The sequence below is a fragment of the Antechinus flavipes genome, chromosome 5 (genome assembly GCF_016432865.1).
Source record: "Antechinus flavipes isolate AdamAnt ecotype Samford, QLD, Australia chromosome 5, AdamAnt_v2, whole genome shotgun sequence".
Lineage (NCBI taxonomy): Eukaryota > Metazoa > Chordata > Mammalia > Dasyuromorphia > Dasyuridae > Antechinus > Antechinus flavipes.
Genome location: NC_067402.1, coordinates 217,407,240 through 217,528,300, shown reverse-complemented (window position 1 = coordinate 217,528,300; position 121,061 = coordinate 217,407,240). Strand labels below are relative to the sequence as shown.

Genomic DNA, 121,061 nt, shown 5'->3' with positions numbered 1-121,061 from the left:
ACTTTGTCCAGTGAGGTCCTGATGTCTTCCCGGAGCTGTGGATCGTTTACCTTCTCTGCCAACTTTCTGAGCAGGTTCAAGTGCCGCTTGGCAACCTCATGCCGTTTGACTTCTGCCTTTACTGCAGCTGCAGCCAACTGCCTCTGGGCATGCATCATGCCCAGGCCTGTCTGGCCAGGCTAGCAGCTCCTTCTGGCCCCCTGACCCATACCCACAACTACCAACCCAAGAAGGAGCCGTGCTCTTGGCTTCTACCCGCCCTTCCGTTTGTCTGTCAGTCTCACTTCCTGGCTGTCGTGCTTCAAACCCACAGCCTGAGATAGCACTAACTGCTGCACCTCCCTCACACCCCCTCTAGTGTTGTCATGTAGGCCACAAGCAGCCTGGTCAGGATTCCTCAGCCAGGTGAAGGGTGTTGCCTTAATGTGAAGGCCAATGCCTAGTGTTGATTATGAGAAAGCAGGGCAGGAATGATCACAGGTGTAGTTTGGAACAGTTAATATCTTCTACCATTAATAAGTCGCCTACATTGAATCTTCCACACTTATAACCTTGTATATCAGCTTACAACATTCAGTTTCATACAATGGACACATTCATTCAGAAACTCGCACACACACACACACACACACTCATAACTTCACACATAAGCAACCTTGGAAAAACTTAGTCTGTACACAACCTGGCCCTGTTCTTCCCACCCTGGCCAATGCTAATCTGTCCCTTTCTCTCTTCTTTCTCTCCTTTCCTTCTTCCCAGATGAAGTTTATTCAGGAAAGAGAACAAGAGGCTAAGAATAAAGCTTCTGTGGATCTAGAAAACTTTCAAGTTGATAACATAAATGATTTAAAACACAACAGAGCAGAGTTATTCCTAATAGACCATGATCCTAACAGGACCAAACCATTCTAATCATTTGCATGATTTTACATCTAACATGCACATTTTTCAAATCATTTAAACATTGACAGGATTTTTTTCCTATATCCTTTCCCAATTTGATCACCCTAGGGTCCCCCAAAATGCCCCCTCCCCCAAACATTTCTTTCATTCTGATTCTAAGTGTGAGAAGGAATTATACAGGAGAGGGTGTGGACTGGAAAAGGAATTGGAAGCATTTTCTAAAGTGGTCATTCTACTCAAAGAAATGAAGAGAGTAAAATGATCTTTTAAATCTGTTTCAACTTTAAAACTTATCATCCTAAGACCACCACCATTCCCCCAATTTCCATTCCTAATCAATTTCCCTTCACTTGCTTTTTTACTATTTTCAGAATTTAGAAAGGGAATATGGAAAAGGATGATTATCAATTTCACCCAAGCGAGTTGCCCAAGAGAAGTGGTATCTATTTTAGGGATTTCTCAAGGTGGGAGAGGGGGGAGTCTCATTTTCATTTCTTACACTTAGGCTGCCTATTCTTCTTGGGACTTGGGCCAGCATATGCCTACAGCTTTGGGATGACTTGCCTAAGTCTTAGCATCACAAATGAAAGAATTGTTGTACTCTGGGAAAGAATAGATTATTCTCTTATAATAGGACTTTACTTGGAGGCTTCCTTATTGTAACTTTATTTACCTGGGTGTGCATATGCACAGTGAAGCTAAAAATCAAATTGACGTATGATGTCTTGCACTCACATCCATGTGTGGTATGTGTGTTTGTGTTGTGGAACTGTTTTCATCTTGTTTTTTATTATGGTCCCAGTGGGGACTGAACTGAACTGATTCCCACAGTATTGTATGGTAATGAATGTGCAAGTTTGAATAGTACAAGATAAATTGACTACTCAAGATAAGGGGGAGGTGAGGAAAAGGGTGAATCTTGAGAAAGTAGGGAATATAGTTTAGTGGAAAGAAATCACTAAACTGAGAGTCTGATCTGGATTCAAATTTTGACTTTGCTATTTCTTGTGTGACTTTGGGCAAATTACTTCAGTCCCGAGGATGTCAGAAAATCCAAGAGATATATCTGTGTGCCAAGATCCCTTCCAGTTCTAACATTTTACAATGTTTTTTGTTCTCCAAGTCTCTTCCTTTTATTCCTTTAGTTCAACAAAATATTCAAGAACAATTTATTTAAAGAATTAATAGTGAGCTAGTCTTTACATCAACATCTCCAAATCCTTCTCTCTCCCAGAGAGCCATTGCTTATTAAAAATAATGAAAAGAAAGAAAAAATGGTTTCCAGCAAAACTAACATATTTTAAAAGTCTGACTTTTTTTGATGTGTTCATACTCATAACACCCATGTATGCAAAGAAACAGATATGTTTTCTTCTAGGTATCTGGGACCAGGTTTGAGTCACTATAGTTTTATAGCACACGTGTCTCCAGTGCTTCTAGTTTCACTTTTCATATCCTATCTTTTCCTGCTTCTCTGTTTTATCATATTCATCATTTCTTATAGTACAGTAACATTTCAGTACATTTATGTACCACATATTGTTTGGCCATTCCCTAATATATGGTCCTTCCCTTTATCTTTCAGATCTGTTAACTATTTGCTACCCAACACATTTTTGGCATGGTGCTAGGCCCTGAATATACAAAAATAAATAAGGATGCAGATCTATCATAGAGTTTATGATCCTGGTAGGGGGATAGGAAGGCATATATGTAAAACAACTAATACAAAGGAGAATAGTATAAGTCTTGGGGAGAGAAAAAAAATTGGAATTCAAAATCTTACAAAAATGAATGTTGAAAACTATTTTTACAGGTAATTGGAAAAATAAAATACTATTAAGTAAAAAAAAAAAAAAAGGAATGATATCAGTGAAAGGAAGAAGTCTAAGATATAAAGTGTTTAGAAAAATTTTATGATGCCGAGATCAATTTCCCCTAGGATTCAGGGATATTTTCTTGGAGAAGATGACACTATTATTAAAGATCTATAAAGCTTGGGAAGGAGAACTACATTCAAAATGTTTTTCTCCTCAAGCCCCCATAAGAAAGTTACATATTTCTATGTATGCAATTGGCCATGGAGGAACTCTATTAATATTATTGGTTTTTTTGCTTCTCTTCTTCTAGGTTATCCTTCATTTGTATATTTGTCTTCTCTATCTATTGTTCTCTTTTTTGTTTCTTTGGTGCAGCTTGCCACTGTAAATTCAAATTCTATTCTACTCATTATTTTTGCTGTGCAGGCAATGAATTCTGCTCTCATAATTCTCATTTCTTTTAAACCACTCAAGAACAATATATTGAGGTTCCATGTTTTCATATTTCTTAAGATCTTCAATCTCATGAAAAATTGGGATAATTTTCTTTCATTTTGTAGTATTTATTCAAAGTTGTCTGAATTAATTTCCTAGATCTGGTGGCCATAGTTCCTTCCACTGTTACTTTTTTTTTTCCTGTTGATTTATGTGTTTATTTCCAAGATCTTTGAGACCCCCCCCAATTCTTTGGTATCTTCAGTTTTTCTCTCCTCTCTCTCACTGTTCCCCCCTTATTTTTCTTACCATTCACTTTGACTGCCCACTACTGTGGTTTCCTTAGAAGCTAAATCTCAAAGCAAGTCAGCTTCTTCTCATATTGGATAACTCATTGTTCACAAGTCTAAGTCTCTACTCCAACCAACTTTTGGTGGTCAGGACTGGCCCCTGATGGATGCTGTGCTCTTTTCATCAGGCTTAGTGGAGGGCTATACAGCCCCCTGCATTTACAGCATCCTGTCTTGGGACCCATTCCCTCTGTTCTTAGGTTCTCTGGCACAGAACCAGCAGTTCAGAGTTTTACAATCCTGGTGCTTCTGGGCTGCAGCTCCTAGCAGGCTTTTGCTCCTGAAATATGTGGCCAAGTTAGCTGTTGAGGATCAAGCAAACTTCTGATGCCTGGAGCTGGGGTCTTCATAGCACTGAGGTTGTAGGGGTTTTGATGCAAGCCTATGGGGTTTTCTTGATCTGCTTGGTTCTGGTAATATGGGTGCTGAGTGAGCTCTGGGTTAATGAGTGTCAATTCTTGAGTTTGGAATTGTTCTAATCTTTTGGATTCTGAGTGTCCTAATCCCATGGAAACAGATGAAATTACTTTATCTTTGGTACGTAATTTCTGTTTTGGGGATGTTATGGAGGCTGAACAAAATGTTTTAGTCTGCCATCTTGTTATTCACATACCTGGAAGTTTTATTAATTTGGGTTGGGGAAAAGGGGAGAGCAGCTATCCCATTCCTTTTGAACTTTGTAAAAGGTATTAGGAGAAGCATCTCCTAATATAATAGATAGAGGGGTTGGCCTTGGAGTTAAGGAGAACTAGGTTCAATTCCTGCCTCTGACACATTACTATCATTATTAAAGTGCCTAATCTATGAATGTCCCAAGTAGTACTCTGTAATATATATGCAACAGCAGAGGGAGTTTAATACCAAGAATTCCAAACCACACTGATGAATCACAAGTCTGGACAAAAACAAAGGCTACTAACTTTCTATCATAGAAAAGAAAAGATCTGGATACAGCATGTTTTAATGGGAAGAATACTGAATTTGGAATCAGAATCATGGAATTTCAGAATTAAAAGAGTTATGAGTATCTAACTATTTCAACTCCTACATGAAAGGAATTCCCTACAAGAGCATATACGACAAATGTCAAGTATCTTCTTAAAGATCACCCAAGAGGTCCAGTTGTTAGCACCTGAGATCAGACTGTAATTAACCTCTTTGGAACTTCTACACAATGCTCTGTTTCCATGCCCTGCCAGGAACTTCACATTCCTCTTTGTCTTCTTTTCTTCATAATGAACATGTTTCTTAGTTCATTCAAAAGATTTTCTTATCATGGACTCAAGGTCCTTCACTAATCTGACCACCCTTCTCTGAATCCTCTCCAGCTTATCAAGATTCTGCTTAAATCATGACACCCCATGTGAATGCAAGAGTTTAGATGAGATCTGTCTGATGAGGGCAAAGCACAAGAAACTATCACTCTTCCTAAGAATTCTTGGAAGTTATAACCCTGTTAACGCAATGCAGATCACATTAGTTTTTATCTGTCCCAAGACACTGTTTACACATTAAGCTTGCAGTCCATTAAAATCCTCAGATCTTTTTCAGATCAGCTACTATTATGATCCAGCATGTTAGCTAAAATCTCCCAGCTTAGTGCCCTGTGTAAGTATGATCATGTCATCTAAACCTTTTTCCAAGTTATTGATAAAAAACAGCACTGGGTAGAGATGTCTTGAGGTATTTACTCTTGTGGAGTTCTTTTGTTATGGTGATATTAACCCATAACAGTTACTGCTTATCCATTTCATTCAGCCAGTTCTGAAGCCATCAGAATGTATTTATCTAGCCTATACCCATCTTCTCCGTAAGGATAAATGAGACACTTTTATCAGAAGCTTTATTAAAATTTAAGTAAGATATTTCCATAGCATTCTGCCCCATCTAATGGTTTAGCACTCCTGTCAAAAAAGGAAAAAAGCTAGTCTGGCATGACCTGGATCTTTGGAATCACTGCTTCTCTTCTCAGATATTCATCAATCATTTCTAGAATTTTCCCAGGAATCAAAGTCAAATTCATTGGCTTATCCTTTGTATACTTTGTTCTCTTCCCTTTTTTGAAATTTGCTCTTTTGATAACATCTGCCCTTTCTCAGTCCTATGGTGCTGCTTTTATTTATTACGATCTCTTAAATATAACTGACAGTGGTTCAACAGTCACATCTACCAGTTCTTTCAGGACCAGAGGATGTAGTTCATATGAGCTGTTATCAGAATTCTTCAAGGACAGCTAGGTCTTCTATTGCTATAATCGTCTATGTTTAGTATCACCAAGTAATACATTTTGTTGTCACTTATACAATGGTAAATACCACTCTTTTACAGAGGAAACACTAAATTAGAAGCTGAGGAACTCTGCTTAATTAAGACTTGTGTGGTTTTGACAAAAGCCACTTCAGCTTTCAGGGTCTCAGCTTCCTCATCTTCAAAATGAAGAGATTGGTCATTGGATGATCTCTAATATTCCTTTTAACTCAGGCTCTGCAGAGATTAGGCGAGAAAATGCCTAAGATGCCTTCCAGCACAACATGAGATCATAAAAATAATCTAGTGGTTTGGATAAGTTATCTTTTTTGATCCCCACAACAATTCTGTGGAGCGGAGATGCTATTATACCATTTTGCATATAAGGAAGCCGAGGCAGATATAAGTTAAGCGACTAGCTCAGGATCGAACAGCTTCGTTGTATCATCTGGAGCAAAATTTGAACGCAAGACTTTCTGTCTCTATTGAATGCACCACTTGAGGAGGCCATATTCTTTTATCCTGCCCTGAACCTGACTTTTCTCGTCCGTATAGTGGAGAAGCTAGGGAGGGTGACTGCCGAGACCTTTATCGACTCCCGCCTCAGGAGTCTACCTCTCAGTCCCTCCCGTCGGGGCTCCGCCTTCCCCGGGCCCGCCGCCCGATTTCGCAGGCCCTGGGCGGGGTCCAGTCACTGAGTGTGACGCCACAACAAAACAACCTCCCCATGAGGTCACTGCGGGACAAGCTGGGGGAGGGGCCTCGGGGGCGGTTCCTCCAGGGGTGGGGCCCTGCTGCCCCGCCCTTCTATCAGTTTAGTCCTCATCCCCTCCACCCCGCGCCTTTTCTACCTCAGCGCCCAGCTCTGCTCCAGTCCCCTACTCAGCTTTTTTCTCGCCGCCTCTGTCGCGGAGGTCCACAATCATCCGGGGTTTTGTAGCAGCATCAGTAGCGGCGGCAGCAGCCCCAGGCCCCTACGAGAATCACTGGAGGCCCCGCCCCCTTCTCATATCTCGCCCAATGATAACCGGGCCGGTGTAAGCGGGAGCCTTGGGCGGTGACTCCCGATTCGATTGATCGATAGGTGTACCAATCGAAGGGCGAAGTGAAACTTGAGTCTTACCAATCCGGAGGCAGAGGCGGGACGGTGCAGGCGCAGAGTGCGGGGCTTTGGTAGAAGATGATTTAAAGAGACAGAAGCCGCCGGGGCCTTAGCGGACGGTCCCCGAGACCTTTCGCACCTTTGAGTCATCGGGACCCCGGTCCCCATAGCCGGGAAGATGGTTTGTGGTGGTTTTGCCTGCTCCAAGAATGCTTTGTGTGCGCTCAACGTGGTCTATATGGTGAGGAGATGGGTCCTATGGGACTTCCGGTGGGGAGAGGGTCCGCGGGGGGTTTCCAAGATTCCTAGGGGAATTCCTGGGGGGAGCAATGTGAGGGGAGATCCCAGGATTTCTGTGGGAAGGGGGGAGAGTTTCCGGCCACGACGGGGGAGGGGACACACCTTAAGGCGGTGGGAAGGAGTGTGGGTGTGTGGGTCGGTTCTTCGTCCCCGGGGTCTTAGTCTCTCCCCGGGACAGGCAGGGGAAAGGAGCCCAAGGTTCCATTGCCTGGTTCCGCTGTCGTGATGATGCCGGGGGGTGGAAATGGTAGGCTGGTCGATCCAGAAGAGCCCGCAGACACGTCGGGGACCCTTCGCGGCTGACCCCAGCGGTCTGGAGCCGCTCCCGCGCCCTGCGCTTTAAGCTCCCTCCCTGCCCCCTTCCTTTTCGCAGCTGGTGGGGTTGCTGCTGATCGGTGTGGCGGCCTGGGGTAAGGGTCTGGGGTTGGTGTCCAGCATCCACATCATCGGGGGAGTCATCGCCGTGGGTGTCTTCCTCCTCCTCATTGCCGTGGTTGGTCTCATCGGTGCGGTCTATCACCACCAAGTCCTGCTTTTCTTTGTATCCTGATCTGCCCAGGATTCTAGGGGAAGAGGAAGAGGGCAGGGGTTGTGAGGGCCTGAGAGGTAGAAGGAAGAATGCCCGAGGGATTCAAGTTTGTCGGAGTCCTGCCTTACTTATGACAACTGTCTCTCCTAGTGTAGAGCAAATCGTTGGTTTTCTTTTCAAGTTTCTCACAACAGCATGAAACCAAAAGTAATGATAGATGTGTTTAAAGTGGGAATGTGTCTGATTACTTGTCCTTAACTTAGTCTCACTCTCAGTATATGATCATTCTTGGTTTGGTTTTTATCTTCCAATTTGGAATCTCTTGTTCCTGTCTGGCAATTAACAGAAACACACAGGTAAGGAGACATGTTCCTCTATCCTTCTCCCCCAGCAGCTTCCATCCCTCCTTTAAAGAATCCTCTTGGTTCTACCATTTCCAATTTCCTGATTCCAAACTAGATTTCTGGTCAGTTTGGGATTTGAATGATTGGAAAACTGTAATCTTCAGGGAAAAAAAGTGCTCATTGTACTTTGTAATGCCCCAAACTCTTAGTTTTGCTCCATGTTCCTCAGATGAATTGGGGAACAAAACTTATTTTGGCATGATGAAAATTTCTTCAGTTAGAGTTGGGATTGTTTTATTAGTACTCCATTTCTTTCTATCAGAAAGATGTCATCAGCACCTATTGGATGGTCATGACTAACAAGACCCGGAATGAACTAGAGACAAGTTTGGATTGCTGTGGCCTCTTCAACTCCACCACTTTATACTTCCAGGACTATGCTTTCTGCACTGCAGTGAGGAGGGGACTGGGGATAACAGTAGTGGACAAAATCTAGAGGGAAAGGGGATTGGCATTATGAGATTATGAAAGTTGAAGAATGAATGGCTGGGGGGAAAAAAGAGGACAAGGTAAGAGATGGTTTAAAGGTTGAATGATTATCAATGGATATTAATACTAGTTATCCATTTCTAGAGAAATATGACCACTTGGGATAGGGTAGGACATGTTTTTTATCTACCAAGAATCATAATTTTGAATCCTCTTATTTCTAGCACTGTAAGACCCATAGTCCAAAGTGCCAAGTTTGTGGAGACAAATTTCTTAAGCATTCAGATGAAGCACTGAAAATTCTGGGAGGTGTTGGACTCTTCTTCAGCTTTACAGAGGTGAGATATTTCTTCTCCCATTCCCAAATTATCCTCCACATTAGTCCTCTTAAGTGGGATTTATAAAATACTCATTGTGGGTTTGATTACCTTGTACACAGATGCTATTTCTCCACCACTTAATATTGTTTTCCGTCTAAAATGTTTCTTACCTCCCCCTCCCCCCCAGATCCTAGGTGTGTGGCTAGCAATGAGATTCCGGAATCAGAAGGACCCTCGTGCAAACCCCAGTGCCTTCCTATAAAGATCTGATGCTTCTGACCCTTCTTTTCCCCACTCAGTCATGGTGGGGACCTTGGGGCCTTTTCCATGTAAGGAAATAGGAAGAGGCTATTCTTTGCTGCAACCCCTAAGCCGATTGGACAGTTAGGCTCCTGTCCTTGAAATGACGTTTATGGGCTAGGCAGAGTTGGGAAGATTCTGAACACACCCCGATGCCCCCAGGAAGGGGGATGCTATTTATCAAGTGCATGTGATTGAATGGGGCAAGAACCTCCCTGCAAACTCCTGCCCTGCCAGTCTCCTAGACTGGCTTGATCTGTCTTACCCTGTCCAGTGTTTCTCATCTCCAAGGTTAATTACAGCCAAGACACAGCCAATCACCCAGAATGGAAACAATTTCCTTGGGGGTGGGATGGGTGGGTAAAAGGAGCCTCCAAAGGTTCCAACTTTCTGATGTTACTGAAAGCATAGGGCTTTGTATTTTTGAATAGTGTAGTGAATGTAAAAAATAAAATCTTTTTAATCCTGTATCTGCATAACCTTTTTTTTTTTTTTTAATGTCTTTCTCAAATGAAGATAGTGTTAACTCCTTGGACCCTACACAGAAGGCCCTGTTCAATGACTTTTAATTACTATATTGTCTATTTCCAATCCCCACTAAATTGCAGGTTCATAGTTAATCAGAGTCAGAAACATAAAAACCAGACCAGCTTCGTGTTTTGTTTTTTCCTGTATAAATCCCTCTTCTCCCTCCCCTAAAATCTAAGGGGTTAGGGTGGGGCAGAGGGATGACTCACAAAGGGTATTGGTGGTAAAGGAATATCATTAAGGCAGTAACAGATTCTGTGTAAAATGGTTAAGGATTTGGGAAGGGTATGTGTATGGAGGATCATGTTCTCCCTCCTGCCTTATGATGCTGTACATCATGGTGGCAATAGGAGTGATCCTAGTGTCCGTGGGTTGGGGGAATTATAGCTCTTCTTCCTTCTGTATTGATCCTGGATACAGTTCTTCCAGTGGTCATTCGGGGTTCCCTTCCCCAGCTGTCTGTAGGTAAGTGTGTTGCAGAGCTCGGAAAGCAGAGATCCGTTTGTGTGGGCTAAAGGTCAGCATTTCCTGAAAAAAAAGTTAGAATATCTTTAATAATAGCCAAGACATCTCTCACCATCCTTAGGATGGATTCCTTCCCTTCCCTTTCCTGATCTCATGAATTTTAAAACTATGCTGAGATTTATATAGTATTTGTACTTTACTCCTTTCTAAATTCCCTGAAAGAAGGGGGAGGGCTATCTCTCTACTCTCCCCATTGTGTCTTACCAGTAGCAGCTGTGCTCCAGGTCCCTCCAGCTCAGGCACAACAGACTGTAAAGGCTGGGGACTACAAGGAGTAAAGGCGCCCCGGGGCAGAGAAACATCAGGAGGCCAATCGTCTTCTGCTGGGAGCCCAATCAGACTGTAGGGAGAAGGAAGATCTGTGATTAAAAACCATCCTGATTTTCAGTATCTCTTCTCAAATCCATAACTGTCAAAAGCCTTCCAAAGAAGGATATGAGGTTCAGTTTTCTGTTCACTTACTCGAAGATTTTGCTTAACTGGTCAGCTTCAGAGTTTCCACAGAAGAGAGGCCTGAAGGCAGAAAAAGGATAAAAGAATAGTAATCAAGGTCTAAAGTGGTTAGGGTGAGGGGAGGGAGAATCACTGAGGTTTCAAGAATAGTAACTAAGGTCAGGGGTCATTACAGTACTTTCAAAGATGGAGAGCAAATTTGTGTTGGGAAGAATATAAGAGGAAAAAGAACTGAGGCTTTCTGGTGAATAAAGAAGGGGAGCTACTGAAATTTCATGAGCTCCTCACTTCCTACGGAACATCTCCGCGAAGATGCAGCCAACACTCCACATGTCCACAGGTGTTGCATATGCTGACTGCAGGAGAACCTCAGGGGCCCGGTACCAGAGAGTGACTACCTGAGAGAGACAGAAAAAGGAACCTCTAAGGGGAGCATTGGAAAGGCGTAGGGATGAAGCTTTGATTTACAGGAGGTTCCACAAAGTTCCTTTTCTCTTTTCTACTAAGCTGTCATTCTTTCCTCCAACCTTCACCATTCCCACCTCCATTCTGAATATACCACTCCTCCGTTCCCACTGACCACAGGTGTGAGTGCCATCTGGCAGCTGTAGATCCGAGCTAAGCCAAAGTCAGCCAGCTTGACTGTTCCACTACTGGTCACAAGTATGTTTTCCGGCTTCAAGTCACGGTGGACAATGCAGTTAGCATGAAGAAAGTCTAGGCCTCTTAAGAACTGTCTCATTAGATCCTGAAAGAATGTGATAAGATCGTTGTAAAGAAGTCTAGGGACTAAATATATTTCCCCTTTATTCATGCCCTTACCTCCCAACCCTATGCTCACACCTTGATGGTCTCCAAGGGCAGCCCTGGTGGAGGGGCTTTGTCCAGATACGTCCTCAAGTCTTGGTCCACGTGTTCAAATACCAGGGTCACCTTGGTCTCTCGGTCAGTTCGGGCAGTGGCACAGACGTCCATCAGCCTGATGGGAGCAGGTTACTCAGGAGGCTCTCCCCAGCCTCGGAGCTTCCACACTTCTCCGGACCAATTCCTACTAATTAGGCCCGCTAGTACAGCGTGCCCTCCCCCACGCTCCTCCCCCCACAGCCTTAACCCTCTCCTCTCCTCTCCTCTCACCGGACAACGTTGGGATGCTCAAATGCCTCCAGCCTCCTAAGGAGAGCCACCTCCCGGACCGTGCTGACAGGCAGGCCACCCCCACTTCCACCTCCTGTGGGCACTTTCACACTCTTGAGTGCCACGAAGTGGCCGCTGTGGGGGTCACGGGCTTTGTACACCGTCCCATAGGCACCAACACCAATTTCGGCCACTGGTTCATACCGAGGAATGTCCATCCTGGGCCTAGGAAGAGGAGGCTACAATTACACGCTAGCCCGACCGTCCAAGTTGCGGCTCTGTGCACTACAACTTCTACTGACCACTTCGAGAAAACGGGCTCCTCCCCACCGCCCCCTCTCCAGCTCCGGGGACGGCAAACTCCAAGCCACTGCTATGCCAAGGGAAAGCCCAATCCGTGCCCTTTCGCGCCCCCATCCCCCGGTTACACCACACAATCGGACCCCACGGATGTCTACTAGCTCCCGGGCCCCCTCCCCGCCCTTACACGCCCGGCGGCGGCCCCTCAGTCCGGCTCCGGTCGGCCTCCAGTCCAACACGCGGAGAGCGGAGGGAGGGCAGGGGGCGGGGACTCGGGCCATTCCGCGGCAAAATCCGCTCCCGGAGAAAGGCTCGGCCCCTAGCCGAGGCCGGGGCGGCCCGAGATGCGCTCACCTCCTCTGGCGCTGGGGGCCGCGCCGCGTAGGGCGGGGACGGACCGTTATCTAGGCACCGGAGCCGGCCCCGGCGGAGCCATGCAGGGTAACTCGGTCCCGAGGGGCCGGAGGCGGCAGGCCTCACCATAGACTCCCGGGGGCTAGAGTGGATCCCTCTCCCACACCCTCACCACGTGACCAGCCCTGCCAAGGCGGCGCGCGGAAACGGGGAGGAGGAGGGAGACGGGCGCAGGCGGGACGTGAAGGGAGCACGTGACCAGCCATTCATGCGCCTTAGGGCGGCTGGAGAGCTGGATGACGGGGGGGAGGGAAGCGGCCAGCCAGGAGAAGAGAATTTGACCACGTGAGCTGTTGCTATCACACGTGATCCATTGACATTGCAGAGGTGTGGTTATGATGAGGTCATGTGACCTGGCTTCCAAGGTCCCTATGGAGGTAGGAGGGGGTGGCCAGTGAGGGGGAGGAGCCTTAGGGTAGTGCCATGGCAACCGAGGCCACCCAGATCCCTCTTGTGGGCAGAAGGTTAGAAGAGAGATTGACTCTGTGTCTGGCTATCTCTCCTACATTTTCTTTCTCCTACGTTCTCATGACATTCTTCATCTTAGGAATCTGCTTTTCCTCCGCCTTCCCCACCTTCCATCTCTACCCCGACAAAAAAAATTATAGACAAGAAAAGCATTCAGTGCCTCTAGTGGAAGAGGGATTCGACTTATTCAACTTGGCCCCAGAGGGCAGAAGGAGCTGTAGATGGAAGTTACAGAGGGGCAGATCGAGAACTTTATTAACAGCTATATAACTTTGAGAACAGTTACCAGAAAAAGGAATCCTTTTCTTCAATGGAAGTTTTCAAACAGAGAATGATGACAGCTGTACAAAGGATGGGAAAGGAGGATGGAATATATTACTTCTAAGGTCCTTCCAAATCCTTCCAGATTCTATTTTTATTGTGAAAAAATATCCATAAGCATAGAAAATAACTTAAATATCTTAATATACCTTAAAAGTCATTTACTCCAATCCCTTCTTTTTTTTTTATTATAGCTTATTGACAAAACATATGCATGAGTAATTTTTCAACATTGACTCTTGCAAAAACTTCTGTTCTAACTTTCCCCCTCCTTCCCTCCAACCCTTCCCCTAGATGGCAGGTAATCCAATACATGTTAAATATGTTAAAGTATATGTTAAATACAATATTTGTATACATATTTATACAGTTGTCTTGCTATACAAGAAAAATTGCATTTAGAAAGAAAGTAAAAATAACCTGGGAAGAAAAACAAAAATGCAAGCAAACAATAACAGAAAAAGTGTAAATGCTATGTTGTGGTCCACACTCATTTTCCAGTGTTCTTTCACTGCAACCCCCTCATTTTACAAGTGAGAAACTCGAGAGATAGAATAGTTAAATGATATGCACAAACAAAGTCAAACAGAAAGGGACAGAAGGAAGATTTGAACCAAAGTCCTCTAAGTACAGAGCCAATGATTACCCCCCCACCCCACCATATTCTACCTTATTCTACAACAAAGTGCGCTTCAGACTTTATCCCTACCCCGAAAGTTCCTTGTCACAAGCCTCCTTTCATTCTAAAAGAAATGGGAGAAATTGGGAAAGATGCATCTCACAGATGCTTTTGCCAGCCAGTTTTTTTAATTAGCTCTAATTCCATTTTAGCGTTTCTTTTAGTGTGGCATGAGTAATAGTCATGTCTCAATTAGGGCCTTCAATGCCTCTCTTTCCCATCATTCCCTTAAGCATTTTGCAACAGTTTCAAAATTGAAAAAAGAGGGACTTAAGAATTAAAGAAGGTTGGGTTCAGGAGGAAAATAGGAGTGTGAACACTTCTTTTCCCTCTTTCCTCCAGAGCTACTTTCTGCTCCGGATTTCTATTAGAAGGTAAGGGGAGATACTAGTATGAGTACCTTTAGAATGGGAAATTCTGAGGGACAGAAGTGAAGAGAAGGGAACCTTTGCATATTATTCACCTTGCAACAATTAGTTGATGAGCCTTCTGAAAAATAAGATAAAGGGCTAGTGTTTTGTCTCAATTACATAGGTCCATTATTGTGAACTGGTTCACAATAAAAATAGAATCTGGAAGGATTTGGAAGGACCTTAATATTTCAATTTATTTCTCTTTGAGTCTGTTTCCATTCATTCTTTTAAAATACATTATTTGTCATTTTTTTTCTTCTCAATGAATGGAGGAAGGGAAATAATTTGGAACCGAAAATAAAATAAAGCTGAATTGAAAAAAAAAAACGAAGTATATTATTGAATTCAGTCTTTTCCCTTCCCCTCTATCGAAGAAACTCTGATTTTTGCTGTCTGCCCCTCCTTTAACTCTGTCTCCTCAGCCCTTCTGTTAATTATTCTTTTACTAATTACTTTTTTCCCAGTGTGTTTGACCGAAAGGACTCCCCAGACTCCCTTTTCCTACAGACTGGGAAAGGGAAGGGAAAGAGAAGGAATGGCAAATTTTTAAGAGAGGAACATGAGGTGGGGATGGTGGATACCTTGGGCTAGTGAGAGGGGAATTCACGGCCTTTGAAGGAGGACGGGAGCAGTAAACCAGGAAGTGTACGTGGGCATTGCTTAACCAGTACAGTTGCTGATTATATGAGATGAAAAAAAGGGCTGTCTGCTCGACCCCTCACTCCATCTCCCCAGGCCGCTTCACACACACACACACACAGACACACACACACACGCACACGCACACATTTTTGCACCCTGCCTCCGCGCACTCACTTCTCTCCCTGGGACCCTTTCATTCTTTGCACCTCCCGCCCTACCCGCAGCCTTGCACCCTCACGCTCCTCCACTCATTTCCCCAACTCACTCCCTGGGCCACTCCCCCGCCGGCCCCTTGGTCCACCGGGTCCGCTCGCCCCCGCCCCCGGGGCCACCTGCTCGCGCGGGGCGGGGCGGGGATGCGCAGCCGCGGCCCCCTCCCTCCCTTCCTCCCCTTCCCCGCCCCGCCCCTCCCTCTTTGCCTCGCCGGCTCCCGGGTTCTCTCCCCGCCCGCCGCCAGCCCGCCGCTCCGGGGGGTGGGGGTGGGGGGGGTCTTTGCTGCCGCCGCCGCCGCCGTCGCTGCCGGAAGGAGCCGCCATTTGCCACGGCCGAGCGGACGGGTCGAGCCGGAGCCGGAGTCGGAGCCGGAGCCCGAGCGGGGCCGGGGCCCGGCGCCCCGCGATGGGGGGCGGCCCCGCCGCAGGAGAACCCGGCCCCTTGACCCCGGGGACCCGGGCCGCTCCAGCCCCGGTCCCGCGGGGCGCCGCGCCCTAGAGGACCCGGGCCATGGCCCCCGGGCCGCCAGCCCCGGGGCAGGACAGAAGGCTGCTCTGAGCCGAGCTCGCAGGCCCCGACGCCCCCTCTTCGGCTTCGGCCCCTCCCCCGGCCAGACCCCCCGACGCCGCCCTCCCGGCGCTCCCCACTGAGCGGCGGTCCTCCTCCCCACCGCGGCTCCCGGCGCCCGGACGATGCTCAAGTCCCGGCTCCGCATGTTCCTGAACGAGCTGAAGCTGCTGGTGCTGACGGGCGGGGGGCGGCCCCGGCCCGAGCCTCAGCCCCGGGGGGGCGGGGGAGCCGGCTGCGGCTGGGGGCCCTTCGTCGGCTGTTCGGCCCGGGACAGCGACGGCGACGACGAGGAGTACTACGGGTCGGAACCGAGGGCCCGGGGCGTGGGGGACAAGGAAGCTCGGGCTGGACCCCCGCCACCGCCCCCTCCGCCTCCACCTCCTGCTTCTGGCGGCCTGGACTCCCTGTCTCTGAGCAGCAGCCTGGACAGCGGGCTCCGAACCCCCCAGTGCCGGATTTGCTTCCAGGGGCCGGAGCAGGTCAGGCCTGGGCCTGGGGAGGGGGGGGGGGGAGACTAGAAGCAGGGTACCAGAGAGATGAAAAGGGGAGGGGACAGGGAGCCCTGGATGGACCCTCCTGGAGAGTCCAAGGCAGATCGGGAGTAAGGGGGCTAGTATCCTCCTGGAAGATGTGAAGGGTTGGACAGAGACGGGAGACCCAGAAAGGGGGCCTGGGAGAATGGCTGAGACATGGCAGCACCAGAAACTGGCAGGGGGTCCCTAGGAAAAAGCCACACGGGGAGGGTACCTAGGGGTGGGTTGAAGTTAAGGGTTAGATAGCCCACAGGACTAGAGATTCCCATCCTGGGAAACTGTCTTGGAGGAGATAGATGTCAGGGAAAAGCAGCCGACTGTCCCTGTCCCCAGCTCCGCACACTTTACTATCTCTATAGGCTGTGGGAGGGGCCATCCTTCATGGAGGCAGAGGAAAGGGTTGGTCTTTGAAAAGCTAGCCTTGGTTGTAGGGGTTGGAGCTTTCTTATCTATGCTTTCTTTATTCCTCAGCATCTTTAACCTTTGGGGAGTTTTTCCTCAGCTTTAAATTCAGCAGTTTCCATTCTTCACACAAAGATTATTCTTTGTTTAAATTGTTCTGGAGGGAGCTCCCAATAGGGGGTGGGGAGGGGATTGGGGCTGGATTCTTATCCCTAAGTGCTCAGAGGGAATTTCCTTTCCTTGATTGAGGGCAGACCTAAGTCTTGTATGAAGGATTTCTTTTGGGATCCCATGGAGATAGAGTAATAGAATCCTCTGAATTACTGCAAGATCTGTAAAGTGTTTTAAGATTATTTTGGTAGGTAGAGAGGTGGTGATTGATGCTTACTTAATATTACTATAGCTCCCCTCTACCCCCAGACTCCGTTATCTCTTTATACAAACTGCATTCTCCAAAGTTCTGAGAAAAGAGATATTCTAAGTCCCTTTGCACCTCCTTTCTATCCCCTGGCGTCTCTGATCTTGGGAGAGTCTCTTTTTCAATCTAAGGACTTTCCTCACCACTCTGGTATATGCCCTTCATCCAGTCCTGGATGAATGGTTTCCACTGAGAGTATTGAATTTGGATCTCTGATATGAATCTCTAATGTTGACAGTTTCTCTAATATGGAGAGGCCAGGAAAAGGGGATCTCTTTATCCAGTTGAAGTGGTAATTGGATCCTGCCTCCTCTCCCTACCCTCAGGGGGAGCTTTTAAGCCCATGTCGGTGTGATGGTTCTGTTCGCTGTACCCACCAGCCTTGCCTCATCAGATGGATCAGTGAGCGGGGATCCTGGAGCTGTGAACTTTGCTACTTCAAGTACCAGGTCCTGGCAATAAGCACCAAGAACCCATTGCAGGTGAGAGGTACAAGGAGAAGGGCTCTAGGCTAATGTTTGAAGTAGAAGTTTTGAGATATCCCTCTCTCCCCAAAAAGCCAGTCCTAGCTACACTTTCCCCAGTATTCACTCCACAATAGATACTCAGTCACCCTGCTCTTATTTGGTCACTGAGGTCCTCCCTATCATGGTTGCCTCTTGTTATCATGACTGCTTCCTATAACCATCAAGACCTTATGTCCCCCAAGTATCCCTCTGAAAATACCTTCCTTTCCTAGTGGCAGGCCATCTCCTTGACAGTCATTGAGAAGGTCCAGATCGCAGCTATTGTCCTGGGCTCCCTTTTCCTTGTTGCCAGCATCTCCTGGCTCATCTGGTCTTCACTCAGTCCATCAGCCAAGTGGCAGCGACAAGACCTGCTCTTCCAGATATGCTATGGCATGTATGGCTTCATGGATGTTGTCTGCATTGGTGAGAGACCACTCAGTCCTATCTACCTAAAATCTTCAAGAGTTTCACACACAGGGATGGGGCGATTTTAGAAACTTTTATCTAAACTGTCTATCTTTTATGCCTAAACTATATATATAAACTATATATACTATATATATATATTTATATGCTTATATAGATCTTTAATACCTTGTGTGGTAGGTGCTTAATAATAATTGATATGGAATTAATTATCCCCTTCCTCCAATTTAAGGACAGTTTGAAAGAAAAATCATAGGCTGCTAGAGCTAGAGCTAGAAGAGACCTTATAAGTTATCTAATACAACCCTCTCATTTTACTGATGAGGAAATTCAGACTCAGAGACACTTAGACTTACCTACAGTCTAATCCTAACCTCTCCTGCCTCATCTGTAAAATAAGGACAATAATAGCACCTACCACCCAGAAGAGTATTATGAAAATATGTGCTTTGCAAATGTCAAAATGCTACATAATTATAATTATTGTTGTTGCTTATTGTTGTTACACTTAATAGTTGCAGAGTGAAAATTTGAACTGAGGTCATTTGATTTTAAATGTAACACTCCTTTAACTGGGCTATGATCAATTAGAGACCCCCTTGATGTCCCCAAGCCTGAATTTTTTGTTTATTCTAGTGCTTCTATTAATTCTTAATATTTCAGTCTGGAAAAAATCAGGTTTGGATTTCCCCTTGGCCCTGAGTTCAATGAAAATTGACCTAGCCTCTGATTCCCTTCCTAACCAGGTCTCATTGTCCATGAGGGCTCTTCTGTCTACCGAATCTTCAAACGGTGGCAGGCAGTGAACCAACAGTGGAAGGTTCTGAACTATGACAAGACCAAGGACTTAGGAGGGGATTCAGGAGGAGGAATGGCAGGGAAGCCAGGCCCCAGGACCTCACGGACAGGTTCCCCACCTGGAGCCACTGGCCGCCCTCCAGCTTCCCAGCGTGTCCGGACGCTCTTGCCCCAGCACTGTGGCTACACAATTCTGCACCTGCTTGGACAGCTCCGGCCACCAGATGCCCGTTCCAGCTCCAGATCTGGCCGAGAGGTTGTCATGAGGGTCACCACTGTCTGAGCTAAATTCTCAGGAAAGGAAGACCCTAAAGTCAGTATACTGGCTGGAGATGTGGTCCAGCTCCTGCTGAGCATCTTTCCTAAACAAGTGGAGATTCCACCTAGACAAGATGTTGCTCCCACACCTGACTGTCCTTATATATTAAGGGAATGCTGATATGACCACTGGAGATAATATCAGGCCCCCCACTGATCACTCATCTTTCCCTGGAGCAAAGATTCCATCTGGAAGAAATTTCGATATTCATTGATGGCCGCTTATCCTCCTGGAAAGTGGGGAGAACATCTTTTCCCCTGGAAAGAGTGGAAAGAATCATCTTTACCTCAGCTCACATGGCCTCTGGCCCCCTCAACTCCACAGGGATGATTTGGTGAAGGGGGCCCAGTGCCAGGAGGAAGGGGCTACCAACTCACCCACCCCTCCTACTCTATGGCCACAGGGCATCTGGCAATAAGACTAGTGTATATCCACCTCCTGCTCCCTGCATGAGGGCAGGTGGGTCTACCCCTGCCTTACCCCCTCTTGTTTGAGGGGAGGGCATAAAGAGTCATTTATATGCAAATGAAGGCTCATTTCTCTTCTGAGGATTGTGGGAAGATTTGAGGTTTGGGGGAGGTTTGTCTATACAGGTTGCAAGTCCCAAAGCACTTAGTAAGTTAACCTTTTTTCTACCTATCAACCCATAGTGGTTTATTCCAAGAAATTTAGCAAGCACTTGCTGGTGAATAATTCACTTTAATTGTATAGTTGGCAAGGCCCAGAATGGTCTGATGGGGAAAAAAAATCACACACTCAGAAGTTAGAAGACTTATGTTCTACTCTGTGCTTCAATTTCTCTATCCACGCCATAGGATTGATGTGAGGAACATGAGATATAGGTAAATTCCCATTGCAAAGAAAATTTCTCAGTGACTAAATGTTTTTCAAGCCTTTAGTGTTTATTTCTGGTTGCATACCAAATCACTGAACATTGAAATAATTTGGCATTTGGATGATACCTTGGAGTTTTCTGTAATGGGATATATAATAGACATGGAAATGCTTCAGAAAAATATGATATAAATGTGGGAAATTATTGTCATTTTCTAAGTGTGAGAACCCATAAGAATAAGGAGGAAATGAAGGTTGAGGATAAGTTTGATCAGGTATCTTTTCTTCTTTTGTTTGGGAGATAGGTGAAGGCAGGAATTATGCTGTAGAATTTTGGGTCAGAAGATTCCCTTTCAGAATGTTTTCAATGGCTGATGGTATAAAGTGGATTCTTATTTACTTAGACCAATACTGGTCAGTCTTCATGAATATAGCCTCTGGTCTTTCAGTTCCCTCTGATTTATGTTGCCTTTCCAATAATTATGTCTCAGTTCAGACCTGGGCTTACTCAGGCAGTTTATGTTAACTAGTAGGGTTAGGGTTTTAGCTCATTCTTTTCCTATAAATTTTATCAGATGTATCAAATTGTGCCTCTCCCTACTCAGAGGGATTTAGATATGAATTATTTACCATTTGTGAGAGGATGTTGCCTACATACAATGCTGAAGTAGTATCAAGTAGCTGCTATGGGCTGGTTTTGAATATGTATCAACACCAGACCTGGTCACTCCTTACAGGCCCTGGGACTGTGTGTCCTCTAGTCTGTGCTGACATGCTAAGTGAATTATTCATCAGCAATGAGAATATTCAGGTTACATAATGGACTCAGGAGTAGAGTTTAAAGGATTGAAATAATTCCTTTCCAATTATCATTAGTCTTTTAGAGAAGGTCTGAGCCTCCCTCAAGGGGTTGTTTTGGGGAAATGCTTCTGCATTGACTACCATGAAGAGTCATGGTAAGCTAAGTTCACAGCTTGAAATATCCTCTTTCCTTTTCCAGCTCCAACCTAGGTGCTGTCCATGGTGCTGTTCTATAGACTAGCTAGACAGTGGGCGTGGGATAGTGGTGTAGGGAGCTGAGTGGAAGGAAAATGTTTTCCTTTTATTCTAAGTCATCCAGAATACTGTCTTCCTGCCCATACTAATTTTCCCAGTCATTATCTCATTCTGTCCTCTCTTACCTCCTTTGTGCCATCTCTGATGTGAGGCCAAAGTAGGTAAGGGGCTAAGGAAGAGCTTTTCTAATGAGCACTTTTGCCTCCCTGGAGAGAGGGCATGTGTACTCCTCCCTCATTTGTTACCTTACCATCCACAAGGCAGCTGTTTTTCAAGAAAGTGACCACTAGCACATATACATTTGCTGACATGCTCAGACAAAGACATACAGGTTTGGGGATGTATTTGCCAAACTGTTTCCAACCTCAGGCCCTCTCCCAGTGAGTAATGGCTCCACATTGAGGCTCAAAATACAAGTACTTTCATACATTTTGCCCTTCAGGGCCTGAGTCTGGGCCAAGTGCGTCAGTACCTTTCCCCTTCCTCCTGTTTCTGAGAGAATGCCTCATAGAGCAGCTGAGGTGAGACTATGGCAGGGGGTGGGGGATTAAGGGCAGAACAGCTCCCTTTTCCAACTTAGGGGGCCTGTCTAGACTAGGGTATTTTAAAAATTATTGCTCCTCTAGGAAGGGTGTTATTTTGGGTAATCCTACAGTAGGCTGAAGGGTAGGCAGGTTAAAAATGTATACCCATCTCTTTGGATCTAGAGCTTGGGGACAAGAAACTGGTTAAGATTAACTTGAACTTGAAGGGTGGGGGGGAGGATAAACCCTGAAACTAGTGGCACAAGTGGTCTATGGTCTGATTAAGATCCTGACATTCACAGGCTTTTGAATCTAGAAATAGTAGTAATGGGGATGGAGGAGGAGAACAATAGTATTTAAATTACACGCATCTTTGTTCCTGTACAATGATACAGAAGCTTGCAAGTCCTGGATTTTTATAAATTTTGTATAATTGTTCTCAGAAAACCTGGGATAAGAAAAATCCCTCTATTTCCCGTTGAGCTATAGCTAGTGGACTGGGAAAAAACAAAGTATGAAACCGAAACTTGATCCACCATCTGATAATTGGGGTGGTAGTAAGACTTGCCCTGACTAGGTTGGATTCTGGGCTACTTGTGTGTGTGTGTGGGGGGGAGGGGGCAGGGTGGAATCAGGTAGATATTACTGACAGATTTATTGCAAAAGAATGAGTTAATCCATATTTAAATCACAAGAAGATTGTGCCCAGAATCTGAGGGGCTGGGGGCATGCTGAGTCAAAGAATTAGAGATTTCTTTGCCTAATCAGCCTTTATCCTTCCTGTATCAGTGCCTGAGGGTTTCTGCTTGGCCCCATACTCAGTATACATCATCTCTGTGCAAAAGTATGAATGTATTTGTCTTTTTTTCCCCTTGTTATTCTTTACATCATTCTCAGTTTCCATTTAAACTTTGATCTCTGTCAGTCCTGTGAAGGAAATTATCTCAAAATAATTTCAGGAAATTGGAGAGTTAGTTACTCTGTAAAGTCACTTTGACTTTGAGAGTCCTATTGCCAAAGGTCCCTCCCTTGGAAACCACCCAACACCCTCTGCTCATCTTTGTGATGCTCTGACACTTTTATTCAAACCTGCATGTCTATTCTTTTTTGATTTGTCTAACCCATTGATTAGAAGCTTGATTCTTCAGGCCCTCCTGCTTTTATTTTTTTGTAGGAAGCTAGGCTTGGCTGCTCCCCATAGCAGATAGCAACATGCCTGGGTCAGTGATGCAACAAACTCTTCCAGGTGCCCAGACCACCCAGTGTTCATCAGGTCACTTCCAGTGCCAGGGAAACCAATTCAGGTGGGAAGATCCAGAATTACCACCTGAAAAGTTGGAAGTGATGAGCAAGACAGAGAAATCCAGAATTGGTAGCAGGAGGATATTATTATTATTTTTTTAATTATAAAAGCATGAAGAATCATTAAAAAAAAAAAAGGTTATGGGAAGGAGTGTGGGCAGGATTTGGGTTGTTAGTGGTATAAAATAGAAATCTTGGTTTGGGAGTTGGTCTAAGGTTCTAGGCTTAATAGGAAAGAATAAGTACCTACATGACCAGGGCTCAGAGGGCTTCAGAGGATGAATGGAAAAAGATGGAATCAGACAGTTCCTCAGACCTTTGTTTTATGTGGCTTAAAGTCAAAATTAACCTTGTGGTCCACAATCTCACTGGTCTAGACCAAATGCATAGTATGTATTCAACAGATGAACTTTCTTGTCCTTTGTCCAGATCTATCTCAAGGCTTTTGATTTGGTCATTCTCCAGTTCAGCCCAAAAGGACCTTGTCCTCCCTATAGAGAAGAGGGAAGAAGTATTTTCCAGACACTGAGTACTTGTGTCTATTTATCCTTTTCTATCAAGGAATGGGAGAAAAGGAAAATAGATAAATCACATCTATCGGTTCACAAACTTCAGGTTGATGCTTCTCTCAGGTACCAGGACTGTCCTGGTCATTGGCTTGATGATCCCAGCATCTGGCTCTGGCCTGACTTCAAAGTGGATCAGGATCTGGAATGAGAAAGAAGAAAGCAGTCACTGTAGGTGGTGGTCTGTACTTGTGGGCATAGAGATTCTTAGCAGATATTAACATCAAAGGTGTCATGGGCATTGAGATGATATGTTCTGGGAACATTTAATATCAAAAAATAGATGACATTGAAGAAACTAACTTCTGGGGAATAGTCAGAATTGGACAGGAATGTTTTGTTAATAATGATGAAAATAGAGGAGTACTGAGGATCTTTCCAAGGATCATTTATGGAGTGATTTTCACATTCTGTGGAGTGGAGCCTAAAAGGATGAAGTAGGTTATCTGGTCTTCTGGATAATGTGGGAGGAAAGGGCATAAAAAGCTATTAGATTCAGTAAGGAGAGATCTTTCTCAAGAATACTCACTTGGGCCAGAGCCAGGTTTAGCTCAAGTTCTGCTAGGCGCTTTCCTATACAACTTCGTTTGCCAAAGCCAAAGGGGAGAGAGGCAAAAGCATGGGGAGCTGGCTGTCCCCCCAGCCATCTTTCTGGATGGAAGGCATTTGGTTCTGGGAACTGGTCAGGATCTCGAGATGTGGCATAGTGACACAATGTGACCAGGGTCTGGTGAAAAAAGATGATAAACCAATGGAGGGACTAGCTACCAGGGACAAAGGTAAGAGGATTGGGCCAGATGTGACAGTTATTGGGAATGACCTTCCAATCAATAAACAAATCAATGGAAGACTGTATCATTTTGGGGAGGACTCCATGGAGTTTAGAATGGGGAGCAGGGACCTGAATAATTAAAGCCCATCTACCAGAGATGGGCTCAGGCTAGAGCTGGTGGGATGAGAAATAGAGTCAAGAGAATCTCACTGGTCCTACTCACATTTTTTGGGATGATATAATCACCTACACAGATATCTCTGTCTGGGACACGAGAATTTCCAGGTACCACAGGGTATAGCCTCGAATGCATAAAGTTAAGAAGAGGAGAACAAAGTAAGATTGAAGGCTGGCAGTCTCTCTCTTAGCTTTCTTGCCCGATATGTGCTTGGAAAATACTTGCAAGCAAACTATCTCTGGTTATATTTCTTACCCACCTATTAATCTTCTACCACTCTGGTTATATTTCTCACTCACCTATCAGTCTTCTACCACTGTCACTTTTTTAAATAGAATGATTGACATCTTCCCTCTACACTTCCATTGACCCATTTTTTTTCTGGTGGATTCTCACTCAGCTCTACTGTCTCCTTAATCATCTCCCACTGTTGCATCAAAGTGTCTCTCCCGGGGCTTTATTCCCTCTCACCTCAGTACTTCCTTCACTACAGCTCTCAGAAGGGGCAGCTGGGCCAAAGTAGTAGCTGGTGGGTGGGTGGAAGACCCAGGGGCCATGGCACCTGTGATCTCAGCATGGAGTGCAGTCTGAACTTCTGGGTGATGTGCAAGTTCATATAGAACCCAGGAAAGTGTATTGGAGACCTGGAAGTAATATGAACAAGAGGGATTAGAGTCTAGAGACATTAGCTATCCAAGGTTAGGGTTTGCATCAGTAATTTGGGAGGTGTCAACCCTAAACTAGCAGCAGGATGTGGAGGTGGCCAGAATACAGTGACCAAAGCTGAACCATCTATAAGGGAGGGGAGGTTTGGGGATGTTCTTGCTTTGTAGAAGGTATAAAGGCTCAGAAATAAAACAATAACTGACGTGTAACAAGTTTAAAACTTAAAAGGTACTGTTACATAAATCATGAGTCTCCCCTAACTATAAGGTAGGTACTACAGGTATTCCTAACAGAAAGAAGACTAGATATGACGTCAAAGAATAAAGGCTACCACCTAGTGCTGCTACTTACTATGTCAATTGGGCAAATCAATTCTCTGGGCCTCCGTTTCCTTATCTGTAAAATGAAGAGTTTGGACTAGATGATCTATAAGGGCCCTTCTAGCTCTAACTTACAGATGAGAAAGCTGAGAAAAGCTGTGCCCTTGCAGCTAGTAGGTTTCAGAAAGTGCCAGAAGAGGGGCCTTACTGTGTCCACGCCGGCCAGAAGTAACTCAGTAATGTTTCCCAGGATAGAGGCATATGGTAGCTCTTTCTGGAACAGTAAGTGGGTCAAGTGAGGTCTAGAAACATTGACATTTTTAGGCTCCCCTATAGGCTTTGTGGCTGCCTCAGCCTCCCTCAGCTCCATGTGCTTCTGGGCTGGATAGAAAAGAAAGCAATGACCCTTAGAGCCTCTCTACAGCCCTTTCTTCAGTACCCACCACCCCAGTAGTGAATACCCTGCCCTGGCACCTCACCAAAAGCAAACATCTGGTCCCAGTCCCGACACAGGCGGTTCCAGGGTCCAGGCAGGAGCCGGTTCAGCCAGTTTGGCATCGCCATGGTCAGTAGTGTGGATACAAATACGGAGCTCACTGCGCGAATGAAGGTCTCCGTTTCTGGGGGCATTTCAGACTCTAGACAACCTAGCCGGGTGCCCAGGAGTACAGCCCCAATGCCTGAGGGAAGATGTTACAACTTAACGAGAATCTCCGGGAACCCTGGGAGACTCCACAAACTTTGCCCTCAACCAGACGCACCCCTGCAGCCCCCGCATCCTGGAGAGGGTGAGGGAATGTCTTGTCTGCCCAGAAGGTCGTTCCTCTTTTACTCCTCCCAAGGTCAATCACTAAACACAGGAGAAAACTTCGGATTCCCAAACCCCAGGCGCTACCTTCCAGGCCAAACTTGTAGAATTCTCCAGCTACATCTCGGACGAGGTCGGCTGATCCTCCTAGAAGGCTCTTCTTTCTCCGTAGCAAGCGCACCAGGTCGCAAACCACACCGTCCAGAGTCTCTGCGTAGTGAGCGGAGGCTCGGGGCCGGAGCAGAAGAGGGGCCAGGAGGCTCCGGATCCTTTGCCATTCGTCTCCTTCCCTAAGGAGGTTCCGAAAGGGTGGTGTAAAGAAAGGCTGGGAGGAAGTTTCCCATCAGCAGAATGTTGCATAGTCAGGTGGAGAGAAGTGAGGAAGGGGCTTGTCTTCACTCTTTTGGGCCTTCGGGGTACAGAGACGTTCTCTCCCTGACATTTATCCTCCCTCCTCGTTTAGTCCCTAGTTACTCATTTCCTGCCTCCAGGCGACCCTAGTTCCCGAGCGCCCTGAGTCAGAGCGTCTCTGGTCGGTCTCTCAAGCCCTTTAGGGCAGAACCAGCACCGGGAAAGGGCGCACCTCCACTTCCAGCCACTCAGACCAATGCACTGAAAGAACTGGGGGAAAAAAAAAAGGTCCAAGGAGAACTGAGGCAAGGGAATTAGAAGGTTAAGGAGTCAGGGGAGTTCCCGGAGGTCAGCTGGGTGGATGGGGAATTGGGGGTGGGAGGGAGAATAAAAAGGCAGAAATGTGCAAGTGGAATGGAGGACTGTAGAATTGGGGCACTTGGAAATCCTTTGTTAATAGGGAGATTTGAAGAGGGCTAGCCATGGGTGAAGCATATTGAGAGATGGAGGGCTCTGGATAGGGGTCCCCAGCGAGGGGGGAAGACTTACGCTGTGAGCAGCCCACAGGCCCGGTGGCAACGTCGCCTGTGTTCCACCCAAGGAGAGAAGCTGCAGCGCTCCGGGTAGGGACCCTCCTGTCGGAGCAGCTGCTCGATCAGTGCAGGAGCTGCCAAATATACGGTCCGCACCGGCCCGAAGCTGGCAAACCATATTGGACCGAAGCGAGCAGAATCTTGCATCTAGAGCGAGGTGAGAGAGAACCTTGAGGTTTCTCCCCCCATCCCACCCCCTGAAACCACGGTAAAGAGTTGAAGGACTCTATCATCCAAGACCCCTGCATTCCCTTCCCCAGCAACCACCGAACTTTATCTAGCTACAAACTTCTGTGCCCTTGGAAAGGGAAGAGAAAGGGGCGGGAGTGGAGGATCGGGCGTTAATTTTCCAAGCTAATTTTTTCCAATCAAAAACACTAGTTTGACTCTAGTTTTGTTAGTCCACTCGTGTGGCAGCTGGGACTGCCACAAGAATATTTACACTGCAGCTGGAGTCTAAACTTAGTGCAAGCCGTCCTTCTAAATGCAGTCCTCAATTCAGGTCTCCCACCTTTTAACAGACCAGGGAGCCTACATGCAGTTGTTGGCCAACTATGTTAGTATATGTGTATGTACACATACATACACATGCATACACACACACAAGTCCTAAAATTGGCTGCTACTTTTGGAAATCCAGTCACTACCTGGTTAATTTTGCTGCTTCAAACCTTTTAGATTTCCACCAGTCCTTCAGAGTTCTAAATCCATTTGTGCTGTTAATCGCAAAGAAATGTTTCCCCATTGACATGCCCCCTCAATAGAATTGCAAGTATCCTTTCTTTCAGCCACCCTGTACCCTGCTTGGGTGAGGATATGCCTACCTGTAGCTCATGTAGACGGGACAGCCCCCCTTTGCAGAAAAGTTCTGTTAGGAAGCTGAGAGTAGAAGGACCGGGAAGGTCCGTCAAACCAGAGGAGGTTCTCTCCTTGCCCTTCAAGCCCAGCTTTACACCTAGTTCTGGAATCAATCTGGTAAACTGTGACATCTTTGTCGCCAGCTTCAGGGTCTGTGACATGGTGAGGTGCAGCAAATAGCAAGTATTCACTTCGTCAGAGCATCTTCTCCAACCTCTCTGGCCCCTACTTAAATCTATGGAGGAAAAGAAGCCACCCCCTCCAGTACATCCCAGCCAATCCCTTCTCTCCTTAGCTGTCTGAATTCCTCGATTTGCTTAAACAGGCAGAGAACTCAACTGAAAACCTCCTACTCACTTCTGGGTGGCCCTCCCCTCTTCCTCAGTTTCTTCTCTAGGTCTCCAAACTACTTCCATCCCTACAACTAAAAATAAATCACTCTAAGGGAGACAATACATCTAAGCCAGTTTCTGGCATTCTCACCCTTCTCCCTCCCTAAGGAATTCCCCCTTTTCTAACTCATTCATGAAATAGCCTCTGCTCCCATTTTCTCTAGTCCTAGACTGTATATTCTCCCCAAGGAGGTATTGTCTTCCAGGGCAACAGTGAGGAAAGAGTGGCTCAGTGTGTTCTGAAAGGAAGGAGAGAAGTGAGAGGGGGGAGGGAGGGGGCAGTTCAGGCAACATCCTAACAGACAGGGGATTAGGCTGGCAGGGTTTGAAGGGATGGTGGTCAATCTCAACAAGTTCAGCACAGCCCAGGTGATTTGGGGTTACTCAGTCTGGGATCACCATTTGGTCAGGTGCCCCACAGGGTCTTTACATAACAGAATCCGACTACTTACTGACTATCCCTAGAAGATACAGGAACATGGCAAGTTCTTTTGCTCATCAACCAACAATCTCAACAGTTGTGGTTACTACATAATCAGAAGTCAACAGAGAGGGGCCAATCATCTTTGTTTCAAATTATCTTCCCCTTATCCTTTCCAAAAGTGGTCACTGAGATAGCCTTAGACCACTGAATAGCCAGAAGCCAACAGATGGTGAGAGGTGGGTTGGAGAAAAACCTGGTGCTTGCCTTCTACATGGACAGCAGCACTGGCAAGTTTAAACACACAGACACATACAATCTTTAGCACAGCAAAATAAACAAAAAGTACAATCATCTGACCCAGCCAGAAGTTTGGCTGCCAGTGTAAAATGTTTTCTTATTCCAGCTATACAGAGCATATCCTGACTGAAAGAGCTTCTAAACAATCAGTCCCTTTTAATTCAGGAACATTTTTTATCATGTCTTAGGCTTGAAATGTGCATTTTCCTTCTGCTTCTTGGTGGAAATCAGCCTGAAGAAGAATCAAAGACTCGAGGAAGCTTCTCAGAACATCCAGGTCCTTTCCCTTCCCACGGAAGCTTTCAGGCCTGGAGCAGAAATAGGGCAGCACAGAGATGCCCACAGCCACGCAGAAGATAGAGAGGTCTGTGTCACTGCTTTCAGACACAGGGTTAACAGAGTTAGATAGGGCAGGCCCAGAACACAATGTCCAGCCAGAGTGAAGCCAGGGGCTAGCACTTAGGCCCCAGAGTCTTGAATTCTCCGGAAGACAGCTGGAAAGTTCTGCCCCCCATTTCGAAGAACTTTCTTTCCTTCTTCAGTTGAAGTGCCAAGTCGTCCTACAATAGGGTCATCAGCCTAGGGGAATGAAAATTCTAGGTGACTCTTCCCTACAGGAAGATTTCTGCCTTCCCACAAACTTCCACCCATCTTCCCAGTATTGTACTGGGCTCACAAGATCTTTTCTCCTTTGTTTTGCCTAGCATCATTTGCCTCCCAACTCACCAATTCCTCCAGTGGCACTCGCTCAAACAAGGGATGCTCTTCAAAGTGGGTGCAGATCCAGTTGTGCAGTTCCATCACATCAGTGATGGTATATACCAGCCCCTGCAGAGACCCCATCCCACTGGTCAGTGACTGGATAAAATTGGGTCTTTACCTCATAAATAGCTGGTAGGAAGCATAAATAAGGTAAGGTAATGATAAGACTGTGGGAGGAAATCCCACCCTTCCACCCCAATCTCTAACTCAAATACAGATAAACTTAAAGTGAGGTCCCCAACACAATCTCTCATCCTTTCCTCTCACCCCACACTGACCCCAATTCTCAGGACGTAAGCATATTCCGCCAGCAGCGTAGGGCTGATGATTCGCCACTTGTGTTTGGTCCGTTTGAAGTGTGGGTCAGGAAAGAGGAAGAACATCTTTGTCAACTGTGAGGAAGACAGGCTAGTGTGATATCAGCCTCCACCACCAGGCTGGGAAAACTCAGTGTCTCCAGTGCCCCATCTCACCTGCCCTTTGTGGAAAAAGTTGGGTAGGTGCTTCATGGCATTGCTACGAAGACAGGCGATGTTCTGGAAGCCACCCCCAGAAGTAGATCGAAGGGCTCGGATCCTATCCTGAACATAATCTGAGACCTTTACCCGGATCTCTAAGCCAAGGATCAGCGTGTTTGGGAACATCGGGGATAGTTCCACTGGTTGAAAATGAAAGGTGCAAAATCATTGCATACTGGAGCTAATTGGGAAGAAAAGCCCCAATCCAAGGGGGAGATTGTTACCCACAGTAGGAACAGAAAATGGGCCCAAGGGAAATGTTCTGAATGAATGAGGATTGTCACCAGAGCCCCAGTGGGAATGAAAAGCTAGAAAGAAAGAGCTGGATGCTGCTGCAAGCAAATGAGGGAAAATGATCAGAGATCAGGAATAGTGCAGGTGGTTACTATGTGTAATATCAATACTGGGACAAAATAAAGAAGAGAGAATAGGACAATACTACTGATGGTGGGGCAAGAAAAGTCTTGAAAGAAAGGGAAAATTCTTGGGAGGCCTGAGAGAGATGGTTAAGGATCACTGGACACAGCGGCTGATCTCTGACGTTCATGTTGACCGATTCACTGATCCGATACTTGGCAGGTAAGACGCCTCACAGAGGGACTGTGGTAAGGGGGAGGGGCCAGACAGGTCATCCCTCATTTAGAGAGGCATCTGAGGCAGCATCTTTCCTGTACCTGGCCAAAGGCCATGGGCTCTGAGTGGGGGGTAGACGTTGATGTCATAGAATCAACATTTGGGTCCGAAGGGGAAAGGCCAGAACTGTAGTCCCCACCAAAGTTGCTGCACAGGCAGAAGTGCCTGGGCCCTTTTAGTCTCACCTCCCTTTTCCCCCTGCCCAAGGAGACAGGGCCACTTCGAATCGTTACCTAACAAACCACCATAGCCACAGCCTATGTCTGCAAATTCCACTTGGGCCTGAGCTCCCTCTTCTTTCTCATCCTTTGGGTCATCATGGTTCTGGTTGTGAGTCAGTGGGGCAAAGAACTTGGGGTAGAGCTCAGACCAGTCCATCTCCTCTGGCTTCACAGGGCTGTGGAGGGAGGGTGGTGTGAGTAGGGGAGTAAAAAATTGCAGAAATGGTACTGTGGGTGGGGAGAAAGGAAGGTTTCCCACAAACAGTGGGCCCTCTGGTCTCAAGGAGATTCAATGGAAAACACCCTTAACCCCAGTGTGAATCACAGGCTCATTTTGAGGAAATGTACCACCCCCATTATGGTGACCTGCTGACCCAGCCATCCTAACGTCTAGCACTTGGGGTGATCACTGGTTAGTCTGGTTTCCTTTTTGTAGCAAAAAGCAGAAATCCTTTTTTTCTTTCTGTTGTTGCTTTGTGTGTGAGAGAAAGAAAGAGATTGAGGGAAGGAGGGAGGGAGGGAGAGAGAGATTCAGGGAGGGATGTGACAGTGAACTGGAGTCTTAATCTGGTTGTATTATAAAACTGTATACATAAAATTGTTCTTATGAAGTTTATCAGGTGAGGATAAAAGAAAAAAGTTCACTCTAACCTTCCAAGTTTTCCTGCCTCTATCTCCTTACTCAAATTTCTCTCAGTGACAACCTTTTTTTTCCCTCTCAAGGCTACAAATCTTCTAGAACCTGTTTAATAAACCAGCCCTCCAGAAGCTCATTCACTTACCTCTGCCAATTTATTATTTCCACTCTCTCCTCATCAGACTCTCCCTATCCCCATAACAGTCCTCCTCTACCTTATTCCTAGACCCTACATGTTGAATCCTCTTCTATTTCCTCTTAACTGAATTTGAACTCTTCCAATCTGGTATCTGTCTTTAAGCTATCCTTCCTTCTCTTAAACCGAACCATAAAGTACAACACAAATAATAGCACATTAAAAAAAATTATTGGCCTTAATTTACAAAGCACTTTTCAACCCACCGAGGTAGGAGGCAAAAATATATTACCCTTTTGGACAAAATAAGGGACACATTCTACTACTCTGTGTGTGTGTGTAGGGGGGGAAGGTGATCCAACATTCTTGAAAATGGAGGATACACATTAAGCTGACTTAACTAGGCTGAAAAGGCTTTGAACTGGGGTCACTGCCAGGCTGTGTTTGCTGGCAGAGGGCCAGTTTAGTTAAGTAAGAAAAGATCTATTATCAGAAAGGTAATAAATACCACTAGGTAATGAATTTTATTGACCACAGCAATCTAGGAAATGGAGGAATTAAGAGGTAGCTTAAATTGTTCTAAGAGAAAACTGACTTGTGGCTCTTTAGGATCACACTCGTGGAACCCAGGGTTACTGAGTCTCATACCCCATGACGGGAGAAGGGGAGGTGCAGACTCAGCCCCTCAGCTTTAAAGGGCAAGTTCACAGCGATCCAGACCAAGCCCCTCCCTAGTAGCTGAGGTCACGTACGCTGCATCCCTCCGTTGCTATGGGAGAAGGGGAAGTCCAGTCCCGGCTCCCCAGTGCCAAGTGCACTGCAGCCCGTTATTGCTATGGGGAAAAGGAAGGTCCAGCCCCGGCCCCGCAATGTTGAGGAAAGTTCACTGTACTTCGCTATCGCTATGGGGGAAGGGTAGGTCCAACCGGCCTCCTGATTCTGCCTAAGTCCACTCTCCTGCCACCCCAGTGGCAGCGGGGCCTCAAGAGCTCCGTGATCGACCACTCCCCGCCTTCCTATCAGTCTGTCTGAACCCCTAAGTGTCTCGAGACCTCCCGGTTCGGGGATCGGGCCCGAATCTGGAAGAGGTTTCTCCAGCACGAGGGAGCCATTTCCCAGGGAGGGCCTAACTCACTAGCGTAGCGTGTGGTCGGCCATGGGATTAGAGTGAGCTCGTTGTCGATAGTAGCGCTTCTGGGGCGCTGGGGCCGGGGATCCCTCGCCGAGCTCAGCATCCTCCATGGCTACCGGGTCCCAGGGCTTCCGCGACTCTCACGTGTAGACGCCCGCTTGCCGGCCCAGGGCGCGCGACGATGACACAAGCATACGTCAGGGAGACGGGACGCCAGACCACGCCTCTTAAAGGGACAGGGACTAAAACGCCTTCAGCGTTTGGCTTTTCGAGTAAGGGAGGATGCCAAGATTTAAGCAAAAGCAACTGTTTTGGAACTTTAAAATCATCTGGACTGGTGCGAGAAGGGAACTAGAACTAAGATTTTTCACATAACTCACTCATTTTGGAGTTTTATTTTATAAGATTTTTTTTTTCTAAGCAAAAGTGTATTTTCATTCTCTCTCACTTCTCTCCCCCCATGGAAAAGGGAGAGAAAAAGAAAACCCTTGAAACAAATAAAAGAAATTTCCGCATCCACCAAAATAATGTTTTGTTTTGTTTTTTTCATTGTGCAGTTATGTAAGTTCCAAGGAGAGCAAGTCCCTTATTCAAGAACTCACTGATGAAGATTTGAACTCAGATCCTCGGACTCAAGAGTATACTACCAAGGCTCTTTCTCCCTTTGTCTTACCAACTTTTTAATACAAGTTTGCTACAGCAAAACATAGAATTTGGGTTTGTTTGTTTTTTTAACAGCAAGAAATTACTTTAGTACTCTTCTGGCCAGGGTTCTTAAAATATTTCTAATAATTTTTTTTAATAATTGTTTCCTTTTAATCTTATGCATTTTGTGCAATTAAAAACATGATTCTGAGAAGGAAAGGCTTCTGCATAGGCTTCACCAGACTGCCAAAGGGGTCCAGGGCACCCCCCAAAATTGAGAATCCTTGCGGCTAGTCCAATTCTCCCATTATACAGTTGGGAAAACTGAGATTCGTAAAGGTCGCGGAATGACCAAAATGTCGGAGACAATATCGTGCCGAGGTCTGGGCCTCTGAATGTTCTTGCTACTGTCACAACCCCTAGGAGGAGTTCCCTCTACTGCTTGGGAAAGACCAGAACACGTCCCCAGCCCTGCCACGTAGTAGAGCATTAATCATTCCAGGGTCTCAGGTATCTGGGCCAGTCCGCGGGCAGATGGTGGTTTAGAGTTTGGGGAAGTAGGGTAGGAGGAGCTTGGGCTGGAGGCCAGGTCTCTTCCACTTGTTCCGCCTCCCGAGAGTGCGGGAACCTCGTAGGTTGGGGATGCCGGGGCTCTGACCTCCCCTTCCTCCTAGTTGGAGGCAGCAGGGTCTCTGTCCCGCCCGGCCACGTGGAAGCCACCCCATTCCTCTTGAGCTCGGCCGCCTCCCAGAGGAGTCTCTCTGGAGGCTGGTGCTCGGCTCCCCGAGATATTCTCTCCGGGATGTCGGAGTCGGACTCCGATCCAGAGTGGGAGTCGGAGTCTGTGTTCCCTCTGGAGGACGGGCTCTTTGCTGATTCTTACACAGAAGAGACTCAGTTTCACTTCTGCGGTCATGTGCTGAGCATCAAACAGAGCTTCGGGGCTCGGCTCGGGGTGGCTGCGCCAGTGTGGGATGCGGTGAGCGCTCCCGGGGCGTACTGGGGGGTCAGCAGAGGGACAGACGCGCAGGGGCGGGGGGGGAGCGAGGGGGCTGCAGGGTTTTCCTTTCTCCCTTCACTCTTGCTCTTCTAGGTCGGACAGAGGAAACCAAACGAAGTGAATTTCCTTTAATTAGGCAACGACCTGCATTCTTTTCCCAAAAATCTCTCCTCTCTCTCCTCCCTCTCTTCCCCCTCCCCCCTCCGCTCCCCCTAGGCGCTGAGTCTATGCAGTTACTTCGAGAGGAAAAACCTCGACTTCCGAGGCAAGAAAGTGATTGAACTGGGCGCTGGGACTGGCATCGTGGGCATTCTGGCAGCTCTGCAAGGTAGGTGAGCTGCTATCATAGATCTCGTCATTTGAAAGGATCTGAGTTAATGTAGTCCAGCTCTGTATTGTGAGACAGTCTATACTGTCTTTTGGGGTTAGGAGAGAGGGATTCCAATCCGTGATTCCATCAATTTAAGCACCTCCTATTGTGGGAGGTCCCTTCACTAATACTGGTTGTCAGCTGAGCATTAATTTATAGTTTTAGAGAGCCATCTGAAACCCCGAGAGGTTAAGTGATTCATCCTTGGCTGTTTGAGTAAGAGGCCAGTCTCCCATCCAATATTAGTCTTTTCAATCAATAAGTATTTGTTAGGTGGCTACTATGTGTCAAGCTCTAGGGATACAAAGAAAGGAGGGGGGAGGGGAACTTTTCTGCTTTCTTTAAAATGTTATATAATATGACACATCTTCCTGGGGACTTCTTCATGGTTCACAATGTCAAAAGCTTCTGAAAGAGGCTAAGTAGGATGTGGACCGAAAAAAAAGGTAAATGAATTTAGAATATAAGTGATCTCTTGTAATCTTTGAGAGAGAAGTTTAAATTGAGTAGCAGAGTGGGACGTCTCATTACTGAGAACTGAAAAATAAGTGGGAGGTGAAGAAATGGAATCCCATGATGTATTAGAGTTTGGCTGAAGAAGGGAGAAAAAAGAGAATAAAGGTTATTAGTTTGAGGGACTGGCAGGCTCAAATGAAGATTTGTTATTGTTTTAAAATAAGAGACTTAGCTGGGTAGGTGTCAGTTGATAAAGGGATTTTGAAGATGAGAAAGAAGGAAGGAGGAAGCAGGGAAGCACTTAGGGGATACAGGAAGGAATAGGGTCAAAGATGTTAAGTAGAAGGGCTGTCCTGGCTATAAGGGTCTCTTCTTCATTAGAAACTGGTGCAAAGGAACAATAGATGGGAGATGATGAATGGTTTTTATAATATACAGACTATTTTTTTCTTCTTTGCTTTATCCAGGTTTAGAAAAAAGACTTAGCAAGTCTTTAGTTATTACCAATTTCATTTGTGAATTCCCTTCAGCCTGCTCTTCAACTTGTCCTCATTTTTAATTTTTTCATTGTGAGCTCTAAATTAATCCAGAAGTATGTTTCTCTCCCTCTCCCTCCCTTCTCCACTTCTCCCTTCCCACTCAACATAGAAGACTACTTTGTAAATTATCCAAGTACAAAAGTCTCAAACTCTCTGTTTTCTATTCACTTTTTTACTTTTTCCACTTTTTTTTTGCCAATTTTTTTCTTTTTTTCAAGGGCTTAACCTTTTTCTAGCAAATGTATTTTCAGAATGGTGTTCTCAACGGTGTTTTTAGGAGAAAAACTAAATTTGTGCTTAAATTTGGTGGAATTCACCGTTGCCTAGAGCATCAGTATTCTCTCTCTCTCTCTCTTTTTTTTTTTTTTCAGGTTCATCTCTATTTTTTCTTTTTCCTTTTTAATATAAGATGAACTTTATTTAAATTGATAGAGAACATAACACATTTACACCTAACCCTCATTACTTAAATAGCAAACACTAATGGCATGCCATCTTTCTGAGGACCTACATACTACTTTAAACTTCATACTCTCTGATAGCTGTCCCCATCCTAAGGGTTTTGAAAATACTTATTGCAAATGTTTGGAGAATCAAGCAACCTTTACTGAGGGACAGTTGATATGAAAGGTGGGCATGGCTATGAGTCTGCTCACAGATGATTATAGAAGAGCATCAGTATTCTCAAAGAGCATTTAGCCTTGGCCAACACCAGTAACTTTATTTTTCACAATTTTTGCTGCTAAAATGCTTCCACAGTCAGAGAACTGCTCTTGAACAGCAGCTTCTTAATTTTGCAGGGGAAGTTCCCCACAAATACTGATCTCTTGCCCCTCAAAAGTGTTAGATATAAATTCAACCCTAATGGGAAATCCCTCTGCAATCTAGTACCATTTCTTTTTTGTGCCTTTTCAGCAGCACTCTTCCTTAAAAACAAAATAACCATTCATAGTCATCTGTTCAAGGTGAACTTCATGTTTTATTGCAGCAATCTTTTTGAATAAAGTACACTTTTCTGGAACCAAAGAACAGAATTGTATATATTTTATTTGTTCGCATTCTTAAAAAAAAAATGACTTTTTTTTTTTTAAACAGATGACAGGTAAATTTTCCACAAACACAGTTGTTTTATTTTTTATTCTTTCCTCTACTTCATTGACATGAATTGTCTTTTACTTTCCTCAAACGAATAATTTAAATTATCAAGTATTTTACCATCTGCTGTTTTGCCATTATTACTGGCTTGAGAAAATTTCCTTTTCTTCATTTGTTTAGCTTGCATTTTTTTTTCCTTTTCTTCAAGATTAGCAGATACAAAAGCACTTTCTATTTTTTGCTAAGCTTTCATCTCCATCAGAGAGCTCCTTCTTCATTATAATTGTTCAACAGCAGCACTAGTTTGTGACTCTGGAAAGCAATCTTATCTTTATTATGTTTTCTCTTCTTATAGTTAGCCTGTAAAAGAAACTAGTTCTCTGGCATCATATAGACTAAGGTGTTACACCTGAAAAGCTGAAAAGCTGAAGAGTGATTCCATGTGGCTCATGGCACTCTTGAAGGGCTTGTTTTGAAACAAGTAGTTATACTTGTCCAACCTGATACTTTGCAGATGAGGAGCTGCTCACTCTATCTTCCATTGCTTTGCTGTTACTGACCTGTTTCTTTCCATTTAATCTTCCCTTCAACCATTATCTTGGTTGTCAGCCTGTATCTCCCAGTATGTTTTCTCTTTAATAAAATTTCAACATATTTCTCATAATATCAAGTAACTTCAGAGCCCCTATCTGTTCATCAAATATTATTTAATATACTGGAAAAATATCATTTCATAGTAGGTATTCATATCTCTTTAAATTTAATCCTTTAATTTCCTAGGCTTACATAAATTTTGAAATTACTGAATATCAAATTTATTTAAAATGAAATAATAAAACTAATGTAATCATTTATAGCATTTTAGCTGTGAGAATGATCATAATCAAAATTCCTTCTAAACATCACTATAATTACAAATTACTTCTTACTTCTGAAAACATAGTTCCACCATTCAGTTTACAATCTTTGCTTTTGTATTTCCATTCTTATTACTTAGCACAGTATTTGGCACATCCTAAGATTTTAAAATTTTTTTCATTTAATGGTGTATATATTTTCCAATTATAAGTAAAGATGGGTTTCAACTTCATTTCCCCCCCAATTGATGGGCATTCACTCAATTTCCAATTTCTTGTCACCATAAAAACAACTGCTGCAAACTATTTTTGTATAAGTGGGTTTTGCCTCTTTTATGATCTCTTTCAGCTATAGACCTAATAGTGACACTGATGAATCAAAGGGTGTACACAGTTTTATAGCCCTTTGGGCATAGTTCCAAATTGCTCTCCAAATTAGTTCACAGTTTCACCAACTATGCATTAGTGTCCCAGATTTCCCACATCTCCTCCAACATTTATCATTATCTTTTCCTGTAATCTTATTGAATCTAAAAGATGTGAAATAGTACCTCAGAGTGGTTTTAATTTGCATTTCCTTAATCAATAGTGATAGAGTATTTTTTCATATGATTATAGATGATTTCAATTTATTCATCTGAAAACTACCTATATCCTTTGACCGTTTCTCAATTGGGGAATGATTTATATTCTTATAAATTTGACTCAGTTTTCTGCATATTTTAGAAATGAGGTCTTTATCTGAAACACTGGCTATAAAAATTGTTTCTTAGATTTCTGCTTTCCTTCTAACCTTGGCTGCATTGATTTTGTTTGTGCAAACACTTTTAATTTAATGTAATCAAAATAATCCATTTTGTATTTCATATTGTTCTCCAAAGTCCTGACAGTTAAACTATTCCTTGCTCTCCTAATTTGCTTATAATATCATTCTTTATGTCTAAATCATGAACCCATTTTGATCTTATCTTGGTATAGGATGTGAGATGCTGGTCTATGCCTAGTTTCTGCCATACTATTTTCCAATTTTCCCAGCAGTTTTTGTCGAATAGTGGGTTTTTATCCCAGAAGCTGGATTCTTTGGGTTATTAAACACTAGATTACTATAGTCATTGTCTATTGTGTCTTGCTTATCTAACCAATTCCACTGATCCACCATTTTACATTCTTAGTACCAGATAGTTTTGATGACTATGTTTTCAATCTGATACAGGCAAACCACTGTCCTTTGCACTTTTTTCATTATTTCCCTTGATATTCTTGATCTTTTCATACAAAGTTTAGCATCAGAGAAGAGAGGGGAACATATACAAGGGATGAAGAAGGAAAAGGACTTGGTAACTAATTGGATATGGGAGAGAGAGTTAGGATTTGAGGATGACACTTGAATTGGGGAAGATAGGAAGAGGGGAAGATTGGAGGAAGATAATGAATTCAGTTTTGGACATATTAAATTGAAAGTCTCTATGAGATATCCAGTTTGAAATAATAGGCAATTTAAGATTTGAGATTAGAGGACAGAAGAGAAATTAGGGCTAAAATATCTCAGAATCATTTGTGTAGAGATGAAAATTGAATTCAGGGAAGCTGATGAGATTGTTAAATAAAAAAGTATAGAGGGATAAGAAAAAAGGACTTAGGATAGAGCCTTAGTGGACATCCAAAGTTAGAGAGACTGTAAAGTTTAGATGAACATTTAGCAAAGGACAGGAGAAATCAGACAGATAGGAGAACCAGGATAAAGTGGGATAGTCAAATACTTAAAAGAAAGACGAGACAATGTCAAAAGCTGCAGAGAAATCATAAAGGATGAGGATTGAGAAAAGGCTATTGGACTTGGTGATTTAAAAAGTTATTAACTTTGGAGAGAACAATTTCAATTGAACAGTTATAGGAAGCTAGAATGTTGAGAATTAAAAGAGTTTGAAACATGTGCAAAATTTTTTAGCAATTCTTTTTGTGGCAGCAAGGAATTGGAAATTGAGTGGATGCCCATAAATTGGAGTGTGACTGAATAAGTTATAGTATGTGAATGTAATAGAATATTATTGTTCTATAAGAAATGATGAGTAGGCTGATTTCTGAAAAGCCTAGAAAGACTTTTGTGAACTGATGCTGAGTAGTAAGCAGAACCACTAGAACATTGTACATAGTTAACAGCAAGATTGTGTGATGATTAACTATGACAGACTTGGTTGACTCTTCTCGGGAATACATTGATCCAAGACAATTCCAATAGACTTTAGACGGAAAATTATCATCTGTATCTAGAGAGAGAGCTATGAACACTGAATGTCTATTGAAGCATACTATGATCACCTTTTTTTGGTTTGCTTTTTCTTTCTCATGGTTTTCCCTTTTGTTCTGATTTTTTTTCACAAAATGATTAATATGGATATATGTTTAAAATGATTGTACATGTATGACCTGTATCAGATGGCTTGCTGTCTTGGGGAAGGGGAGATAAGGAGGAAAGGAGAAAAAAATTGGAACTCAAAATTTTACAAAAATTAATGTTGAGAACTATCTTTACATGTAACTGGAAAAATAAAATACTACTGAATATTTTTTAAAGAAGAGAGAGAGAGAGAAAATGGAGTCATTGATTGTAGGTGGCTTTCTTAAGAAGTTTACCCTGAAAACACAGATGATTTTTTTGAGGATGGGGATATCTCCACAACATCCCTTGAATATGTCCTGTTTTCTCTTTTGATGTGGACACTACTCTAGTTCAAGCTTTTGTTCCTTTTTATCCAGATTCTTACAATAACTTTATAACTGGTGTCTTTGCTTCAAGTCTCTCCCATCTTCAATCCAGCCTCCACAAAACTTGTCATAGTTATTTTCTTAAAGCACAGATCTGATTTTCTCCTTCCCCTACTTAATAAATTAGAGTGAGTCCTCCCTATTTCTTCCAAGATCAAATATTGTTTTGTTTCTCATTCAAAGCCTTCACAATCTCCCATTCCTAAAATCCATTCCCTTCTCTGCTTCTTAGCATATGTATTCAAAATTCTGCTCAATATCCACCTAAATGAAGTCCTTCCTGATTTCTCCAGCTATTCGTGCTCCTCTTCCATTACCTTATATTTCTTTTGCAAACATTTTATTTTATGCTTATAAAAAGGAATGGCTCTTGAAAATTCATTTCTTAATCACAGAGGAAAGGCCAGAAATGAGATTGTGTTCCTTTTATGAAATTTGAGTTATCATTCAATCAAGTTGAATAAGATGAAGAATGATAGACTAAATCTCAAGATGATTTTTAAAAGTTAGGAACTAAACTTCTGACTGGAAGTTCAAAAAAATCCTGAAGCTAAAGAAATAGAAGAAACTGTAAAATTCCAAGTGAAAGGAAAAAGTGAAAAAGTATTGATATATAGGGCCTGATATGTTCCAGTTTCTGTGTTAAGCCCTTTGCAGAAGCAATTAACACAAAGAAAAGCATCAAGGATCTTTGAATGAGGCTTCTTGGCTTGATCAGGCATGAGGTACCTCAGCATAATGATAAAGTCTAGATTTAGGGAACCAAAATGAGATTAGGGTTTCTGGTGGTCAGGAAGTTAAATGATAAGGTCTAGTGGCAGGTTTGGGGTTCAGGGAACCAAATGGAGAGGTTTGGCTCCCCTGAACCCCCTTGGGATTCAGCACAAGAGTAGGGAGTTTTGGGGAGCTCCCTTCTGGTGGTGCAGAAGTTCTCTGTAAAATAATTTATAGACCCGAAAACTTAGATTGATAAAAGAGGTTTATTATAGGGATTGGGAAGTAAGGTTAGAAATCCTGTCTGGTTAGGGAAATAGGTGAGGGTAAAGAGAGGGTGGCACTGGAAAAGAATATTCCATGGGCAGAGGCCCTTGGCATAGCAAACATGACATAGCTGGTATGTTTAGAACCTCTGCAAAGAGAGAATTTTAGATTGGCTCTTTTATAATAGGAGCTTTGGCTACCAGCTGAAGGGAGCTCATGGGTGGAATTCTACAAGCTGGGTTTCAGCTTGAGCTGAATTTGAATAGAATTCAATGAGTTTCAGGACTGAACTGACTCCACTTAGGTAACAGAATGAAACTGTCTTGTTTCCCTTGGGTGGGTTCCCTCAAGTCAGAGTTGAAGGAGATTTTTCTCTTTCAAGGATTTTAGAGTTTTGGGGTCCCTTCTTCAATGGAGTTTAGAAACTGTGTTTTGCAAAATAATTCCCCTGTACCTCAACATAACCCAAAGCAAGTAATTTTGTAACTTCTTCCCTTCCTTTGTGCTCTTTCATGAAGTTTGGAGTTTTTTCCTTTGGGCATGTACAGAATTTTGTTTTTCTGTTTTAAATGTTTACTTTTGTCTATAAATGGTGGTAATCACTGGCATTTGCTTTTGCAGTTTGTTGATTTGGAACACATTTGGGTAGGAACATAGCCAACTAAGAGATAGAGATCTAACACTGAAGTGTTTTCCCAGAAAGAATATCTCTGAGTTTTAGCCAGGGGCTCAGGGCTAACAAAAAGATAAGTAGGCTTGTTCTACTTCCCGACATGGAAACTGAACATATATAACTGGAAATCTGACTAGGCAGTAGTTCCATAGAAAAATGAGAAATAAACAGCCAAGTCATCTCTTAAACAATACTATTGTTGTCTTCCCTGATATGTTGTAAATTCCCTGAAATCAGGGAGTTTCATTTTTGTCTTTGTAAATGTAAAAATGTCTCATCTGTAAAATGATAATAATATCTACTTTACAGAGCTGTTTCAGGGATCAAAAATGATATGTGAAATGCCTTTGCAATCTTTAAAATGTTTTATCAGTGTTACCGTCTGCCATATGCACATTGAATTTTGAGAGGCAATGTGGAGCCACTTTTCTGAAGGTGTTAAGAACTGAGATTTTCCTAGACATTTCTGAATAATAATCCATCAGCTAGATCTTAGACCTCACTTCTGTTTTGTCTCTTTCAGGGGGAGATGTCACCATCACTGACCTACCTCTGGCTCTGGAGCAGATTCAGGGAAATGTTCAAGCTAACGTGCCAGTTGGTGGCCGGGCACAGGTCCGACCTTTGGCCTGGGGGCTAGACCAAGGTGTGTTTCCTGAAGACTATGACTTGGTGTTAGGGGCTGATATAGTGTATCTGGAGCAGACATTTCCACTGCTCCTGGGAACCCTTAGACATCTCTGTGGACCAAATGGCACTATCTATCTGGCTTCCAAGATGAGAGAAGAGCACAGGACAGGGAGTTTCTTTCACGATATGTTACCACAGCATTTTCAGCTGGAGCTGGCACAGCGGGATGAAGAGGAGAACATTAATATATATAGGGCTACACACAGGGGAGGCTGAGAGACTCCTCTGGACCTCCATAACTGGTTCTTCCTTCCTTCTGGTCATATACACATTCCTCTGATTAGTCCTCTTCCTCTTTGTATTGGGAAGAAGTGAAGAATATTAACAAATGGAGAAACCTGAATAATGACCAAACGTGACAAAGCATGATTCCTAGATCTTGGGCGAGGTGTTCTATGCTTTCATTTCCATGCTTTCTTTGATTTTGTTCTCCCCATCCTACTAATTTTTCTATTTTTTTAAAGATTAATACTGAGTATCATCTTGATGAGGTTAATGGCAGTGCAAAGAGTTGAGGTGTGGGAATCCCCTTTTGGTTGGTGCAGATCCTTCATGAATATGAACCCGAAATATTGAATGGCAAAAGGGAAATTTATTATTTCACTAAGAGGCTCCTTATATCTTAGCAAGCAGATTTCTTCATGAAGAAATCTTGCAAAGAGTGGGTGGGAAAAACCTATTTTATGAGTAAATCTTAGGGAGGTTTGAACCTCCCAATTGAATGAAATTATTTTGAAGGCTTTTGCAGCCTGAATTTGAATGGGGATCCTGCTATCAATGGGGGGAGGGTGTGATTTACCTTAAAATGGTCTCCCCCTGGGAAATATTTTCTTTCCTAGACTCTATGGAGCCCAGGGCCACCAGGAATCTCCCTTCTTTTACAGATCAAAAGGGGACATCATTTTAGAGTGATTATTTTACAGATTAAAGGGAACACAGTTTCACACCCCAGTCAATCTTTTTGGAAATCAGCCCTAATGGGACAGCAATAAGAAGGCTCTCAATTCCTATTCTTGGAGGTGGAGGCTGAGTGGGGAAAAGCTTTTACCTGAAGCTTTTTGAAGGGGAAAGTGAAGGAATTTTTATGGACTATTGTGGGTGGTCAGCAGAGTAATTCCCTTTGACTCTATTTCTTCCAGAATAAGTAGGGGCTTTCTTCTTTTTATATTTGGATCCTCAGCACATAGAACAGTGCTTTGCACATAATAACCAATTAATAAATACTCATTCATTCTTGTTCTCAATTCTGTTTTGTTTTGTCTTTTTATTATTGTTTTGTTTTTTTCTTGCTTTTTCTTTCTTTTTTTTTTAAATAGATAATATAAAAAAAAGTTTATGTTTTTAGACTTTAGAAAAAAGGATTTCAGACTCTGTTTTATACTTTATACTTATAACACGGGGGAGTGGAGTACCTAAGCAGATTAAGCTTCCCTTTTTTTTGGGGGGGGGGTGGGATTCTTCCTGAAAGAGGTTGAGTAGTTTAGTGGAAAGTGGTACTTAGAAAGCATTTTTTTAAAGTACCTACTATGTGCCAGCTACTGTGTTAAGTACTAGGGATACACAAAGGCTCTTAAGGAGCTCAGTGTCTGGATCTGTCCTGGAAAAAGGTAACTTTCTAAATCTGGTTTACTCACCTATAAAACTGGGATGGCTATTTGTTCCACCTAACTCTTTGCGGGGCATTGGAAGCAAGTGTGATATAAAAGTGAATTATTATCCCCGCCCCCAGCATTCCCCATTTTTCATTGGAGGGAGCCTTCTAATTCCCTTGCAGTTAGCCATTGCTGAGGAGTCACCTCGATGACATGACCCATGCCCTTTGCAGCAATCCTTGCTCGATTTCCTTTCCCCTTGAATGCCCAACGAGCCGGAGATCTTCTGGCCCACAGGTGGCGCTGCCCTCAGCTATCGCTAGTTTAAGGCAGGTTCTGTGGGTTTGTCCCAGCCGCCGCACCGTAGGTTCCTCGTCTTCCTCCGCCCCACTTTCCCACGGGCTTTCTACGGGCGCATGCGCTCTGGGATAGTCGAGTGCTGCCAGGGCGGAGAAAATCATGTCCTTCTTTCGGTCCCTGCGCCTTTTTCAGCACCTGGGGTCCCGGAGCAGGCCGGTAAGAGGGAGTGGTGGCGGAGCTCGGGTCCTTCCTGGATCCCGGGCCGCTGCAGCTCTCCTCACATCCCTCCTTCCGCCCCAGACTGACGTCCTCCAGCCTCCTCTCCCCCCCATTCCACGAGCTGTCCCCCTCCGTTTCCTATCTTTCCTCGCCCTCCCATCCCCCCCTCCGCCTCATCTCCCCTCTGTCCCCTTCTTGCTCACCTTATGCCTGTCGTGCTCCGTCCTCCGCAGGTGCCCCTGGGGTCCCGTCCCCTCCACGCGGGAGTCATGGGGTCCGAGGCCGGGTCCAGCAAGGAGCTGCTGAAGAAGCTGAGGCGGAGGACCGGCTATTCCTTCACTAATTGCAAGAAGGCGCTGGAGACTTGCGGGGGCGATCTGGCCCAGGTGAGGGAGGCTTGGGGCCGCCCCTCCTCGGACCGGGAGGGAGACGGAAGCCTATCTAATGGAGTTTAAACAGTCTCGTACGTAGTTGGCCACTTAGGTGGAGTGAAGTGGATTTGTCCACTGCCAAACCTGCAACAGCGGGCGAGGCAGGATCCGAAATCAGTTCTCCGGTTTCAGAGAAGAGGTTCTTTAACCCCTTTGGCTTTACGGTGAATTTATTGGAGGGCAGGGACTGTCTTTTGCCTCCTTTTGTATCCTCATCGCATAGTACAGTATTTGAATGAACGATTAAGCCTTCTCAGAGGAATGTTTTTAAATGCATGAAATAAAACACATTGGATTGTAAGGGAAACCAGTTGTATTTTGTCAAAATTTTAGAAGTTTTAAGAATCTCTTCCTTTTTTCCACGGTAATTGTGTTTAATCAGTATTTAAGCGACTGATTTAACTAATAGTTATGTTTTATGGCCGAAGTGTCACCCAGCCATGCCTCTTATTCTTTCAATAAGGCATTCAACAAATAAATAGGCAACCTGTTATGTTCTGAGCTTTGTGCTGGCGTTCACATCTAGGAAAACAACCACAGTAGAAACAATAGCGCCAACGTATATCGCCTTCTGAAGTGTGCCAAGGGTTTTATTCACATCACCTTATCTTAGTCTGGGAAACTAAGTTGTGGTTCACTCGGTAAGGATTAAGGGCAGGATTTAAATGGGTATCCTGACTTCAAATTTAGCACTCTACCCACTATAGCAAGCAAAACTTATGCTTCCTTAGCTTAGGGAAAATTGAATTCAGAACTACTGCTAGCTCCAATTTCCTAGTAGGAAGACCTTTGTGCCTCTCAAGTAGTAAATTCTTTTGAGATGTAGTTGGAGACATGCATATGTCTTATTATTATTATTATAGTTTTTTATTTACAAGTTATATGCATGGGTAATTTTATAGCATTGACAATTGCAAAACCTTTTGTTCCAATTTTTTCCCCTCCTTCCCCCATCTCCTCCCCCAGATGGCAGGTTGACCTATCATGTATATGTCTTGATGTGCATCTGTAAAGAATTCACTTAATTTCCCTGAGTCTGTTTTCTCCTCTGTAAAATGATCATAATACATCCTTGAGGAACAGCTTTATTATTTTTGAGCTCCAAATTCCCTCCCTCCAACCTCTTCACCCCACCCATTGAGAAAGACAAGCATTTTATGAATTAAACAGATGAAGTCATGTAAATCATTTGGGGTTCAGAGGAAGCAGAGAGAATTGGAAGACAAAACATTTAGAATTTTGCAGCTCTAGCATTCTATATGAGACATGCTGTTTTTGTGTGTGTGTGTTTTTTTCTTTTTTAATCTACAGGCAGAAGTTTGGTTACATAAGCAGGCCCAGAAAGAAGGATGGAGCAAAGCTACTAAACTTCAGGGAAGAAAAACTAAGGAAGGATTGATTGGATTATTACGGGAAGGGAATTCAGCTGTAATGGTGGAGGTGAGCCCCTCTCATGCACCAATTCTAGGAATTTTATTCTCAAATATTTGATTTTTCCATAAAAAGGTGATAAACTCTAGAAGAGCTGTCTAATAGTGAAACTAAAGTAGGCAGTAATCAAAAGTTATTAGTAGACATGGGTCTCAGTGATAGATGGTGTTTTATAAAAATGCACAAAAATGTGTTGAAGAGGCCCTCATTGTATTTTGAATCTCTCCTGTGCACTTTTACTCTAGTATTGTGATAGCAAGCTACTCTTGCAGCCAAGAAGAATGGGAATTCAGGTCCCACTTCTGATTCTGACTGACTTTGTGCCTTTGGTCAAATTGCTTGAGATAATAAGTTGCAGAAAATGTATTGGCCTACTTATATTGAGGGAATTTCCTCACTTAAGAGTTCTCTTTGCCGATGAATTCTTAGCTTTACCCTCATTTCACTGTTTCCTACTTCATCTTTGTATTCTTGGTATTAAAGGTAGTTCCTTGCTCATAACAAAAGTATTCCATACCTTTACCTTCATCATTGTCATTTCTTCTCTTGCCAATCATAGTTTCTCTATAACTTAGCAAATTGTGTTGAAGGGATGTTTTGGCTAAAAAAATTCCTTGCCCTTCAGCCAGTCTGATTCAAATTTAGTTGGTTTGGTCTGTGGACAACAGACAAGTGACAGATATCACTGGCCTAGACTTGAAACCTTTCCAAATTGTGTGTAGGACTTTGCAGAATTTTTGTGCTACTGGCTTAGACTTAAAGATCTTTGTGTTAATTCTATGCCAAGGTCTTTATTGATTTTCTCACGTGTGTGTGTGTGTGTGTGTGTGTATACACACACATATATATGTAAATGTTTGAATTGTTAATTCAAGATTGTTAATTCAAGATAGGAATCTAGTGCTTCTTTATTTAGTCTTGAAGGGTTTTCTGAAGAAGTTATAAATTTATGGATTAGCTGATGTAGAGAGGATAGTAGACATAGAAATAGTTGGTGTTATTGTAGATAAAAAAGAAAAGAGAGAACAAGCTAATTGGTTTATAAAAGAGGAAATGCAATTAAAGGGAGAAGTTCCATGTTGATTATAAATTTACAGTTAAGGCATCACTGGCAGTATTCTAAAGAAATTTTCTCAAGTGGCATATGTTGCCCAACCCATTATGACAAGAACTGCTTAAGTTTCTGTCCTTCCACTGGCATGGGAATGACAATTTGAAAGATGCAGTTGTGTCTAAAATATAGCCTAGCTTTACTTTAGTTTGTATTAAATAAACCCATCACATTTTTATGAGTTTGCTACTAAACCATTGCTTATATCATGAGTTTCTGCCTATAGGTGAACTGTGAGACAGATTTCGTTTCTAGAAATTTAAAGTTTCAACAACTAGTTCAGCAAGTGGCTCTTGGAACCATGTTGTACTGTCAGAGTCTAAGGGAGCAGCTGTCCACATACAGCAAGGTAAGTCAGCCAGCACTCACAATTCAATTCAGATTCTGCATCTAAATGACAAGAGGAAGGAATTGCTAGACAGATTAGAAAAGATGCAGTTGTAGCATGTTCTTAATGTAGTCCAACTGACAAAACAATTATCCATACCACTTTTTTTTTTTTTGTCTCAAACTGTCTTATGAACAGAGACAAAGGGAATAAAATGTTAGTGAAAACTGAAAATATTTACTTTATGTAGAGAAAGGTGGGATTTTATAAGAGTATGTAGCACAGGCAAAGGAATTTGAATCAAGAGTCATATGGCCCAACTCCACTTCTCTTGGCACCAGTTTACTTTTATAAAGTGATGGGATTGACCTGCATGATTTCTGAGATCCATTTGAGTTCTGAAATTACGTTAGAATCCTTCCTGAGAGTAGTAGTTCATATTCCAAAGATATTGGCATGTAAAAATGTTATACATATATAATATTACCAATATAAAAGAGATAATAGTACTACTATAAACTTAGAGATCTGCAGTTGCTTTATTTGGAAAAGATTAATATTGTCAGGTAAGCTTCATTTTGCAAAATTGATCTTTTTTTTTCATTGTGTGGATATTCAGGGCTTTTTAGAGACAAGTGAGCTTTCTCAACTGAGAGCTGGACCCAACAGAGAAGGCTCTCTTAAGGACCAATTGACTTTATTTATTGGTGAGTATTGACAGTAGACCTCAGACTGAAGCTGAAAATAGAAATCAAAAAGGGGTTACCACTAGGCAGGCTTATGTAAAAAAAATCTTGGAATTTCTCAAAGCATCAAAATTGTAGTAATGGGAATATAACTATAAGATATTCAAACTTATACATATATGAATGCATAGGCATTTAGTGGTCTAGTTTTTTGAACAATACACTTCTTTATAAGGAAAGAATGATAAGTTAGGGAATTGTAAGCATTTTTCTAGATTGCTGTGGTACTAAGGGGAATTTTGGTTTATCTTGCTTTTCCTTTGTGGGGAGTAAGGGTGTGGGGAAGATGGTTGTAGAATCCTGGAAACCAACTGTTCCTCCGAAGTTACTGCCAGTGAGAATAATTCTTTTTACCAGATTGTCTCACACTGTCTGCAAACTATTAATGAGTCATATCAGGAACCAGGTTAGGCAGAAGTGTGGGGGTTTGTTAAGTAATTCTGGAAGAATCTGGGTTTTTTTTAACTTTGTCTTTTTTTCTGGGGAATTACTGTAACTATTAAGTAGATTTCTTGAATTGTTTTCATTTCTGGATATCTCTCTTTTTTAAAAATACCCTTAAGGTATAATTCTCTGTTGTAGATATTTATGTATATTTATGTTTTCTTGAATGAATAAGAACTAATCTCTTTGCTTTCCATCTCTTTCTCTCCTTTGGTTCTTTTGTTTCTTCTTTAGAGAGTAATATTGATAAAAGGTTTGTTAGTAACTTTGGGGAAAAAATTTTTTATTGGAAAACATATATCGAAACTGTTGGGTAAAATGAAGTTTGGGATTTTCTGGAATTTTTGCTATGTGAAGTCATGAAAATATATTTCTATAATAGCTATGTTGTCCAAAAAAAAAAAAAAAAAAAAAGGGCTAAGTGCGGGGGTGAGGGGGAAGATATGTGTCATGCTCCATTCAGAATTCCATCAGTTTTTATCTCTGGAGATAATCATTTTTCATCTTTAGTCTTTTGGAATTGTCTTGGATGATTGAATTGGTCAGAATAGCTAAGTCTTTCACAATTGATCATTGTTAAAATATTGCTTTTACTTTATATGATATTCTCTTGGCTTTGCTCTCTTCACATTGCAATAGTTTATATAAGTCATGCCTAGTTTTTTGTGGCATATCCATTCAATTAACATTTTTTTCTCCTTCTCTCCCTTCTACACAGCAGGCAATCCACTATAAGTTAAATATATGCAATTCTTTTAAACTTATTTCCATATTCATTATGCATCATTAGAAAAATCAGATCAAAAGGGGGAAAAATTACCAAAAAAACCAAGCAAAGATCACTACTGCCAAAGAAAAAAAAAGGTGAAAATATTATGCTTTGCTATGCTTTGATCCACATTCAGTTCCCATACTCCTCTCTCTGGATGCAGATGACTCTCTCCATCACAAGTCTATTGGAATTGCCTTGAATCATCTCATTGTTGAAAAGAACCATGTCCGTCACAGTTGATCATTACAATCTTGTTATTGTATACAATGGTTCTCTTGGTTCTACTTACTTCACTTAGTATCAATTCATATAAGTTCAGGTTTTTCTGAAATCAGCTTGCACATCATTTTTTATGGAATGATAATATTCCATAACATTCATATACCATAACTTAATCAGCCATTCCCCAACTGATAGGCATCCGCTTAGTTTCCTGTCCCTTGCCACTACAAAAAGGGCTGCCACAATACATTTTCCTCTTTTATGATCTCTTTAGGATATAGATCCACTAGAAAAAGTGCTAGATTAGAGGGTATACACAATTTGATAACTCTTTGGGCATAATTCTAAATTGTTCTCTAGAGTGATTGGATCACCAGTGATATAATGGTGTTACAGTTTTCCCACATCCCCTCCAACATTTATCATTATATTTTCCTGTCATCTTAGCTTACCACAGAGTTGTCTTAATTTGCATTTCTCTAATCAAAAGTGATTTAGAATACTTTTTGATATGATTAGAAATAGCTTTAATTTCTTCCTCTGAAAATCGTTCATATCTTTTGACCATTTATAAATTGGGGAATGGTTTGTATTCTTATGAATTTGAGTCAAATATAACTAATACATTTTAAAATACAATAAAATTTTCTTTAAGAAACTAAAAACTATTCTTGACTAGTGGGCTGTACAAAAACCGAGATAGGCCAGATTTGGCTTGTGGACTCATTTGTCAATACCTGTTATTAGGGAATTTTTCATATTATGTATTTGTGTCACTTCCATATGTATTTTGGTTATGAGACCTAGGTAATATTTTATGTATACTTTTTCATATTCTAATATTTTCTAATTTTTCATTAATTTTATTTGTTCAGAAGCTTAAGTTTTATATAGTCAGAATTGTCTAAGATAATCTTGTCTATCTTTTGTTTAAGAATTCTTCTTCCTTTAACCATAGTTTTGAAAATTTCTCATTTTCTGTCTTTAAGTGGTGTGATCATTATGTTATTTCAAGAGGGAAAGAGCACTAAAAACGCTTTTTTGTTTTTTCCTGCTACTCTTGTTTTGTGTATTTTAAATGTTTAATTGATAATCTCTTTTTTTGTATCTTTGTCACTCCATGTATCCTTTCCCTTCCCCTCCACCTCATTCTGTTCCCTCAACAGCTTCTTCTTTTTTTCCATGAAATCTTTCCCTTATAAGAAATAAGTATAGACAAGCAAGAAAAGATATGCCACATAGGACATATCTTAAAATGTTACGTCTCATTCAGCACTTATGGTCTATCATTCTTTGCTAAGAGATAGGAAGCTAGTATCCTTAGTCTTCTGGAGTGGTGATTTCATTAATCTAGTTTTTTAGTATTTCCAAATTGTTTGCCTTTATGGTATTATAATCATTGTATAAATTTTTCTTTGGCTGTGTTTATTTTGGTGAACATTAGTTCATGTAAGGTTCCCCTCTCTCCCTCCCCCCCAGGTTTCTTTAAATCTGCCCCTTTGGGGATTTCTGGTGATGCACAATATTCCATTACATTCATATACTATCATTTGTTCAGATATTTGTCAGTTAATGGACTTTCACAGAACAAAAGGTCAAGAATGTTAAGGGATTAATGAAAGAAAAAAAGAAAAGCAAAGGAAAGTTGCCTGGCTATAACAGACTTAAAAATTATATTATAAAGTTGCACTTTATGATCCAGCAGTGTCCCTACTAGATCTGTATCCCAAAGAGATCATAAAAGATGTCCCCTCCCCCCCACAAAAAGATGTAAAAGCTCTTTTTTTGTGATAATAAGGAATTGGAAATTGAATGGATGCCCATTAATTGAGGAATGATTGAATAAGTTCTTACATCATAGGAATATAAAAAATGAGCAAGCTGATTTCAGAAAGACTGGTGCTGCTGGAGTGACTCAGTTGTAAAAGAACTGATGCTAAATGAAGTGAGCAGAATCAGGAAAAGTTGGTACACATTACAGCAACATTGTGTGATGATCAACTTTGATAGACTTAGTTCTTCTCAGCAATACAGTAAACCAAAGTAATTATAATAGACTTTGGATGAAAAATGCCATCTGCATCCAGAGAGAGAACTATGGAAATTGCATTTGGATCAAACATACTATTTTTATTTTTGGAAGTTTGCTTTTTCTTGTGGTTTTCCCCTTTTGTTTTGACTTTTCTTTCACAACATGACTTAATATGGACATATGTTTAAAATGATTGTTTATGTATGACCTATATCAGTTTGTTTGCTGTCTTGGGGAGGAGGGATATATAAGGGAAAAAGAGAGAAAATTTGAAAATCAAAGTCTCACAAACATGAATGTTGAAAATTATCTTAACATGTAATCGGAAAAATAAAATACTACTGAAAAGCACCAAAAAAGGGGAGCGCTTGCATCTTTTTTCCAGCTCTTTACAACCACAAAAATGCTGCTTTAAATGTTTTTGTACATGTTTTTTTCCCCCTCTCTTTCAGCTTTTTAAAGAATGTGTATATAATATTGATATCTCTGGTTCAGAAGTCATAGTTTAATTCCATATTGCTTTCCAGAATAGTATGACTAATTCCAGTTTCACCAGTAATATTGTGTGCCTGTTGTATAAATCCATTAACAATTGTCTTTCCTTTTTTTTTTTTTTGTCACTTTCCTTAATCTGATGGAAGTGAGATGGTAGCACTTATTAGCTTTAATTTACTTATCTTTAGACATAGTTGTCTATTGTTTATATTTCTTTTTTTAAGAAGTATTTTTTTGACTGATTAATCTTTTAACGGATCATTATATATCTACATTAGTTCTTTATGTTTCATGCTTTAGAGAAATTTGATGCAAAAATTTTGCTCCAGCCAACTACTTCTCTTTTAATTCTTATTATATTGATTTTGGTAATTTCTTTTCAGTTTTATGTCATGAAAGTTAGCCATTTTATTTCCTTTGATTGATCTACTATTTGGTGAAAGTTTCTAACCTGAAAAGAGAAAAATGCCTCATCTCATTCTTTCTTTTTCTTAATGATATAAAATCACACCAAAGGTGATTTCAAGAGAATAAGAGACTCTTTAATGTAGGTGAGGTGATAATTTCAGGAAAAGCTTTGCCTCAGAGGTGGTACCTGAACCAAATTTTAAAGAAGGCTAGGAGTTCTGCTAGATAGAAGTAAGGAGAACATATTCCAGGTTTGAGTGGCCATCTGTGCAAAACATGTAGAAATCTCTTCTGTGTATGTGATGCTTTTGATAGCTCTGCTTGTTTGTTTTTCTGCAGGCAAACTGGGAGAAAATTTGACTCTTAAGCGAGCTGCATGGGTGACTGTACCAAATGGATTCTACATTGGTTCTTATGTACATGGAGTGGTGCACAGTCCCTCTCTCAGTAACATGGTGCTTGGGAAATATGGTGCATTAGTCATCTGCCAGACATCTGAAGAGAAATCGAACCTTGAAGACCTTGGCCGCCGACTTGGTCAGCATGTCGTGGGAATGGCTCCTTTGTCTGTAGGCTCAATGGAAGATGAGCCTAGTGGAGAAGAAGAAACAAGGATGCTTGCCCAGCCCTATCTGCTGGATCCTAGCATCACGTTGGGGCAATATGTAAAGCCCCAGGGTGTGTCTGTGATAGATTTTTTGAGGTTTGAATGTGGAGAAGATTTAGGGACTGCAAAAACAGAATAGGCTTCCTGGACATTTTGGACCTTAAAAATATATTAACTGAGTCACTCCACATTCTGAGAAGACTGGTTTAATTATTGTTTCAGTAATACAACTGATTTTATGGTAAAACTGAAAAGATTAAAAGATTATTCAATGTAGGAGCGCTAAATAAAGATACTTTCCTCCTTAGAGAATCTTGCCTTCTTCCATGTTTGTTAAGATTGTGGGTTTAGCTTTTTACATTGTGAATTTCAATCACTATGACAATGACAACCCCTCACTGAGCCCATTAAAGAACATGTAGCTATATTGGGAATGTGAAGCCTTTTGACTTGGAATTGCTTATCTCTTACATTCAGTGAAATCATGACCTTTGTGTGTTTTAATTCTGCTTTTCCCCTGGCCATTTCCATTCATTTTGGCTCCAGTAAATTTCCCCAAGCAAATATCTTAAAGGAAGCTTGCCAGAAATATTCCAAGGTGCTCTCTTCTTCACCTCATTAAATCTATTCACTTTAAGTTCAGGTAACATCTTTTTGTGGGCTTCCAGAGCTTTCTCTTCCATTTTAACTCATAGTTATCCTAATTTACCTCTGCTAAGGTTAACTGTGCATGACCATATACTAGGTGCTGAGGATACAGAGACAAAAAAGAGGAAACCATTGCTGTCTTGGAGCTTTTGTGGAGTTTTTTGTTTTGTTTAGTTTTGTTTTGAGTGGGGGTGGCAGGGTATAGATTACATTTTGGCCCAGATGATCAGAGCTTTAATGATTACACACAAGGTAACTGCAAAGTTGTACCAACAACTAGGGATCTGGAGGGACTTGGGAAAGACTTCTTGTAGTAGGTAGTACCCTGAGTAGAGTCATTTAGGATTCTAAGTGGCAGAGGTAGGGTTGGAGTACATCTTAATACTTTTCTTTCTCTGCATGTCAGATTCAGAAAAATCTGAAAAGACTGAACTACTGTGGAGTGAAGTAGAACAAAAGGACAATTTGTACTGTGATTATATTATCTTAAAGGGGTTTCAGATGTTCAGATGCCATTTAGCTTTGAAAATCTGAAAAGAGAGATTGCAGATAACATGTCAAATCAGAATAGCTAATAGTCCAATTTAGTTTGGGGAATGTCATATTTCTGGAATAGTAAGAAATAACATTTGGAAAGGTGGGTGGGAACTTCATGGGCTCTTCATTGGCAGGCTGACCTTTTTGTGTTTTGTTTTAGAGGTGATGGGAGATTTAAGTAGAAATATCATGTGATTGGATACGTGCTTTGAGAAAAGCAGTTTGGCAGCTCTGTGGAGGACGGGAGAACAATTTTGCTATCTTTGTTTATAATTTGCATCAACCTCTAAGGTTACAGATTTAGCTGTTTATAGAAGTTATGTCATCAGAGACTAATGAAAATATAATTTGTGTTAAAACTTAGGATTCCTTTCTATTTGAAACGAATTAAAAATACAGTTTGCTGGAAAATGCTCACTTGTGGATGTTTATGGCATCTTTTGAAGATAGTCTCTAGTGGCCCATGTGCTTATGTGACATTGGACTTGTTACAGAAATGAACATCAAATGGCCTCTTTCTTGACTTCAGGGCTGGTGCTTTATCTCCTGTGCCATTTAGTTGTCCTTAAAAGGCATTTTTCTTGCTTGAATCTTTTGGTATGGCCAAGATGTTTATTTCTTAGACAGCTAATGGGCAAACTTTGTTACATTCCAGTAGATACTGCTATATTCTCATTCCTACCACCCAAACTCCCTGGTACAAAAACATTCCACACGTATGAAATATATGCTGTATTTGTCATATGAGCAAATAAGGATGTTGATAACATTCCCTCATCTTGGAGAGAGGCCTTGATTTGAAAAGATGTCTGAGAGTTACCAGGAAGTGTATGAAAATTGTTTACAGATTTCAATGACTTTTGAATTGCCCCCTTTTTTTAGATTAACGATGTTGCTATCTGAACACCAAAATTAAACTGTTGCCCCCATGATAATATTTTAGGTTTGAAAAGTTTGATAGATGAACTATATAACTTAATGTCTATGTTTTTCTGCTTTGGTTTTTCTAAATTCATGCAGAAATCAGAATGATAGTTACTATATGTACTCAAACAATTAAATAATGGCAGAGATACTCATTCTAGGTAACATACTGCACTCTGCAAAATTCTTGCTTCTATAAGTAGCCAAGTACATTGTGCTAAACAGATAATTTCTTTCCCCATAATTGGCACTATCTGTTCTCTAGTATGACCTCAAATAGGCATTCGCTTCCATTTAAAAAAGCCCCTTTTCTTTCTTCAGGTTGAGCTGTTTCCAGCCAGGCAAAGCAGCAAATTTCCCTCTGGTGATGCCAAATACAGCAACAAAATCTTCATCAGAGAGGTAATTCTAGGAGAGAGAAAATGGAAATTTCTGACTAGTGGCTTTGGGGAATCAGGCACATGTTGGAGTGAAAGCAAAGTATTTTGTTTGAATAAAGTATTTCCTTTATAAGTGCTGGAGGGAGAAAGATGATAGTCTGTGTCCTTGAACTGAGGGAGGGAAATCTAGACTGTTTTTTTGGTGTAAATGATTAGTAATCCAGAATCAGATTTTTGGCCTGAAGAAGTAGGAATAGTGTCTAGTATTGTCTTATTGTCTAAACCAAATAGGGAACTTTGTGCCAAGCAGACCATAAAATGGGTTATAAATGATATATGAACCACAAACATTGGACAAAGTGGAGAACACAACATGTTTCTCATTACTGAGGCTGCCAGTCTAATTGGCTCTTTCAGCTGTTTTAAAGGGGTTGGTTACAAGATCGTATGCATTCTAGGAATTCGATTCAGAAGTTCTTCCTAAAGATATTCCGTAGGAAGAACCAGACTATGGAGAAAAGGACCTTTTTTCTACCTAAAAGAAAATCCTATAGCTACTGACCTCCTTTTTGGCAGGGTCTACATCCTTAGGTAGCTCATGTTGCTGATTTTTCAGCAGCACTTCTATAGGATAGTATTTTTGTTCACTGCCACCAGTTTTCAGGAGGGAAGCACCATTCATGTCCTAGAAAGAGAGATTTGCATGTGTTTACAGGAAAGAATTGTTCAGAGCATCCAACTTCCCAGTTGCCCCAACAACCATGCTTTCCTGTTGTTAACTCCTCACCGGGAACAATGTATTACCTACTAAAGAGCTGGAAGCTTTTCTGAATGCAGGAATATTAAATCTCATCAGAATTCTAGAATTACTACTTCATTTGCTGTGGTGCTTTGACTCACGTCTATAGTGCTTCAAACACACACCACATTTGCATGCTGTCATTGGTACAATACATTGTTTTCATGGTCAGGAGGGATCATACCTGAAAGCCATTGCCAATGGCAGTCTTTGTCTGTGTTTGTTATCATTTTAATATCTTTTAAACTTATTTAAATCATTGAATCATTTTAAAATAGATCTGGTAACATGAGTTTGAGAATTGGTGAGGGAAAAAGAGTGGGGCATACTATATATTTCTGAAAACATATAGCCCAGACATTTAAAATAGTGGCAAATCATTCCACACTGTTGGATCTTTTTCATCCTTTTAAATGGATAGAAGTAACTTAGCGTGTTCCTTGGATTATATACATTGAGAGCCCTTGGGCACCCAGTGAATAGAACACTGGACCTGGAGTCAAGAAGGCTCGTGTTCAAAACCAGCCTCAATACTCACTGGCTGTTTACCTGGGCAAGTCACTTAGCCTTGTCAGTCTCAGTTTTCTTATCTGCAAATAAGGAATAATAGAAGCACCTGTCTCCCAGGGTGGTTGTGAAAGTGAGATATTTGCAAAAGCTTACTGTAAACTAAAGTGCTATGTAATTGCTAGTTATTTATTTAAAAAAAACCCAACTGATGAAAATATGATTTGTTAGAAATGGATTGGCCTAGACTGATTTTGTGCAATTTTCCCTTTATGATATTTTTGAAAATAAGTTCAACTCACAGCAGTGATTCTCACAATTGCATCAGTGTCTCCCAGCTCTTTCTTTAACTGTTCATATGATTTGCCTTCCTGTGGGAATATAGAACACACAGGTTGAGGATGTAAGGAAAAGTCATTTGTCACCCAGAACACATTCAGAGACAACACATGGGCCAGAGAAGAATTCTTATTTTCATACATTTGCAGGGACAGATTTTGTTTTTTTTATTTCATTAATATAGAAATAATTTTTCAACATGAAGAAAATAAGTTGTTTTGTTAAGTAACTTATAAGCACATATAGCGCCTACTTTGGGGACTGTACTGGTTACTATGGTAGATAAGGAGTGGACTATAAACCAATGGCCACATCCACCCAATAGACTCCCCATTGCTCTTGTCTCCTTCCTTGGCTCTTACACTCCAGATATGAGGGTCCCAGGCCAAGAACCAGCCTGTAAAGACGGGTGGCTCAAACCCCTGTTTGATGATGAGGATTGGTGTGTCAGTCTCCCGGCCACTGGGGTGAGTGCGTAGATACTCCTGGGCAGAAGTGAAGGCTCCCTGTTTTTCTGTGGCATTAGCTTCAGCACCAATCCATAAGAATACCTGTGGCATTAAAGATTTAATATTTTATATTTTAAATGGTAGCATATATGCCACTAGCCTCGAAGTCAGGATGACGTGCCTCTGGCATATTTTAGCCAATGACTCTCGGTAAATCAATCACCCTCTTGGTATCTCAGGTAACTTCCTAAGATTGTAAGTTACAAACAGTTGCCTATTTTTATTTGTATTGGTGGAGGAAATTTCCACATAAGAATTCCCTTCATTTGGGGTAGCTAGGTGGTGCAGTAGGTAGAGCACCAACCCAGAAGTCAGGAGGACCTGAGTTCAAATCTAGCCTCAGACATGTAATACTGTCTAGCCGTGTGACCCTGGGCAAGTCACTTAACCCCAATTTCCTCAGTAAAAAAAAAAAAAAAAAAAAAAAAGCCCCTCATGTATGGAATTCACATGTCTGAACCAAAATATATAAATTGTGCATTATATAATACAGCTTTATAATTAAATACCTTAGAAGTCATGAAGTCCCAAACCCTCATTTTATACAATAAGGCAGTAAGTGGTAGAAGTGGAATTTTAACTTGGATCCTTGGCACCAAATCCATAACTCTTTCCGTTATATTATACCACTTCTTAAATCTATATAGACATAGCCTCCTTCCAGGAGTTCATAGCCTCAGGAGGCTTTTCTAATGTGGGTTACTTATCAGAGAGGTTATTGGGTAGCTATGCTTTACAGATGAAATAAATGAAATGAAGAGGAATGGTGAGTTACCTTTGAAGACTGATTTTATGACTACTCTTCAACCCTTCTCTTTTTTAGGTTTTGTTTTGTTTTTAAATTGTGGGGCTTACTGTTAATTTTAGTGGAAAAAAGTGCTTTGTGTAAGATAACTATTTTAGATCAACCAGTAAAAATCACCATGCTTGTTAAGCCATTAGGATGAGTTTCTAGGCATCTTACCTTAGAAAAATACAAAAAGAACAGCTCATCCATTGACTATGGCAGTTGATCCAGTTATGACCTAAAGTGGTTTGTTCCTGACTTAGGCCCTAGTGCATGAATCTTTGTCATCTGCTCTGAGTCCTACAGATGCTGTTTACCTGGTCCCAGATATCTAAGAGCATCACATCACTTGGGTTTAGGTCATCCTGCGTGAAGTCTGTGATCTCAGTAATAATGAACCGACCAGTCTTATTGGAACATTCAAAGAGCCGTGGCTGGACATCAAGGATTTCCTGTTGGAGCCTGCAAGGTACAATCCATTACATGTTTACCTGAAAAGTAATTTTGGCCCTGTATGGGACTTAAAATATTACAAAATCTCAACATGGTAAGCTATTGGTTAGTCTTGCATATTTAGTATAGGAGTTGAAGGATGATAATTCTGTGCTCACATTTACCTTTTATCATTGGCATAAGGGACTTTTCCCCCCAATGAGTCCCAAAATGCTGCTGGCTCCTGTCCTTCAGCCACTGTGTCCTCAGTGCCATCACAAAGCACTCTAGCTAATTCCTTTGCCATTGCTCGCTCATCACCACTGGAACCCTGAGGTTAGAATGAAAATAGGAGAACCTTAGCCTCCCATGGGCTGCTTGTAGAATGAAAAAATTTTTGGGACTTCATATAGACTAGATAACAGGCTATACTCACCAGTGATTAGAAATATAATTATTTTTATTTGTAGTGCTTTGAAAGAGGGAGAATTGAATATGGAAGTTATTCTGCTTGTTTTAGTTAGAGAAAGGAAGGAATATAGACAGTTTTTATTTTCCATAAATTCACATTATGCAAATTCGATTATAAAAATTTTGAAAGAAATCTGCATTTCACACCAAAAAAAAAAAAAGAAGAAGAAAGAAAGAAAGAAAGAAAATGGAGAATTGTGTCTAATAGCAAGATTCTTTCATCTACTGGATAGATTGACATGCATTATGTTTACTTCAGTTTGATTTTAGTAGCCATTATCATAGCTCTATTTTAAAGTTATTTTTTAATGTTTTTGAATGAACATGCAAATTTTAATTGGGGAATAGAGATGATTAGTTTACAAGTTTAAGTATAGAGTACAAGTAATTCCTAAACTGACTGAGATGGAAAGATCTTCATGTCCAGCTTGCATCAAGATCACAGAATATAATTTGGTCTACTCTGGTGTTTCCTTTGCCTTTGTGGTATGAGGTTCTGGTGAAAAGTGATTATATGAAATGCTTATGTTTCTTTTTAGGATCCCTTGGGGAAAATGCTCTTTATTCATTGTCCCTTCTTTCCTTGAGTTCGTTTGACTTTGTCCTTGTGAAGAAGAAAAGAGGAAGAATGCCATTTTACCTTTCCATACCAGAGGTAGTGCTCAGTTTGTGTCCGCAGCAGAAACACATCATTGGAATTCAGTGAAGAGGCAAATGCTGGCACCTCCACAGCTTTGGTGTTGGTTTCATCATGCCCTTGAATCTGGAAGAGTCTCACAGGGGGGTCAGGCTCAGCACTTGCCTTCCTAGATGTTCCTCCCTATAGAGAAAAGAAAACACTTTATGCCTGTCAGTACACAGTGTTCTTCTAGCTAGGGATACAATGGAGAAAAATTAACCTGCATTAAGAGGAACATAGGAAAGATCAAGTGCATATCAGAGAGAATAGTCATAGATTCAGAATGTTAAATTTGTTAGCTGGAAACTAGTTGTGAATTCCTTAAACATATATATATATATATATAATATATATATATATATATAATATATATATATATATATATATATATATTTTAATATCTCCTTTGTGACTAACTCTATGTGAGGTTCTCTTGGGGATACATAGTAGTAATTTTGTGTGTGTGTATTAAGTGATTTCCATTCAAAGCTTTCTGAGATACTGTAAATATCCCATTTTATAGAAAAGAAAAATGAAGCTCAGAGAGTTTACTTCATTTAAATGATACAAGCATCATCTAGCTTGTAAATTTCAGGTTGGCAGTCAAATTCATATCTCTCACCATCCCAAGGCCACTATCCTTTTATGTTGTGCTTTGCTGCCTTTTAAAATACATTCAATAAAAGTTCTAGCAAAATGGCAAAATGAGTGGTTGCAACTAACCCCAAACTCCTTATTCTATTAGAAAAGTGACAAATGTGCCAAATTAAATGACAGAACAACCTCATAGGACATACTTCGCAGAAAGGAATAAAGAAAAAAAAACAATACAATGAATAAGTAGTATGAAATAAAAGTAAGGCTAAATTTCCAAAAAATAGAATGTAACTACAATAGTAATATTCACACCTTCAGACGATGAAATAGACATCTAACAGAGGCATCTAGAATCACAATAAGATATAAGGGAAGAACTAGCATATGTATAATTAGAAAGGCCAATGGAGAGAATATTCAATATATGAACAAAAGATCTGAAAACAGAAAAGACGATGGAAAATTTCAGTGAAGTAGAGGATTTCTGATGAGCAGAGTAGATCAGGAAGAATAAAAACATGCAGTAATGGAAGAAAAAAAATACAGCAAAATTTTAAAAATAGTAAAACTGACAGGAGATTTCAGATTTCTATAAATCAAAACTATAAATCTACAAGATGGAATTGGGTGAGACAATCTGAGAATCATTGATCTCTATGAAGAAATAGATCGGAATACTATATTGAAGGAAATAATTAAAGAATATTTCTTGAAATTATTGAAATCAAAAGGCAGAGTATGAATTTATAAGATTCCATAGGTCACTGACAGGGAGAAACCCCAAATTTAACTCACCTAAAAATGTAGTTGCCAAGTTCTAGAGCTTCAGTGTCAAAGAGAATCTTGCAAATTGCCTGGAGGAAGCAGTTCACATATCAAAAAGCACCAATATGAGTTGTGTAAACTACTCATTAACAGTGAGAAATGAAAGAGGAGGCTGGAACTGAATAAAGTGAAAAAGGGAAATTGATTGCAACCCCGGATTACCCATACCAAAAAATTGTGGCTATGCTAGCATATGGAAAAAAGATGCTTCAGTGAGATTCAAAAATTTATTTCCTGCAGAGAGCCTAAATTGGTTAGGGCCTTTGACATATCATATGAGTAAGCTCCTTAAGCTAAATAACAATGATTTTGTTTTGAATACAGATAGTGAATAGAGAATGATAATCTTTACAAGCAGTAAGGAGGTAGCTTCTAAATCATACTTACTATAAGGGTCATTGAAAATAAGGACTGGGGAAAGAATCCTTTGAAATAGGAATGGATAGAACTAGATCATCTGAAGGACAAAAGGAAAAGTGAAAATAGAAATAATATTTTTTAAAATGGTACAACTAGTAAAGATTAAACAGAAATAAACTACATACCTAGGGAAGGATTTTTTTTTTTCTTTTTAAGATTAGGGAATATTTTTTCTATAATATGCAGATACTTCTTTAGATACTTTAAATTCACATTATGCAAATTGGATTTTATATAAAGAATTCTGTAAAAATCCACATTCTAAAAAAAAAAAAACAGTTATATTAAATTTATGGTACAGTGCTGTGCTTCTTAAACTGGTCCCCTTCTTCTATAAATATTCAGTTCCCTTTCAGCCTGCCTTCCTTCCCCATATCTTTAAGCAAATTCACATTATATAAAAATTGCTTTATATACAAATCTGTGGAATGGCTTACTTAAGTAAAGCAAGAACTGTCTGTATAATAATGTAAAACTATTACAGAGGGTTAGATAAACTTTATTAAGTTGCAGCTTGTGAGAGTGGTTAACAGTGATGAGTGTTAGTGTAAGGCGATAAGACAGTTATTAAAGAAAAGAGGCACTATGTACCCATTTTAAAAAAAGAAGCTAGCAGAGGGATGGGTAGGAAATAATACAAAGGAATATAATGGAAGGAAAATTAATCCTAACAACAATACCCTTAAATGTTAAGAGGGTGAATATACCAATTAAAAAAACTTAATTGCTGACTAAATAAGAAAATAAAATCTAACTTGATGTTTACAGTAAATTCATTTAAAATAGATTTATTCTGACTCAAAGCAAAAGATTAGAATAAAATCTTTTATTCTAAAGATGAATTTTTAAAAAGCAAGATTTGCAGTTATGATTTTGGATAAGCAGTAGAAAAGTACAATTTAGAGACTTAAAAATTAAGATAAATAATAAAAGTATTCTCTAGATAATGAAAAAATATTAACATTAACTATATAGCAATTGAATTCTTAAAGCAAAAACTAATAACAGATCTAGAAATGAGATAGTAATTTTGGAAATCAGTAATGTTCTCTGCAAGGGCTTGAACAATCAATCCATCAGAAAGAAAAGAAATTATAGACTTAGGATGTAAGAAAAACTGGATTTGATAAATTTAGAGGTTTCTGAATGAAACTCTTAAAGAATTCACATTTCTCAGGCTCCAATAATATTTACACAAAAATTTATCATAGGCTAAGGCAAAAAGAATGCCGACAAAAGGCAGGAATGTTATATATATTGGTTACGGATCCTTGTAAAAGTATTGAAAATACATAACTAAATGACAATCTAAATAATAAGTCAAAGCTCAAATCATGGAACAATAAGAAAATCATTATATGTTAGAGGAGTTTCTTTTTGGTTCTTGAAGCAATAGGAAGCTACCAGTTGTTAAAGACTCGGGGGTTTGACATCCTGTGGCTAGAAGACCAATTAGAATTGCTTTTTTTTTTTTTTTTACAATCCAGGCAAGACTTTGAAAACTGCATCATGAATTCATTGTATTTTTAAAAATAAAGAGAAGCTGTACACAATGGAGATTTACAGTTTCATATATCAATCTCTGTCACATATATGGAAATATTAATTTTATTTGATGTGTTAAGTTCAGAATAAAAAATAATTAAAGTAATCCAGGCAAGAGGAAATGAGAGCCAAAACTAAAGTGATGAGTAAGTAGAGACTAAGGGATAGTATGGAAGAGATATTCTGGACATAGAAAGGATAAGATTTGACAACCATTGAGTATCAAATTACCAAGAAAAAACTTAGAAATAGGTAAAAGGATAAAAAAAAACATGGAAGAATAAGAACATCTAGGAAAATTTTTAAAATTAGAATAAAAGAATTATACATAGCTCAAATTATTAAGCAGTAATTATCAAACTATCTGGTAGTAAAAATAAGTTAGTGGAAAAGTTTAAATGAGCAAGTCTTAGAAATTATTGCAGTAATATAATCTTTCTCAACTGATGAACACAGTACATGAGAAAAAATTCTTCAACAAGAACTACTGGGAAAGCTGGAAAGCAATTTGATAAGAAAAAGCTTTAGACTAGAACTACAACAAATACAACTGTAAGTTCCAAACAGATAAGTGAGCTAAACATTTGAAAATCTATTAAAAAGAGGAGAATGGAAAGTTAGATCATTCATGACTATGGATAAAGAATGACATTACATAATATAAAAGGCAAAATAGACTACTTTGATGATGTAAGAATAAGAGCTTTTATACCCCTAAAAAAAAAAAAAAAAAACACCTAGAGTAAGATTTTTTTTTTTTTAATTCAACCAGTGATTTCACTGCAGAATGGAATCCTGGGTGAAGAAAGCCCCTCTATTAATGCAGCCCAGCAACTCCTTTGCAACTTATAGTCTTAGAGAATTGTCTGAGAAACACAGTGTATGTTAGAGACAGTATTTGAATCCAGACTAACCAGTGTCTTAACTTCTCAGAAGAAAAAATATAGAACTGGGAAAAAAGTCTTAGCACAAGACATCTTTTAGGAATTCCAAAACCTATTGTAAGGTAGTAAGCTGTAAGAATTAGGCCATTCCTCCAATAGATAAAATGGTTGATAGATATAGACAGAATTATTAAAAGAAGAAACTATCACTGCCCATTTTAAAAAGTGCTCAAAAACATTAATCTAAAACAAACTCATTAAACTGGCAAAGGTGGAATGATTCAATGTTGAAGATGCAAGAAAAATGATTCCATTATTGTTTGTACTCATAGGAAGTAACAAGCAAAAAATCTAGATGTATAAAAATCTAGCAATATTAGTAATAGCAAAATATAAACAAAAGTGTGGGGCCTAACATGTGGAAAATGGCTAAAAAATAAAGCATATGAATTTCCTGTGCCATAAGGAATAAAGTCATAAAGTGAAACAAATATATGAAGACCAGTATGGAGTAAAATGATCAGTCACCAGAAAATCTCCCAAATACCCCAAAACAACAAAAACAAAACCCTATTCAAAATTATTATATTAAGAAAACTTTGAACACCAGCAAAACTCATAAATTTCACAATAATGCTATTAATATAGCATTCCATTTCTTTTAACAAGGAAACCTACATCAGTGTAAGGATGCATATACTCTTAGCTAAATCAATTTTATGCTGTTATACTTTTGAGGAGATAATACCATTGTAGAGGATTCAGTAGTAAGGATGCTGGGGATTATTGTATGAAGTATCTAATTTATAATTAATTGATCATAATGTATTGATAAAAATATTTATATTTAAATACTGGGCAATGGACTTCCTCTTATCATAGCCTGACAAATGACCTGGCAGCTCCCTAGAGATATTAGATGAAATCCCTTCCCTGACCAACCCATTTCTAGTTTGAAGGTAAAATATGAATGTTGTCCCGGGGATTGGCAGACTACCATTGTTTGGAGACACTGGTTGCTGTCCCAGTTTGGGGGAGGGAGAGTACATAGTTCTTAGTGTTCTTCCCTTTTTGCTACTGCTTCCTCTTCTATGCTTCCTTGGTTATATTCAGTTTCAACCAAGTGGCCCTCCCTTAAATGCATCAAGTAAAAGGGACTTTTGTTTTCAGCATTGACTGTCCTATAAAACTATCTTATCAGCTTTCAAAAGAGACCCCCAATAATTAGTACTATGAGTGAGGTTTCTTTCCATTAAATAAAGTGATAGTCTCTTGCCAAACAAGGTCAATGAACTCTATCCCTTCTTCCTTTGTTGTTAGATATCTTAGGTGTCTTTTTTCTTTTGTCTCTCCTCTTCCTTCAACCCTTTATATGTCCGTTCCTTCTGCCCCATTCCTCATGTTTTAGTTGGAGACAAACTGAGATGGGTTTCATATATGGCCTCACTAATTGGGAATTTCCCTAACTCTTAGGTGGGCAGGGAAGGAAGCCTCAAAGAAGGGTTGGGTTAGGACCCTGGAAGGCAGAATTGAAACCTTGGAGGCTGAGGCTTTGGCTTTCCATCTTCAGCCTTCCTCCTCCCAATTTACTCTCTGCAAAAGGCAATACGATGCAAGCAAAGATTGCTGTGGTGTTGCTGCAATCAGAAGGTGCCTTTTAGACCATGGGATCCTAGGACTTAGAATGAAACAATGTAGGAGGATGCTTCCCTCATTTTGTTCCCCAAGCATTTAATTTTCTTCTCTTGGGTATCTAGGGAAGAAATTCAATCCTCGTTCCTGCATTTCAGAGTCCTTTGTCTTATTTCCATTATTTCTCACAATAATAATATTTATGTAGTGCTTATTATGTACCAGGAACTATGTTAAATGCTTTACAATTATTCTCTCATTTGATTTGTCTAAAAATACTCTCTAATTCTGAGCCCTCACCTTTTGATTGGCTTGTTCCTCTCAGAACCTCCAAATTAAGGAGTGATTTCATTTCAAATTCTTTATGACCTCATTTAAGGTTTTCTTAGCAAAGATATTGGGATAATTTGCCATTTCCTTCCCCAGCTCATTTTACAGATGAGGAGACTGAAGCAAACAAGGTTAAGTGACTTGCCCAGAGTCACATAATAAATTTCTGAAGCCAAATTTGAATTCAAGATGAGTCTTCCAGACTGTAGCCCAGGATTTTGTTTTAATTTCTCTCCAGGTACACAAATAACTCATCTTACCTTATTCCAGGTGGAGTACAACCCTATCCCACCATCTTTTCAGCTCCCTCTTATGTATTATCTTCTCCTAGTAGAATGTCAATTCCTTGAAGGCAAGGATCACTAGTATTTGCTAGTACTTGTACTCCTGGCAGTTAGCAAAGTTCCTGGTGTGCAGTAAGTATTTAATAAATGTTTGTTAATTGACTAGATAGTAACTGCTGATGTACTAGTAAATAAAAGTTAGCTTATTGTCAGCTTGGTGAATATTTCTGTCAGGAATGGAATTTTTAATAAAGCTATCAGGAGTAGCTATAGAAAAATTAAAGAATGGATGGAAGGTAATTTAGATATAAATGTAGTATGTCTGAGGTACCAATGGTGCAAAAAGGTGGAGATATCTAGTAGGAAATGTAGCACTAGAACTCAGGTGAAAGGTTGGGACTGGGGATAAAGATTTGTTTCATTCTCAAAGAAGTGATAATTAAAGCATGGGAATGCATGAAATCACCAGTGACAAGTTCAGAGAGAAGAAAAGGGGATTCCTTCACTTCAAGGAGTCAAGAGACTAACTGGAAAGATGAGACTTAACATGTATTACAAAGAATAATGCTAAGCTGAAAGGCACTGGTATAAGTGCAAAAGGTGTTTACATAAAGGAGAAATTATGCATTGGAGTAATTGCAAAAGTTATCATGGTAGAGAAAGATTTAGAATTTGTTAGGAAGGAGGAAAAGCATTCCAAGAAGCATGAATAAGCCCAAGATATGGGTAGTAGAGTGTGGGTGGGGAGGAATTATGAGATCAGTTTGAGGATTGGGAAGTACATGTGGGGAATAGTATGAAGCAAATTTAGAAAGGTAAGGGGGGCTTGATTATGGTGAGCATTCAAAGTTAAAGAGAGGAGTTCGAACTTGAAGCCAGTGTATCTTGAAGTTTATGCCATCATGTTAGATTCATTGGGCAAGGATGTGCAAAATGGATTAACAAGCTTGTTTCTCCCTTCCTCAGTGTCCAGTGACTATAATTCTTATATCTCATTCATAGAACCTCCAGTTTGGTTTTCAGCATACCAACTTGTAGGGTAATTTTTCTGAGAGAGGGGAGGAGAAAAAGAGATCTCACCGCAAAAATGACAAGCTTTCCTTTGAAGATGGCCATAAAATGGCGTGGTTCTTTCCCCATGCTGACCAACACCTGCACTGGAGTGCCCCCAAACTGTCTGTCCAGTTCCACAGCTTGGTAAGCTGAAGCTGTCAGCTCATCCTTGGAAGCGTGTCGACCCTACCATCGAGAGAAGAGGGGACAGATTCATCGTGGGAGAAATGGACTGCTCTTGTTTATCCACATCAAAAGACAAGTGATACATCTGAATTCCAGACTGAAGGTTATCTTTTGGACTTACCTGCCAGATGTATAGGATATAATGTGACTTGTAGTTCACTTCATATGTGTAGAGAACCAGGTAACAGTCTCCTCCATAGAAAAAGCCATACCATTGACGTTCAACTGGGACTAGTTCCAGATTTTCAATTCTCCAAACCTGGACAAAGGAGATGCACGTCACACAGTGATTCTGTTGTTAGATATGGAGTCAGCTGTGTAAATTAGTACAATTGGATGGAAATTAGACCACAATGAAAAGTGATCCAATAGAGAGGCAGTTAAGAACATAATGACCATTCAAAATACATCCAGCATCTTTAGTACCATTCCTCTCTTAAGTGCTTTGGGCTATGAGGTGCATCAGATGATGGCTTTAGGGTTCTTTACAGGTTGATAGATTATTTAGATCATTTTGCAAGGGAGAAGGCTAACAACACATTTGGACAACCTACCTTTCCTTACCCAAAGGAACTGTGGGGGAGAAACCACTACCTTGCAGATTTTACTGTTTCTTGAAGGGAATGCCTAAGATCCTGTCATTGAGAAGAGGGCTTTGGACCGGGAGAGTCAGAGGACCAAAAATAGAACCTACATTCCAATGTAAGTGCATTTCTGAGTGTACTTGCTACCTTCCTTCAGTTTTAAGTTGCTTGTCTTACCTCAACATTTCCATTCCCATCATCAACCATTCTTTCTTGGGCTGCTATATCTGACTTTGTGTGAAGCAGAGTCACATCAAACTTGTCCTGAATGACTTTGGCTGTAGAAAAGGTTTCAGGAAAAGTCATGTAAGTAAGATGCCCAGTTATGAACACAAACATGGAATGATAGCAACAATGCTGCCCTTTGGGAATGCCTGGAGAGGAAATCTCACCAATTTTATTCATGCTGAAGGTTTTTCCTAAGCCTAAGGTCTGATCCTTCACTGTCCACTTCTGAAACAGCTGCTTGAACATGGCAGACTCGGCTCCATCATTGATAGTCTCCACGTTGGTGCTGCTTGGATAACCCTTCATCTTAATAAAGCCCTATGACCCAATGAGAAATAGATTACTGAATTGTTTGCTTGTTTGCTTGGTGACTCATCCCTTTGGTTCCAGGTGCTAAGACAGCTCTCCTCCTGAAGTCAGACTTATGCTGACTCACTTAAAAAAAAAATTGATTGATACCTTTTATTTGAACATGGACTAAAATTTCCCCTGTATATTCCCTCTCTCCCTCCCCGCCCCCCATCCCCAGCCATCCCTTTTAAAATAATTTTGCTGATACATTTCTAATTGAAGACTGAATTGCCTACCCGCAGTATGTATTCATAGAAAACATTATGGCATCTTTCTGTTAAGCTGTTGCAATATTTTTGTGCTTATGGTGAGCAAACTCCTTGATTACACTATGTCTCAGCAGCATTTATGTAATTTATTGACTTTGTACTCTATCAGTTTGCTTTTTTGCTCATTTATTACTTTGTGTTTTTCAAAAGATATATCTACTTGTGTCCTTTCTCTTTAAATAATAATCTCCTTGGGGTCTAGAACAATACTCTTTATAATTATCTTTCTCTCCCTTTGCCCTGACATTTATCCTATAGCACATAGGATCGTTCTGTGTGCATGATTTTGGTACTATCATTTACTCACTAAGTGGATATCATTCTCCTGTTAGAATGTAAACTTTCTGAGGGCCAGACCGATTTTGGTTTTGTATCTCTAACACTTAACATAGTGCCTAGTACCTCGTAGGAGCTTAATAAATACTATTTAATTGATTGATAGGATCTTACTATCATAGATCTAAAGCTGGCCCAGATAGGCTTATTTGCCCAAGGTCACAAGTTAAGTGAGGAACCAAAGTATGTCTGACTGCAAGTCCTGCTTTCTCTCCACTGCCCAAAATCATCAGGCCATTTTTATATATTAATTGCACCTACCAGAGCTTTGGACATAGCAGTCTGTTTTTCATTCTTGGTGGCTCCCCTTCCTTTCCAGACATATATCTTGCTTCCACCGTGGTCCAGGATGTAGCAATCCTGAAACATTCCAGTGGATAAGTGACATTACTCTTGGTTAGATTGTTTTAGTCTGAGTCTACCTGTGTCATACTTACCTCATGATTCAGTAAATCTTGGACAAGGGGCCTTGTGGATACTTCTGTGACTGTCAACTCGCCACCTGAATCAGAGACACTAGAGAAAAAGGGAAATGAAGGAAGGAGTGGTGTGATTTGGATTATCTTACTTAGGAAGACTCTCCCAGCCTGCATATTGCTTAACTATCTCTTTCCTTTGTTGGGCAGTTTCTTTGTAGGATTTGGTTATTACTCCCAGTGCTTGGGAGTGTATATTTTGTGGCAAGCTAATATTTAAATCCTTTTAACAAATGTTCCCTTTATTCTGAGGATTCTACCTCTCTCCCCCAAATCTTGTTACTTCCAGAGCCCCAGGAATGTTGAATGTCTGTTTCATGGTGCTGGAGTAAAGATACTATCTTATGACTCAAAGAATGACCAGGAAGCACTATGTGCCAAAATGTCAACACAAAAATAAGAGGTAAGATGCTTGAGTGGAGGAACTTTGATACTTTCATTTATTATAGATATTAAAAGAAAGCTCTAAATCTCATAACCCAAATGGGGATAATCCAAGGTATCTAGATTTATGAGGGGACCCCTCATTCTCCATTCAGGAGTAGAAAATGGGCACTTACTGATATAATGTGATGTTTGATTTCTGTTCTTGATCTAAGAGTTCATCAGAGGTTGCAGGCTTGATCAAGGAGCGTTCACCTAGTATGTCCTGAAGGATCTTCATCAGGTTTGAACTGGCTGCCTCATTGTCTCCCTCAATGACACCGATTTCAGCACGGCCCCCACGCTCTCGATCCCGAATATCCTTTGCTAGGAGCATTGCCTGATATGTCCAGGATAAAAATTCAATGTGCCTGCTTTATCATAGGAGCTTGAGTACTTTTGAAGAAGCAAGTCTCAGATCCAGGAAATAGGAATTTTTAGTATCTTAAAGATCTTGGGAATGAGTCGTTAATTCCTTAAGAGGAATATCCTTCCATGAACTCATCTTCCCTAAAAATTCCTCCCTACAAATTCTAGAGGTCTTTCTATTATGAGTATTATAATCATCTTCTTAGTTATTCAAATTCAAAAGTTTAGTCATTTGTGACTTTTCCTTCTGCACTGATCTCTATATTCAGTTAGTTACTAGGATTGATAGAAACCTCCATAAAAATCTCTTTATAAAATCCACCTTCTTCTCTCACATATTCACCACCCTAATTCAGGCACTCATCACTTCTTTCCTGGATTACTGCCTCTTTGCTTCCAGTATCCTCTCTTTAATCCATCCTCCTCCTTTACAGCTGCTAAATTAATCTTCCTCAGGCCCAAGTCTGACCATGTCATTTCTCTGCTCAAAGCCCTCACTCCAAAGTCCCTAGGATAAAATACAGATTTCACAATCTGGTTCCAATCTACCTTTTCAGCTGTATTTCATGTTATTCTCTTTTGTGAACTTTCAGCCAAATTGGACCATTAGCTATTCTCTGAATTTGACAATCCACCTCTCACCTCTAGACTTTTCACAAAAATATTCCTATGCCTAGAGTGAACTCCTTCCTCATCTCTGCCTCTTAGAATCTTTATCTTCCTTCAAGAGCCCACCCATATACTATCTTCTCAGTGAAAACTTCTCATTCCTCCCTGTTAACAGTGCTTGCTAGCTCAGTTTTTCTTATGTTCCTTTTACAATATGTATCCCATCCAGTTAAGTGCCTTTCATTTAGACTCGTTTTTGCCTTTGTAGTTCCAGTGCCTAGCATAGAGTCTTTCACATGATAGACATTTAAGAAATATCTGATTTTATTGTATCCAGGCCAGATCCTACCAAAAAAAAAGTAGGAGTCCAATTTTAATCTTAAGTAAGACTGGCATGTAGAAATGATAATAAATACCAGTAATAATTATAAATAACACTAATAATAATTACTGAGAAAGAAGGAAACCATGTCTGAAAAACTTGAGATCCCTCTTCCTCTCCCCTCAGGGACGCCAAGGAAAAGAGCAGCAACACTACCTTGAGCCTTTCTCCAGTGTTGCTTTCTGGGCCATTCCACTGGATGATGACTCTTCCAAGGTCCAGCAAGAACACATCGCCCAGGTTAAAACTGTCCCAGCTCAGGTCCACCTACAGGTTAGAGACAGACACTGCTCAGAGTAGTCCTGTAGCTCTTAAAACATTGTGAGCAGATCTCGCCTTCCTTAGAATGAGCAGAAGGGATGGGAGCCGGTGGGTTGAGTTTGAATCTTTTTTGTGTCCTGGATCCCTTTGGCATTCCAATGAACCTTATGGACCTCCTTCTCAAAATCATGTTTTTTAAATCCATAAAACAAAATATAAAGAATGACAAAACCAATTATATTGAAACATAGTTATAAAAAAAATTAAACCAAAAAATCCCCCCAAAACAAGTTCAAGACCCCAGATTAAGAGCCCTGGTTAGGTGATGTTAATCACCCCCTCAAGAGAGTTTGACTTTGTGGAAAACTTACTTCAGTAGCAGTTATGTGCCTTTTCCCTTTCACATGCAGGAGACGCTTCACATCATAGGTGTTGGTCTCTACATGTTTCATTCCAGAGGCCACACCTCCCTTCTTGTAGCTGAGGGATAAAGGGATAGTTATTTTTCCTAATTTTTTTCTTTTGCAATTCAAGTTAAATGACTTGCCCAGGATCAAAAAGCTAGTATCTGAGGCCTTTTCCTATGGCTGTCACATCAGACCTCCTTCAAGGCTCCCCTGACATCACTGCCCTAAGAGGAAAAGAATGAACTTCCCACCCACTCATGGCTCACATCCTCCAGGACACTTTCTTTGATTAACTTCTACCTTTTATCCAGTCTGTGAGTACTTAAGATCAGTTCAGCCTTTTCCTCAATTATTGCTGTTACTGATTCCCTAGGAGCTTCATCAGCTTGGGGAAGGCAAGAACTGTTAAGAGTTCTGGTAAAAATGCCATTGTGTTTTCTTGACTTTTTCTTTCCTTTGCAATGTACTATATATTTCCATCGTGGACACATATTAAGTGTTCAGTTAGATAAGTCTAAGAACAGTCCAGTTCAGATTTCTACTCACATGATCCCCTGTTTGAAATAGCCTCGGAAAGTCTCTGATTCATGATACTGAACCTCCCGGTGTTGCACGGGGCTGCCACCCAGGTAGTCGTCTAGCTGGGTGGTATAGATGGCAGCACAGCTCTGCTCATCTTGGGAAGAGTCCTTTCCAATCCAGTAGTGGATATCCTGGCATAAGAGACTTCCAGATCTCCGGGTCTGAAGTATACCGGGAAGATTGTGGAATTAGAGAATGGCTCATTTTCTGCTCCAACACGAACTGTAGTATATTGGGATGTGAGGGGTGGGGATCGTGGGCTGGATTACTGTCCCTTAGCAGAGTCAATCAACCCCAGTAAAAGAAATCTAGAATACATAAGAGCTGTTCTATTCAAATCCTGGTGCCCTAAATATTCTCACATTTGGAAAAAGTGAGAAATTTTGCTCTCCCTCAGGACAAGTGGGCAAATGGACAACAAAGAGAAGCCCTAATAAGGATGCACTTTCAGAATTTTAATAGTTCCCCCATTTTATTCAACAGGTATTTATTAAACACGATATGCATCTATATGTTGTTTTGTCTTTGTTCTTCAGTTAACTTTGTGGTCATATACAGGAAAGATCAAGCTTAAAACTGCCCTAGGGCTTTTGTGTTATCATTTTTTGACTAAAGTCACTTTGAAGCTAGGGTCTGGGACTTTTGTATCCCTCCAGGTAGGGATCCTCAAACTTTTTAAATGGGGGCCAGTTCACTGTCCCTCAGACTGTTGGAGGGCAGGACTATAGTAAAAACAAAACCTTTGTTTTGTGGGCCTTTAAACTTCATAGCCTTGGGTGAAGGGGTTAAATGTCCTCAGCTGCCGCATCTGGCCTGCGGGCCATAGTTTGAGGACCCCTGCTCCAGGGTATCTGCTGAATGACTGCATAAACAGGGGTTGGCTGGATCATCGTTGACTAATATCAGACCCAGGGAGAACTTTTCTTGGGCTAATGAGATTAATTCTCCACTCCAGTTCTGCCATTCCTTACTCTTTGAATTGAAAATGAAAGGTCAGTTTTGGACTTTAAATTCTGAGAATTCTTGAGGAATAGGTCATTCTCTCTTTTGCTGACCTCCTCCATTCCTGACTTTAGGGATCACTTCTGGTCCTGACCACTCCCTGGGGTTCCAGTGCTGCATTTTTAACTCCCAGTTGGATGTTATCAACTGGTTGTCCAAGATGAGCTTCAACTGGAATTATCTCTCCTGCCTCCTCTTTCCCTCCTCTTCCCCTAAACCTACTCATCCTAAATGGCCCCATCATTTTTCCATTCTTTCATTAAGGATGACTAGTGTTTTTTAATTTTTTCTTTTTCCATATAGCCTGCTCTGAAACATCTTCACCTTCCATCAGTTGCTAAGTTTTGCCCATTTTCTATAACCTTTGTCTTCCTACTCCCACTGATGATACCATTACCTCCTTAAAGGGCAATCGGAACAAATCCATAACTTCCTTTCCTGCCTTTAGGCACTCTCCTCACCAATTCATTTTCTCACATGATTGCTATAGTGAGATTCTCCATGCAATATGTAGGTTTAGCTTTCTTTTCCTCTAATTCCTTTGGTGTCTCCTCATTGTTTAACCACTGGAATATAAGCCCTTTAGTTTGGCATGAAAGACCTTACATAATCTGTCTCTAAATTAGTTCTTCAGATTGTTTCCCCTTCTGCAGTCTGTGTCTGAGCCAAATCTGACAAATTAGCATTCATTGATCTTATTCTGTCCTTTCTTGCCACTGTCTTTGCTATGTTAGCCTCCATGCCAGTCTCTGCCTGCTGAATTCCTTCAAGATTCCCTGTAGGTGACTCCTTTTCCACAAAGCCTTTTCTTCTTTTCTTCATCCCACCATCCCCAAGTTAGGTGAGTTCATCTTTTCTTGAATCTCCCTTACATTCTCTTAGTATGATATACTAAATCTAATACTAACTGCAAGATATTATATACCTTGTATTGTTGTGGCTTGTATAGTTCATAAAATTTTTGAAATTAGGAACTAAATTATCTTTGATCTTTATAATCCCAGAGCACTGCAAAATGCATTTGCACAGAAATGTTTGGAAAAATATTAGCTTGTCCCAAGGTCCTTGTGGGCCATCACCCTCCATCACCAGCAGGTGTCTCTGTAGCTCCCGAGAATAGATGACCATGGGGAGAGACTGAGGCTGGGGAATTAGAGACTAGAGCGCTCACCGAGAGAACCACGTAACAGTCTCCCTCGTAGAAATTGCCATGAAGGCCCAGGGGCACCAGCACTAGTTCCATTTTCTGGAAGGACAAAAATGAGTGAGGGGTATTGCTAGTCTGCATTCCTTCTCCCCAGTGCCCATCCTTCTCCCACCTTTGCTTTTCCCCATCCAACAAATATCCAGAACGGCAAAGGGTCCAAACCTGGCCAGTCCCTTTTTCTAGTCTGAGGGCTTGACAAGTGCATTGTTCTGATCTAGACCTGTGATAGGGAATTTCTCTCCACTTTTGCAGAGAGAGATGTCTGAAGCCCTGAGAGGTGAGGCCATTTGGGTGGGGGCTGAGGAAGGCCTGATCTTCCTGAAGACTCCAAAATTGGCAAAAATCTCTCAAAAAATGAGTAGGTACAATAATGATCCTGATCTCTTTATGGGATAGTGTAGCCCTTATTATGCCTGGAAATAAATCTTGAGGCCAGTTCCTGGAGATGAGATTTTTTGTTCTCTAGATTTGGGGAAAGGAGCTAGTAGTCCCTTGCAGCCCCCAAGCAATTTTGTCATAGAGGTGCAGTTCCCTTACGTTGTTAGGGAGTCCTCTGCTGGCCCCAAGAGATAACTTGGAATCCCTTCGAGTTTTGCCCCCTGGGAACTAGCTGATTTTGTTAAAGGGGATAGCTGTGTTTTTCGTGACTTTCCTTGTATAATTGATATATTGCTAGCCTTCTCAGTGGTTGGGGAAAAGATGGGTGGGAGAGAATTTGGAATTTAACATTAAAGGGGACAGCTACAAGCAAACCCCAAAGCCTAGTTGGGTGACAAACTGCAGGCTTTCTGATTCATTTTCTTCCAGTGACAGCAGAAGGAAAATAAGTAGAATGATGATCCCACCATCTGGGGTAATTGTAGTGGTGTGCCTCTGTGGAGGTTGGAGGAAGGGCAAGGAGACCTTGGAAGAGCCTGATCATTGGTGCAGTTGTGAGAAGGGAATCTATATAGGGAGCCTCCTCTTCTGCATCCCAACCATGGCTGCCACTGATCCTGCTCCCTGGCTGGCTGCCAGGGCTACCTTACCACTATCCTTCCAAGCCCCAGTAGAATTGTAAGGAGCAAGATATGGGAATGGCAATCTTTGGAGTGTTTGGAAGAGGAAGTGTTCCACCTTCCTAAGCAGGATGAGTTTCCTTTCCCTTCCCCAGACTTTAGCACCTGAATTTAGAGTTCCATCTTTATTATGGCTCTGAGGGCTGATAAGAACTTTAGGTCTACCAAGAAGGCAGCATCCTGCCTCCCCAGAGAGGTGGTGAAGGAAGCCGCTAAGGGAAGTTTGCTACTATGTCAAGGTGAGTATGAAGAGCCTCCAAGACTTCTGAGCTTTCATTAGAAATATACTCTCCAATGTGAATGTGTTCAGCATGTGAAATATGCCTTTAATCTACTTCTCTTGGGTGCCTGGGGCAGTCAGAGATGACCAAGTACATTCATTCACTTTAGTCCTTTACTAGTCTTCCAAACAAGAATTAAAAGTCAAGAAGCTTTTCAAAGTAGAACAAAGTTTCTGCCTAACACTCACACTGACAGCTGAATTGAATCAGTTGAACAGCTCTATATCAAAGGCAGACCCTGCCTTGGTTTAAGGGAATTGGCAGTTAGGATGGAAGCTGAGAATTTCTGTTTTTGACCATGGGGGCCCAGCTTACCTCTATTCTCCAAGTGATTACTCCTGGGTCATTGCCCACTGCCCTGAAGGCGCCACTCAGAAACATGGTGTTTGTCTTCTCAGGACTAAACTAAAATGTAACTGAGGAAAAGGTGTAATGAGGCATCCAACACTGAATACTTATGCAGTATTTTTCTTCTGAACCATTTTTGGTATTTTTTTCCAGCCACGTAGTTTATTCTTCTATATCCTTGTGGGACATACCTGACCATTTCACAGATGAGGAGAACAGTAACAGTATGACATTTTTATTATGAGGTTTACAAAATAATGGACACTGTCTCATTTAATTTTTAGGACAATTCTGTGAAGTAGGTACTATAAGGATTATCCCTATTTTACAGATGAGGAAACTGAGACTGAAAAAACTAAATGAACTATGGCCACACTGCAACCAAGTGTCCAAGAGGGGATTTGAATGGCTGTTTCTGGTGAAGAAATGACTTGTTCAAAGTCTCACAATGAGTTGGCTGACCTCTGGAATCCCAATTTCCATTTCTGTTCTTTTTCTTACCTCTTTTCCCTTTAAAGTCTTGTCTGAATTCAGTGGGGGCACCAAAAGAGATTTCAGATGCTATCCAGAAATTAAGTTCAAAATAGTTCTTTCCTCTCCCCTCTCCATATCATGCCTTGAAGTTGCTTATTTTCCCTATTCTTCCATTAAGAAGTCAGTGGGGTAGAAGAACAGTGCAGGGTCTGAAGAAGTCAGGAAACTTGCCACTTTAACTATAGTGACAGTGTGTGAGTCTGGGTTTCCTCATCGGCAAAAGAAAGAGGATAATACTTGTACTTCTACGTTAAAAGTTGGCTCATGAAGAGAGCACTTTGTAAACTATACAACTGCAGTGTAAATAAATGGCAGTTAATTGTTCTCTCTGACTCCTTTCACTGAATTTTTAAAAAAACCAAACAAAAGCTATGTATGCTTGTTTGAGTCATAAAAGATTCCCTGTGCCCCATGAATGAAAAGGGAATGAATGAAAGAGAAACAAAATGGCAGGGCTGGGCAAAGGACAAAAGGCCCCAGGTGCAAGAAGCAGGCAAGTATGGGGTGCGTTCTTAGTCTTCTGAAAAGTGTAAATTCAGCCCAAGCCACCTGGGTTGTAGGGATGAGGTGCTCAAAATGTGAGGATAGCTAACTCCATCTCCTTTTTGAGTTTCTTTTTTGGCTCCAGCCAGATATTTGGCCCTGGGTTGAAGCAAAGTATTCTTGTTATATGTACTTGCTTATTATTTTATTAAGCACCCACACCTAATTTTGTATTTTTAAATATAAAGACATGGGTTTGACATTTAAACTTGTGATCTAACATGTTACCACTGAGAGAAATAGGAGATAATTCCTTCTCATCTACAAACAGCAAAGAAATAGGATGATAGAGTTTATAAATAAATACACTACACACTAAAGGAAAAGAAACCCTACAGGGATCATTATAGACTCTTGCAATCGATGATGGGATGGGGTATCATGAGAAAACCTAATTGGATAATTTTCTTTATCATTTATCTCGGAAACCAGGTTCGGAGAAGTAGTGTTCTAGGGAAAGCTTTTGAGAAAGAGCATAACCCTTCAAATAGTGAGCTCTTTTCTCTGCTTTTGCTTTAGGTCAGAGGATGGATGGTGATGAAAAACAGAAGCAAAGGAGTCACTAGGTAACTTGACCTGCACCATTTTGCATAGTGTTTATCCTGGACCTAATACCTTGTAAGTAGCAGGTATGAAGTATTTTTCTTTCTCTTTTAAGTGCTTTATTCCTCACTATCCGCCCCCCCCTCCCCACCATCCCCCAAAATAAATATGAGTAGGGAGACAGACAGAAGAGGCTTAATTTTTTTCATCTGCAAATCTAGCTCCAAAAGTAACAAAGCCAACTCTTTAGCAAACTAAAAATGACATGAACAACATATTCTACTGAGAGTTGGTCCTGCTTCTATTTGGAATCATCCTTTGCTTTCAGAAGGCAAATGTTAAGCTCAGAGTCCTAGTAGCCTCAGTAATAGTCTCTGTGAAGGAACCTGGGGAAGGACCAGAGTGGTTGGTTTTCTGTCCTGTTCTCAAAATAACTGCTTCCACCTTCAGCCCTCTTTCACTAATGGCAAATTACTATATAACTTGCTCTGGGAATGGAGGAAATGGGAACCTTTATAAAAACCAAACCAACTAAATTAGGAATGAAGGTTTCTAAGGTCAAAGCAGAGTCAAAGTTTTTGAAAGGAGTATTTTCAAACTCCTGATTTATTCCTTTTAGCCACATGCATTTGAAATTTCTACTTCTATTGCTAATCCCTGTGACTCCTTCCTAATCCTTCCACCCATTTTCAAGGAAGGACTTTCAAGATGAAATTGTACCAACAATTCAATTTTTAAATCTAGAATTCTTGAAGCCCATGATTTCTGCCTACTCCACCTAACCCCACAACAAGGCAACTTCCTGACGTAAGTTACTTAGTACATACATAGTATTTAATTGAATTTCATTTTGTTTTGAACCATCTGCAGTAATTCTTGTGATAAAGCAGATATCCAGGGGATTGGAAGTGCAGCATTAAAAATCAGTGTCCTAAACTGGAGAGATAGCTTTATATATTAAACTGGATTATGGGTGTCTCCTCCCATTACTTCACCCACCCCATCTGTCTCCAACAGAGCTGGAAGACTCAAGGAATCCTCTCACAGTTCTGCCCATCCTCGCCTGAACTTGTTCCATATGTCTTATCAGTAATCCAGTTCATTCTTTACCCTTTATTACAATCTTCTAAGAACTACAAACAAGAAAAATAATTTAAATCTTTCAAGATTTGTATACGATAATTTACCAATAAACTAAACCAGCCTTACCTGGTCTTTTCCCCAGACTAGATTCCTGTCTCACCGTGAGTAGGATGTAGTAATTACCCAACTCCTCCACAGCCACAGAACAGCTCTCTGCCCAGGACAGCTGATCTGACAATGGGTCATATTTGCTTATATTTGCACCTTAACCGCATTTTCTCAGTCCTGGCCAATCAGAGACAGGCTGATCCTTGGCTGGACTTATGAAGAGAAGGCTTTATGTGCGCCTATTCAAAGTAGCAAAAACCAGGAGACTTTTAAAGGCCTCTTTTCTCTTTTAACTCTGTTTCCACACCCTATTCTAATTGATTTTTCTAAAGTGCACAGCCCATCAATAATGCAGGAAGTAGGGTGGAGTGGAAGAGCAGATATGAAATTAGCCATATTATAGATGGGGATACATTAAGCTGATAGATATTGTATGACAGATAGAAGCCAAAACAAACAACAGACACAGTACCAGGAAATCCTGGACTTGCTCTGCTGAGAATAGGACACTGGGAAGCTGGAGTCAGAACATAGCTAGCCCAGCTATCTCAGGGGTAGAGCCCAAAGATCTGAAAGGAAGATGATGTTACTGGGAAAGGGGGTTTTCTCCCCAAACCAGCCTCTCCTTCCTCAGGATTATCCCCACTCTCAGCAGAATGACTCTTTTCAGGGGCGGTAAAGTGCTCGAAATGGCCTGGTGGGGGAAAGAGGTGGGAAAAATTCACATAACTCTCAGGAAAAGCCCGGCATTGAGCCCAATGTAGGTTTTCTAGGCTGTAGTAGTCGGTTGGAATCTTGCTGGCGATGCAGATCTAAATGTGGCATGTCTGGGGAAGGGTGCTTTTTGGGTGATATGTTCATGGTGGCTTGAATACACAACCACAGGGCTATTCCTGGTTGGGTGTTTTTTTTTTTTTTTTTAAAAACCTTTTTATTTAATTGCAAGTAATACAAATATTCCAAAAATATAAACAGACACTTAATGGCGTCAAACATTTCAAGTTTTGGAATAAAACAAATTTCTCCAAGAAACCATTAATCTGTAACCAGGGTAGTCAGAATCCTATAGCACAGGTGATATGGGGTACATTTCTCTCCCTCTACCCTCCAAATCCAGCATTCCCTTAAGTGGAAAAGTAGCAAAAGATTAACTTCCACACTTAGGGTCCTTCTAAGCAAAAAAGCTTGCCTATGAAGTTGGAAGAGAAAGGTGTATCCTCTCTAGGGAAAGAGGTCTGGATTCATTAGAAAAGGGAACTGGCCAACCAGCACCTCTAACAGAATCCAGGTTTGAGTGAGGTCAACTGCTTTTTAAGAACTCTGTTCTGCAGAAGAAACCAAGTCATGAATGAACTCTACAATGATAGTGTAAGATTCTGCAGAAACAAACCAGCCAACTCCCTGGGTTCCCTTTATTCCCAGATACCCTCGAGGCAGTGGGAATTGTATAATGGTACCTAGTGTTTGATTTCCCCAAACCTTACTGGTTCGATAGGAAGGGAGATGCTCTACCCATGGCTTGGGTGTAGAAAATTCTTGAATATGGCACAAGGGGTTCCCAGGAGAAAAGGCATTGGGGCAGGGCAGAGGGCTGGCTACTTTTTTAGACTTTCCATGATTAGCACATCCAGAGTTTCTGGGTTCTTATAAAAACAGTAAAGGTAAATTTACAAGTGTACAAAATAGTCAGCATCTTTGGGAGGCAGGAGGAAGCAAAAAGTCCCAGACAATTCTTAAGGCAAATTTACTCAACAATTAAACATTTGAGTTCATGGTCCAATTCTTAAAAATATTTCAAGTCCAGGACACTGCTCTCTTTGCCTCCCCAGCCTGGGATTCACAGGCCTCTGAAGAACATCTTCTCTACAATGTGCAGAGTTGAGATGCTTAACCCTGACCCTCTCCCAAACTGGCCTTTTGTTTAAAGCTTCCCCCTATGAGAGGGATGTGAACATCAGGCTCTTTCCAAAGAGAAGCCCAATCAGAGACAACTACTGTGTCACTGAAGAGGCAACTAAAAGAACGAAATTTGGCAGAAGGGTGTATTCCTGGAATGGTTTGTCTATGTTTAGGATGATCTCTCTAATGAAGCATTAGCTCTTTAGCTGAGACCTAGTTTAAATGGGGCACCCTGGCTGAGCTCTGCTCACAGCCAGTTGAGGTAAAAAATTCTGGTCACCCTTTGTTGAGAAGACCTCCATTTGCTTAAGGACTCTTGACCTCTTTAAAGTAGGAATGGGAGTAAAGAGTGTATCCAATAGGACCCACCAGGGAAAGAACACACTTTTTCCCCTAGCCCTGGCTCATTCCAAGAGTAAATTTAAGTCATTACTTTAGTAGTAAATCTTCTTGAGAGCAGGGTTCGAAAAACCTGCCAACCTTTGACACATCACTACCCAAACCACTGTTTCAAACTACTTTTGGCTGATCCAGGCTGGCACGAGATCCTGTTCAAATCTGGCTGGGGTGAATGAGTGCGAGTTCTCTAAGGGAACATGCTTCAACTGGGAGACCATGAAAACCAGACAGAGGGGCCAGGATGCATAACCTATGTACAGCTGAGTAAAAATTAATAGCTGTAGTGCAGGGATGCCAACTACATAGGGCTTCCTACGAAAGACAATGAGTGTACATGCCAGTGGGCCAGGAACCATGGATGTTTGTCATAGGACACTTAAAGGGCATCTGAGAAGAGGTAACATAGAAATGTCAGCAATACCCTTCCTCCTCTGCCTTCTTTTGAACCACACTTAGGGCAGCAAGTGCCTTGGTGGCACAAAGGGGGACCAATATAGAGGGTAAGGAATGTCTTTCAGCACAGCCATCTTTCATTATTGCTCATGTATGCTGCAGGAGTTTGATGTTTCAAAACTCCTAATGGCAAAAACAGGTGGGCTTGGACCAGATGTCAGGAACGTTTTCACTATTGCTCACTCAACCTTGAGAAGCTAGTAGTTAATAGCCTGGAGGTAAGGAGGATTAAGTTCAAAATCTACTCCCTTTCCTCTACCTCTGTGATAGCTGGCCTTGGAATTTGGCATTAAGTATGGGATTGATAATAAGGGATTGTTTTTTTTTGGTTGTTGTTTCAAAGGTTTCTGTCAGCATCCAGACTCACCCTCCATTTATACTCTCAGAATCAGTCTTAGGAAATGCTGCCACAAAGAGAAAAAGGACTCTGGGGAAATTCTGCTCTATATCTACATAGCTTTTGGGTCCCATGGCACCATCTTGGTATAAAATCAAGGAGAAAAGAAGGAAACCTGACAACAACCATGGAGGGACTTAGAATTGGCACCAAAGATTAGGATAAAGGGGTATTATAACTGTAATGCACACGAAAATACAAAAAGCTGCTCTCCCCTTGATCTTCTCATCCAGTTGGCCATTTCTTGAAACTCTCCCCACCCCCTCCTCCAAGAAAGCATTTCAAAGTCAAAAAGAATGTCAGGGGGAAGAATCCTAAGTTTTAAGTGTACTGTACCTGAAGCAGTGTGGAGTTTCTTCAGGGAAAGGTAGGGAATTTGGCTCCTAATTACCTCTTAGGTGATCTTCCTTTAGGTTCCACACCACACCCATTCCGGCAGAAGCCAAGGCTATAGCAGAACGTGATTACAAGACAGTGCTGCTTACTTGGGGTTTACCTTATGAAATCCCAAAAGTGCTTCCCATTATATCAGAGCTCTCCAAACTTAGAAAAAAAAATCTATTTTGTTCATGTAACTTACTAAGAATGAATGCTTTTTTAAAAGAGTCCCTGACATCATGCAGATTCTGAAGTGCATACTGATTTTGAAACCTCACACCTGAGCATGCCCTGGCCTCCCTTCCTTTTCTGTTACTACAGCATTTGCAGGAAGCCAGCGCACCACAACAAAGAGAACCAATTGTTGGTTCTTGCTATTTATTTCCCATCTATAGGACACAGGTGTGTCCTTGAGGCTGCCCATGCAAAGGCCTCACCATCCTATCCCTTCCCAAATTCAACTGCTTGAAAGATGAAATGGGAAAGGATTCTGCTCAAGAAATTCAAAGAGTTTCCATGGCATTATAATTGCTCCTTCCTGTTCTTTTGAAGAAAGATCCCTGAAAAAAATCATTCTCTAGACTTCTCTCAAGATCTATAATCTGATCCATGACTCAAGAGTAATAGAGATTCTGGCTTTCAAAATTCCTCTTGAGGACTAGGAATAAGCTTCTGACTCTCATCTCCCAATTTTTAGAAGGAAAAACTTTAAAACAGAGGCTCATCAAATGAAATCAATTCTCTGTCCTCCTTTGAGCATAGGGGAGATAGCTTGCCCGTGGTTTCAGAAATGTAATTGGGATGTGAAGTAGAGGGAAAGGGCCCCCCAAGTCCCAGGCTAGTAGGACAGGCAGGAGCTCTTGGCAGTAGTGGCCCCTTGAACCTGATGCTCATGGCCATGTCTGTGAGGCCAAGGTATAGGCTCATAGGATGTTTTAGAAACCATTTTTTCCCAAGCTCACCACAGGTCCCGAGCAAAGTTTTTCAATAGTGTGCATTTGGATCTGGTGCCAGTTTGCCTGCATATTATGCTGAGAGCAGCATATCCCCACCTCCTTGGCACAGGCCATGCATACTAGGAAGACTCAAGGTTTGGCAATAGAGCACTGAATGGTCTTTGTTCCCATGAGAGGTCAATGGCTCTTGGATTGATTCTCTAGGGAGATGAGCTCTGGCTCAGGGGAATTTGAGCCTTGATCGTTCGACTCTTCCCCAACCTGAATCATCGTATCAAGGCGAGAAGGTGTCGGTGTCGTACACATACACACATATACATGCTCATTAGTGTGTCTCTCTAGTGCCCAGTTCATGGAGCAGGGGGTACTAGTTGTCAGCGGTCTGCTGTTTGCCCATATTGTCATCTAACCTGCCCTAACTCACTTTACAACTGTTTCTCCCTGCTTCCTGTTTCCGCCATCCCTTCCTGGCTGATAGCGAAGGCACAGTGTGTCACAGTCCCCTGCAGTCCTAGACTCTGGGGAGCTTGAGAAGCTATGGTGCCCTCAGCTGTCCAAGGCTGGTATAGACATCTTCTGCTTCACTTAGCTCCTCAAAGATGGGGATCAAATTCAGCAGCTCTGTGTCTGCCATGTCGTCAAACCAGGATTGCACAGGCACCTGTGGAAGAGAACCAAGCAGAATGAGGTGGGCAGAGGTGGACAGCACCTTGGATTTCTGGTGGACAGTTCAATGCATTCAGGATTTCCACCCACCCTCTCTCCAATGTAGGTGATGTTAGCCTTTCTAAAGTTAGGAAAGGTCACCTTTGGAAGTTACAAAAGGACTAAAATAACCTTCCTGGGTATGCCATAAGCTCTAGAAGATAAATTTCTCTGACTCTCGACACTGCCTTTTCCCAGATCAACTTATCTTACACAGGATGTAAGCCTATTAAACCCTTCTCCTCCATTTTAACTATTAGCCAAGGGCTGTGAAGAACTGAGACTCAAGTGCACTCACTGCATTTTCTGGGTGGAAGATGTATGAGGCAGGAGAATTGTCTAATATCAGGGTTTTTCTCAGATCTCTCCCTAATCGGCTGAGGTCCTTGACATAGCAGCCCTGGTGGAACACGCAAGACTCCCGGAAGAGGCGGGCCCGGAACACACCACACTGGTCCAAGAGATCGGTCACAGGGTCAGCATACTGAGTAAAAAGAGGAAATCTCTGTTTGGCTCAGCCCTTCCTTCCCTGTGTACCCCAGGTTATCTAGCAGAGGCACCTGTTGCCCTCCACCCTATCCTAGGATACCTTGGCAAGGCTGGCAGTGAAGAGGACACACTCAAACAATTCCCCCATTCGCCTCAGGAACTCATCCACATAAGGCCTCTTAAGCACATACACCTGGAGAAAACCAGAGGGAACTGTGAGAAGGGGGACACCCAAGTCGACTGACTCTTTCCCCAACCTGTTCCAAAATACATGTGCTAAGACTTCACTTTTCCTAAGCAGCTGGGCTGCCACGACCACGGCTAGGCTGATCAGCATCACTCACCTATTATTTCATCACTAGATTTCATCTGTCAGCTTGGGCCAAAACCATTTCCATGGCTCAGGGTAGAAAATGAAAACACGGTGGGCAAGCATTAGGGGAATGTCTTGGAATGCTTGCTTCTGGCAGGGTGCAGTCAGCTGCCTCCAGAAACAAGTAATCAAGAATAGGCCTGCAGCTGGACACAGCCTATCCTGGATTACTTGAACCTGGCTGCAGCCTTTGCTGGATCTTTCCGTATTCTTCAGCTCTGGTAGTACAGTCTGTTGGAGTCACCAGTAGGCAAAAAGTGGCCTTGCTCTTAAATTCCACCTCCTCCAAAATCATTCCAGAATTGATGGGCAAAAATCCCCATTCTTGCTCCCAGTGTTTCCTCTTTAGAAGTTCACTCCTTTTCTCCAGCTGTTCCTATTAAGTACTTATCCTCTCGTCCTCTACCCCTAGAACATTTATCTGTGGCTTCTAAGTACATCTAGGTTTAAATGTTTTTACTTTTGCCATCCGCATGTTACAATTAGCTATAAGAGCTTACAAAGTGTCAACTGATCTCTGCTTTTCTTCTTCTTCTGCAACTCATCTTACACAAAGAGTAGCTAGAATGATGTTTCTGAAAAAGTAATTATATTACTCCACAGCATCCTACTGTACCCAGAGCCTTTCTTCCAAAGCTGGAAAACCTCACCAGAGTGATTCTTGCTACTGTGTAACATGAAACTACAAGCCAGTATGTTCATTCTATAGAAGCACATTGTTCCACAAATGCCATTTTGTCAGATTATGGCAGCTTCCTCCTTTTTTCGATGAAGTACCACACCCAGCTCTTTTCACCTTCATATTCCATTGGAAGGTCTTCTCCAGAAATCCATCTCTCAATTATTTCCTTTCACTTTTCATTACATCACTCCAAGTTTGTATATTCCTTGTCCCATGTCTTCCTCTGTGTGGTATTTTGTATATGGCCAGTCTTTTTTTTTTTTTGAGTGTATTCTATGCTCCTAGTTTGAGGGCTCTGACAGTCAGACGAGGTCTCTTTAAGGCTCCTAGGATGCCTAGCTGACCAAAGGAGATGGCTGAAGTGCTTACATAGAACCAATCCCAATAAAATGGGTAATAAAAGCATTGTCCTACCATGACAATAATCATCAGGAGAGCCTCATCACCATCTCTAAGAATGGTTTTCTTTGCATTCTCAATAGGCCATAGGGACATCCGTTTCTACTGTGAAGTCTGTCCTGATCCTTCCAGATTTTTTGACTAGTTATTGCCCTGGCCAGACAGGCAGCCTGATAAATTGCTGATCTTTAGTTTACTCCCACTAACATATGTTGCATATACCCCCTGATCCACAGTGATTTCTGGTCCCAGGCCTCAAACCCATCAACATGCAGGGTCTTGCTTACCTGGTGTGTTGTTCCCTCAATCTCCACAGGCACTATAAAGTCAGCATTGTTGATTGGCTAGAAGAAAGAAAAGTCAAGGAAGGGGTCAACCTTGCAGAAAATGAGAAGTCCATTCTCAGTGAGTCTTGGTCCCATTTTGGACTTACTGATAAAAATGGCAAGGAAGTTCTCTGTCATTGTTTGATAAGATAAACAAAAGTGGAAAATGCTACTCATACTTAAAACACTGCAAACCCTACAAGCACTTTAGCATCTTCAAACTGGTCTAGGAATACTAGGCCCACACTGCAACCACCCCCATGTTTGCACCTTCTCTTTTATTTTCCTAGATAGAAAGTAGGATGTTGTTTGAACACCTGGAAACCTAAGGAAGATTCTTTCTCCTTCTTCTTCCATAAACTAAGGAGGGGATAGCTTAATTACATACATTCACTAGGCTCATCCTTTGCCAGACCTTTCTCCTGTGTTGTCTTTCCCTCCCTTCCTGATAATTTTGCCAGGCTCACTTAACACCAATATTTAGGTGAAACTAAAAGATTCTCACGAAAACTAAGAGAAAGGAAAAGAGAGGAGGACTTCCTCACCTTATTTATATCCTATATTCTGAGTGAGGGTGACTACCCTCAGGATTAGGCTTAATGAAGGGTGAGTTACTTCCAGCTGTGTATTTGGCAGTCAGAACTTGTGAATGTGAGATACTCTCCAAGGGGAGAACCTCCTTCCTGCCTGCCTGTGCCTCTTAATCGCCTACTAGGTGTATAACACTCTTCTAGTCTCTTAACTTCTGCCTCCACTATTCTTCTCTATATCTTAGTAATCATGCTAAGTTGAACATAGGAATAGCAAGAGGGTGAGAAGTCAGATTACCTTAAAGGAACTATGCACGAGGGTCTCATCCAAGTCAATGACCACGCAAATTCTTCCTTGATCTTCTTGCGTTACCTCTGGAAGCAGGCATGTTCCTGGGATCTGGAAACAAATTCAAGCTGCTATGACTTTTCCAAATGAGAAAATTAGGCTCTTCTCAGGAAAATTGGGAAGGACAAAAGTTTAACTGGCCTAGAGAATACTCTAGGATCCACTCAGAGAAGGGAACCCTTACAAGATAAAGGAGCCAAAGAGAATACTGGATAAAGAATTAAAAAAAAAAAAAAAAGGTTTTCATTCCAGGAGCCCATTATGTATTAAAACTCTAGGCAGAGCAGATTCCTTAATTTCCTAATTGCCCCAGAGACATGGTCTATCAGGGAGGAAACTGAAAATTTATCCTTGGGAAATGAAATTGGCTACAGAAACAATCACCAGTTTAGCATGAGGACAAAGCCATCAATATTAAGATGGAAGGATTTGTAGCATCAGTAAAAATACTTGGCTCCCTGGATTCCCATGGAAAAGGAAGTAGTCTTCACCCCTATAGTGTACCCAACTGTCTTAAATCAATCCCCGAAAGCCAACCCTAGGGATTTTCTAGCTTTTTAATAAAGCTTTCCAAAGGACAGGAAGTTGGCCTGGGCATTTGATTTGACTCAGGGCCATAATCATAATGGCATTGTTAGAATTTACCTGGTAAAACTGGTACTGAAGACACTGGAGCAGATCGGACTAGGAAAAAAAAGGGGATAAGTTTCAATGAAAGAAGCTCCTATTTTCCTTTTTTTTTTTTTTGAGAGATCATCATTTCCCAATCATACGACAGTCAATGAGGGACATAAGTGGGTTAGGGAATTATGGAGTCAAGGCAACAGTGGCTGAAACCTAGCAGTCATGCGAGAGAATTAGAAACCTGCTTCTGTCTTCTTCAGGCAATGTTTTTACATTCTCATGGTCTTTTCTCTACCAGTCTCATCCCTATATTACCTTGGCAATGGTGTTGGTTTCCTCCTTGTATGAGACAAGCTCACTGCTGCAGCTTGACTGACCAACATGTTGGGAACTGAAGCAACAGAAAAGGGCTTTAAAGATGTTACGTCCACGAGGCTTCTTGGGAGAGGACTTGGAGACCAGACCTAGAACAGAGAGGTTGACAAAGTGTGGAGCTGCAGTATCTAGATACCATTCTTCCCATTCCTATGGGATGCCCACAATTACGCAGTCTCTTGTACTTATTTATTGCCCCAGCAGCCTCATTCACTGGGTAGAGAAGTTTGAAAGTTCTGGTGCAAGTGACTGAGGTACAGAAAGGATTTGCTCTTAATTCTAGAGAATAAAACCAGCATAGAACAGGGTATCCTGGTCTCACATTGATGTGCTACTTTACCCTGAAGCTGTGGCTTCTGGCACTCAATACATTGAAGCCATCCCCAAAGTTACATTGATGAAGACCAAAGGAACAGCAGTAGTTGGGAAGTTCAGGTCCTCACACAAAATCATATTTTCCAGCCCATTAGCTGATTTACCCAATGTCTCAGCAACATCAGGCTTTAAAAGCCCAGAAAAAACCATGAACTCTGAGTATCAAGCTTTATTTTTTCCCTCAAATCTCCTCCATAGCCAACTTTCTTGGAAGATGCAAAACTAACTTTCAGGTACATACATGGATCATTCACTTGCATTGGCTATATACAGCAATTCTTGGGTGCCTTCCTCATCTTTGCTCAGCAGACTGTTCTTTTACCACCAAAGCAACTTAAATTTGAGGAATGCAGTTAATTTAACATTAGATTAATCAGAGTATTTATTATCTGCAGGACTAACCCAATAGTCCAATGGCTCTCTTGCTGTCACTATCTTTAATGCATATATCTGTCCTACCTATGTCTGCCCAGCCTCTGTAACCTCTGTCCATTTCTTCCTTAAATACACAAGGAAGTCCACTTTTATATGCCAGGGACTTTCTAATCCACTGTCTAGAATAGCAGTGGGTTAGTCAGTTACACTTGTCAAACAGTGTGGTGTAATGGAAAGAACATTGATTTAAGGGTCAGCAGATTTGAATTCAAACCCTGTATTGACCCTTCTATCTTGATGACCTAATTCAAATCACTTCACTTCTTTAAGTTGGTTTCCTGTTCTGGAAAAAAGGAATAATAACACTTTACTTAGCTCACAGGATTTAGGGGAGGATTGAAAACATGTCCCACCCACATCTGCATTTCCTGCTTTATAATTAACAAACTTCCCTTTATTTTAGACTTCCTTCTTTCTTGTTTCTTCCATTTCCTATCATCCCCTGATATGGTTCTCACTGCACCCTTCTCTTCTGCCACACTGCATTCTTGGTCATCCTTTCCAAGTATTGATCACACCTATCTCTCACACTACTCCTTATGGCCTCTTCCTAACTCATTAATCCCAGAAGGAAGCCTGAATAGTTCTTATTTCTACTTCAGCAACCTCTTTCTTTGAGATTTACTCTATCCAAATTTATGGTCCAATAGAGATCCTGGTCATAGTTATCTGTTGACCTTTTGACATTACTCCCTATTTTCTCAATATACTGAGTGCTTGGGCCATATTCTCCCCATCCAATCAGACCAACTCCTGCTCTGACACCAAGGACTTCAACATACATGTTGTTCCTTCATTTAGCCTAACATTAAAATCCCTCTGTCTATTCAATTTCTCTGACCTAGTCTAACCACTCTATCTCAGCTATGCAAGGGATGATCACATTCTTAGGCTAGTCACCATCTGTAACATATTCATTTCCATGATTAAGGACCCTAAACTTTCTAATGCAGTCAGAATCTTTTATCCTTTCACTTCTTCTTATTCCTTACTCCTCTTATTTGTCTTCACTCTTTTTTTCCCAATCTCTCCACCCCTCAGTACTTTTCCTCCCACAGCATCACTTCTGCTTTGGCTACATTCTCCTTCTTTCCCAATCTCAGCTCTATAGTTAACCAGTTCAGAGACCTTTGTCTCTTGTCCTGTCCCTGCTCAGACCTCACAAAACCCAAATCTGGGCTGCTCTAATTCACAGGCCTGATGGAGTTCAGTTGGAGGAATTCACACAATGATGCTGATTTCCTCCACTTGTATATAATTTCAGCAAATCCTGCCCTATAGTGAGGTGCTCCATCTCTCTTCACCAACATAGCTATTCACCTTTCTCTTCTGTTCTCAAATCATCCACACCACTGCTCTTCCCATATTCTCCACTACTTAACTGAGTAAATCAAGACCACTTGTTGGGAACTCCCTCTTTTCTCTCTCCCTCCCTCCTTTTTTTCCTTCTTCCCTCTCATATCTTAAAGTCTCTTGACATCATCCTCTGCTATTCCTTCTAATATTCTTCTGAAGAGGTAGTCATTCCCATCAAGATCAATCCCTCTATCGGTAGCCTTGATCCCTTCCCCTCCAGGCTTCTCCAGTAAATCATGTGCACTATAATCTCTATCTCTGATTTCCAGTGTCTATTTCCTTGACTGCTGCTTACAATATACTCAAGTCTTCTCTATTCTTAAAAAATCCTTACAATATCTTACTATTTCCCACTACCAAATGACTATTAAATAGCTTTACTTTTTCCCCCACTTTAGTCAAATTCCTTGAAAAATGAAATCTATTATTTAACATTTCTACTTCCTCCATCCCTTATACAAGATTGGGTCTATGTTTCACCCATTCTGAGTGGTCCTATCTCACCACTACTTAGCACTGGAAATTTGACCTGTTCTATTTCTATCCAGGTATGGACACCTGATTGGCTTATCCCACTGCAGCTCACAACTCCTAAACTCAAGAGATACCCCAGCCTTAGCCTTCCTAATAGTAAGGATTACAGTTGTTAGATCGCTCTTGGCCTCTCACTTTTGCCTATACCCCCAACAATTTGACCTCTGATCTCACCATTCAATTGAAATTGCTCGTCCCAAAGTTACCAATTGATCTGTAAATTGCTAAATTTATTGGCCTATTCTTTAAAAAATTTTTTCCTCCAAACTTATTCATTTTCTGAAATTCCTTATTTCTGTTGAAGACATTACCCATCCTTCTAGTCAGTTAATGTTAACAACCTTGGGAGTCATCTTTGAGTATTTAATCTTCTATAAACTATCTCCTCATGGAAAATGTTTCTACCTCTACAACATTTCTTAACATCCATCCCTCTTTTTGCTATTCATACAGCTATCTGAGTTATCTGTTCATTACCTCTCACCTGGATTATTGCCATACTGCTTTCATACTTCAACCCATTTTCCACATAGCCACTAACATGAGTTTTCTAAGGTATAGGTCTGACCATATTTCCCCTCACCTCTAAAATTTTGCTATTATTTTTGGGATCAAATAAAAACTTCACTGTTTGGCATCAAAAGCTCATGAGAAACCTGCTCCTTCTTACCTTTCCAGGCTTCTTCCTTTCCTTTATATGGTCTATGGTTCTGGCCTGCTTGTGTTTTTTTCTTTTTTCCCCTTTATTGTGTGGCGTTGCACTGATTAAACTATATACTTGGAATATTTCCTTCTCACTTTCCCTCATGGAATACTTTGTTTTCTTCAAGAATCATTCCAAACTTCATGTTCTCCATGAAATCTGCCCCAATACCCTCAGCCCCTGGTGACCTCCCTCCTTCCTGAAATAGTTTTATATTTATTTTGTGTATGGGTATATTCTGAAGATTCTTAGTATCTCTCCTATTAGAACATAAGCTCCTTAAAGGCAGAAACTTTTCACTTGTCTCTGCAGCCTCCTTTTTTTTTTTTAAAAATAAATATAGAGCCTTTCTCTTAACAAATGCTAATGGATTGAAATAAAAAATGACTTAAAAGTTGTTTTCCATTTCTGAATACATCCAATTTTGTTTTCTTTCAAGTAGCATGGCTACAAAGTTGCCTGCAGTCTCAAGAAACAAGTAATGCTAACTCCTCATCAGCAGGTGGTGCAAGAGACTCACTTAGTGAGTCTTGGCAGTGTGGCCAAGGCTACAAGCCCTACTATCTGTGAGAGATTTATTCCGAAGGAAATTCATAATTGAAATATCCCGAGTTCTTAAAAAAAAAAAAAAAAAAGTCTATCCTAGGTCTTTTAGACAACTGACCATCAATTCTCAGAGTTGGAAAGCAACTAATATCTGATCCAGACCTAATGGAGGAAAATGAAGCCCAGAGAATAACTTATCCAATGCCATTCAGAGTTGGGGTTAGAAACCAAGTCCACTGAACTACCTCAAACAAGCATAATAGGATAAGAGCTAAGATTTATTGAACATTTACAAAGTCCGATGCTTTCTTGAAAACATTCAAAGAGTCGGCAGTATAAAAATTATCTCCATTTAAGAGATGAGGAAAGGGAGGTTCTGAAGGATGCAGTATTCTTCCTCCCTCCCATCCCCATCCTCCAAAAAAGCCAGTTTGTTTTCCACTCTGCCTATTGCCATCAAACCAACTGTCCTAGCCTGAGTAAAAGTTATATGAAGCAAAAAAAAAAAAATTTAAAAAAAATTAAAAAAAAAAAATCAAAGAATAAACAAATGTCTGGGTCTTGAAAGTCCTACAATGGTTGAGGGTTTTTTGGTGAGGTGGGAGAGGAAGGATGAAGCACAGAAGGTGAAGCACTGGAAAGATCGGAGATAGTTCTAGGGCTCTGACCAAATGTTCACCCAGACTCATCTTCTTCCTTATCAGAATTGGATTCTTAGAACTGAAATTTCCACTTCTTACTGGGCAGCCTTTATGATAGCCCCTTCTGAGGAAAACTACAAACTAGTCCTCTGGACCAAGAATGAAGCAGGAGTCGCAGGACAATTACTGTCTGCACCAGATACCAGACAACCCTGCTCAGTAACTTAACTCCCATTCAACATGAATAACATGAAAGAGTATTTCCGGCAGGTGCAGCCTGGGTGATTGAGAGACCACAGACAGGTGGTTTAAGTACCCACAACCTTTCCAATCAGCAAAGTTCAGAGTTCTCTCTTGTCTTCCACTCCCTGCTGTCCATCAACTGCCTAAGGTGATCTGGGGCCAGAGTTCTCTTGTATTACTCCAATATCTGAAATCATGAAAACAGTTAAGATCTCACCAGCACAATGCTACTAAATGGTTTTTTCGATGTACCAACCTGGGAAGCTCATTCCTATCTGCCTAGCTCCATTCTAGAATCTCACAGAATCTCAGAAGTAGAAGGAACCCATAAAATTTTGGTTTTAGCCATTTCCAATGCTAAGCATAAGATGCCTTAAGTGATACTTGGGGCTTTTGCTCCATTTCTAATGAATGTCTTACATAAGGCTAACTATCCCAACAGAACACAGCAGTTAGTATGTAAGAGTGAAGCTCATTGGGAAACTCATTGGCTTCTGTTTTTTTTTTTTTTTAAACTTTAAAATGTATGTGTGTGTGTGTGTGTGTGTGTGTGTGTGTGTGTGTGTGTTATATAACAAGAAATCTAGTTTTAAGGCAGTCATTTTTTATATCTGCTCTGCTCTGATTGCAATGACACAGCACAGAAGAGGGAGCCATAGCTCAAATATTAAGATCAGAACCACAATCCACAGCTGGAGACTAAGCTCTCTGCCAATTTTTTTTTTTTTTTAAGTAAAATATCCTGAGCTTCTTTCCATGATAGGATAAACCAAAAGAGCATTCTGTGTTTTCTAAAGAGAGCCAGGGAGTGAAAGGGGGGAAGGGTTGCTACTCTGGGTCAAACAAAAGCATCAGCCACAGTGAGGTCCCAGACCATTAAAACTTTTCCTCTGGTCAGACATTTCCGTCTGACTAGCAAGAGTGCTGGGCCTATGTTCAGATCAGCCCGTAAAGCCCTTTCCTCTCTTCAAGCTCTGAAATCCCAAAGGATTGAGGATCTCAAATAAGTATAACAAAGACTATTAGTTGATGAACTTTAGAAGAAAGAGCTTTGTTCCCAAGCTAAGACCAGATCTGATCTTTGATTTAAATAGGGCCCAGTCCTGAAGGAAATCAAACAAGGGTAACTTCTAAACCAATGAGCAAAGTGAGAAACTAACAAGAAAATGCCATGGGTTGATCAGTGAGCTAACAGCTCTCTGGCCTAAGATGGCTCTACCTGAGCAGGCAAAAGAAATGCTTGAGGGTTGGGGAAGCCAAGAAGTCTTGGCTTCATTTGTGGGAATGGCTGATCATGTTATTTCCCTCAATTCTCTCTACAATTTCAATTTTGGTGGATCTGTTCCTTTTTGTGTGGCTCTCACCTCACCATGTAATTCTAACAATTCACACCTTCTCATGTTGAGGATTGATAAAAAGGAACTTGAATTTTTAGTCAGTAGAGGCAAAACATGAAAGCACTCAGGTTTTAGCTTAGTATAAGGGGAAAAACATCAGACCTAGGGGTGAGTTTAGTGGACAAATCCTAAAAACTTTATGGCTCAGTTTCTTCATCTATAAATGGTGATAATAATGATTTTACCTACTTTCCAGGTCACTAACAGAGATATATTGCTTTTAAAAAAAGCAGTGTTACACAAATTCAAGGTATTATTAATTTAGGTAAATGATGGTAAATTATTCTACTCTTCTGGTAGGTCACAATACACCCCAGAGTGAGAAACTAACAAGAAAATGCTATGGGTTAATCAGTGAGCTAACAGATCTCTGGTCTAAGATCGGCTCTACCTGAGCAGGCAAAAGAAATGCTTGAGGGTTGGGGAACCTTGCTCTCTCAAACACAATCTCATTGGCAGCCCTGCATTTGGTCTTCAGAACAGAGAGCACAAGGGGAGGAGTGCAAGGACAATAGAAAGCAACCAGTGGGGGCTGGGAAGGGGGGCTCAATTCTGGCTTTGTTTAGCTAGTTTAAAGGGAAAGAGAGAAACTCCACACCAGAGTGGATCTGAAACTTCAGTCAATTAGCCTTTCAAATCATTCCTTTCAATTTAGCCTCAGCTTTTGTGCTCCTCAAAGCCAGGTGCAGGGAACTGTCTTCAAGCAGAGTCAATGGAGGGGAGGGCAAGGTGGCAGCACTGGGGTTAGAGGAGAGATGTTTTTTTCAAGCATGGAAGACAACTGATTTAGGCCAGGGATCTTGGATTGTTCTCCTTACTCTGCAGCACAGCCAGACTTGTAATTTTACTATATGCGAAAGGTTTCTAAAGGCTGAAGACTGAGGGGGATGACTTTTCCAAGGAGCCAACTCCTCATTTCTATTTTTCCAGCTCCTACTTCAGGAACATTCTTAATTTTCCTTCTTAAAGGCACCTCTTTGGATAAGGGGTTTCTGGAATTGGAAGAGTCCCCACATTGGCAAGTTGAGCTGTTGTCAAAAACCTGCTTTCTCTGATTCTGACATCTGTTTTCAGGATGGGGAGTACAGTAGACACAGACTGGGAAGAGGGAGCACCACCAGTTGGCCACAAGCACAGGCTTCACAGCAGGAGGGCATGAGGCCTCCTATAGGGCTGGAGAGAGGTCCTGAAGAACAGTATACAAAGTGTAAGAGAGGCAGATGCCCAACTGGTCCTAGGATCAAATAAAAGCCTATTTCTGATGGCCCATTGATCCTCTGAAAATCGAAACAATTCCCTGACCCTTTATGGGAACTCTAATCCTTCAGTAAGCATATTCACAAGTCATATACTAATGAAAAATCAGAATAAGTTGAACTTGATCCTTAAAGTTCCCCACAACTCTAAAATACAATGATTCAAACCTATATTGGAGTGGCAATTCTACTGAAGGCAAAATGACAAATACCTAGTCAAACCCACATGTAATCCCCACTTAAAAGAAATATGTTAAACAGGTATCTGTTGGGCATAACGTATTTACATGGATGCTCAGTATCTTTGAATAGAAGAGAAACACCAGAAGAAAATTTCTAACTGGGTCATTTGGTTCCCATCACTCACACACACTTACACTTTTTCAGAGGGCAGAAATGCCACCTGCCAGGAATGGTATGAATGTTGGCATTGATACCACCTCTGATCCCCTGACTCATATCCCAGCAATGGCATTGGCCAAATACTGGTTGTTCATGACAAAACCAAAGGAGGAATCTGAAGTTCTTTACTGTCTCTAAGAATCTAATAAGCATGGAAATCAAAGAGGTACGTTTTTTCTTGATTCATTCCCTCAAACATCTTTTCTCCCCATCTTATCCCTCAATGGATTCCTCCTGATGGCTGAGTAAAGAACAGGCTAAGATTTGGCCACAAAATGGCCTCTTCAAGGGGACTCCCCTAGGCTACTGGTAGAGGAAGAAAATTGGGAACATTTCCATCTTGGCCTTTGGCTCCATGCCTTAGACTTTGGATCCAAGGCACAACTTTCTCAGGATCTGTGGCCTGTGCCCTCTTATTCCAAAAGTCAGATTACTTCCCTGGTTATCTTTAAGGAATCAACTCTAGCAATCTCTAGGTGCCCTGATATGTTAAGTGGCAGGGTAGGTACCTCTGAATACTAAGTGGGATACTAGGAAGCATAGACAAGAGGCAATCTCAAAGACCCAACTGTCATACAGAGTTGAGGACAGAACAATGCCATAAGCAAAGGAAATAACATCAAGCAGGAAGCTGTAGGGTTTGGTGAAAAAGACACTAGCTCTAGTCAGAGGATCCTGATTCAAATCTTGTCTCTGATGCTACCTATGTGGAGCCTAATAAAGTCACTCTCCCTGATCTCAATTTCCTAATGTGTAAAATGAGGAGGATAGACCAGATACCTACTGAGGTTCCTTCCAGCTCTATAGCCATGATCCTAAGTTTTTCCAAGCCACCTGAGAATGCCAGCACAAAAACAAACTGGGGACTAGATGTGCAGTTTTCTTCTTTAGTGAAGGAAGAAGGAAAAAGTGGAATTAAGCAAACTTTTTTTTCTAGGTCTCCTCAAAGTTTCTGTATGTTTAAACCTTGAAAAACTTGTGCCCTTCATGGGATGAGGTTCTCTCTCAGTTGAGGTTTTTCACATGTAATGACTATCATGAGGAAGACCTTGTATTCCACCATCATCTTTTCCTCTGGAAAGTGATGTGGGCTTAGTCTCTCCTTTGCTTTTCCTTCTCTAGTCTGGGCTATGGACGAGTCAAGGGAGTCCTGGATCCAAAATGCAATCTGCTGATTAAGCTAGTCTTGAAATGGACATGGGTGGGAAGCTGGAGGCAGAGATGTGGAATGGGATTGGAATAATCGCTCTGGCTCCTGGCCTCCTTCCCTGCTCACCAGGCATCATTAAAAGAACTATAATTCTGGTTCTGAAGATGACAGCTTTAGGATTCCCCAAATGGTATCTACATAGTATCAACTCTTCAGTAGCTTTGTTAAAAAATACAAAAGCTAAAACCACAAACTCAAAAAATTGTATTCAGTCTGATGGGTACTTGTAAAAAAGTACATGCTATAAATGGGGATGGGGGCAGATGAGAAATAAAACTTCTTACTAAGCACTGTGTTTTCTTTAGTTCAATGTTTCCTGGGAAACGTCGGGGGTGGGGAGGGTGAGAAAGAGCCATTCATTGGGCCAAGAGACATCTGAGTGAGCTTAAAAGACACATCCACTCCTCTCTGTAATGGGACAGGATATGCTGAAAATATATGAAGTAGGCATGGGTAATAGGAAACCTTGATTTCCTTTGATGCTGGTGGACCCTGAAACACAGGGCTTTTCCACCTTTTTGACAAGAGTCCCATCATGAAGGAAAAGAGACTTTCCTTGGTCAAAGGGATCCCTATTTGTTCATCAGAGGGAAAAAAAAATCTTGTTAATTTCTTTTTTTCTTTGCTGAGGCAACTGGGGTTAAGTGACTTTCCCAGGGTCACACAGCTAGGAAGTGTTAAGTGTCTGAGGTCAGATTTGAAACCAGTTCTTTCTGACTTCAGGGCTGGTGCTCTAACCACTGCACCACCTAACTGCCCCAAATCTTGTTAATTTCTGAGATGAGATGAGACACTTTCTATCAGAATTAACCATCAGCTTCGCAAGAAGTAGCTGTCCAAACAACTCAGAGGGGAGAGCAGCTGTAGAATGCTTAAAATAAATGCTGATAGTGTGATCCAACATAAAGGCTAGAAGTACAGGCTTCCTGCTGGGCCTTTATTCTAGAGTCAAAGGTCCTGAGGCCTTTGTAAGATATCCAGATAATCACATGAAGGAGGAAAATTCAGAAACTCAAGTGGGAGATGGTACAATTCAGTGGAAAAAGTGCTGGAATTGGTCCATGATCTAGGTTCAAATCTGTTTCTGCCAACTTACTGTGTGACAGTATGAGGGGTCTTTGAGCCTAAATTACTTCATCTGTAAAATGGGAGTGTTAAACTAACTGACCACTAGGGACTTTTCTTGCTCTATAGCCATGCTTCTATGGGAAAAAATATCCTCTTGCTTCAGCATTACATAGAATGTAAACTCTATAAAGACTGATAAGACCTTCTCTCTAATTTTTGTCTCTATCTTCAGTGCTTACATATAGAAGACACTGAAAACTACTTAATGAATTTGATAAAATTCAAATTCAGCATCCATTTGAACTGACAAAAATAGGAAGACTGTTTGGACATTAAGTATTTGCAAAAAAATGCACACACTAGAGAATGTGGTGATGTTTACTCCCAAATTCAACATGAATAGCAGTGGTATCAAGCCCTTCCTCAGATACTTCACTTCAGGAACCTCTTCTCCGTGGCTGGGGAATCACTCTACCTCTATGAGATACAGAAAAAAGCCTGCCTGGCACCTATGGAGATTAAAAACACTCCTCCTCCTCCCTAATCATTTCAGTTCTCAATTTCTGCTCTTCTGAGATCTTGGCTAGAATTAAAAACTCTCATCAGATCAAGGAGAAACGGGAGTATGACTCCTTGCCTATTTCCAAATTTGTTTGGGAGGTACTAAACAGTTTTGGGGTATGTATATGAAGAAAAAGGAATTCAGTTTTTTAAGTGATGGGAAAATTGCTTCTACCAGTTTCTTATGTCCTGAACTGTATTTCTCTTCCCCCTGGTTTTGCAAGTTAATAATGGTTAAGAACTAGAACTTCTGGGTCTAAAGGGTTTTAGACTATAGATGTACCATAGTGGTTATGTTTTTAGGACATTCTTTAAACTCAAACTAAAAGATCAAAGAGTAGAGCCCTTGGTTGGTGTCCTTCTGAGTTCCAGAATCGAGGACTAGTCTGTAGTTCCCATGAAAGAAGAGTAAATGGTAGCCAGTCATCCTAGCAACTTTTAAAAATTAAAGCTTGGCATAGGAAAAGGACCAGTTTGGAGGTAAACAAGTTAAGCTGAGATCCCAAGGTGGCCATGAAAGTCATAGTAGGCTGGGCTCAGATAAACAAATCAGGCAGGCCTAGCCTGAGTCAGAGAAAAATCTTTTATACATATATACATACATATGTATATGTGTCTATGTATATATGTATCCAGACACATGGGTATGTACCCTCCTAAATAGCAATTATTCTTTAGCTGCTTTACCCAACTCATGACCTATGAATGAATTTCTTTCTTTATTATTACTCTTTCTAACTATAAACAAATAGCCTATGTTAAAACTTAAGCCCGACATAGCTGTGGTTAAGGTCAAAAAAGATAGGCCAATAGGAGCTATAGGTATCCATTTCCTAATAGCAACATATAGCTATAGGGATTTCTGTACCCCTCTAAAGAAACTGGCTTAGGAAGCAGATCTGATGGTTAACAGGAGTGTATGTTCTCTGCTACAGGAAAGGCTCAGATTCCATAGAGGGAAACAAAGTAAGAGCCTTCCCTCTCCCTACTAACATTCTTTATCTCATCTAATGGAAGCAGGGACTTAAGCAAACTAAAGAAAAATAGTCAATCTGTGTCTTTGCAAAGTCCTTTGAATTCTGTTAAATTCTTTCCTCTTTCTGTTCTGGTTCTTTCATCTAATATGGTTTCTTCTAGACTGGCTGGGACTCCTGGGTCATTTGAACAGAAGATTTTCAAGTTAAAAAGGCCTGTTAAGAGACCATGTTATATAATATTCCCTCCAAGTCAGACAGATGGCAGAACATGCTTAAGATTACACACGTAGGAAGCAGGTGACAAAGTCACCAAGGTCTTGAGTTCAAGATCTTTGCTCTTTCAACTCCACCATCCCAAATCATAGGATGTTCCTTCAGAAGGTGGCTCAGAGAGGCAAAATAGGTTTGTGACTGTGGGAAGTTACTCTTTTTAATCTCTGTTTCCTTATCTGGATAATGACAGTTCTACTACCTACTGTATGGGGTTGGTTTGTTTGTTTTTGAAGACACTACTTTTAAATATTTCAACTCTATATAAATGAGAGTTGTTATTATCTTTATGCTTACCTTCCTAATATCCCAAGCTTCTCCCCTCCCCTCCTTCCAATTTTGTTTGTGCTAAGACTGGGAAAGTGTGTATGTGTATATGTGTGTGTGAGTGCAATATTCACCTCATAACTCCCTCTTCCTTCCCAAAAAGTATTTTTTTGGGGATTTTTGATTTCCTGTAAATATCCTTAGGCTTGAACTGAGCCTGGCATCCTGGCTTGAACTGAGTGATTATACTGGAATCACTTTATTGCTCTGGGATGATTAGGGTGGTGAAGAGCAGCAAAAGTGACAGAATACCAGATCAGATTATACGTCAGGAACTGAAGCAGGCTATAAGATGAAAGCATAGAAGAGATAACCTGCTCTAACGATCTTTAGGGGCTAAAGGAACTTGCCACATAAACTCCTCGATTTGGATCTTAGAACATAATTTTTTTTTTTTCTGTTTCCTTTATGAAGGAATAAGTACTAATTCTGAGACTCCAGGGTATCTCTGTTCTGGCTGAGTTCAGAAAATGGGGATCCCATCACTTCTGAACCAATTTACTGCTCCCTCCTAGGTGGTACTTTGAACTGGCCAGCCAAGATGTAAAAGCTTTCTTTTTCACTCCCACAGAATGAACAATGAAAAAAATCCAAGTTTGTAAGATTTCATGGGTCTAGACTTAGAATGAACTTTCTAGATTAGCTAGTCTAACTGTTTAGTTCACACTATTGATTTAACCCTGTTTTTTAAAAATAGTAAATGGTAACAACTATATTATAGAACCCATCTCTTTTTTGCTTCCATTGTTTGAAGTATTATTTAAAAGGCATCCAAATCTTATAGGAAAAAAAATTTCAGTCTTAAAACAAGCTTAAGTCAGATTTTTTTTTTTTTTGAAGTATGGCAAATTGTTACTACAAGTATTTATCACATTTACTTTTGAGACCAAGCAATTTTGAGGAAAAACAGTCCATCTCTGTCTCCCTGAGCTTGTCCTGCCCTCTTTCCTTACCACCTACTTATTTGAACCTTTGGTTTCTTCAAGATTCAGCTCAGATACTATTTTCATGAAGTCCCCCATTCGAAGAGTGCCCCCTCTCTTCTCAAATAACCTTGTATTTCCTTACCTACTATACATACTGTATTTCCCCTCCCATATGATCCTTGACAGAAAAGAGGTTGGTTGGTTGTTTTTCTTTTTATCTTCATTGCTAGGTAGTTAATACATGTTTGTCTCACTACCAGTATTCCTCACTTCCCCTAACCAAAGAGAAGAGTGTCTTCTTTTGGGAGGAGAGGGGATGGGGAATGTCTGGACTTGTGATTTTATCTGTGTGAGGAATTCCTAGAGTGAAAACTCCCTCTGCTACAGAGATCAACATCTCATCTCTAACGTTTAAGTTTGGGAGAGGGGTACTGAGAAGTAGAGTAACTTAACAGGGTCCATGAGTCAAGAGGAGTAAGAAAGAGGCCTTGAACCTGCTCTTCCCAACTCCAACTTCCTCTGCCTGGTTTCCTTGTCACCTCACTTACCATGAATAAAATTCTACAGCAAAGTCTATTGTTGCAAAGGAGGAATCTGTGTAACTAGGCTACTCCCAAGCCTCAGAGATGGGGGGAACTGATTCCTCTGTTAGGAATCTTCCTTTATCACAGTCTCCTGATTTCTTTTCTGAGAAAGGCGCTTGATAATATATATAATCTAGTACTATTAGCAATATGGCTCAAGTCTTGACAATCCTTTATCCTGACCCTTGACCTTCCTCCTTACTTAGTCCTTTTCCAATTCAAAACAATATCATCATCTAAACACTGAAGCCAGAAGGAAGAAAAAGATTATACAGAGGAGTTTCAGGGGAAAGAATGGGAGTTATGTTGTGTTTGCCTTCCTCCTGCTCCCACGAGGTTTGACTCCTGCTTTTCTCTTGCTAATTTATTACTGAAAAGTTGGAGTAGTAAACTCTGCTTTACCTCTAGGTCCTGTAGACTGGGATTTCTAACAAGACACTAATTCTGACAAAAAGAACAAATTAGTAAGTCTGGAGTTTAATGTGAAGCTATTTTACTATGATATGCTCCCATATTATGTTTCTTTCTGTTCCCATAGAAGTTTTCCTGGAGAGAGCTGGAGAGAGAGAACAGGAAATGCTGCTGAAGACAGCACCCCAAGATCTCTTTGGACACTCCAAACAAGTAATCATTTTTAATAATGCATTAAACATGGAAGGCGGCAGCAATCCCATCAAAGTTTGGGGAGGGGACCCCCAAGTATGGACTTAACTTCTGAACATAAATTCTCAAAGCTACAGAACTGCCCCTTAGGGATCTGGCTGCTTGGGAAGGCTCCAAGGGAGACAGAAGAAGGAGCCTGTTTGGATGAGGCCAGAAGGAAAGGGTGAGGCCAGAATTTAAAGGGAAGGGAACTGCTCCATGAGCAGGGCCCTGAATTCTAGAAACTGCTGACAGTAGCAAAGAACACTTCCTAGTATGACAACCAAATACGTCAAGTGCTCAGATCCAAATCCAGATTCTTTTCTTGGTTCTAGGGTTTTTTCGGTTATCATTTTTTTTTTTTTTAAATAGCACGTGCAATGGAAATGTCTTTGAGTTTAGTTTAGTTTTCTCCTGAGATAAGCTAGATTTTTTCCCTTACACAGGAGAAGAAAACAAACTCAAAAAAAAAAAAAAAAAGTTGGTCTTTATTTTAAGTGAGGCATATTTTAGATTTCTAGATTTCTGATGTGACAACAGGAAACATAGGTTTATTCCCTTCCTGAAGGGAATGACCACAAACATCAAACAAGGAGGTCCCACAGGAGGTCCCAGCACTGTGTATTCACTGGGATTATATTGGGTGTGTCTGCTTTAGGGACTTCTTTTCTCTGTTCTTAAATATACATCTCAGCAATCACTTCTGCAAAAATGAGTTTATCTCAGGACAGTCTTTTGACTAAAATTAATTTGACATTAAAATATTTTCAGTAAAACACAGTCCAGTGTCCAAAAGGCCCTAGTACGTCTTGAAAAGGAATTCCTCTCAACTGTCTTGAGAAGCCCAACACATTTCCCTCTACCATTTTCAGGGATTTTGCTGTTTCTTTTTGTAACTACTTTTGATTTATCAATAAACCCCAGGCAAGGGCCTCAATGCTCAGGGAACAAAATAAGTAAATACATAAAATACAGATGAATTTAAGCTTTGGCATTTTTATTTTAAAAATACTTTAACAATAATTTTTATACATTGATTTTTTTTCCTGAATGTTAAAATACAGATGCCTTTGGGCTTTCTCTACTTGAACAAATCTTGGCTAAGAACAATTTGTTAACTAAGAATAAACTTCCCCAGGTCTTTTTTTCTTTCTCCAAAAGTGATTTAACCCAATCTCAGCTGGTTAAAGTTAAGGGATCTGAAGCATCAACAAGCATTTATATAAGGACTTACTAAAGTAGCAGTGCCTGATGTCATCTGAAAGTAGACTTGGAATTTGTTACATTAGGATCAGATGTACCATAGTTAAAAGACCAATGAGGGCATGTTGGAATGTTAATAGCCCAGAAAAAAGATAGGGAGAATGTGTGAGTAACTGCTAGTTTGAACTATCTCAAGGATTCCAGAGCTATTCAAGAAAAATAACCAATATAAACAACTTAACTGCCATTCATGAGCTAGGTGAATGTTTTCTAATATTTAGCACAACAAAAATATGACTTGCATTACCTGTGTGATCTTGGGCCTCAGTTTCCCCCTCTATAAAATGAGGTGGTAGAACTAAGTGGCTTGTACTTTTCAGCTCATATTCTAATTCTGTAATTAGTAGATCTTCATCAAATCTCCTTTTGACTTCTGGCTACTAATATCCCCCTCTCCCCCCTTCAAAACACCCAAATTCCCAAACCCCAGTAATAACCAGTTGCAGGGTAGGAGAGGAGAGCATAAATAAGCCTTAAAAGAGTTGGGGGAAAAAAATTCTCTGTGTGACAGATTATGTAGTATTTCTCATTTTCTTTATGTGTGGAGGTAGGTATATTATCACATCATATACATCCAAATGATACCTTCTCTACCTTTTCATCATATGAGGAGGGAGATCAGACTGCTGGGGCCCACCCTAAGGATGATCAAGAAGGATTCCCATCTCTCTGGACCTCAACAAGCCATCACAAGTTGCTGGAGGTCTTGAATCCTGACTCTAGCTTCACCTTAAGTGAAGGCGGGATCACCATCAGACAACACAGTTCAAGAATAAAGTACAACAAATAAATACTTTAAATTCTCATATCGAGAAAACAGAATTTTGTTTCCAAGTACAACAGTTTTAAAACACAAATTGGACACTGTAACCACTGCATGTGGTTCTCTAAAAAGCTTTTTGCCCGCTGGGAAGACATATTTACTTAAGGAAGGGATCGGCTTAGAGAAGAGAGAGATGCATGAAGGGGGCACAAACTAAACCCCCATTAATTCAAAGAACAGAACCCAGGAATGGCTATAAAACCCACCAAACCAGTTCTATTTGTCCCGATTAATGAATGACAAGCATTCTAGGAGAATGAGTAAATTTCAGATAGTCGGAGTTATTAATAGCAGGAATGATGTGAAGGGACATTAATTATCCTAAGCTCAGGCATGATACAAGGAGCCAAAATCTCCACACTCCCTGAATCAAAATACCCTAATATCTTACTTTGGATCACTATAGGAATGGATGGGAACATTCTCCCCCTCATGGGAGCAAGAGTGCCTACATTTAATCTTTTTGCAAAGGCCCTCCCTTCAAAAATATCTTCTACTTCCTCACTAAATGTTAAGCAACTCTCTCTTCTTGGCCCAGATAGAACCAGTGGTTTTTGATTTAAAGACTACCTACCGAAAAGAATTCCCCTTCCTTCTCCCAATGGAATTTCTTCCTAATCTCGCTCGACAGTTTCCACCCATTTTCTTCTTGTTCCTTTCCCAAAGGAAGATTTGTTTGGAAACTGAAAGACCTAAAATGCCTGACCTCCTTGCCTTCCTTCTAGTTCTAAAAATCTATGATCTTTCTACCTTACGTGGCCAGTTTTGCCCTTAACCCCTACAATCTGGGACTTCTCGACTTTCTTCAAAGCCAGACCCAGGTCGGAGAAGCCCCTGCCTCCTTCCTTGGTCTCTCTTGACAGGACCACACTCCGGGCAGAGTCCAGACGCTTGACCGGAGAAAACTCCCACTTTCTCATTGCGCGATTCAGAAACATGCCGGGGTCTGATGCCATCAGGCGAATTATGTAACCGGGCACACGAGCTCCCGAGCTAAACAAACGGGCTCTGTGCAACGCTGGTTCCCGGGGGAGCTCGGTCGGGGAGGGAGGGGCCTCCGCTCCCGCGGCCGCTCGGACATACTCCTAGTCCCAACCTAACGGGTGGGACGGGGACCCAGCTGAACCCGACGGATGGATCGCGGGAGGGGGCAGAAATGGGTGGGGCTGAGGAGCCGGGTCCCGGCCGGAGATGCTCGCGGGTCTAGACCGCCCCTCCCCGTCTTCTGCCCTCTCCTCCTCCCCTCTCCATCCTCGAGCTCCCGGGCTGGGAACTTGGGTCCCAAGTTCTAAGCCGCCGCGGCCACCGCCGCGGCCACCGCCACGGCCGCGACTGGTTCTGTAGGAAGGATTTCGGGATTCCCCAAACCGGGAAACGGTGGAGGGGGAAGGCGCGCGGGAGGGAGGGGGGAACCAAGATTCCTGCTTTATCTGAGTTCCCACCTCATTCCAGAGCTCCCCCTCCCCACTTGGAGCGCGGGCCGGGCTGGGGATGAGTGGGCGGGACGGGCGCGGGGCCTCCCAGCGTGGGAGCCCGCCCGCAGCACCCCATCCTCCCCCCATCCCCCTCGGGCGGGGGCGGAAGGCCCCGGCCTGGGTGACAGCTGCCGAGCAGACCCGCCCCTCCCCCTCTCAGGGGTGGCGGCTGCCATGGGCCCCTCCGAGGAGGAGGGTCGCCACGGCCATTCCATCCCAGCTCCCTTTAGGGGACGCTCCGCCCCTCCTCCCTGGAGGAGCGCCACGCCGGGGGCCGCCGCGGGCCTGAGGGGGCCTGGCCCCGACTGGGGCGCCGCGGGTTGGAGGGGGCGGCGGCGGCAGTAAAGTTTTCCGAAGTTGCCGGCCTTACCTTGCTTGGTGAGCACCAGGGCGTCTTCCCTCCGCGCCTGGGTGATGATGGAGCCGTGTTCCATCTAACAACCCCGTGGGCCCGGGATGGGTGATGGGTGGGCGGGCAGGCGGGGATAGGGGGCCTGGGCGGGGGCCGGCTCTGGGGCTGCTGCTGCTGCTGCGGCGGCGGCGGCGGTGGTAGCGGGGGAGGCGGCTCCTTGGGCTGTTCACATCCCCCTCCGTCCCCCTCCCCAAGGCAGAGAAGGGAGGCGGCCTGCAAGGAGGGCCGGCTGGCCGGGCAGCGGCTCCCCCCCACCCCCCCCAGGTCCCCCCAGCCCGGATCCCCCGGCAGCAGCTCCGGGCTCCTCAGTTGGGGTCCAACATGGAGAATCCGGAGCGAAAACAAGAGGAGGAAATGGGACACGGGGCAGTTTCCAGGCCCCCCCCTCCCTCCGTACTCCAGATAAACAACCCGCGGCTGCTGTACCCACCCCCTCCTCCTCCTCCTCCTCCTCCTCCTTCTCCTCCCCTCCCCAACTCTCTTCTCCTCCGTGTTTTTCCCGCTCCGGGACCCGGCCTGCACCACTCGCACTCGGGCAGCACGCTTAGTCCCAGGACCCCTCACGTGCGATCGGGCTGAGCTGGCGAAGCTTCCGGAGCTTTAGCAATTTTGTTACCAAAAAAAAAAAAAAAAAAAAAAAAAAAAAAAAAAGCGAATCCCGAAGGGGGGTGGGGTAGGAGGCGGGCAGGCTGACGGGGAGACTTGAAACCGCTCCGACATTCCGATTGGCCAGGCTGGAAAAAGAGGGCGTGGCCCTGCTTTACTATGCGGTGCGAGGACCCAACAACATTCCAGCCGTCTCGGGCCACGCCTCTCCGAGTCCCAAGCTCTACCTCCTTTTCCTGGCCACACCCCCGCTGCCTATTTAAACAGAGAGTCTATGGTTCTCAGGTTTTCAAAAATTTTTTTCGGCGCTCCGGAGCTGGAAGGGGAGCTGTCAGTCTGGGTCACCTCGCCTCGGTGACTCCGCCTCTCGGGGTCCCCGAGGCCGAGCAACTTGGGGCGGTGTCCTGGAGGGTGGAGACTGGACTGGAGGGATCCAAGGCATGGATGCTAAGGAGAAGCGCACAGAAAGCCCTTCCATCCCTTGTGCCTCTACTCTGGAAGTCACTCGGTTTCCCAGGCAGTTCCGAGGGAAAAACCTTGGAGCAAGGGGATTTCCCCAGTGTCCTTTTCCCCTGCCTTTTATTGCCCTCTCTCCCCGAGCAAATGTCCCACAGTTGGATTTTTTCGAATATAAGCTCAAATCTTCCCTCCCCTTCCTTCCTCTTGTTCAAGACTGGGCCAGTTTCTAATTATGGAATCGTAGGATTTAGAACTGGAAGCACCCTAAGCTAGGGCCTAAATCTTGTGATTTAAACACTAATGAAATTGATCCTTCAATCAGGAGGAGAGGATGGATAAGGTCTTCTATTCAGATCATCTAGATATCCTCTCTCTTCATAATTTTCCTAATTTCTTTTTTATCTGCTGATGACAAATATGCTCAGATCTCCCCCAGCCTTAAAAAAAAAAAAAAATCTTTTCGACTAGACCTTAACATTCTTCAGCTCTCACCGTATTTTCCTTTCTTTTCACAGTCAAAGTCGGAGGAAAAAAGCTATCTCTATTAGAGTGAATCTATTAGATTTCTCTTCCTCACTTTCCACTCACTTCTCAATTTCTTGTAGCTTTATTCCCTGCCAGTCACCGATCATCGATAATTTGTTAGAAAGATAGTAAGAGAATAGCAAGAAAGAATAGGAAGGTAGTAAGAGTGCAGCATGTAGAAACCCCCAGAGGGAGAGTATGTTGAAAAAGGGTGCTACAGTGGTATTGAGTCAAAAACTGCAGATAGGCCTTTTCTGGTTCTCCATCCTTTCTTGACATTACTTGACTCGTTCCTTCTGGGTATTCTAATTAAAAGATACTCTCTTGTGGTTCTCTTATAAGGTCAAACTTCTTAGTACTGTTTCAAATTTCTCATTCATATTCCCTTCCATATGTATGGTGCATAGGGTTTTAAGTTCTAGAACCTCTCCAGATTCACATATTGTATGCATTTGACTCCCATATTCAGCTTTCATCTCTCTGCTGCACCTAGATGTCTCATACGTATAGAACTCACCATCTCTTAAATTCACCTCTTAAATCCACCTTTCTGTTAAAAATTCCTGGTTTATTGTTGAGAGGATTCATCCCCCCATTCATCCAGAAGTCATCCTCAACTTCTTAATCTTACTCCTCCAGTCACTCAAGCCTTGTCTTGATTTTCATCATTTTCTCAATCCATCCTTCTTTCTACTTACATGACAATTACCCCATATAATCCTTTAATACCTTTTCTCCTTATCTACTATAGTAGTCTCTTAATTGGTTTCTCCATCTCCAGTCTCTCCCTTCTATAAACTATCCTGAATAGTGTTGCCAAATTGATATTCCCAAACATATAGTAAATGCTTAATAAATGTTCTAGATAACTTCTAGAAATCCTTCCCAATCTCACCCTAGTTATTCAGACTGATTTGTACCTCACATTATTCTTCCTTATATACTCGGTATACTCTAGCCACAAATGTCTATTTACTGTTCCATATCCATGACATGACATTCAATCTTCCATTTCTGTGTCTTTGCTGCCCCTCATGCTTGGAATGTTTTCCTTGTCCCTCTGTCTCTTGGAATCCCTTTAAGGAAGGTTCACTACCTCCTTCAAGAGACCTTTTCCTGATATCCCTAGTCTTTAATGACTTTCTACTAATCACTAAGATTTTTTGATATGTATTCTGTATTTATTTACTCATGAATACATGTTGTGCCCATCTAGTGAATGGAAACTTCTTAAGGACAAAGACTCATTCATTTTAAAATTGTGATTTCTAGTGCCTAGTGCCTTATTTTTTCCTGTATATAATTTCATTGTCATTCTCCATACTCCCTAAACTCTCTTTTTCCACCCTCCAGTTAGAAGATAGGGGTTGAGCTCCTTCAGAACTTTTTTCCCTTCTGAAAAGATCACATTCGGTAATATTATGTGACTTTAGCTCTACATATAATTGTTAGTAAATTTAGTATAGGCCAGTCCACTATACTTTCAAACTCCATCCATATGGGGGAAAGAAGAATGACATAGAGACATATGATTATTGACACTAATTATATTTTAATAATCCTTTAGAGTTTCCAGAACACATTTGCATATATTATCTTAATTATGTAATGTGCTTGAAGATGCATGAGTGCCCATCTATATAGTAATGCTATCTCAATATACTAATGTAACTAATGAGAAAGGAGAGCTCTCACTCTCACTAATGTCATCCCTGTCTCTGACACCATCGTTGAGATTAGAATTCCATACCAATGGAATTTGGTACTAATTAATGGCTTTGGGACTAATATGATAATCCATACATTTTAGGCTCCTGGAAAAAAAGAGTCCTTGGTAGTATGAATTTTATTTTCCCCATTTTACCAGTGAAACAACATTGGGGTGAGGTGGGGAAAGAGAGCATGAGGCATTGAAATGTAACTTAATTTTAAACCTATAGTCTTGTAAGTGTAGAAGGCCAATTCAAATTTGGCTGGTCGCCTGATTCCAAGTCTCATCTTTTGATCAATTGATATTGATAAGCATTTTCTCCCATCCATTGAGAAGTCAAGAAATACAATACTCATTCTACATATAAAAACATGCAAAAATATTTCCACATTAGCCATGTTGTGTGTGTATGTGTATGTGAGGAAGGCAAGAAAAATAAAATAAAAAAAATCTTTGTAGCAGAAGTTCATTTCTTTCTGGAGGTGGTTAGCATTTTTCATCAAGGGTCCTTTGAAATTGTTTTGGATTATTGTATTGATCAGTACTCTGAATCTTTCACAGTTGATCATCATTAGAATATTGCTGTTACTTGTACAATGTTCTTGTTCTGCTCAATTTACTTTGCATGAGCTCATAAGTCTTCCCAAGTTTTTCTGAAACCATTATGATTGTAATTTCTAATAACATAATAGTATTCCATTAAATCATATATCCACAACTTGTTCTGCCATTCCCTAATTGGTCTCCTAAATTTCTAATTCCTTAGCACCACAAAAAAGCTTATAATTTTTTTTTTTGTACATAAAGTTGTCCTTTACTCATTTATTTGATCTCTTTTGGACCTAGTAGTGGTATCATTGGGTCAAAGAATATGCATAGTCTCATAGCCATTTGGGCATTGGTTCCAAATTATTGTCCAACTCTACCAACAGAACATTGGTGTCCCTATTTTTCCACATCCCCTCCAGCATTTATCTTTTTTCCTTTTCTGTGAGATTAGCCAATCTGATGGTGTGAAGTGGCATTTCATCAAGATGTGCTTAACATTCTATGAACTCTAGGCTTACAAAGACAAAATTAAAAACACTTTACTCATAAAGAATGTACTAAATGAATCTATCTTTCAAATCAATGGTTTTATATAATCAAAGTGAGTAGAAAGAGATACTTGGTGAAGGCAATATGGAAGAGTAGATAGAGAGCTGGCCTTCAGGCTGAAAAGCACCAGATTTCAAGTCTTACCTATTTGTGTGTTCTTGGGCAAGTCACATTTTAATCTCTCATTATAGACAGTTTTCTAAACCTCTAGTCATAGCAGAAAAGGTCCTGACCAGATTCACCAGTCTCAATGTATTAATACCAGTCTTGTGTAAGAGATGAGTTTCCTCATCTAGATTTTTCGTATTAATGAAATCACAGGTTCTGTCCTGATCCCCTAACAGAAAGCGATCAAAGTTATAAAGATAAGCATTTTAAAATATGTTAAACATGTTAAAACCAATAGATATAAACATATTTATACAATTCTCTTGCTCAAGAAATATCAGATCAAAAAAAGAAAGTAAATGAGTAAGAAAACAAAATGTAATGAACAACAAAAAGAGTGAGAATATTATGTTTTTTTAAATTTAATTTTATTTAATAATAACTTTGTATTGACAGAATCCATGCCAGGATAATTTTTACACAGCATTATCCCTTGCAATCACTTATGTTTTGTTTTTTCCCCTCCCTCCCTCCTCCCCCCCCAAGATGGCAAGCAGTCCTATATATGTTAAATATGTTGCAGTATATCCTAGATACAATACATATTTGCAGAACCGAACAGTTCTCCCGCTGCACAGGGAGAATTGGATTCAGAAGGTAAAAATAACTCGGGAAGAAAATCAAAAATCAAATAGTTCACATTCATTTCCCAGTATTCCTTCTTTGGGTGTAGCTGTTTCTGTCCATCATTTATCCAATGAAACTCAGTTAAGTCTCTTTGTCAGAGAAATCCACTTCCATCAGAATACATCCTCATACAATATCGTCGTCGAAGTGTATAATGATCTCCTGGTTCTGCTCATCTCACTTAGCATCAGTCCATGTAGGTCTCTCCAAGCCTCTCTGTATTCATCCTGCTGGTCATGTGAGAATGTTATGTTGTGATCTACATTCAGTTCCCACAGTCCTCTCTTTGGGTATAAATGATTCTCTTCATCACAAGATCATTGGAACTGGTATCAATCATCTCATTGTTGGAAAGAGTCATGTTCATCAGAATTGATTGCCATGTAATATTGATATTGCCATGTATGATGATCTCCTTGTTCTGCTCATTTCACATAGCATTCATATATCATAACATATTCAGCCATTCTCCAAATGATGAGTGTCTACTTGGTTTCCAGTTTCTTGCTACTACAAAAAGGGCTGCCACAAATATTTTTGCGCATGTGAATCCCTTTCCTTCTAAAGATAAACATTTGAGAGACAATTTGTTTCCATTTGACAAACCTCAAGAATTTATTGTTTTCAGAGCTGATGAGAGAAAGTATAGACAGAACACCTGAAGAGATTGATTTCTTGGAGTTTACAATCTAGTTAATTAAAACATTGGTAACTAATAAGAGATTGGATGATGAGTGTATCAGCGTATTGCTGAGTGTTCCTGAGGTCAAAGTAAGGAATAAGGGCTTATGGAGGGAGCATTTTATATTATTGTTAAAAAGAGGTTTTTTTTTTTGTTGTTGTTGTTGTTATTGTTTGTTTGTTTTTTTTCATTAATCAGTTGCATCCTGGCATAGTGGATAGAAAGCTGATTTGGAATCAGGGAATATTTGGGGATAGAAGTCCCCGAACTATATTCACAGATAGACACACAGATATATATATACCCACACATTTTATTACCTACCCATTCCTTGGTCCATTTATCTATCTGTCTATCTATGTCTATCTATTATCTATGTACTGCCAGATTTGTGATTCTGGGCAAGTCAATAAAACCTCTCATCACTTCCTAGGCAATTAAGACCATAACTTGCTGAGAAGGTAACACAGTCACCTGTCGAGAAGAGATCTTGAAGCTGCAGGTCTTATTTTAAAAGTTTTAATTACAGGGAAAGGAAGGAACAACATCTTTTATTTCTTATTAATGTTCAAATGAGGGTTAAGGGTATTTTTTCCCTCCTTGGTAAAATGTTAAAATTTTAATTTTCATTTTGCTGGAAAAGTCCCTTTGTCGTCCTCCCCCATTCTAATTACAGGACTCCTTCCTGCCACTTTTCTTTACATAGTTCTTAGCCAACAATGTAGCTCACAGCCATCTTTGTATATTGAGCCTTATAGTGACTATATTACTTTCTATAAAAGGCAGGAGTGTACATAACCCCTATCTCCCAGAAGACCCCAATCTGATGTGGCAATCATGAAAACCTGAGAATGGACAGAAATAACCCCAAGATCACATGCAAAAGAGTGTGAATTAATACCTAGGATACAAACTGTAAGCAGTAATGATCGTGTGTGGTAACAACTCCTAGGGGCCTAGAGGCTCCCTTGAGGATGTCACTCTTGCTAGTCTGTCTAATCTTCTTTAGATTGCCAAAACAGCATAGGGGAACTCTTGTCTCAAGCTCAAATCTTCACTCACTTAAGTCTCTGGCCAGAGCACACAGTCTATTTAGTTCACAATTTATTGCTGATATTGGGGAGAATGGCCCCGGGAAAATGCATTGGGCAGATATAATAATTTTCCTTATTTGACAGATGAGGATATCAAGGTACAGAGCTTTAAAAATAATAACTAGCATTTTAATTGTAACTTTAAGGTTTGGAAAGCTCTTGATGAGCATTATCTATTTTGATCCTCATAAAGGGTGGGGGTGGGGGTGGGGAGTGGGGAAATTTATTTTACAAATGAGGAAACTGAATAAAGCAAAGAAGTGAAGTACCTTGCCCCAATTATGTACTGCTAGTTAAATATCCGGGATAGGATTTGAATATAGGTCTTTCTGACTCCAAATGACAAAGTTTTCTCCATTAGATTGTCTGACTGTCTCAAGACATCAAAGGGCAAGGAAGACCTGTTCAAAATGTATTCTCTCCAAAACCTGTCCATCTTCAGAAGCTCCCCTATTTCTGTTGATTGGTACAAGCATCCTTAAGAGTCAGCTAGGTGTGCAGCTTTGTAGGAGAGTCTTCTTTGACTCTCAGCCAATCAGTTGTCAAGACTTGATTCTACCTACATATATTTCTCATGTCTGTTCCTTTTTTCCACTAAGTAAGGTGTTAGTTCAAGTTCTCCTTTATCTCTCCTTGCCTGTTCTACTGCAATGATGGCCTCTTAAAAAAAGTTTTTATCAATGTTATTTTTAATACATTACCATAATTGCCCTTGGTCCCCCTCTTCTTCCCAGAGAGCCATCCCATATAACAATATTAAGAGAAAAAAATCAACATAAAATGCATTTTTAAAAATCTGAAAATCTGAAAGTAATGTCCTATACCTTATTGTGTCTTTTAGAACCTCATTATCTTGCAAGATCACATTAACCTTTGAACTCAGATCTGGTCAGTACTTGTTTCCCCTGGAGCCCTCTTTCTTCTTTGGACAGGAGGTGGAAAGTAGAGCCCAGGCCAGACATTTTTTTCTTTCTTTCATATCAGAACTCATCAGGACTTTGCCATCTTTTGGGCTCTGAGTTTTCTACTGTTATATTGTGAGCTCCTGGACAAAAAGGATTTTCTCCATCTTGTTTTTGTTTCTCATTAAAGCTTAGCACAGTGCCTGGCACATAGTAGATGCTGAGTAATGTTTATTGATTGGCTGACTATCCATTTCTGGAGAAGGGAGTTTTTTTCATATCCCTTCTTTAGAGATACTGTAGTTCTTTGTAATTTTGCAACATTCATTTTTTTTGTTTTTCTGTTTACATTGTTATAATCATCGTGTGTATTGTTATCTTGACTGTTTATTTCACTCTGTATCAGTTCTTGAGGATTCTTTGTATTCATCATAGTTCTTTTAGCAAAGTGATATTGCATTATATTTATGAACTACAATTTTCCTAGCCATTCTTTATTCAATGGACATCTACTTTGCTTCTAATTCTTTATTACCACAAACAATTGATATAAATATTTTGTTTCTTATTATCAATGTCCTTCTTGGGTTATGTATAAGCCTAGAAATAGAATCACTGAGTCAAAGAGTATGGGCATTTTAGTCCTTTATTTGAATAATCCCAAATCGCTTTAAAACATGGTTGTACTGATTCATAGCTCCACCAACAATAAACTATATATAGTGTATGTCTATTTTCTTACAACTCTTACCACATTCCCTTCCTTCATCATTTTTGACAATTTTTCAATGACTTCTTAGTGCTTTCCTAGTTTATAGTTTCTCCCTTCTCTACTGCATCCTCTACCCAGCTGCCAAACTGGTGTTCTTAAAACAGATTTGACCATGTATTACACCTAACAAAAAATCTTAAATGGCTCCCCCGTTACCTCCAGGGTAAAATATTCAAATCATCAGTTTAGCATTTTAAAATCCTCCTCATTATTAAGGAAGTTTCCGCTTACCTTCCAATCTAATTTTGATATTACTCTGCCCCATTCATAAGCCTTCCATTACAGTCAAACTGACCTATACAGTATTCTGTCTCTTCTGCCTACAGGAACAAGGAGATCCCCATATCTAGAACACACATACCTTCTTTACTTCTATCTCCTCAAGTGCCAACCCTTCAAATGCTACTGAGTTATAGCCTCCTTCATCTTTCTTGTTCTCCTTTTCTAATAATTCATCATTATATAGCTCTTTAAGGTTTGCCAAGCACTTTATATGTTCCTGCCACCAGGATGTTTACATCCAAATAGAAAAGGCAGCACATAAAAAGGAAGTATAAAGGCTGACAACAGATAGATAGGTGTATAACTAGAAAGGGAGATGAGCCAGTCAAGAAAGATGACTGAAGAAAAGATTTGCATATTCTATCAGTAATACAAGAGGATGAGAAGATGTGGATGGGTTGCAATCTACATTATTTCAGAAGGCAGAACTAGGGTTCAGGGAACTGAGCTTTATTTAATCCCATTGTGCTGAATGTAAACACACTGAACTTAAAATCATCAAATTTAGAGAGTGCTAATTTCAGTAGAGAATGTAAGCCTATTTAGCAAGAATAATTACAATAAACTATCAAGTGTCAAAATAGTCTCCCTTCCTTTCTGCTTACCCCCTTCCACCTTTAACTTTTCCAATGTGAGACTCAAGTTAGTATCATGAAGTCTTTGTCCTCTCAGCTGAGGTCAGCTTTAAGCTCTTGTCCTTTGTATAATTTGTGGTTCTAGTCTTGGGCATAAAAATTTTCTAGTTAAGGCTTTAGAAGGGAATTCCCAAATCAGTGAGCTCAACAGATCCACCAAAATACAGACATATGTTCAAAGTTGGAAGTGAAACATAATTAAGGCCTTACCTCTGTGTAGATGTAAGGAGTTTATAGAGGTTCTTAATTTGTTTTGTGTCATGGAACTTTTAGATAGTTTGGTGAAATATGTGGATTCCTTCTCAGAACAACAAAAGATACATAAGATTACAAAAGAAGCCAACATTTAGTGAAAATGAAGATGTAATTTATTTCCTTATCCAGTTTATGTACCCCTTAAAATCTATCTCTCAGGGGATCCCATAGAGTCAGAATATGTGGCCTTCAAATAATAGCATTCATTACAATCCATTTCTTTTTTGTGTTATATGTATATAAAATGTACAAATTCAAATGAATAGAAGAGAAAATGCTAATATTTCTTAGAACAGAAATAAAAGTATTGCATTTTAGCTGGCAAATGCTAAGTCCATTAGTGACACACATTAATGATTTGTGTCACAGACTATTGGCTTTATTCTTTAATCACCTTCTCAGTATTGAGTCTACTTTTGGAAATAAACCACCTTCATCTTGGGTTTCAGATACCCCTTGGTGAATGAGATTAGTAAAACACAAAATTTATACAAAATATGGACCTGCTAAAAGTCTGGGAATCCCAAGTTAAGAATCCCTGGATTAAAAGGGGGCCTTACATCTATAAATGCTCAGATACTCTGAAAGAATTCGAAATTGGATCTTCCTAATGCTTAAGCATTCTCCTGTGAGTCTCCAGTGTGACTTCTCATAGAGTATTACTACACCCAGACTTGCTGTTGGCTCATACCATCTGGGATTTGGGAGGTTAAATTCCAAGACTTTGCCTAGCCATTGGAGATAATCAAGAGTGACTTTGATGTTGATCTGGCATAATTATTCCCAAGGCATTCTCCTTTGGATACTTATACTGTATACCAGGAATCTGTTGCTCAGGGGAAATACAAAAATGGCTTTCCTTTCTCCCCTACCCCTACCCCATATCTGAAGAATTTCTGATCTCCTTAGTATAAAACAGATTGGGAGAAAAGGCATTTCTTTTGATCCTTCCCTAACCTTGAGGGATCAGATTCTTGAATCAGAGCCACCCTTTAATTCTTAAATTTAGACATCTATTCTACTTCAGGAAATTCGGAAAAGGCTCTGGGGCAGGATATCTAAATCTGAGATCCACCCACCAAATCTATGAGAAGATTTTAGGTGTGGGGTCTAGGAACTTGAATAGGGAAAAAGTTTCATCTTTATTTTTACTGTCCTCTAACTAAATTTAGCATTTCCTTCCATTAATAATTGCACACACACACACACACACACACACACACACAATTATGAGATGGTATTTATAAGTCTCACCACTTGGCCAAAGGACTTTTTGATACAAAAAAGGTTGAGGTCCTTTATTTCAGAGATTAAAGGAATTCAGAGAATAAAGGTGGGAAGAGACATAGACACACACACATATTCACACACACAGAGGAGGAAAGGATAGAGATATGGAAGAATAGGGAAAGGAGGACACAGAAGTACAACTTTATGATAGATATCAAATGGGAAGTTATAGCTTGACTGTTATTTAGAGATAAGGGCAGACATAAATAAAATAGGAAAGAGAGTTAGAGATGAGTTCTCAGATTTCTGCTTTCCCATTGGACAAATTGTTGGAAGGCTGATGACCTATATAGTAAAGGTGAGACCTCGTGATATGGTGCTCTCAAAAGCAGCCGCTAATAGAGTAGCACCATCCAGCCCAGCTCCTAAATAGGGAAGTGATAGGAGCAGATAGAGTTTCTGTTTCTGTGTTTACAGGTTACTTCACCAGAGCAAAACATACCTTGTTGTATCTGCCAGCATTTGCTGCTGGCTCGTTGTCCTCAGCCATCCTCCTCTCTATTCCCCTCCTCCCTCTCCATATGGTGGGTATTCTTCTTGTTCTTGATGTGGTTTCAGCAACCAAAGTGAGTGGCTGTGGATGGAGGAGACCCACTTCTTCCAATCAGACAATAAGCATTTACTAAGTCAAAGTGAAGATGCAAAAAAAAAAAAAAAAAAAAAAAAAAAAAAAAAGATCAAATAATAGTTCTGCCTTCAAGAAATTTATGTTCTAATAGTGGGAGATTATAAGCAAACAATTATATACAGATAAACTATATAGAAGACAAATAGGAAATAGTTACAGAGGGAAACATTAGAATTAAGGAGGATTGGGAAAAACTCTGTAGAAGTGAGAATGGATTTCATACGGCTCCTAAGTGGTTGGAGCTCCTTCTTTTCCCCATCTCCTTCTTAATTCCTAATTCTTCTGATCCATCAGTCTCAAGATCCCTGGAAGTAAGGGCTTGTGGGTTTCCCCTGATGTTGGGTGAAGTTTTCCTGATTAGATTGGGTGTTGTAAATCAGTATCTCTAGGTTTAGACTCTCTAGAAAAAGAACACTTTGAT

At 41.2% G+C, this 121,061-nt stretch overlaps 9 protein-coding genes and 1 long non-coding RNA gene across 11 annotated transcripts; 5 read left to right on the top strand and 5 right to left on the bottom strand.

Moving 5' to 3' along the window:
* Positions 1-6,839: 6,839 nt before the first annotated feature.
* TSPAN31 (tetraspanin 31) lies at positions 6,840-9,607 on the top strand. Its single transcript, XM_051961872.1, has 6 exons — positions 6,840-7,098; positions 7,531-7,698; positions 7,962-8,042; positions 8,353-8,484; positions 8,744-8,857; positions 9,027-9,607. The coding sequence occupies exons 1-6, from the start codon at positions 7,036-7,038 to the stop codon at positions 9,099-9,101; spliced, it is 633 nt and encodes a 210-aa protein (XP_051817832.1). The 5' UTR covers positions 6,840-7,035; the 3' UTR covers positions 9,102-9,607.
* Positions 9,608-9,774: 167 nt separating this feature from the next.
* On the bottom strand, positions 9,775-12,611 carry CDK4 (cyclin dependent kinase 4). 2 transcript variants are annotated; one of them, XM_051961869.1, is made up of 8 exons: positions 12,434-12,611; positions 11,780-12,004; positions 11,489-11,624; positions 11,226-11,393; positions 10,934-11,043; positions 10,655-10,705; positions 10,397-10,532; positions 9,775-10,195 (listed from the first exon to the last, which is right to left on the bottom strand). In XM_051961869.1, exons 2-8 carry the CDS (start codon positions 11,995-11,997, stop codon positions 10,100-10,102), a joined length of 915 nt encoding a protein of 304 aa, XP_051817829.1. In that variant the 5' UTR covers positions 11,998-12,004; positions 12,434-12,611; the 3' UTR covers positions 9,775-10,099. The 2 variants fall into 2 exon arrangements, with proteins under 2 accessions (XP_051817829.1, XP_051817830.1); XM_051961870.1 differs by lacking the exon at positions 12,434-12,611 and adding an exon at positions 12,267-12,363.
* Positions 12,612-15,611: 3,000 nt separating this feature from the next.
* On the top strand, positions 15,612-19,730 carry MARCHF9 (membrane associated ring-CH-type finger 9). The gene is made up of 4 exons (XM_051961868.1): positions 15,612-16,278; positions 17,479-17,634; positions 17,892-18,084; positions 18,834-19,730. The coding sequence occupies exons 1-4, from the start codon at positions 15,922-15,924 to the stop codon at positions 19,166-19,168; spliced, it is 1,041 nt and encodes a 346-aa protein (XP_051817828.1). The 5' UTR covers positions 15,612-15,921; the 3' UTR covers positions 19,169-19,730.
* A 2,821-nt stretch (positions 19,731-22,551) lies between these two features.
* Positions 22,552-28,875, bottom strand: LOC127538226 (25-hydroxyvitamin D-1 alpha hydroxylase, mitochondrial). Its single transcript, XM_051961873.1, has 9 exons — positions 27,999-28,875; positions 27,131-27,321; positions 26,318-26,520; positions 25,902-26,102; positions 25,631-25,803; positions 24,908-25,080; positions 24,482-24,560; positions 24,016-24,213; positions 22,552-23,628 (listed from the first exon to the last, which is right to left on the bottom strand). The coding sequence occupies exons 1-9, from the start codon at positions 28,191-28,193 to the stop codon at positions 23,515-23,517; spliced, it is 1,527 nt and encodes a 508-aa protein (XP_051817833.1). The 5' UTR covers positions 28,194-28,875; the 3' UTR covers positions 22,552-23,514.
* Positions 28,876-28,974: 99 nt separating this feature from the next.
* On the bottom strand, positions 28,975-33,397 carry METTL1 (methyltransferase 1, tRNA methylguanosine). The gene is made up of 6 exons (XM_051961871.1): positions 33,188-33,397; positions 31,292-31,455; positions 30,381-30,565; positions 30,186-30,299; positions 29,872-29,973; positions 28,975-29,724 (listed from the first exon to the last, which is right to left on the bottom strand). The coding sequence occupies exons 1-6, from the start codon at positions 33,292-33,294 to the stop codon at positions 29,605-29,607; spliced, it is 792 nt and encodes a 263-aa protein (XP_051817831.1). The 5' UTR covers positions 33,295-33,397; the 3' UTR covers positions 28,975-29,604.
* A 1,024-nt stretch (positions 33,398-34,421) lies between these two features.
* On the top strand, positions 34,422-44,500 carry EEF1AKMT3 (EEF1A lysine methyltransferase 3). The gene is made up of 3 exons (XM_051961281.1): positions 34,422-34,808; positions 35,046-35,157; positions 43,090-44,500. The coding sequence occupies exons 1-3, from the start codon at positions 34,632-34,634 to the stop codon at positions 43,470-43,472; spliced, it is 672 nt and encodes a 223-aa protein (XP_051817241.1). The 5' UTR covers positions 34,422-34,631; the 3' UTR covers positions 43,473-44,500.
* Positions 44,501-45,246: 746 nt separating this feature from the next.
* TSFM (Ts translation elongation factor, mitochondrial) lies at positions 45,247-54,706 on the top strand. Its single transcript, XM_051961279.1, has 6 exons — positions 45,247-45,364; positions 45,601-45,753; positions 47,110-47,238; positions 48,567-48,689; positions 49,288-49,375; positions 54,127-54,706. Exons 1-6 carry the CDS (start codon positions 45,308-45,310, stop codon positions 54,531-54,533), a joined length of 957 nt encoding a protein of 318 aa, XP_051817239.1. The 5' UTR covers positions 45,247-45,307; the 3' UTR covers positions 54,534-54,706.
* A 1,590-nt stretch (positions 54,707-56,296) lies between these two features.
* AVIL (advillin) lies at positions 56,297-78,452 on the bottom strand. Its single transcript, XM_051961278.1, has 19 exons — positions 78,303-78,452; positions 76,613-76,687; positions 74,404-74,600; positions 73,822-73,930; positions 73,346-73,456; positions 71,967-72,169; positions 71,368-71,446; positions 71,192-71,290; positions 70,139-70,292; positions 69,924-70,024; positions 69,284-69,421; positions 69,004-69,162; positions 61,368-61,547; positions 60,442-60,587; positions 60,142-60,286; positions 58,891-59,079; positions 58,492-58,560; positions 57,446-57,568; positions 56,297-56,911 (listed from the first exon to the last, which is right to left on the bottom strand). The coding sequence occupies exons 1-19, from the start codon at positions 78,366-78,368 to the stop codon at positions 56,798-56,800; spliced, it is 2,457 nt and encodes an 818-aa protein (XP_051817238.1). The 5' UTR covers positions 78,369-78,452; the 3' UTR covers positions 56,297-56,797.
* A 1,479-nt stretch (positions 78,453-79,931) lies between these two features.
* On the top strand, positions 79,932-82,064 carry LOC127537928 (uncharacterized). The gene is made up of 2 exons (XR_007947646.1): positions 79,932-80,030; positions 80,700-82,064. It is a non-coding gene; the product is annotated as an uncharacterized LOC127537928 (long non-coding RNA).
* CTDSP2 (CTD small phosphatase 2) lies at positions 82,051-109,486 on the bottom strand. The gene is made up of 8 exons (XM_051961280.1): positions 108,865-109,486; positions 90,421-90,569; positions 90,127-90,165; positions 89,431-89,532; positions 88,564-88,620; positions 86,923-87,015; positions 86,632-86,817; positions 82,051-86,289 (listed from the first exon to the last, which is right to left on the bottom strand). Exons 1-8 carry the CDS (start codon positions 108,926-108,928, stop codon positions 86,164-86,166), a joined length of 816 nt encoding a protein of 271 aa, XP_051817240.1. The 5' UTR covers positions 108,929-109,486; the 3' UTR covers positions 82,051-86,163.
* Between the last annotated feature and the right edge of the window lie 11,575 nt (positions 109,487-121,061).

What these genes read in the sequence shown, in the direction of transcription:
- AVIL (XM_051961278.1), bottom strand. Translation starts at nt 78,368, where the DNA reads ATGTTTCTGAGTGGCGCCTTCAGGGCAGTGGGCAATGACCCAGGAGTA. An exon ending in CTTCAGCATGAATAAAATTG is followed by an intron (nt 70,025 to 70,138) that starts GTGAGATTTCCT and finishes CCTTTTCTACAG; the next exon opens with CCAAAGTCATTCAGGACAAG. An exon ending in TCTTAGATATCTGGGACCAG is followed by an intron (nt 59,080 to 60,141) that starts GTAAACAGCATC and finishes TTAATGCCACAG; the next exon opens with GTATTCTTATGGATTGGTGC.
- TSPAN31 (XM_051961872.1), top strand. Translation starts at nt 7,036, where the DNA reads ATGGTTTGTGGTGGTTTTGCCTGCTCCAAGAATGCTTTGTGTGCGCTC. An exon ending in CAATTAACAGAAACACACAG is followed by an intron (nt 8,043 to 8,352) that starts GTAAGGAGACAT and finishes TCTTTCTATCAG; the next exon opens with AAAGATGTCATCAGCACCTA. An exon ending in ACTATGCTTTCTGCACTGCA is followed by an intron (nt 8,485 to 8,743) that starts GTGAGGAGGGGA and finishes TCTTATTTCTAG; the next exon opens with CACTGTAAGACCCATAGTCC.
- TSFM (XM_051961279.1), top strand. Translation starts at nt 45,308, where the DNA reads ATGTCCTTCTTTCGGTCCCTGCGCCTTTTTCAGCACCTGGGGTCCCGG. An exon ending in GCGGGGGCGATCTGGCCCAG is followed by an intron (nt 45,754 to 47,109) that starts GTGAGGGAGGCT and finishes TTTAATCTACAG; the next exon opens with GCAGAAGTTTGGTTACATAA. An exon ending in CCAATTGACTTTATTTATTG is followed by an intron (nt 49,376 to 54,126) that starts GTGAGTATTGAC and finishes GTTTTTCTGCAG; the next exon opens with GCAAACTGGGAGAAAATTTG.
- METTL1 (XM_051961871.1), bottom strand. Translation starts at nt 33,294, where the DNA reads ATGGAGGATGCTGAGCTCGGCGAGGGATCCCCGGCCCCAGCGCCCCAG. An exon ending in GCCGACCACACGCTACGCTA is followed by an intron (nt 31,456 to 33,187) that starts GTGAGTTAGGCC and finishes CTCCCTCCACAG; the next exon opens with CCCTGTGAAGCCAGAGGAGA. An exon ending in GAGTGCCACTGGAGGAATTG is followed by an intron (nt 29,725 to 29,871) that starts GTGAGTTGGGAG and finishes TCATTCCCCTAG; the next exon opens with GCTGATGACCCTATTGTAGG.
- CDK4 (XM_051961869.1), bottom strand. Translation starts at nt 11,997, where the DNA reads ATGGACATTCCTCGGTATGAACCAGTGGCCGAAATTGGTGTTGGTGCC. An exon ending in CAGTTAAGCAAAATCTTCGA is followed by an intron (nt 10,533 to 10,654) that starts GTAAGTGAACAG and finishes TTCTCCCTACAG; the next exon opens with TCTGATTGGGCTCCCAGCAG. An exon ending in CTGGAGCACAGCTGCTACTG is followed by an intron (nt 10,196 to 10,396) that starts GTAAGACACAAT and finishes CTTTTTTTTCAG; the next exon opens with GAAATGCTGACCTTTAGCCC.
- MARCHF9 (XM_051961868.1), top strand. Translation starts at nt 15,922, where the DNA reads ATGCTCAAGTCCCGGCTCCGCATGTTCCTGAACGAGCTGAAGCTGCTG. An exon ending in GCTTCCAGGGGCCGGAGCAG is followed by an intron (nt 16,279 to 17,478) that starts GTCAGGCCTGGG and finishes CCCTACCCTCAG; the next exon opens with GGGGAGCTTTTAAGCCCATG. An exon ending in GCACCAAGAACCCATTGCAG is followed by an intron (nt 17,635 to 17,891) that starts GTGAGAGGTACA and finishes TTCCTTTCCTAG; the next exon opens with TGGCAGGCCATCTCCTTGAC.
- CTDSP2 (XM_051961280.1), bottom strand. Translation starts at nt 108,928, where the DNA reads ATGGAACACGGCTCCATCATCACCCAGGCGCGGAGGGAAGACGCCCTG. An exon ending in CCTGGTGCTCACCAAGCAAG is followed by an intron (nt 90,570 to 108,864) that starts GTAAGGCCGGCA and finishes TCTCTGTTCTAG; the next exon opens with GTCTGGTCTCCAAGTCCTCT. An exon ending in TCACTGCCAGCCTTGCCAAG is followed by an intron (nt 86,818 to 86,922) that starts GTATCCTAGGAT and finishes CTTTTTACTCAG; the next exon opens with TATGCTGACCCTGTGACCGA.
- EEF1AKMT3 (XM_051961281.1), top strand. Translation starts at nt 34,632, where the DNA reads ATGTCGGAGTCGGACTCCGATCCAGAGTGGGAGTCGGAGTCTGTGTTC. An exon ending in CTGCGCCAGTGTGGGATGCG is followed by an intron (nt 34,809 to 35,045) that starts GTGAGCGCTCCC and finishes CGCTCCCCCTAG; the next exon opens with GCGCTGAGTCTATGCAGTTA. An exon ending in CATTCTGGCAGCTCTGCAAG is followed by an intron (nt 35,158 to 43,089) that starts GTAGGTGAGCTG and finishes TGTCTCTTTCAG; the next exon opens with GGGGAGATGTCACCATCACT.
- LOC127538226 (XM_051961873.1), bottom strand. Translation starts at nt 28,193, where the DNA reads ATGTCACAGACCCTGAAGCTGGCGACAAAGATGTCACAGTTTACCAGA. An exon ending in CCCGTCTACATGAGCTACAG is followed by an intron (nt 27,322 to 27,998) that starts GTAGGCATATCC and finishes ACCTCGCTCTAG; the next exon opens with ATGCAAGATTCTGCTCGCTT. An exon ending in GTAGTGAAGGAAGTACTGAG is followed by an intron (nt 24,561 to 24,907) that starts GTGAGAGGGAAT and finishes TATGCATTCGAG; the next exon opens with GCTATACCCTGTGGTACCTG.